Source organism: Vigna angularis, chromosome 4, assembly GCF_016808095.1.
Source record: "Vigna angularis cultivar LongXiaoDou No.4 chromosome 4, ASM1680809v1, whole genome shotgun sequence".
In the NCBI taxonomy this organism is placed as follows: domain Eukaryota; kingdom Viridiplantae; phylum Streptophyta; class Magnoliopsida; order Fabales; family Fabaceae; genus Vigna; species Vigna angularis.
In genome coordinates this window covers 5,388,788-5,532,966 of record NC_068973.1, presented here as the reverse complement: position 1 = coordinate 5,532,966, position 144,179 = coordinate 5,388,788, and the positions used below count along the sequence as shown (strand labels likewise).

General features: G+C 32.7%; 10 protein-coding genes and 1 pseudogene across 16 annotated transcripts; 6 read left to right on the top strand and 5 right to left on the bottom strand.

The window, feature by feature from the left end:
* Window positions 1-29,712: 29,712 nt before the first annotated feature.
* Window positions 29,713-34,689, top strand: LOC108322642 (probable inositol transporter 2). Its single transcript, XM_017554792.2, has 6 exons — window positions 29,713-29,943; window positions 30,339-30,409; window positions 32,112-32,447; window positions 32,914-33,021; window positions 33,103-33,690; window positions 33,959-34,689. The coding sequence occupies exons 1-6, from the start codon at window positions 29,811-29,813 to the stop codon at window positions 34,430-34,432; spliced, it is 1,710 nt and encodes a 569-aa protein (XP_017410281.1). The 5' UTR covers window positions 29,713-29,810; the 3' UTR covers window positions 34,433-34,689.
* A 3,133-nt stretch (window positions 34,690-37,822) lies between these two features.
* LOC108322640 (pentatricopeptide repeat-containing protein At4g21300) lies at window positions 37,823-43,116 on the top strand. The gene is made up of 2 exons (XM_017554790.2): window positions 37,823-37,972; window positions 39,999-43,116. Exon 2 carries the CDS (start codon window positions 40,187-40,189, stop codon window positions 42,731-42,733), a length of 2,547 nt encoding a protein of 848 aa, XP_017410279.2. The 5' UTR covers window positions 37,823-37,972; window positions 39,999-40,186; the 3' UTR covers window positions 42,734-43,116.
* A 1,143-nt stretch (window positions 43,117-44,259) lies between these two features.
* LOC108322641 (uncharacterized) lies at window positions 44,260-45,249 on the top strand (annotated as a pseudogene).
* A 1,412-nt stretch (window positions 45,250-46,661) lies between these two features.
* LOC108322634 (photosystem I reaction center subunit psaK, chloroplastic) lies at window positions 46,662-47,831 on the bottom strand. Its single transcript, XM_017554785.2, has 3 exons — window positions 47,664-47,831; window positions 47,260-47,340; window positions 46,662-46,979 (listed from the first exon to the last, which is right to left on the bottom strand). Exons 1-3 carry the CDS (start codon window positions 47,742-47,744, stop codon window positions 46,752-46,754), a joined length of 390 nt encoding a protein of 129 aa, XP_017410274.1. The 5' UTR covers window positions 47,745-47,831; the 3' UTR covers window positions 46,662-46,751.
* A 1,430-nt stretch (window positions 47,832-49,261) lies between these two features.
* Window positions 49,262-65,120, bottom strand: LOC108322636 (regulator of nonsense transcripts UPF2). The gene is made up of 18 exons (XM_017554787.1): window positions 64,894-65,120; window positions 64,627-64,701; window positions 64,203-64,290; window positions 61,733-61,935; window positions 60,693-61,037; window positions 60,351-60,455; window positions 60,064-60,191; window positions 59,311-59,487; window positions 59,059-59,140; window positions 58,464-58,751; window positions 58,158-58,355; window positions 57,956-58,057; window positions 56,187-56,438; window positions 55,890-56,108; window positions 55,410-55,580; window positions 52,361-52,546; window positions 51,106-51,573; window positions 49,262-50,421 (listed from the first exon to the last, which is right to left on the bottom strand). Exons 2-18 carry the CDS (start codon window positions 64,669-64,671, stop codon window positions 49,918-49,920), a joined length of 3,561 nt encoding a protein of 1,186 aa, XP_017410276.1. The 5' UTR covers window positions 64,672-64,701; window positions 64,894-65,120; the 3' UTR covers window positions 49,262-49,917.
* Window positions 65,121-67,476: 2,356 nt separating this feature from the next.
* Window positions 67,477-68,908, bottom strand: LOC108322630 (uncharacterized). The gene is made up of 3 exons (XM_017554780.1): window positions 68,845-68,908; window positions 68,379-68,591; window positions 67,477-67,544 (listed from the first exon to the last, which is right to left on the bottom strand). The coding sequence occupies exons 1-3, from the start codon at window positions 68,906-68,908 to the stop codon at window positions 67,477-67,479; spliced, it is 345 nt and encodes a 114-aa protein (XP_017410269.1).
* A 2,282-nt stretch (window positions 68,909-71,190) lies between these two features.
* Window positions 71,191-90,700, bottom strand: LOC108322638 (cation-chloride cotransporter 1). 2 transcript variants are annotated; one of them, XM_017554788.2, is made up of 13 exons: window positions 90,338-90,700; window positions 89,874-90,020; window positions 88,209-88,287; window positions 87,837-87,928; window positions 85,707-85,821; window positions 84,891-84,991; window positions 84,682-84,743; window positions 81,071-81,298; window positions 79,064-79,178; window positions 77,419-77,613; window positions 76,373-76,773; window positions 73,651-73,812; window positions 71,191-72,451 (listed from the first exon to the last, which is right to left on the bottom strand). In XM_017554788.2, the coding sequence occupies exons 1-13, from the start codon at window positions 90,517-90,519 to the stop codon at window positions 71,358-71,360; spliced, it is 2,973 nt and encodes a 990-aa protein (XP_017410277.2). In that variant the 5' UTR covers window positions 90,520-90,700; the 3' UTR covers window positions 71,191-71,357. The 2 variants fall into 2 exon arrangements, with proteins under 2 accessions (XP_017410277.2, XP_052732062.1); XM_052876102.1 differs by having other exon boundaries at window positions 81,071-81,121.
* Window positions 90,701-94,149: 3,449 nt separating this feature from the next.
* On the bottom strand, window positions 94,150-98,781 carry LOC108322639 (BTB/POZ domain-containing protein At1g30440). The gene is made up of 4 exons (XM_017554789.2): window positions 97,843-98,781; window positions 96,866-96,935; window positions 95,175-96,398; window positions 94,150-94,966 (listed from the first exon to the last, which is right to left on the bottom strand). Exons 1-4 carry the CDS (start codon window positions 97,899-97,901, stop codon window positions 94,385-94,387), a joined length of 1,935 nt encoding a protein of 644 aa, XP_017410278.1. The 5' UTR covers window positions 97,902-98,781; the 3' UTR covers window positions 94,150-94,384.
* A 10,521-nt stretch (window positions 98,782-109,302) lies between these two features.
* LOC108322625 (nitrate regulatory gene2 protein) lies at window positions 109,303-115,165 on the top strand. 3 transcript variants are annotated; one of them, XM_017554775.2, is made up of 6 exons: window positions 109,303-109,324; window positions 110,320-111,257; window positions 111,784-111,968; window positions 113,093-113,316; window positions 113,413-113,740; window positions 114,538-115,165. In XM_017554775.2, exons 2-6 carry the CDS (start codon window positions 110,516-110,518, stop codon window positions 114,934-114,936), a joined length of 1,878 nt encoding a protein of 625 aa, XP_017410264.1. In that variant the 5' UTR covers window positions 109,303-109,324; window positions 110,320-110,515; the 3' UTR covers window positions 114,937-115,165. The 3 variants fall into 3 exon arrangements, with proteins under 3 accessions (XP_017410264.1, XP_017410262.1, XP_017410263.1); XM_017554773.2 differs by lacking the exon at window positions 109,303-109,324 and adding an exon at window positions 109,352-109,572; XM_017554774.2 differs by lacking the exon at window positions 109,303-109,324 and adding an exon at window positions 109,612-109,810.
* A 640-nt stretch (window positions 115,166-115,805) lies between these two features.
* Window positions 115,806-118,558, top strand: LOC108322629 (uncharacterized). 4 transcript variants are annotated; one of them, XM_052876984.1, is made up of 3 exons: window positions 115,806-116,043; window positions 116,589-116,716; window positions 117,077-118,558. In XM_052876984.1, the coding sequence occupies exon 3, from the start codon at window positions 117,144-117,146 to the stop codon at window positions 118,140-118,142; it is 999 nt and encodes a 332-aa protein (XP_052732944.1). In that variant the 5' UTR covers window positions 115,806-116,043; window positions 116,589-116,716; window positions 117,077-117,143; the 3' UTR covers window positions 118,143-118,558. The 4 variants fall into 4 exon arrangements, with proteins under 4 accessions (XP_052732944.1, XP_017410267.1, XP_017410268.1 ...); XM_017554778.2 differs by having other exon boundaries at window positions 115,837-116,043; window positions 116,589-116,762; XM_052876985.1 differs by having other exon boundaries at window positions 115,855-115,968; window positions 116,589-116,762.
* Window positions 118,559-119,999: 1,441 nt separating this feature from the next.
* On the top strand, window positions 120,000-123,753 carry LOC108322643 (protein REPRESSOR OF SILENCING 3). The gene is made up of 4 exons (XM_017554793.2): window positions 120,000-120,277; window positions 120,886-121,089; window positions 121,700-122,110; window positions 122,241-123,753. The coding sequence occupies exons 1-4, from the start codon at window positions 120,071-120,073 to the stop codon at window positions 123,270-123,272; spliced, it is 1,854 nt and encodes a 617-aa protein (XP_017410282.1). The 5' UTR covers window positions 120,000-120,070; the 3' UTR covers window positions 123,273-123,753.
* Window positions 123,754-144,179: the final 20,426 nt, after the last annotated feature.

Below are 144,179 nucleotides of genomic sequence, written 5' to 3'. Positions count from 1 at the left end.
AAGTCAAATCTATCTCTAAAAAGATAAAAAGCTTAAAAAATAAAGAATATTATCCACACATTATATTTCTTCGTTATAAATATGAAACTGTATATTATTTTAATCATATACAAACAATTATTTCATCCTAGCCGAAATTCTCGTGGTATCAAATCTAGGTTAAGTATAGCTTATACCACAAGCTTAAAATCACATTCCAATCCCATATTATGCTCCAACCTTTAGAACGACAAATTTCAAATGTTTTGATATAATACACTCTGACTTTTAGAATGACAAATTTCAAATTACTTTGATAACTTGCAATAAGTTAGTTAGGCGGTATTAAAATATGGATTAAATATATTTTAGTTTACAAATTTAAATATAAAATTGAAATTTATTTTTGTTTCAATTTTAATACCGTTTAATTTATAAATTTTAAAAATAAATAAATATAATTATTTTAAATTCTATTTTAAAATAATTATTTATTCATTTTTAAAATTGAGAATTAAAATATATCAAAATTTGATATATGGATAAATTTCAATTTTGTATCCAAATTAAGAAAAAAAAAATATTTAACCTTATTAAAATCCTACAAATATTCACCAAAATCTGATATACCGTTCCAAATTTATATATAAAACATATTCAAACAATATATAATACAAAACTTATAACAATTATCAATGCAAGATCAATCTAATAATATATATATATATATATATATATATATATATATATAAAATGAAATTCCTATTATATATTAATATATACTTAGCTGCAATCTTTTAAAAGTCAGTTGAAAATTTTGACTTTTATCTCTTCAACGACTTAGGATCGATTATGTAACGAGAGTTCTAAAAAACAAAAGAACTGATATAATATTTTTTTAGTTAAAACTAAACTATAACATGTTGAGAAAGGACCAAAATAATATAGAATTATAGTTTTAAATGAATAAAAAATACATAAATTGGTATAATTAAATAGGCCATAACAAAGTGAAAGATCCCCTCTTTCTTTTCTCTCTTTTTCTGAAAGATATTCTCTGAATATATCTTTACTAAAGGCATACGGAGGCTTAGAACTTTCATTGCGACCTAAAATTCTTAAAGACCATCCACAGCTTTCCACCCAAGTTTAAGAAAATATTTTAATTTTGCTCATTCTACAACCACTAAATATTTTTTTTTTCCCATATAAAAAATTAATTTATATTATGAAACAATGTACGTAATCAAAAGTTACCATCTCTTTCTTCTTTCAACCATTATAAACTTAAATATTTTTAATTACCATGAAAAACTACATTTCTATTAACTGCAAATATTAATTTCTTGTCCTTCATATATTTGTTAATAGCTTACATGTGCATATCTTTCTTTCTTTGTACTAGTATGTAAGGATATCATGGAAATCTTTTATTAATTATTTTGAATACATTTTTCACCAATTATATTTTTTAGTATAGGATTAATAATTGGATAGGTGCGAATAAAAGAAGTTCGAAGAGGTTTGATGAATACACAAAAGAATCTAAGAAAAAATTGTTGGAGACAGTTTTGGTGCGTAATTATGTTCCAAAAGGAAATATAATCCAAATATAAAATTTGGTGGAAATAAAAAAGAATCATCCACCTTTATAAAAGGAAGAGAAAATTATAAATATAGAAGCTACTACACAAAAAATAGAATCGATTCTACCCTTTTATTTTCATATTTAGATTCATTTTTCTCTTCTCTAGAACTTCTACAACCTTCCTTAGAAGACTATCAAGGAGATTTAGTATTCTGCAATACTTTAGGCATCATAAAAGAATTTGGTACCACTCCAAAAGACTTCTTATCAATGGAGATATCTTATCTGTATATAAACTCATGTCCATATCTTATTTTATCCGATGTGGGACTTTGTTTGTACCCAACATAAAACACGTTTTTAACATATATTAAATTGTTTAATATATTTTTGTATGAAACCTGTTTAAAATGTTAAAAAGAAATTAATGTAATTTGGATAAAATAAACTATATTAATTCATTTTAAATTTTGATAATAAAAATATATAATAATTTTAAATATAAACTAATTTCAATTTTGTTCATATATTAAAAACATATTTAATCTTAAATATACTTTATTATTTTTAATCATTTTATATATATACACATATAAAACAAAAAGAAGCTATTGTGAAAACAATAATTTTGATGCTGTGTTAATAACAGTCTACAAATATTTCAATATGTGTTTTTGGCCATCACTTTGAGAGATATTATTTAATATTTTAGTTTGATTTTATTTAAATCAGCTATAAGCTAACATGAAATTCGAAATAAAGATCACACGAATGTTAATAATACTTTCTTTCTTAACAATTTCTTTCATATTCTCTTATAATTCTTTTTCTAGTTTTTTAAATTTAATGTAATCCACCAAAACAAGAACATCATTAAAAAAGAATGCATTCTTTTTTACATTCCTATGGCCAACTATTTTCATTCACACTCTACCGTTCTTTATCATTTATGTATGAAGTTTCTAATTTAATTTTATTTTCTGTTCGCAATGTTTTAAAATTATTTTTTACTTGACAAAAATAGCTCTGAATTTGTAACTTTCAATAATACTTTTAACGTGATTTTCTTTCAAATCCAACTTTTAAGTTTGAAAATTATCTTTGCTATTTTTTTAAAAATTATTCTTAAGAAAATGTTAGGTATAAGTTGATTGAGTTTGCATCGTGTGAGCGAAAGAATTAGTGTAATTTTTTTTATTATCAACAATAAAAATGTATTAATTGGAAATATTTGAAGTGTTTCAATCATTTTACAAAAGGTTTAACTCTTTTACAAAAATATTGGAAAAGAATGTTGAAACATTAAAATAACACAATGAGAGGCTTACAATAGAAAAGTGAATAATAAATAAGTATACTCTTATGATAATAAACTAAAATGATAGATATCGTAGATTTTGCTTCATTGTTGAATCAATACATCATTTGCATTTTCCTTCTTTCATTGCTACAATTCAAATTACAAATTGAAACCTTTGAGAAGTCTTACTTTTTCAAAATCCATACTTTAACTCCAAAACATCATTCCACAAGCTGAGTTTTTCTTTGCCTAATCTTCATTTTCATTTATCTAATAAAGCTGTATTAAGCACTTCTAAGTCTCTCATAAGTTTTCCTTACGTTTGCATAAGTTTTCCAACTTATCATGCAAATTTTCCACCATTCTATCCCCAATTCCAAATAAACTCTCGCTGATTTTGATTTTTATACACATGTTTTGAGTTTGCATGGTCCTCATGTCTATGAATAGTTATGATATTTCATGGTGATTAAGATTGTTTTTAGCAAAAAGTATGAAGACCCTTAAACTAAAGTATCAGTGTCTTCCTTTTCTCATTGTTCCTCTTATTTAATCTAATATTTAGAAATTATGTGTATATAAATATGTTTTTGTTTATTTTCTAGATTTTCAGTGTAATTATTAATAGAGATATTCCTTTAATTTACTAAGAGTGATTTAAATATTTTAATGACAACATCAAAATTCATGCCTTCAATATACATTAACAATATTAAATGAATGGAATATTCAACGACTTAATCTTCCATTGTGTTCGTTTCTTTCAAATTTCATTCTAGCTTTACCTTGGTGTTGAATATTTGGTTTAGTGGATCCCAAATGTAGTAATAATTTTAGATGCATACTTTTTTAAATTGCAACTTTTTACATTCATTGTCATAGTAACTGTTGCGAAAATTGTTCACATTCTACGATAATGAGATATAAATTAATTATATGGTCATAGTAAAATCTTGAACTTAACCAATGTTTTATGTATTTTTAAGCTAGTTAAAACTTAAGCCTATCAATCAGAAGTCAACTGGTCATAAGTTAGAAACTAATCTGCATTATGATAATATTAAATTCAATAACCCTAATGCCTTTAAGAACTAGAAGCTAAAATTCAAAATAAAGATTGAAATAGATTTAAGAAAAATGTGTCTTGAATATTTTTTTTCTCATTTCTCTTTCTGTTTTCTTCTCTATCAGACACAGCTAAAATCTAGACACATCCAAAGAGAAATTTTGCAAGTTGTTGAGGGAACTTTTGTAAGTTAATGCATGTGCAGGTTTTCAGTTTATGTGCATTGAATTGAATTTCCTGGACAACAAACGTGCTGAAAGGAACCAAACAACAACATTAGAACTGTTGTAGAACAGTGTCCCACGGTTCAAACACAGCACCTTTATGTGGCAACAAAAAAGAGCAAAATCATTTTTCCTCCGATAAATCCAAACTCAAATCTTACGAAATTTTATATTTCAATTTTCCCTTTTGGTTTAGACTTTTAGCAATATCAATTGTTCTTTATTGCTTCTTAGTGGACCCTAATATATACAATATTATATTCAATGCACGATGTTTTACTTGTATGCCAATAATTATATCCATTACATCATGTCTAATATTTAATATAAATCAAAATTATGCTAAAGATAATATATTATTTTTTAGAAATGAAATAGCTTATTTTATATCAAGTAACCTTATAATTAAAATGATATAAAACTGATTGTATACGGAAATTAAATAAAACAGAATAAAAAATGAAATAAATTTCTTTAGAAGTTCATTTTATAGTTTATGCATAAATTAAAAAAAATGTAAAAGAATTTATACAAATTAACCTAAATGTAATTTAAAAATAGAAAACATTATTTCAATTTATTTTCTTAGTTTTTCCTTAAAATAGGTAAAACAAACCAAACAAATTCAATAAAAAATGATTGGAAGATAACAAGGGTCTAACCTTCATATTTGTGTGTGTAACATCCCAATTATATACGTCATGCATATATAATAAAGACATCATCATGCATAATATAGGAAAGCAGTCAAGAGTTAATTCAGGATTACAGTCATCCTTAGGATAGTGCGGAAAACACAACTAGAGTATTAAAATTTCTCCATGGAACTTACGGAGAATTTAAAACTTAGAATACACAAGATGTTCTTCTAAATAAGACGAGTTCACGAAATAAAACTAGAAAATCTAAGCTGCATCACTTCCAACTCCATCAAGAGTTGTTTCCAAGGTATCCTCCCCGCCATCTGCTCTCATCCAAGTGGATGATCATCGCCAAAGAAACATACACAAGCAATACAGACAAGCAAGGGTGAGCTAGATATAAAAAGCATGTTATAAAATTTCACACGACATGCAAAAGTCATCCAAACATGGTAAACTGACATAACAAGACTTGTTACTTTATACCCCGACTCGTCCGGACTAGAATGATTACCGAGCTATGGCGGGTCTTGCACTCGTGGTGGCTTTATGGAACTTGGGCACTATCGCCCTCGCACTACCGCCTGGTGAAACTTTGGGCACTACCGCCCGGCCACAGTCACGAGGTTAATCCGTTATCACTCACCTTGGATCATATGGAAGCACCCAAGACTAGGACCTCCTGCTACTCCTCACCACATGGTTCAATCCTCTCTACATGAGAAGAAAGACCATTGGAGTTTCAGGATGACCCCCAAAACTGAGCTACCATGTAATCATTCTATACAACCCCAAAACACCACCATGTATCCTCTCCTTGAGGATCATGGAATTACGTTCATGAATCATATTGTTACTTTAAACCTTATCCCAAGTCATGAATAATCAGAAAGTACCATATTATCACAGTAAGTCCAACATACCTCATACTTTTCACATAATTCACATCACAGTATATATATATATATTCCAAACATTGGTACACATAATTCAATTCAAAAGAAAAATAAACTTAGACAACATAATTTGTGGAATACTACTTGGACGACCACTATTCACCGAACACTTATGGAACGACCGTTACTGGACGAACGCCAAACAACAGGCCGAACACTCTTTGGACGAACGGCAACAAAACGATCTGGACGAACGCTACTGGACGAACGTCAAACAACAAGCCGAACACTCTTCACCGAATGCCATCTGCCGAGCGTTAAAACCAAGCACAACACTGAATTCAACACTATCAAGTCGAACGCTAAAACCGAACGTTATATTGAATCGACGACTGTTTTGACGAACGCTCAACGATTGAACCTAAGAATACTAACTCAAAGTCGAACGCTCACAATCACAAACACACTAGGCCGAACGTTGACATCACAATTAAATCAAAACCGAACGCTATTTAAGACGGACATTTAGAGTCTTGGTTGGATAACTAGATCACTTTGCCGAACACCTAAAATACAGGCCGAACGTCTAGAACTGAGGACGAATGATTTCAACTTAACCGAACGGTACTAAATCAATTCCTGACCGAACGCTACTAAATCCATTCTGACCGTTCGGTACTAAATCAACTCCTGACCGAACGCTACACTCACCAGGAGGAACGCTCAATATATTACTTAAGGACGAATGCTCAATATAACATTTAAGGACGAACACTCAATATAACACTTATGGACGAACGTCTAAATTACAAACGAATGTGAACGCTCGTTACCTTAGAATACCATAACCGAACGCTCAACCCATTCCTGCCGACCACTAATTGGTCGAGCAACTTGGACGAACGTCCAATTTTGATGTCAAAATTGGACGTACGCGCGTTCTGCAGAATTCTGCAGAATCACATGAAGTTTTCCAGAAAACGCAGAAACCCATTTTTCATCCCCAAAATTTCCAGATTTGCTTCAAGACAGTAAAATTCAACAATCAAAACGAAAAATCTAGCTCCCCTTACCTCTTGAAGACTTCCTTTGTGAATCTTTGAAATTATCTCCCTCAAGACTTGCAGAACCAAGGCTTCTCCAGCAACTCTAGCAACTCTGAACTTCACCTCCTTCACCAATTTTGCAGCAAGGATTTTCTCTCTCATTTCAGAACCCAGCACCCCCTTATATCTTCCACGTTTGCAGCTTGTTGAATGGTGCCAGCAAGAAGAGTAAAATCCGGACGTCTTTGCTCCCCACTTCCAAATAAAACAAAGTTCTCCCCTTTTTATGGCAACTCATGACTCCCTGATTGCTTCCCCCATCCCATTAAAAATAATAAAAAAAATAGGTCCTTACAGTGTGTATATGAAACAAATATTTATTAAAAAAATTCGTCCTACAAATAGATGTTTAAAGAAACAAGTTTTGAGTTCCAACATCGAAGATAGTACTAAGAGTTAAAATAGTGACACTACAAAAAATGATTGATTTTTTAGACTTTTAAAGTCAACAAATTGAAACGTTTAGCAAAGCATTATATCTTTATAGGTTTGTGTTCCATTTATAATATTATCATCAACATATAGAATCCGATAGAAGGAAAACACTTGTGAAGAGGACTTTTTTATTTTGAAGAGGTTGTTGCATAATAAATATATAATTGTTATCATACGAAGTTAAATTAAAATCACATATATTAAAGTTGTTAACATAAAAAAATTATAAATTATTATCATAAAAGTCTTTTACTTTATAAAATAAATATTTCATTAACAAATTTTGATAAAATATCATAAAGTATCATATATAGATATAGATATGTGTCAGACACATATATACTATCCAAATTAAAGTATCGTATCATAAAATAAAATAAAAAACTGAACAACTATTTTATTAGAAAATAAATATTATCGTATTTCTTAATTTTCACAAAACAATCTAAAAGGAAAAATAAAAAGAATTGGGAGGAGTAAAAAACTTAAAAAACACTTTCAATTTGTTGTATTCATTAGATGTAAAACATGTATTTTCATTACTACACACAACATTATAAATGCCTCTCCCTTTTGTTAACGAAATCTTTTATGCGAATAACAACACTCTTTTCTTTCAAGGTATTGCCGTTGCTCTCCTCATTACGAATCTCTGAACAATAATTATTTTTTGTCGTATTTTTTTAATATAATTATGTAAATGGTTAGAAAGGATAAATACATTTTTCTTGATTTTTGTTTAAAGCTACTTGATCAAATAATCAATATAATTATTTATATTTGGTTGTTTTTTATGGTTTGGCAGTGTTTTTGAATTTCTGAAAAATCATATTTCTTCTGGCCAAACTTTATTACAATTTATAAAAGACATTTGATCTAGCCAAATGTGTGAATTGTGTAAATTAGATGATGAGAAAAAGTTGATGAAAAAGTTTTATAACATGTCGAGTGTGTGATCATTGATATATACTTTGTATGTAGAGTGAAACACTAATTTTTGTAAACTATTTAAAATTCAATAGTGTGGTTATTATCCTACGTAGATGTATGAATTATTTAAGTTTGTATTTATTTTCATGAGGAATTCTCGTATTGACTAGGCAAAGTTATGTAGATGAGAATATGTATCATAGTTTCTTTGTTGCAACTTTTATTTTCTCATAAAATTTAATAAATGATATTGAAATATAAACATGTATAAGCATTAGTATGAAGATATTGGGACAAAGATGTGGATGAGAGACAGATATGTATATATATGAATTATAGTTCCCATATTTAATTACAAATATTGGCTATTACTACCTTATTTAGTTAATGGAAATTCCTGTGAAAAAAATGACAGGTTCAAATAATACCATACATTTTTTTATGCGATTTTATTTAATGGTGTATGAAATTGTTTCTAAAGACACATTTTATATTTTTACTTCTTTTTAATATTTTTATTTTCTATTTTTTTATCGTATAGAATATTATTTTTATGATTTTTTATATAATTATTTTTTCTAACATATTCTTTTTTTAGTGCAATTTTATCACTATAATTGTATAAAAACATTGTGTTTACTATAATAAAATAAGTAATGTAATTGTAATGAATTTTGTTTATCACCGTATAATATAGATTAAAGCTGAAAAGATAAAATATTTAATTTAAATTTGAATTGTTATTATTTTAATATATTTTTTTCTGGGTGATTTGTTTTTAAAATGGTATATTATAATTCGTTTTCTCTTTACAAATGTCAAAAACTAATTTTTAACTTTATCAGCTTTACCTAACAAATGTTTTGATTATCAAGAAATTTTATTTATGTTTAATTTGTGAACTTTTTTTATATGAATTTCTCACTTTTATTCTGATTGTTATTTGGTTTTCTAATTGGAAATCAAGTAGCGTTCTTCTCTCTTCAGGCTATGTTTTCTCTTCGAGCATCTCATCGACAATTTTGTGTTCTTTCTTCAAGCAGATCGATGATGGTTCAGTAATAGAGTTCAATGGATTTAATTATGTCATTTTTTGTAGGGTGTTAAAGTTCAATTTATGATTTATGTTGTTATGTTTTTTTTGAGTGGATTTCATCTATTTATTTAACCTTTTAAATGTTGTCACTAAAAAAAATCCTAATTTATACTTTGTTTATAGTAAAAATTCATATTAGAAAGAGAATTTTATGCTTAATTCAACTTCACAAAACTAGCTTGTAAGGTGAGGTTTGTATTCTACTTATATATTATAATTTGGTCTTATTTTTAGTCGATGTGGAATTTCCAACACAACACACTCTTGCACGTCGAGATATAGACATTTCGAACGTGAGAATAGAATTAATGAATGGTCCGATAGTGACCCGACAATGGATGAGCCCACGTAGATCTAGGTTCTAACCATGACTTTGATACCAAATATATATATATATATATATATATATATATATATATATATATATATATTAAATATTATATATATTTTTGTTTTCTTAATTATAACAACAACAAAAATGATAAATTATTACGAAAAGAAACTTTGTTTTTTTATCCGAATTAGGAGGAGGTTTCTGTGTTACGAAAAGAACTTTTGTTTATCCGAATTATATAAAATATTTTTTATTTAAATTAGTATAAAATGTTTTTTTATCCGTTAGTATAAAATGCTTCGTGTAATGTATTATAAAAGAATAATTTTTAAAAAAGGGACAAACTTTTTAAAAGTGTAATTTTCATTAAGAAATCAATTCATTCCTCTTCTCGATTTTGTCCAAATACGATTATTATTCTGCAAATGCGATTATTATAAAAATTGTTCAGTTTCTATCTTTTCAAAAAAATCTTCATTGTTTTTCACCATACTTGCTGTCAGAAAGTTTTGGTCTCAATGAAGATCCCAGTTGTGAAAATGAGGATGACGACGTCAATGAAGACTATAAAACCCTAATCCTAAAAATAACTACCACCTCTGTTTGTGACACAAACAATCTCAATATTTTTATTTCACAAAGAAATCTCCTTTCCATTTCAGTACAAGCTTTACATTTCAACATTCATTCAATTTGCTTCAAATAGTTCGCTTTAATTAAAATGTTCTAAACACTAAAATGTTAAAACGATGCTGCATTAAAATTGTTATTAAGATAACACTTTTTGAGTTTAATAAACCAAACTACATATAAGTTATCAATAACTTATAATGATTTTTAAGTAGGTAAAGAATTTAAAAGTAATGAATGTAATAATAGTTATAGCAAATTATAATCAAGATTAGGTTTTAAAAGTCAAATTGTTTATTTGGATAATATCTCCGGCTTCTTATGTTAAGCATTTCTTATTTAATTGCACATATTTTTCTTCTTTACACCATTGCACAACAATAACTATATTTTATCAAATTGCACATATTAATCCTCCACCTTATTCTTTGATTAAAAAAAAAACATGTTCGAAATTTGAAATAAATAGCCTATAAAATAAGTGGTAGCAGAGTCAAATGTTTCATGTTCTGATTCGAGTAAGTACTTATTTTACCTAAAGTAATGACTTACATGTCAACCCTAAATGTTTTGGATAAAATGTATGGTGTGGTCTCTACCGCACTTAGATTAATTCAATGTTGTCAAATCATCATAAAATGATGATGGAATTAAATTCTGCCTACTTTTGTTGACTACATATATACAAACATCATGCCGACTTGGTTATCACAAAAAGGAAAGAGGATTCACAAATATTTATTTTTATATGACCAAAATTTATTTAATAACATTTGTTTAATATTAATTGTTTCGGTTGTGGTTTGAAATTATATTTTTTCAAATTTACTCTTTTGTTATTGTTTGTCAACTATTTGATCTAATTGAGAGATTACATGTAAAAAATACTTTAATTTCATTTAACTAGTTTAGTCCAACATAATAAATATTTTATTTTATTTTAATGTAATGTAATGTTTTTAAGGATATAAAGCCGTTAAAAGCAATTTTATCAAAAGATAAATCATAAATCATAAAACTGAAAATACAATCTATATTTTTAAAAACATTTATTTCTTATACTTTTGGCTACAACAATTTAAATATTTTAATAAGTTTATTTATTGTAAATTGTAATTATATTCGTAATTATTTTACCATCGCACGTGATCAAACATAGATTATAGAATAAATTAAATATATTTTTATTCTATGCAAGATGGGAGATTATTTTTCCATTTTATAAAAAAGATACTTATTTTTTCTCATTCAAATATTAAAAATATTATTCTCTATTTTAATTATTATGGCGTGATGTTTGTTAGCAAAACTTTTATATTTACTTTTTTTATAATAACAAAAATTAAGAAAATGGTTAAGATTAAAAAGGTAATTAAATAAAAAAGTCGGTTAAATTTAAAAGAATAATCATAGAAAAAAAATAAAAATAATCATTTTAATTTAAAAATTTATTTAAAGGATAAATTTAGAAAATAAATGTGAAAATTCTATTTTTTTATCGAAAAATAATATACATATATTTCCTTTATATATATAGACTAATATTTTGACACTGTAATTCATGGAATTATTTTTAAGATTAATGAATTTTGTTTTTTTTAAGTAATTGGAAAAAAATTAAGAAGTTAAAACGTGATCAGAACCTTCTCCTTGAATCCAGTCTGCTTTCATATTATAAAAGAATATAAAAAGTAATTTATTTATTTTTTGAGAAAAAGCTAATTATTTAGTAGTTTCTAATTTTATTTGGTTAAAAATTATATTTTTCACTGTCATGTTATAAAACTATCATGTTATAATACTTTCTTATGTTATAAAACTATCATGTTATAATACTTTCAGAATATCAGAATTATTAAACCTTATAAATATGACATCTCAGAATATTTGGCTTTTTAAAAATTCATTTTTATTATAGAAAAAATCCAATATCGTGTTGAAGAGAATATAAATTAATTATAATCATAAGATTTTATCATAAAAACATTTGTATTTGATGAAGTGTCAAAACATATTTAATAAAAATGTATTAAATAAGTAAACAAAGAATAAGAGGAGAAAGTCATATTATCTGAAAAATTACAAAAAAATCAACAGGAAACAAATAGGGATTTCATCGTCTCATCCTTATTCTTGAAATAAAATTTTATTTTCATTTCTTCCCATATTTAATGATAAGGAAATTTTTTGCTCTATCTCCATTGAAAAGCATTCTTAATAATGTTGTATACATAATATACTTTTGTTATGATGACCATATCCTGCAACCGACTGCATATACAAGTCAAAGAAGCAATTTGAGAAAGAGAAGCTAAGAAATTTAAAACTTTGCAGTCTGATACTGAGATCCAAAATTATGGTGTATGTCCACAACTCTCACCAAGTCACAGGAACGATGAGCTTCCTTAAAGCATGCAGTGCCACCAATGTCATTATCTTCATTGAATGGCCTCTTCACCATCAAGCCTTCATTATTTGCTTGGAGAATGGCAACAAATCGTGGGATTTTGTTTGCAAAGGTTGTTGAAGAGGAAAAGGAAAATGAATTCCATGTCCATGTGAGTTTGTTCAAAATGATGGTAAATAATATTCAAGAACTAAATTTTAAATCTAATTGAATTGTATAAAATCACTTTATAAAGTAATATTTACATTCTTTTATATATATATATATATATATATATATATATATATATATATATATATATATATATATATATATATATTGTAAATTAGCTTTATGTATAATTGATATAACATTTTCAACATACTTTCTCCTTATAACTTAAACATTAATAAATGATTTCATAGTGTTATGATAAATTTTACACGACTTTGATGCATCAACTTTAAATCTAACTTAATTTTACCAAATCAATTTATAAAATAATATTTATATCCATTTATATATCTTAAATTCGTTTTATTTTTAGTCTATATGAAACCTTCAATAAAAACAACAAAATTCTAAATATTATTCAAAGAAGTAAATAATGTACTAATAACAAAATATGAATAATTGATTTGTAATATAAGAGACATTTGTATAATATGCTCATTATTAATAGTTATAATTGTTGGTAACTGAGCTAACATACACAAATTTTTCAAAAGAAAAAATGAATTATTAAATACCATATAATTTCATGTATTAATTATATATCAATAAGTTCAATTTTATCTTTAGAAAAAATACTCTAAAACCTTGCTTATTTAGCAACACATAAGACTATGTAAGATGTATTTAACGAGTGATGAATAATAAGTAAAAAAATTATCTTACGATGAAGTTGTGTCGATGGACACTATATTTAACACAAAAAATGTTCATTGTAAATTCATCAAAAAGAAATGAATAGAAACATTTGTTATTAGGCTCACATACATTTAAAAAAAGTCTGAAGATCATGATAGAAATTGTATTGTATCAGCGAACGGTCCTGTTAATAAAGAATATCTCGGTCAAATAATATGAATCGAGCTGTTATTTTTAAATCATAATTAAGATTAATAATAATTAATTTAAGTTAAAACGCAATTATTATCTATTAGGTTGTAATTAGGTCAACACTAATTTAAAGTTTGTTGTATTACATTATGTTTGTAATATTTAATATACATTTATTCATAACTGTTGAATCTTTTCTAATTTTAGCATTGAAATATCTTCTCTAGATAAATAAAGGATGAACGATGACCTATATAAAAAGTTAAACAAACAAAATTTAAAAAACTATTAACATTCACCTTATAAACCGAAACAAAAACTAACAATTTTGTAAGACTTTTCAACCATAATGATATTAAGATATACACACTCATGAAGTACGAAAGATCATTTGAACTGAATATATATTATTAAACCGCATTAGGCACTAAACCAATTTCCATATTAGTATAAGCCAAAAGAAATTATTATAAAATAAGTAAAAATTCTAAAGTAAGCATTATTAATTTATCATGTGAGTTATACTTCGTCTACTAGTCCTTTCAAGAACATTATAAAAAGACATCTCACCTAAAGAGGAACATTATAAAAAGACATCTCACATCAGGAGAAGACATAATGAACATAAAAAAAAATCTTAATTTTATAAATCAATCGGTAACAACTTCTAAGTTGCACCCTTCGAATTATATTTTAAAGGCTGATTTAATTCACAATCTTCTTTGAAATTCAATAATAAAAAAAAGGGGTTTTAGTTTTCAACTTACGAAATAATTAAATTGACTTTTCTTTATAACTTTAAAAGGTCAACATAACACTTCTAGAAGCAAAAAGATCAAAATGAATTCTTCAAAAGGACTAAAAGGGAATATTAATTAACCTTAAAAGTGACATTAAATTTTATCTAATAAATTATAAAATTTAGCAGGTTATAACTAGAAAGATTTTCCATCTTTCAATCGATTACTTCCAAATGTGATTGAGAAAAAGATCAATTTCAATACATAAGTTAAGCAGTAATGGCACCAATAAGAATCATCCTCTCTCTTTTTCTTTGTTCCCTCTTTTCTCAAAGGCAAACGGCATTGCATGTGATTCTTAGAAGAAAAACATCATAAAAAAAATAAGGATTTCCATGATTCTTTGCATGTGAAGTACCATAGTGGGCATTGCAAGTTGCAACAACTAAACAACAAAACATTCTGGTTGTACCTTCGTTGTTATTCACTGCCATGATATGTAAATGTACCCACTTAATCATGTGGTATTTTTTTTTTTAATTTTTATTAATAACTTATAATTGAAATCACGACAGTACTTTATCAAATCACTTTGAATTTCTTGTCCATTTTTGCCTCCAGAGTGTCGTATTTGTTTGTTTAATTATTCAAAATAGTGTCACATATTATTCTTTGTTGTCTCAAGTGATTCATGTGATTTTGGAGTACTTGGTTACCTTTAAAGCTATCATATGGTATGAAACATAAATAACTTATATAAGTTTTCATGCATGTAAAAACAAATTTGTTCGTTTCATTAAGTAAATTTGGCTGATTTTGAATAATTTAAATATCTTTCATATTCGTATGAACCAACTTTTAAAATTAGTATGTAGTCAAACATTAGACATCTAAATACCTAGATAATGTGAGAAATGCTTTAATAAATGCATGCAAGCTTCTTCTTTTTTTTAGTAAAGAATTAATCAATAAAAAATATAGTAGAGTATTTGAGAGGTGTTCTAACCCTTTTACAAAAAAGACGATAGCCTTATATAAGGGATTCAAGAAGGCTAAATTATGAGCCTCAACAAAAAAATATTGAATAGGATGACCAAACTATTGTCTACGGATAAAAAAAAAGTGTATAGGGGTTAGTATCACAACTTCCAAAACAAATTTAAACCCATTATCCACCCTGAATACAATACATAACGATATACATCTCCAAAGTACAAAGAGGACAAAGTTATCTTATAAATAAAGAACCCTTAAATGATCTTTTTATTAAAAATCACATTTTTATTAAATACTTTCAATTTAGGGTTAGAGTTGGTTTTGTAACATCCCAATAGTTCACCCTTTAAAATTAAAAATTTAAATATGGTAATAGTACATTTACGTTAACACCCCGTAACCTCATACACAAATCTATACATAAGTTTTAAGTTCAGAGTCAACTGCAAAGATAACATTGAATCTTTTTAATTTGGTCTTCCATCTCTTCCTTCATTTGCACAGGATCACGCGACAATCCTTCATCTGCTCCCGTATAACAAATAAGTTATACGATCATCGCAAAAATAAGATTTTTTCCGATACATGCACAAATAAGTAAGGGTGAGCTAACATGCAACGCAACAATTATAAAACATGCATAAATGATTTGATATAAACCTCATATAAAATTTATGTCAGACATCCTCATATACCATCATACCACAATTCCTACTAGACTCTCATCCGGATGATACGTTGATGAGCGGTCACGGGAGGTTATGCACTTGTGATGACTTTTGCTTTTTCTTACAAATTCACTTCCAAAATACTTCATACTATTCACAAGGTTAGTCCCCTCACTATGACCAAAACCGGCACATAGACCAGGACCTCCTGCTCCTCTCACCACATAATTCATCCTTCTCTACTTGAGACTGGATGAATATTAGAGTATCAGGATAACCTCCAACTACGGGACCCTCAACATCAACATACACACTAATATCATAATTTTACAGAATCTCTCCATGAGATTTATACCATACCCATATTCCTCAACTCACATTACACCATTACAAAATCTCCCCGTAATACACATAATTTAATTCAAACTCAAAATCTAACACCATTTGAAAAATAATATTAGAATGATCACTATTCACCGAACCCTATTTGGACAAACGTCCCTATGTTAATTGAACGAACGCCACTATGCTAATTGGACGAACGCCACTATGCTAATTGGACGAACGCCACTATGCTAATTGGACGAACGCCACTAAGCTAACTGGACGAACGCCACTATGCTAACTGGACGAACGCCATTATGCTAATTGGACGAACGCCACTATGCTAATTGGACGAACGCTATGAGATTCAACAAACTCACACCGAACTCTAGAACCGAGCACCATAACCGATCGAAACGCTGTTTGAACGAACGCTAATTGCCGAACGTATTTTCTGAACACCATTTGACTGATCACTATTTGGACGAACGCTAGAAAATCATGCTCTGTAGGTCGAACGCTAAAACACAACTCCATATTGACCGAACACTCTTAGAACGAACGCTGTTAGATCAAACCCTACTAGACCGAACGCTTAAGAACGACCACCATGTTGGATTCAACACTACTGAGCCGAACGCTAAGATGAATTACTTAGGCTGAACGCAAAGATCAATTACTTAGGCCGAACGCAAAGATCAATTACTTAGACCGAACGCTAAACCATTAGACACCATATTAAATTTTTCACTGTTTGGACGAACACTGGTCGAACGCTAAAACCGAACATCATTTAGGTTGACTACAGTTTGGGACGAACGTTTAAGATCAACCTCTTAGGCTCGACACTAAAACATCAAACGTTATTAAACCGAACACTATTTTAACGAACACTAAGATTGAACACTTGGGCTTAATCGTTTAGACGAACGTTTAAATATTAAACCTCATCAAAACCGAACGCTGCCTATGACGAACATTAAACATCATCAACACTATCAGACCGGACGTAAAGGTGGAAATCCACTTAACCGAATAGTTCTAAATAAAAACCAGACCGAACGCTACTAAATCCACCAAGACCGAACGCTCAATTGGCCGACCACTAATTGGTCGAGCCAGAACTTGGACGAACGCTCTCCAGACAAGGACGAACGCTAAATGCCTAAGCCAAAGCATGATTATGACCGATCGCTACCACCAAAACGAACGTTAACCAAACCAGCATTTGATCGAACGCTACTCAGCACATGGCATTACCGATCGTTTCATAACCAATGGACGAGCGCTCTAGAGGACGAGCGTTAAGTGACTTAACGCTAGAGCAACATCTGACCGAATGGTCAGTTCAGTCAGCACATGACCGATCGTCCAAATCAGACCTGGACGAACGGTCAGTTTTTGTCATTCTGCAAAATTCTGCAGAATTATGCAGAATGATGCCAGAACTTCCCCTTACCATTTCCAACCATTTTTATCAACTTCTAGCACCCTTAATTCTTGTTTTATACTTGATTGGACTTACCTAAATGATTATAAACATTCCTAATTCCATTCTAAAGTGATTCATACTCAATTTCAACCTTAAAACACCAATTTCCACCACTTAGGTACCCAAATCCAATTCTACTACTATGCACATATTTTGATCAATTTGGTGACTTGAACAAGTCACAATCCAGTAGTTAACACTGTTCCAATAGTCCAGTTACACTCTAGACCCCAAATGCTCAAAATTACTACCTCACTTCCCCTCAAAATGACTTAACGGGCCCCAAAAATCCCAAATTTCCTTCCAACCCAAAACATACAAGGTTTCATACATAAATCACTTCCCATCGATCAATTACGACAATTCAAACTCACCCAAGTCAATTCCAAACAGCACCACACAATTTCCAAACAATCAAACCATGCATGATTAAATCCATCCACCTAACACATAATACATCTGAAGAAAGTAATCTAGCTCCCCTTACCTCTTGAAGACTTCCTTTGTGTGCTCCTTGAACGTTTGAAAATGGAAGAAAGGGTTCCCTTCCTCTGGACTGCTCTCCCAGGAGTGTATCACGCAAGTTTTGGTCCAGGCCCAAACTTTTTCAGATCATGGTGGGGTTTCTTCTTCATCTAATCGAAAACAGAAAAGCTGGGAGTTGCTTCTTCATCATCCGTGGCAGCCAACAACCCTCAACCAGACCAGCCCGTCGTGCGTCCCCGTGGCCAGCCGAGAGAGTCGTCGGCGTCTTCACCTATGCTGGAAGTAAAGTCGCACACCGCACCGTTTCTCCACCATCACTATGTCTACCACCCGCAACCCCATATCCCGGACTAGCACCTTCACCTCCTCCAGCTTCTCCCATCACCATAACCACCCCCTTTTTGCTCCATCTTCGCCAAACCGGCCACCGCGCCATTGAACCAGCCACCGTGACCCAGCCTCCGATCCTGTCTGCCCTCTTCAGCGTCTCTGCGCCGTGTCTGACTAACTGGCTGCTGCTCACCACCGCGATCTGGCCTCCGCGTCACTGCTCCTTCGATCCAGCCACGGCAACCCAGGGAGGGGTTTCACCTCCGCCGCACCAGCATACGGGCCACCGCCTACCTTGAAGTATCTATAGGATGCTGATTTGGGCCGTGCGTGAATGATGATGGTCGAGGGGTGAAAGGAGTCGAGACTGGATTATGGTTGAAGGTGGAGATGTTAGAGATGAAGAAGAAAAAGGATGAAGATGGGGTGATGAGCAGAGAGGAGTCAGTTATCCCCCTTTTGATGGAAGGGTGCGTCCAGTAATAAAATACTTCCAATAATGCACTCCAATTATTGCATTCTAATAATGCAATGAGTGGTTGATTGTCGTGTCCCCACCTCCAAATTTTACGATCCTCACATGTTTAAATATAATGAAAAATTTTAAAAGTAGACAGTAACACTATTAGTTTAAAATTTTAAGAGATTAAAAAGTTTAGAGTAACATCATTACTTTATCTTATTTTTAAGCTATTAAAATTTTAAATCAACACTGTCAGTTCTAATTCTTAAAATTTTTATTATAATTTTAAACCATTTGTAATCATAAATAAAATATTTAATAAAAATATGAATTTTAATAAATATATTAATATAATATTTATATAAAAATTAAATTTGGTCTCAAAATATGAGAAAATTTCTCTATTTAAACTAAGATTAAATTAAATAAAATAACAAATATAGAAATCAAATTGAATATATTCTTTTAAAATATAAAAATTATTTAAAAGAATAAAATAAAAAAGTAACATAAAAAACACCATCCACCTATACTATTTAATGTTCATTAATTATTTAAATTACGTTAAAAGATCAAATTAAATAAATTAACGATGGCCAAACTGAAAAAGAAAATATTAATACTAAAGCTAGAGAAATAAAGCGAAAATAGAAACGAAATTAATATTTAACCCTTTACTTTATTAATTTATCATTATTTGACCGATAATCTAGTATTTATAATTTTGGTTTAATTTTCAACTTACGAAATATTTAGTTTAATTTTATTTTGACAATGATATTGAAAATACCTCGTAAATATTAAAGGTAGAGAAATACTATGATAATTAATATTTCGTTTCCACAAACATAGTAAATAGGTATTATATGTTTTAAATTAATCTGATTTGGTGGAAGATATATAAAACAAAAAGGTATGACCAAAAAGGTTTTTTTCATCAAAGATTGTCCCAATTCTTTAATCCTTACTTTAATATATTAACTACTTTTGTCAAACTCTTTGGTTTCAGGATAACTAGTATGTGGTAATATCACTTGACACCTGTATTGTAAATTAATAGTAATAAATAAGCATCTAAAACTAAACTTTATCTTTGTTGGCACTCCTATTACAGATGATAAATAATGAGTACACTGGACACAGAATTATATATATATATATAAAGTTGACTATAAATATCTACTTAAATAAATTACATGTTTAGCTGTAATTAAAGCATAATTAAAAAGTATGAGATATTAATGAAGTTGAAAAAGTCTTTTCCTATTTTAGTGTTGTTTGGATTAGAAGGTAGATGTGAGGAAGAGTAATTGGATGAATATGAGAAAATGAAAAGGAGATTATAATGTTATTTGGTTTGAGGCAAGAATTAAGGGATTTGAAGAGAGGAGTTAAGAGATTTGAGGAAAAATTTTGTAAGCTTATGAATGATATACTTAACAAAATGTTTTAATTGATAAAAGAAAATGATTATTATTTTACTGTTACGTAGAATTTGATATAAATTTAAATTTAAGTAGTGAAAATTATATTAAAATGGTTATTGATAAAGAAAATTAAAATTAAAATTTATAAAAGGAATTTATAAGAATAAATTTCAAATATATTATTTTAAATAATAATTTGTATATTATTATTTTATATTATCGGTAATAAAAAATATATTAAATTTGACATAGTAAATAAAAATTATCCACATTAATAGTAAATTGAAATAAGTTTTGAACACAAAGTACAATTCATTAATATGAACCCAATAAATTAAATTTAACAATTTTGGAAAGTTATTTAATGCAATGTAAATGTATCAATTCCATCTTTCAAATTTTGCAAGTTTTGTCGAATATTGTTTCAAAAAAAATGTCAAATTGGAAAGACTATCCTGGATATTAATTATGCTCATAATTTGTGTAATCTTGACATCTTCATTCGAGACTCCATTTGACTATATTGTTTTCTCAAAGAAGAGTCACAAGTGTAAACATTTTCCTTCCATAGCAAAAACACACTAGTAGAAACTCCCCTAACCAAATAACCACCAACCTAGACGTGACCTTGTTGTGAACGAGGAGCACCAACCACTCACGAACACTAACCATGACCAAGAACTTGGACACTGAAGCAACACCAACAATAAACCTTAAAAAAAACATCAAAAACAAATGTATCACACATTAAAAACATCATTCCACAAACATTTTGATGAACCCACGAAGAAAATAACCAATTTGAGGATACATTCCATTATAGTGGAATCAATTTCATTATCAACAAATATGAAGGGAATCAATTATACCCTCCTTGCAACCACAAAAATCACATAATCAATTCCAGCATCTCATAAACAAATTCTAACACCTCAAGAATTGATTCAGCCAAGTCAATAATTGATACGAACACTAATGCAATCGATTTCATCACTCCTATAATCGATTCTCTTGCCTTTTTAACATGTCAAGAATCGAGTCTAGCTCTTATTTTACACACCAAGAATTGATTTCATGCTTACACCACTACACACAAAATCCATTCCATCTCCCTCTTACATAGCGAAGAATTGATTCTCTGTCCCAATAATCAATTCCAACCCACTTGCATTCACCCAAACACAAAACCCAACATTCCCAATAGGAAATGCATTCCCACTATGGTTGAGCAGTAAGACCTACAACACTAAAACACACAACAACACCAATTCTCACCTCACTGGAATCCAACACTTCTCCTCTTCGACTTCACTTCTCAACGTAGCTAACTTAGATATGGGACTTTACTATGCCAAATAAATACATCAAACCTTCACATTCATGGCATTTTAATAGAACCACCAACCTGTTTTTCTCCCTCTATGGTCAAAGACTCAGAAAAATTAGAAGAATTTGAACTATGTATGTTGGGAATCTCATTGTACCCATGTAAGAATTTTGAGTATAGTCTGGAAAGAACCTTATTTCAAAGTAAATCCAAATTAATCTCTCCCTCTCTCATGCAAATATTCGCTCTCAAATTCACACAAAACCATGAAAACAAACGTGAGGACGGATGACAAATTCATTCTCACACTTTCACTGCAACAATGTGGCACGTGGAAACAAATATAAGCTAAGAGTTAAAAAGATTAAGAGCCTATCCTAAAGTTCAAATCTTAGAATTATTATTTGACAACAATATTAATGATATTTGTAGAGAGGTATATTTTGCAAGATTTACATCATTGCATTGATGTACTAAGAAGAAAAAGTTAGAAAAATTTTGAAATTAGAATCGCAAATTAAAGTTGATTTTCCTTAGCATTGTTGTCTTGGTTTAGCATGGGAATAATGGAGTCTGATCCTTTGAAAAAGTTGTTTGTCATATTTTGTGAAGCATGAAAAATGTGATAGGAGAAATTATCCTTGCCACTAAAAGGTATTTTTGGAGCCATTGTGGAACCAAAAGTTACTTTTAGCAATGGTCCCTAGCATAGAAATTTTATTATTTCAAATAAATATCAATATTGCATTTTCATTCAATGAGTAGATAAAAAAAAGATATTGTTTAGAAAAGAAGACTAAAATGTTTGAACAAGTACCAATTAACAATTTTGGTCTATTTTTCTGGCTTTGGCAATTTCATGAAATTTATTGATTGGTTTAGAGCCTTAGAGTTATTGCGTCAAGTCAACTTAGAAATTAAGTGATATTAATTAAGTAAACAAGGTTTTCAAAATTAATTGAATTAATTAATCATTTAAAGCGAAATTGTTTTTTTTGTAAATTTAAGATTAGCTTTTGTATCCTAAAATGAAGTAAGCATAATTGAAATACTTAAAAAAAATGATTAAATATGGTATTGAGTTTTAGAAAGGCCTAATGGGTATCTTTCGTATACTTGTATGTCGTTTAAATGGTTCAAAAGGTTGGTAAAAAATAAATAAAATATATTTCTACACCTTAAAAACTAAAATTGACTTCCAATTTTGAAAATTGACTCTAAAGTAAACCCTTTGATCATGAAAAAATGTTTTAAGTGTTGGAAATACATCCCTCTTTAAATAAGAGATGTAATTTTTATGCATTGAAATTAATAAATAGTTTATTCCAAATTCTTGGAGTATTCTTTTTAATCTTGAAGAGATGTATATTTATCAAATATTCGTAATAAACAGAGGTCTTGAGAGAATTGGAAACATTTAAAGAGTAGTTGAGTAATTTAATTAGTAAATTAAAAACTAGTAGTAAATTGAATATCATTTGAGAGAAAAAAGAGTTTCCATCATTTCTTGATAAGTCATCTAAACAGTGAGTTTGTGTGTTATCCTTTTGATTTGTAATCCTATTTTTACAGTGAAGATCTTATGTTGGTTTATTCTCGTAATTTTTCTTTCTCACATTTTTTAGTCGGTTTTCTACGTTAAAATATTGAATTATTTTATTTTTTTATATTTTTTTTTCTCTTAAACCTATTCTAAGTTATAAAGAGGAAAAGTTTTCCGCTTCAGCTCAATTATCAATCCTAAGTCCCACAATAAAATAATAAGACTTAAGATGCATACATATGTCAAATGTTTCATAATAACTCAAATAACATGAAGTTAATTATTTGATACATGATTTAAAATTTGTTTGTAGCAATGATGTGAATTAAAAAGAAGTAAACAAACAATACTTATATTGGAATGGATTGAAGTTTTCACTTATCATAAAAGTTTGAAGTATTTTTCTTATCACAAAGAACTAAGCATGAGACAACATAAATGGATGAAATTTCTTGAGGAACATGACTACAAGTTGCGGTATTACTTTGGGAAAGCATTGTGACAAATGCTTTGAGACAAAAATCTCTCCATGCATTATTTATGATTATAATGAAGGAATAAGATTTCATAGAATCATTCAAAGACTTGAACTTAATTGTAGAATTAAGATCTTATATTATATGCCTAGGAATCATAAAATTCTCAAGTGAATTTTTGGAAGAAACAAAGGAAGTTAAAGAAAGAGGCCAATTTTTGCAAGAAAAGTCGAAAACAAGATAAAAGGAAAGGAATATAAATTCTGCAAGGATTGTAGTAAAATAGTCAATTTTAGAGATAAAGTTTGCATACTACAGGACAATATATATATGAGAAAATTAATGTTTAAGGAAACTCATAAGAGTACTTTAAGTATTTATCCAAGTACCACAAAGATATATCAAGACTTCAAAAAAATGAGGTTTTATTGTTATTTTTGCCCTTTTATGTATATTAATAGATCAGACATAGATTTGAGAAACGTAAGTCTACATCTATTATTTTAGCAGATATAAATCTACGTATTGTCTTAACTAATAAATGTACATTTTTCACATAATTAAAAAAAAAATACACAAAATGAATCCGATTACATTAATTAAAATAAAAATCAAATTAGACGCATGAAAAAAAATCCATTTGAGATTTTCTTAAAAAATGGAACAAATGATATAAACCTATAATAAAATATTATTTTAATGTAATAAAAATAAATAAAAATAAAATATTATAATAAAATAATATTATATAAAGTTGAGAGAAAACTCATGTATAAAAATAACATGATCCTTATTATTTACTTGTGAGAAAACTTACTGTAATGCATAACATCCTTTGTGGCAGATTTGCATTGCATTGACTAACACAATGGTCATTAATGTATCGGTTCTTATTATGTTATTGCTTATGTTCAAAGAATCCTATTCATCATTTTTCACTGTGGAAAGAAGTGATCTACGTTATCTCGTCTAACATTACAATCATGATTGAATCAACGATATAAAATAATTAAATTCCACGTAACTCTGTTACATATATCACTTTGCAAAGTCAGTATCCTACATTATTGTAATCTTAATGCTGTTATAACAAAATTAACGGCAAGACTCTAATTGACTCAATTTTACAAAAATAGAAACTTAATTGAGAATATTTATAATATAAAGACCTAATTGAGATAACTCTGCATAAATAGGGATGTTTGAGATGATTAAACCTTTAAAAAAAAACCAGGTTATGATTTGATTCGCCGAAATCAAATTTCAATTAATTTTCTCACCACCGGACGATAAATTGCCTGACAAAAAAACAGTTGCCTAAGCTACATAAATATTTTAGTGTTGTGGAAAACAAATTCTCGAAATTAATGTTTATTTATTGCTGTGACATCCCAAATATATAATAACCACAATCATATAATATAGGCATCAACATCCAAATAAAGAGAACAGTTAGAGTATGACTTGCAATTAAGTACGGAATTACAGTCATCCAAATATGAAGACGGAATTTTAAACTTAAACAGTTTAGAGTATTCAACACTTCAAGCGTTCAAATAGGAAATTCCTAAGTAGACTGCACTGCAACATCAGTGTCCTCTAGTTCTTGCTCCAAAGGTATCTCCTCAACAATTTCTGCTCCCATTCAAGTGGATGATCATCGCAAAAGAAAACATACAAAAGCAACACACCACAATATAAAAGAACAATTAAAGCATACCCTTTAAACCATGACTCAAACACTCAACAAGACTCATCCGGATTGGTATAACTGTCGAACTATTGGTCGTCTTTGCACTTGCATAGTTCAGCTGGCCCTCCCCAACACTATGCAAGGTAAACCCCCCAATCTGTCTATGTCTAAACTCTAAGACTATAGACGAGGACCTCCCTTTACTCTCACCACTCACACTGTTCTTCTCTATTTGAGCATGAACAGTGCTTTGAGTGTAGGGATAGACATACCAGTTCAAAGCTCCATACAGTTATACAGAACAACATTAACACCCCGCACATCACTTTCAATCATCTCACCCTAAGATGTCCAGTTCACACTCAATTTCATCATTTCAATTTGCAGTCACATTATTTCAAGCCACACAATTCAAATATATGGACATACATACATCCTGGCAGTCAAACAACATCAAACAGCTCAAACAGATGTGGAAAAATATGAAACTAACTGAACTAGGTCGCACAACGCACCAAGATACAAGGCAAGACAGCAAAAATTCGCATAGCGCACCACCTTTGGTGCGTTGAGCGAATTTTCCTGACGGAGGAGTGTTTTTCAGCTAAAATTCGCATAGCGCACCACCCTTAATGCGCTGGACGAATTTTCCTGACAAGAGGACAACTAAAATTCGCATAACGCACCAAGTTTTTGCGCTATGCTAAACTAAAATTCTAATACACATTATCAGTCCCTAAACCCTCGCATAGCGTCCCTAATTCGCTATTCGAATTAATTTGGCTAATTTTCCAGGCTAGCAACAGTCGCAAAGCGACTACATTCGCTACGCGACTTATCAAACAGAGAGCAACCATTTGTTATAATTCGCATCACGCACAGAGTCGCTATGCGAATGCCCTAGAAGAGAGCACCTCGCCAGGGTGACTCGTTGAGCGAAAGGCTTCGCTCTGCGAATCTGCAGAATGAAATTCTGCAGATTTGCACAACTCTACCACTCCAAACTCATTCTAACCATTTTGATGAACTTCTAACACCCCCAACTCGAAGTATATATTGAATTAAACATGTCTAACTGATTCTAACCCTTCCTAACATCTTTTTGAAATGATTAAATCCAGTTTTACCTTTTAAAACATCAATTCTTGCAACTTATGAACCCAATCTCATTTCAACCATTTGCTAAAGACTTTACTCAGTTCTCTGATCCCTCACCAGTTCCATTGACTCATCTAAACTAACCCAACTGCCCAATTGGTCACCGGAGAAGAACCCAACGTCTGAACACATCAAACTCACCTTCGACGCCAGCACATATGACTAGTCACAACTGACTGGACCAGGCCAGGGCTGCTCTATGATCAGGGATGTGCCAACTCAGGTTTTTAAGGTTCCTCTATCCTACCAACAAGTACTCTCAACAAACCACAGTTAATTTGTCTAAACCACCCAAACTATCCTATGGTACTCTAGACCCCAATTGCCCAATTTCAATACTCCACTTCCCTCACAGTAACCTAAAACAGTACATATACCCATTCACTATCCATTTTAACTATTTCCCAGAGTCCTTATCCCAATCCAGAAATCCAGTACAGCCAACAACCTCATCCAAGTCAAACAATGTTCAGCACACCATGGTTACACAACTTCCACACATCCAGCAGATACAAATCAACATGCTCACCACAAAATATACTCAACAGTAGATAATTATAAATTATCAAGCATGCACATCATATAGTTCAAACAAAACATAACTAGCTCCCCTTACCTGGAAGTTGAGTAGTATACCCAACTAGAGTGCTCTAACAGTGCCTCACAGCAAGAACCTAGGCAGTGCCCTGCACCTACCAAAATGTGATGGAAACCACTCTTAGAGCTGGGATGGACAGAGAACACAAAAAGGCAAGCTACCAACCGCATGCCACCAGTAAAGTGGCATGCCCTAGGTTCCAAAAACAGTGGAGGAAAAGGGAAAACGACTTACTAGTCGAAATGAAGAAAACGTTCGGTAGAAATGGAGTTCTCACGTCGTGGATGCTTGGACAACACAAAAATCAAATTCCTACGGTTCTTTGAGCTGGAAATCTAGAGAGAAGGCAGAGAGAGTTTAGGGCATGAGAGTTTTAGAGAGAAGGAAAAATGAAGTTCAGGGAAAGAAAATGGATTCTGAAAAGCCCCTCCTAAGGTCAAGTTGGCCTTAGTCTGATGGGCCTGACTGCCCTACATAAGACCCAAAGCCATTTTATAAATTTTCATGCCCTTACAATTGCTAGTAATGAGTTATTGTTTAGCTAAAGTGTAAAGATTTTTCAAAATTATTGACCATTCCAACAATTAATCAATAATGTTGTCTGCTAGTTCAATTTTTTCATCCAAACCTAAAGTTGAATCTAAATAGTATTAATACAACAAATTAAAACTATGAGGAATAAATGAAATAAAATTTATAAAATTTAATATTGACAAAAAAAAAATTAACTGCGTTCCGTAAACCACCGTGACAAGAGACCTCTATAGCGGCAGAACCACCATGAGCGGTGGCGACAGGCGGAGAAAGTGTTGCCTGTTGCTTACTTCTCCACCGCCAGTGGCGGTGGTGTGACGGTGGTTGCGCATCTGATGCCGCCGTCCACGGTGCAGTATCAAATGGGCAACTTCTTACATCATTCATTTGCTTTTACAAGTGACGTAAAAAAAGTAATTTTTACATGAGCTGAACAAAATATTACGCATACTTTAAATTTGATATAAAATTAAATAAGTAATAAAATCCATTCAAATAGTATCAGTGAATTGACATATTTCTTTAATAAAAATGGTTTTCCTAAGAGAAAGAAAAAAAGCTCTTTTATATGAGAATTTGAAGAGATAAAACTTATACATGAGAAAGAAAAAACCAACCTTCTATCTCTGTACAGGAATCAATATCCAGAACTATTATCCATAAAAAATATATCATACTTTTTTCTTTTGTGTCTCTCTCAATTACGTTACTCATTCTAGCTCACACTCTTCTCTTCTATTTTTATCACTTTTTTTATTTTTAAAGTATGTTATATAAAAAGTTTATATGAATAAAACTTGTACATTTTCAAATGCAGTTTTATTTCACTGAAACAAAAATAGACCTAATGTGCTCTATAAGCCGACCAAGTTGACTTGTCGACTTTTGCACTGTTCTAATAAACTTTGTGGACCCCTATAGAATTAAATCCAGTACTTTTTTTTAACACTTTCTTTTAAAATTACCACGGTCTATTTATATATATATATATATATATATATATATATATATATATATATATATATTTTTAAAATAATATTTTATATTTCTTTGAAATGAAAACTAGATAAAAATTGAAAAAAAATTATAATATATTGATAATTTTATTTAAGCATACAACCTGATGAAAACTTCATTATATATTTATATTATTATTATTTTTTTTAAATGGGAATGAGAGAGATGCATCACTCACAATATATCTAAGTTTTAAAAGAAAATTGAAATGAAGCTGTCATTGTGAGAGACTAGGGCCATGTTTAGAAATAGTTCATGAAAATGAAACACTCATAATTCACCTTTTAACAAGCCTACGTAATGGTAATTTTCTGTTTTGGTTTTATTATCTCATATATCAAATTTAAAGGCATGGATTAAAAAGGTTAAAATAAAAAATAAATTATATTTACTGTGAAAATTTACTGATGTAACATATGGTTAAAAAAATTAAAACATCATTGCAAATCATTCAACAAAGTTTTTAACAATTAAGAACATTATAAAAGACACTTTTTTTTATGGTTTGTATTTAAGAGAAGAATTTATTTAAACTTTTTACCATTTTGGCAAGTCCATTTTTGTTAACGTATCTTGCATGCCAGATTGATTATTGTCTTTATCCTTCATATTTATTTATTTTTTCTGTGGTGAGAAAAAGAATTGATCTTTAATATTAGAAAAGAGAGAAGTGAAAAAGAAAACGAAAAGCATTTTGACTCCATTATTAGTGTCCAAACTCGTCATCATAACATTTTTGTTCCATTATAAATACACTACCCATTGCAGTCTCTTCTCTCCGTATCTCAAACTCAACACACAACCTTTGCTCAAACAAAAAACACCAACGTTGTTTTTCCTCTTTCTCTTCTTCTTTTCTCTTCCCATGGAAGGAGGTGTGCCTGAGGCTGATATCTCAGCTTTCAGAGAATGTTTATCTCTTTCATGGAAAAACCCTTACGTTCTTCGCCTTGCTTTCTCTGCTGGAATCGGTGGTCTTCTCTTTGGTTATGACACTGGTAAATAACAGAAAAAGGAAAAAAAATCTAACTTACCATACTCCATTTTTAACCATTTTCTCCTCTCTCTCTCTCAAAAAAAAACATCAAAAATCTTGTTTTGTTTTTCCAGTTTCGTGTAATGAAACAACCCTTTCCTCTGTTTCTCACCTTCTCACCATTCCCACTTTCATCTGCAAGCTTTTCTGAGTTCTAACCACAAAATCACTCATTTATTATGTTGGAAACTGCTGTATATTCTGGATCATATTAATTATGATAGATTAGTATATTTCAAAAGGGTGCATGAGGTTTATTTTTATCATATGATTAATATATTTACATAAGCAGATAATAATATGATTAGTGTTGTTATTATGGTTTGTTTGTAATTGGGTTGATGATTGTAAGTGCAGGAGTTATATCTGGGGCTCTGTTGTATATCAGAGATGAATTCAAAGAAGTGGATAGAAAAACTTGGCTTCAGGTAATATTAATCTTTGATGCAGTTTCAGTCTTTCAATGAATTCAAAATTCTTGTGACTCCAAACCTACTTTCATGGACTTTAATGCCCTTTCTTACATCTTCTCTGTTCTCAGCCACCAACTTGCACAAAAAACAAACTCATCTTTTTCTATGTTTCAAACACTCATACTATTATAATCCACATATTCCATATTTTTACACACATGAGAAATAATAAATATATCTTTTTACATATAATTTTTATTAAAATAGCTTCCTCTTTTCAAGAAATATTCTCAATTTTAAATAAAATAATTATGATGGTCGTAATTAAGAAAAAAAAAAGTATTTCATCATTTATTTTAGGGCAGATTAAAGAGATTAAAACACTAACTAGTTTAGGAAGAAGATGAAAGTTTGTATTTGATAATCACCTGTCGTTTTTACTAATTTTGAGGTAAGTTTTCGTTTTGCCGTATTTAAATTGAAATTTTATTAAAAAGTAAATATTTTTGCCACCAGAGTTAACACAGAAAATCGATCCAGTATTTGGTAGTAAAGTTTTATTTATTTTTTCTATTTTTCATATTTTATTCATAATTTACTGGGAGTGTGAAAACCATGACTTGGTTTCTCAGTGATATATTTTTCTTATTATCTTTAAAGATAAATCTTAACTTAGCACGAATTAAGGGTTTTTTTTTCAAGATAATATTATTTAATGTTCGTTCAAGAACTTTTGAATTCCATGATCCCGATTCACGGGATGAGATCCAGTTAATTAAATTAACTATTATTTAATATTATTAAAGTAACCCAGTTTTTTTATTCCCATAATTAACATTGCCCTTGCGTATATCTAAGCCCTGAATTCGGTTAATGCTTGTTTTAAGCTTTATTTGCACATTAAATGAACTGCCGTCATGGATTTGTTCCTTTCACGTTAGGATGCTTTGGAAAATGAACCTACCACAAACCAAATACATGGTCTGTGTTAATCACACTGTAAAATATGAAATAAATGCAATTTATAGTTATAAAAATCTAATTTTAAAATATCATTTTATGGTGGGTGATGTTTAATTAATGAAAACCTTTAATTTTTACAACAGTACTCTTTTACTTGATTGGTAGAGTAAAATAGAAAAGCAATATTTCTGGAGATGCGTGCGTATGAATAAATGTTTTTTCATATATTATAATACAAAATAATAATAATAATAATAATAAATTGAAAAAGGGTATGATCACCTGAAAAGTTGACATGTGTTAGCTGAAGAAATGTTCCGTTGGTCCCGTTGGGGTGTTGGCCAACAAAGCAAAATCGAGCACCAGCTACAGTAACCACTGAAAATCCCCCAAATCCTAATTATATTCTTAACCTGCGTAATCAATCATCAAACAGTTAATTAAGAGAAGGAAGTAACTTGTGGTTCACTTTAGTTCTAATTTAGTTCCATTCTTTAATTACTACTAAATGGCCTCTTATCTGTGATAAAGGTCAGATTTTTGTAATTTTTTTTTCAATTTTACTTTTTTCATCTAACTGTTTGAGTTCAATTTCATGGTGTGCTGTATAGTATGTGTCAATGAATTGGAATTGTGAGTAAATTACAATTGGGGTGCCACAAATCTGAAACTGTGGTTCTTTGCTGTAAAAGAAATTTATGGTGATGTGTGACTTTTGGTATTCTCATTTTGTGTGATTTGTAAAAAATCTCAGGAAGCCATAGTGAGTACTGCAATTGCTGGAGCAATCATCGGGGCTTCAGTTGGAGGATGGATCAACGATCGATTTGGAAGAAAGAAAGGAATTGTTCTAGCAGATATCCTCTTTTTTGTTGGGTCTGCTATTATGGCTGCTGCGAAAAGCCCAGCTGTTCTCATTGTGGGTCGTGTGTTCGTTGGCATTGGTGTTGGTATGGCTTCAATGGCATCGCCCCTCTACATTTCAGAGGCTTCACCAACCCGAGTAAGAGGAGCCCTTGTGAGTCTCAACAGTTTTCTCATCACTGGAGGACAGTTCCTTTCATACCTCATCAACTTGGCCTTCACCAAGGTGGGAAACTGTGCTGTCACTTTTCACTTTCTTACAAATTTTTCAGACATGCCTGATCTATGTTGGTGTTCATTAAATGGTTTTTTTCATGCATGCGATTCCCCGAGTGTCTCTGAAGCTGTTCTCTAATCAAAATTTATAGTTTAACCACTGAATCCATGGGGTAAAGAGGGTAACTAGGGTGAAACTTTTCTGATACTGATTGAAAAATAGTAATAAACACATATAAGGAAGGGCATCCAAGTTTTTGTCATGTATCTCTCCTTATTGATAGTGTTAGATGGGCATTAGCTATTTAACGTTTACTAGGAAAGAAATTGAACATACATGAGAGAATCCATTTCCATTTGCATACAGAAGGTTGGTTTTAAAATTAAAATGTGGTGGATCATTGAACTTTTCTCTGGGTGTTCTTTTGTTCATCTAGTGTATGGTAAATGAGTTTGTTCATGTTTTTGTCATTCAGGCACCAGGGACATGGAGGTGGATGTTAGGGGTAGCAGCAGCACCAGCTTTGGTTCAAGTTGTATTAATGTTGACACTCCCAGAATCACCTCGTTGGCTGTACCGAAAGGTCGGATCATCATCGTTGATCAATTTTCATTGATACGTGAAACTGTAAATCTTAATTGTTGTTACATTTTTGTTCCCACAGGGTAGGGAAGAGGAGGCAAAAGCAATTCTGAAAAAGATTTACCCGCCTAGCGAAGTTGAAAGTGAAATTCAGGCTTTGAAGGAATCAGTTGATATGGAAATTAAGGAATCATCAGAGAATGTCAGCTTGATCAAACTGTTGAGAACCCCAGCTGTGAGAAGAGGTTTATATGCAGGCATGGGTCTTCTAATCTTCCAGCAGTTTGTGGGGATCAACACTGTGATGTACTACAGCCCCACCATTGTTCAGTTAGCTGGTTTTGCATCTAACAGAACAGCACTGCTTCTGTCACTCATCATAGCTGGTCTGAATGCATTTGGTTCAATTGTGAGTATATACTTTATTGACAAGACTGGGAGGAAAAAGCTTGCTCTGATCAGTTTGTGTGGAGTTGTGTTCTCCCTGGCTATGCTAACTGTCTCTTTTCGAGAAAGTGAAATTCATGCTCCAATGGTGAGTGCCATTGGAACCTCTCAGTTCAACAACACATGTCCTGATTACAAAGCAGCTCTGAACCCTAATGAATGGAGTTGCATGACATGCCTAAAGGCTTCACCATCTTGTGGTTTTTGTGCTGCCGATGACAAGGTACAAATCCATTCCACCCTTTTTCATTTTGCCAACACCATGTTTCGATTTTGCGGTTCACAAAACTCTTACCAATTACTGGGAGGGAAGGGCTAGAAAACAAGTTATTTCAAGACCACACATAATGCATATGGCTGGATTTTGCATGTCTAGCTATTACTGTCAATTATTGGGAGGGAAAGCAATGAAACAAGTTCTTTCAATTCCAAATGTTGACAATAATTTTGCATTTTATATCCATTGACACCAATTTCTGTTAAATTTGCAGCTTTTACCCGGGGCATGTCTGATCTCCAATGTTATCACAAAGAATTTGTGTGGCAGTGATCATAGGGCATGGTACACTAGGGGGTGTCCTAGCAAATATGGTTGGACCGCCTTAGTAGGCCTTGCGCTTTACATAATTTTCTTCTCACCTGGGATGGGAACTGTTCCATGGGTTGTGAACTCTGAAATCTATCCCTTGAGGTACAGAGGAATCTGTGGAGGAATGGCATCAACAACTGTTTGGATTTCCAACCTCATTGTTTCAGAATCCTTTTTGTCCTTGACAGAAGCTATTGGGACAGCGTGGACATTCATGATGTTTGGAATTGTAGCCGTTGTGGCCATTTTCTTTGTCGTTATATATGTACCTGAGACCAAAGGGGTTCCAATGGAAGAAGTGGAGAAGATGCTGGAACAAAGATCATTGCAGTTTAAGTTTTGGCAGAAGAGATATTCTGGCACTGAGAAGCACTGACTCAAACAAGAACAAAGAACCTTGTTTGAGTCATGTTTAGTTGTTGTAGCTTTAAATAGTGAATTAAGTGGCTTGTGAAATATGGTATTGACAATGGTTTCTTTGGGTAAGATTTGTGATAGTTAGAATTTTAGCCCTAATGTGTATGTAGTTGATTAGCTGGGTTGCTGAAAATCCTTGTGAGATCCCTAGAGGATTGATATTAAGTTCTTCTTTGTGAACTAATAAAAAATATTAAATTATTATCTATTGCTTTACATTTTCTTGAAACTTATTCAATATAAAGAATTTGATCTTCTAACGTAACCATCTTCTATTTGGCTTCTTTTTTCTTCTTTACACCAGCTAATGGTAACAACACAAGAAAACGTTTGAGAAAGTATTTTTCTGTAGCTTCTTGCAGTCCCTTTGAATTTTGCACTGCTCTGAATTCATATTATGATAAATAGGAAAAAACCAAGCAATACATACTGTTTTTCTAATTCTTTTTTTTTATTAAAATTAATACAAGATTCTGTATTGGTGGAAGTTAAATAATGAAATTCACATAATAAAAATTAATCTGTCGAAAAGTTAATATTAGAAAAAGTGTATATTTTATTAGCATACTCGAATCTGGACAAATTTAAGTTGCAAGTGTATCTTCATGGACAATTCAGTGTGTGGGTCAAATTTAAAGGATTTGATACTTGGTGGGCATCCACCCGTTGGTGATGATTTCTAATGAATTCGTAACTTCAATAACGTATTAAAATTATAAAGCTTGGATTGATGCTAGACAAAAGGAACGCATAGCACAATTATACAAGTCACATAACACGTTTTTTATATTGTGCTCCATTTATTGATTAATGCAAACTAGAAATATAAAAATATGTCCTACTGTATTTTTGTATTTAATTTATTAGAAAAAGGCATGGGTGATAGTTAGAGCTGGTCCAGTTTACAGGATTTCGTCGTGTTCATGAGTTTGAGTAAAAAAAAAAGTCTATAAGGCCAAAAATTCCACATAATTAAAAGTTCACAGATCAAATGCCAACAAAAAAGCCTTATGGCACAGGCTAATCTACGAACCAACTTTTAAAGTAAAAAGTTTATTTCAAAATAAAATATTTAAATGATCTTCATAAAAATATTCGATTCAAATTTAAACTGAATTAAAGTTAAATAGGACTTAAATTAATCTAAGTCATATTGTGATGTTTTAAGTTGTTTGACATGAACCAAAGCAAGTCTTGTCTAGATGCGGAACTTAAACTTAATTCAAGTTGAGTTAGGTCTATCTCATTTAAATCAATTTAGATTCATGTTATATCGGATTGAATCAGACCAAATCAAGTCAAAACTCATATTAATCTTGAAACATGTCAAGTTCACGTTAAATATTATTAAGCTTAATACTCTATTTTGTCTCCAGTTTCGTTCGAAAATGTTAAATTAGTCCATCTTTTAAAAAATGCGTCAATTACATCCTCACTTAATAAAATTTGCATTTCAAGATAATTAACGCCGTTTGTACGGATTTAACGGAAGGGATTTAATTGATGCAAATTTTACTAAGTGAGGACGTAATTGACGCATTTTTTAAAGGATGGACTAATTTGACATTTTCGAGCGAAACAGGAGACAAAATAGGATATTAAGCGATATTATTAAGAAAGACTTCTAAGAATATGTTGGACCGAATATAGTTGACTTCGTATTAGATCGAGTTCACTTAATTCACTTTAAGTTAAGTCTAATTAATTCCATAACACATTAAATTAAATTAAATCTCCCTTCAACTAAATTAGTTGGACACATCTTAATTAAATTATGTCAAATTCACCTTAAATAAAATAGAATTGAACTATCTTGAACTAGTCGAATTGAACTTACCTTAGATAAAATCGAATGAGATTCACACTGCGTGAATTAAGTAAGTCTAATAAAATAATATCTGTCAAGTTCATTTTCAACCATAAGCTTCATAAGCTGCTTATAGAGTAGGTTGACTATAAAAGGGGTGTACACTCCTATCATTTATTGGGAGGGAAAGGACAAGAAAACAAGTTGTTTCAATTCCAATTGTTGTCAGTAATATACATTTAATTTTACATATTATATTTATTAATAGACTATGGGATCTTGGAAAGTAATAGCGTCCAGAACTATTTGGATTTTCAACCTTACGCTTTCGAATCCCTTTCGTAATAGACAGAAGCCATTGGCACAACATGGACATTGATGATGTTTGGAATTGTGGTTATTGTGTCAATTTTCTTCTGTCATTGGTTTTGTAGCCGAGACCAAAGGATGGAATAATAAGGAGTCTCATTGTTGAATGAGAAAAACAATGCTTTGAAGTGTGGCTCATATTATTTGAAAACAGCATCACATCAGATATTAGCCCCAAAATCAAATACAAAATCCTTATCCAACAAGACAAACCTCAGACTGCTTAACCTCCACTCAGTAAGTCAAAGAATTAGCAAGTAGTAAACACCTTCATCAAATAATTTCAAAAAATCACATCACACTCACCTATTACGGTATTTAATTATGAAGTTTTTTATACCATATTATTTCTATTCTAAAATCTTAAAATAATAAATATTTTTAATAGGTTTTTACTGCCTATCAAAAAATAATATATAGATTTTTAATCCTAAACAATAGAATAATGATTTGGTAACTTATTTTCTACCAATTACTTACTATCACCAACCTTACTCTCCAAATTTTCTTTTTATTTTTTTCATCTCTGAAATTTCAGCTGAAGGTCTAGCTTCTTCCATTTGTGTGCTCTAGTTTATGCATCTATCACAAACAAAAACCTAATAATGATTAATTAACACTGTTCAATTTGCTTTTATATATCTAATCCTTAATTTTAAATTCATTAAATCTTAAAAGTACACTATAAGCACTTCTCGGTACACTATATATTTGCTCTTAATTATTTCTGTATGATACAATAGATCACTGCATTCGGTTCATGAGTTTATTCTTTTTGCTACTTGCATTCTTGGTAAAGACCAAATAAATAAATAAATAATCTATAAATATTTACCTTGCATTCGATGAATTATTTATTAGGTTTTATATTTATATATCTTGTTAATTAGGAAACATTTTCATATATATTTTGTATTATATAATTCAGAATATATTTTTAAATTACGTATAAATTTAAAATTGTATAATTTTTAGTATGTTTTCAAATTTTACCATTAAAAAAATATAAAGCACGAACATTTTAAGCTTTTTAACACTTTATGGGAGAAACTGTGAAGTGCAAAAAGTAATTGGCAAAGCTAAAACCCTAAAATGGCCCAACCCAATAATTTGTAGCTTGGGCTGCCTATCTGTGAAACGGAATAGAGAAAGAAACCGAGAGTGGTGGGAACGCAGAGAACTCCAAATACATAACGAAGAACTCAACGCCAACACCCAAACCACACAGAAACTTGATACATAGAGAATCTGAAACAGAGAGCATTGTCTGAGGTCATCGTAGACGGTCGGATGTGATGCAGAAGTAGTTGTCATATGGTTTAAGTACGTTTTCCTTCATTATACATATATGGCTGCAATCCACTTTTGATCTTAGATTAAATGTAGATAATATAGTAGTTTAATTTAATTATGATATGATATTATTTTCAGGTCTTAATGTCTAAACGATCATGAATAGGTTGTTAGTACCTGTTTAGGCTAGAATAATTTTGTTTTTGTTTTGCTCACTGGGAATCCTTATGTCAAGAATGCATGTCTTGAAAACTTGTTGTACTCGTTTCATTGGTTTTTTCATTCACACTTGCCAATCAACTTTGTCTATGGCTAACGTCATTATTCTTATTTCTAATAACGTCGTAATTATTGCCGCACACCTTTCAATTCAAGTGACCAACCTTCGAGCATGAGAATACTGTTTTTATGTGTGTAATTTCGTATAGTCTTATTGTATGAAATTCTTGAAGTTGGGTACACATTTTCACAAGGGCGTAAATTGTTTGTTGGAAAGTCTTATGGATCAAATTCTGTTTCGAAGACTTTACTTTAACATTCATTGTTATGTGACTGATATATTTGATGTTTTTGATTAACATAGACGTGCTTTTTTCTTCTTTGGGAAATTTAATTTGTAGTAATATGCCATTCCACCTTTTAGGAATGTTGAACATACAAGATGCCAAACGTATTACTTTCTAGTTTCATTAACTTTTAGTCTGTGTAACTCAGTAGTTGTTATGCATTTCTTTAGTTATTCTAAACAAGTATTGTTGTTTTGTATATAATAGTAATTAATCAACCATCTATCGTGCGTTCAAAACAAAGAAAGACTCAATATATACAAGAACTTGAGTACAAAGTTCAATCCCTTCAAATTGAGACTGGAACACTTTTTGGCCAATTGAAATTGTACCAAGCTTCTTCCCAACTCAAGTCCTGAAATATATCTAATCTAGAGTAGAGAATATTTTTGTTTTGTTCTCAACTTTTGAAAACTGTTTATGAATCTTTTATATTGAACCTAACATAGTAAATATGCTCCTAAACAATTCAACTAGGAAATATGATATATTTATAATTGGACCTTAAATTCTCAAATTAATATAATATAGAAATCTTATGTGTATGTCTTTTTAATTCTATTCCCTTATGGTAGTTAACAGAACCTGCTAAGGGTTTCAATAGTTTCTCCTTTGTGCAATTTCAATAGTAATGCATTTTGTTAAATAGATATTGAAACCAAATGTGATTGTTTAATATCTTTTGGACCTTCAAATTGAATAAATGGTACATTTGTTACCCTATGCAGTTAAGATATTATGGCATATGCAGAGTCAAACTGAATCTTTTTAAGTCCGGTAACATAATTAAATTATTATTGTAAATTAAATTTAGGAACCAAATTCTCCCTTCTATGCATTGATTTTAATAATCAATAGTGTTATGTGTAGAGTCTCTGAACTCACTCTAGTCCTTACGACAACATAGTTGAAGTATGCCTCTAAATTACCACCCTAAATTGACTTCTTTATGTGGTCAATTGTTTCAGCAATAATTACAGTTATACTCACGCAGCAATAATTCCAGGAAAAATACACCAATTTTAAGAAAATGTTTATTTAGGTAATTTACAGATTATAATTTGTACATAATGATATACGGATCTGACCTATGGATTTTGATCTGTGTGTACTCAGTTACTTACGGATTTAGTCTGTACGTAATTACATATGCCTAGTTTTATATCTGTTGCAAGAATGGCTGTCGAGGGAGACAATTTAATAGTTCAGGTTCATCGAAAATCAAGTTTATCATTTATTTGAGCACAAGAAGATTTGAAATTTAAGGAGTATTAAGATAGTCTTGGTGCATGAATACAAAGAAAGCAACTGAAAAAGCTACAGCATAATCTCAATAGTGACTTTATTATCTATATCCTCCACTGATCCAATCAAAACCCTCCAATTATCATTCACTATTCTTGTGTAATATCTAATCTGATCTAATCTGCATGTTCTTTTTTCTTAAGCAACCCAATTGATCTCTTATACTTATGGTTACTAAATACCAGATATTGTTGATGAAGAGGGACTTCAACAGGTTATATTTGATAGATAAACTACTGTTACAGAATATGAAAGTGGAAGAGGTGAATCAATGTCAGATTCAAGAGTGGTATCCAAAGTTAAATATATGCCCTATGTCTAGACTCAATTTCAAGGTCCAAATTCATGCACACAGAAACAAACATAGGCAACAATGTTATCTCAAAATCTATGCTCTATGTTTAGACTCGCAATTTCAAGGTCCAAATTCATGCACACAGCAACAAACATAGGCAACAATGTTATCTCGAAATCACATCTTTTGGCCCCGGAGACCCAAGATTCTCTCACAACCCATTTGGAATATTTGTTCCGGGCTTGTTCAGATGCTTCTTTGCTTCAACAAGTTAGACAAGTCCACACTCAAGTCGTTGTTGGTGGTATGAATGATATTTGCTCACTGAGTTCCAGAATTTTGGGCCTGTATGTTCTTTGTGTTAGAATCAAGGATGCAGGAAACTTGTTCTTCAGGCTTGAACTGTGCCACGCTCTTCCCTGGAATTGGATGATAAGAGGGCTTTACATGTTGGAGTGGTTTGATTTTGCTTTGTTGTTTTACTTCAAGATGTTGGGTAGTAAAGTTTCACCTGACAAATACACATTCCCTTATGTGATTAAAGCTTGTGGTGGTTTGAATAATGTGCCGTTGTGTATGGTGATTCATAACATGGCTCGATTGATGGGATTTCATGTGGACTTGTTTGTCGGTAGTGCTTTGATCAAGTTGTATGCAGACAATGGTTATATTCATGATGCACGACTTGTGTTTGATGAATTGCCCCAGAGAGACACCATTTTGTGGAATGTGATGCTTCATGGTTATGTGAAAATTGGAGATTTTGAAAATGCAATAGGGACTTTTCGTGACATGAGGACCTCTTATAGTAGGCCTAATTCAGTGACATATACTTGTATTTTGTCTATATGTGCTATGAAAGGGAAATTTTGTGTTGGTACTCAGCTTCATGGTCTTGTTATTGGTAGTGGATTTGAGTTTGATCCTCAGGTAGCAAATACACTTGTTGCCATGTATTCAAAATGCGGGAACCTTTTAGATGCTCACAAGTTATTTAATACAATGTCACAAACTGATATAGTAAGTTGGAACGGATTGATGGCTGGATATGTACAAAATGGATTTTCAGATGAGGCTGCACCTTTGTTTAATGCAATGATCTCTGCTGGTGTCAAACCAGATGCGGTTACTTTTGCAAGTTTCCTTCCTTCTCTCCTTAAAAGTGGGAGTCTTAAACATTGTAAGGAAGTTCATGGTTACATAGTGCGACATAGGGTGCCTTTTGATGTCTATTTGAAGAGTGCTCTTATTGACATATACTTCAAGGGTGGAGATGTAAAGATGGCATTCAAGATTTTCCAGCTGAATACTTTGGTTGATGTTGCGGTTTGCACAGCTATGATATCAGGTTATGTACTTAATGGGCTGAATAGGGATGCTATAAACATTTTCCGGTGGTTAATTAAAGAAGGAATGGTTCCTAATTGCCTAACCATGGCTAGTGTTCTGCCAGCTTGTGCTGCAATGGCTGCTATAAAATTAGGCAAGGAGTTGCATTGTGATATTCTAAAGAAACGACTAGAGAATATAGTTAATGTGGGATCTGCCATAACAGATATGTATGCAAAATGCGGAAGAGTGGATCTTGCGTATGAATTTTTTAGAAGAATGTCCCAAAGAGATAGTGTATGTTGGAACTCGATGCTTTCAAGCTTCTCACAGAATGGAAAACCAGAAATGGCCATTGATCTCTTCCGCCAAATGGGAATTAGTGGAGCCAAGTATGATACTGTGAGCCTATCATCTGCTCTCTCTGCTGCTTCAAATTTATCGGCACTCTATTATGGGAAAGAGATGCATGCCTGTGTTATAAGAAATGCATTTAGTTTTGACACTTTTGTTGCAAGTGCACTGATAGATATGTATTCTAAATGTGGAAAACTAGCTTTGGCTAGATGTGTGTTTGACTTGATGGACGGGAAGAATGAAGTGTCATGGAACAGCATCATTGCTGCCTATGGAAACCATGGTTTCCCTAGAGAATGCCTTGACCTATTCCATGAGATGTTAGGAGCTGGGATTCACCCTGACCATGTTACTTTTCTTGTCATACTTTCTGCTTGTGGCCATGCAGGCTTAGTTGATGAAGGCATACACTACTTTCGTCGCATGACTACAGAATATGGTATCAGTGCTAGGATGGAGCACTATGCATGCATGGTAGATTTGTATGGTCGTGCTGGCCGTTTGCATGAAGCATTTGATACTATGAAGAGCATGCCATTCACTCCAGATGCTGGTGTTTGGGGGACATTGCTAGGAGCTTGCCGACTCCATGGCAATGTGGACTTGGCTAAACTAGCTTCAAGACATCTTGTAGACCTGGACCCAAAGAATTCTGGATACTATGTATTGCTTTCTAATGTACATGCGGATGCTGGTGAATGGGCAAGTGTTCTTAAAATTAGAAGTTTAATGAAGGAGAAAGGAGTTCAGAAGATACCTGGATATAGTTGGATTGATGTTAATGGGGGAACCCATATGTTTTCTGCTGCTGATGGAAATCACCCAAAATCTGTTGAGATCTATTTGATTCTGAAGAGTCTCCTTCCTGAGCTGAGAAAACAGGGTTATATTCCTCAACCATACCTTCCATTGCACCCTCAAATCATGGGCAGGCATTGAAACAAGAATGATTGATTTCTTTCGTATTCTCAGTAATAATCATAGCAAATACTTGATGCAACTCATCATTTTAACATAACTTCTATCCAAACGTATGAGTATGCTTTAAGTTATCTCTTAAGCAACTTATTACGTTAGAATTATTCTTCGAAGGTATATTTCCAATAGTCTCACCTGAATCTAGTATTTACTTGAGAATTGTACCCACATGGTTTGTGAGCTTCATGATTGGCTAAATTATTTCAATCATTCTTGTTACTTCTACCTTCCTCTGTAACCCACATTGATGACTTGTCGAACATAATTCTCCTTCTTCTCTTTTAATTTTTCTTTTTGTTGAATTTATGCACTCCAATCTATTGTCCCATTTACCATAACAGAAATTTTTGTTATGTTCAGGTATAAGTAGATTCATATCGAAGTCTTGGAAATTTTGTTGACTTTGGTTTGGCTGTTGTACTTGTATGTCCTTGCAATGTATCTTAGGGCATGCGGTGATGGGAGAATTATCAGCGGTATATTCTTCTTTTAGTTAAAGTGTGCAAAATGCAGGAAGAATGAAAAGATCAGCAATAACTGTAAGGGCTCTTAATAGAAAAAAATAAGGCCACTGTTTATCATTATTTGAAATTGAGCAAGGAGGGATTTTGCTCTTTCATTCTGCTCCTAAAAACTGTATTGAGTAGCTTACAATTACAACGTGTAGAACAAAGTATGCCTTCCTGTCTTCTCCATTTTCCTCCAACCGAACAGTTTGCAACTATTATTATCAAAACAAGCTGTTAGTTGTGTTAATCAGCTATACCTTAGTTTGACAAACCTTTGTTACCTTCTAAGATATGCTTTATATTTTGCTTAGGTTGGAACACATTAATTTATATTATTTGTTGTAGTTGATGGAGAGGAAGTGACATCAACAGTATATAAATTCTGCATCTATTTTGGTGATGAAGCATTTCATAAACAAGCCAAACAAGAAATTGAGCACAACTAACGTGGCCTATCATATTTGTCCTTTAAGAGGTAATTTTCCTTAAGTCCAAACCTCTTAATTCTATCTCAACTCAACAATATGCGTGCAGTTTTATCTCTGCTGCAAGGAGCGTTGTCTAGGTAGGGAGACAGTTTAATAGTTCATATTTATTGAAAATCTAGTTTACCACTTATTCTTGGACAAGTTATGAAATTTAAGGAGTATTAAGATAGTCTTGGTGTATGAATACAAAGAAAGCAACTGAAAAAGCTAAGCATAATCTCAATGCAGTGCTTCTATCCTATATTTACTTAGATTTTCCTGCCTTGTCAATGGTGACTTTATTATCTATATCCTCCACTGGTCCAATCAAAACCCTCCAATTATCATTCATTGTTCTTATCTAACGTCTAATCTAATCTAATCTGCCTGTTCTATTTTCTTAAGCCACCCAATTGGTCTCTTATACTTGGTTACGGAATACCAGATACCGATTGTTAAAGAACAGGGACTTCAACAGGTTATAATTAGTAGAGAAACACTGTTACAGAATATGAAAGTGGAAGAGGTGAATCGATGTCATATTCAAGAGTGGTATCCAAAGTTCAAATCTGTATCCATCAAGACATTAATTCATCAACTTCCCGAGTCATTTATTCAGTACCTTCTTGATGACTGAGGGCCCTTCCTGTTACCTGTTTCTGTCTTAAATGAAGATGCATTACCCAATAGAATTCATAATCCATATGTGGAAGAAGATTTTAAGGTTTCAGAGGGATTGCAGAAAGTTTTCAACCACCTTCTTTTCCAGAACTAGAATTGAAAATTAAGGAATCCATTGTGTACCTTAGGGGTGCAGTCTTTCCCAAGCTTAATTGGAGTGCCCCAAAAGATTCAGCTTGGATAGGTACTGTTGGTACCCTTCGGTGCACCAGTTTCAGTGACATTGCACTTTTATTTTGAGCATCTGACTCATTGGTCCATGACTTGTGCCATGCGTATGATTCATGCCAGGATAAATCTTCAGCCAGGCCCCATAGTTTCTTTCTTGCACTCTGTAATGGTATCCATCTCTTCAGCCAGACATGGAATTTCGATGTTTCGTACGAAATCATAAGTTAATTGGAATTTCTCAACGAGAGGTTATTACTTTTTATTTATGTTTTACTTGAAAAGAAGAAGGATCTCCTTTCATTGATACTAGCATTTTTTAACAATCATGTGAGGGCTAAATTTGAGTCAGAAAACTACACATTGGATGTTTATATAACAAAGGATGAGAGAGTGAAGGTTATAGATTTCAACCCTTGGGGTGCCTTTAAATTGCCCTTGTTGTTTGCATGGGATGAATTAGAGCAAATTTATACTAGAGGAAATGATGTGGAGTTTAGAATTGTGGAAGATCGTTGCGCTGTTTGGCCAGGACTGAAAACAGCTGTTTTTTTTTTATTACTTGGATACCAGTCCGGGAAGTGGTTGGGAACAATTTCTAAGGACTGCAGATGAAGAGTTAAGACAACAATATACAGAAGCTGATGCATGACAATCATCTGCTGTTTCTCTAAATTATTACTTGATGTAGCAAGTAAAAAAGTAGCTTTTTAATGTGTATTTTGAGTTTCTTGACAAAGGGGAAAACCCGTGTTTGAAAGCATTACCTCACAGAGGATGAAGATTTCTTGTTTAACAGAAACCTCTTAGTCTTTATGGATGTTAAGTTTTTTTGTGGAACTTCAAACATCAGATATTCTTAATTAAAGTTTTTATGTTAGTCATTGTATGCTGCTACCAATTTCAGGCCTTCGGATAATTTAAGTGTTGAAACTGACGTGACAATTGTGTACTATAGTATCATTTACTTATTTTCAATAATATACTAACTAAACTTTGAGGAAGTTTTGTGGGTAACACTGGAAATACAACATCAAATCATTGTCCCATGTAAGAACGTGTGTTACGATTGTGTTGGCACCAAGTGTTAGGAGCTCAAGTTCAGTAAGCTTGTGGTTCTTAGATTTATGCATATGAAAAAAAAAACACTGTTGGTAGGCGTCCTTTCATGTCTGAGCATATACTAAAGAAATTTGTTTTTTAAACTAAAAAATAAGTGCACCATACCAGCTATCAACTTCAATATTATGTTTTACCAATTATTTTCCAGGTTAATTTGTATTTGTTTCAGTTCTGGAGGCATACACTTCCAATTAACATGAATTAAAGATGCAAATCTTCTCTTCACTTTTAGGCTTTGTTCACTTGAATAGATTTGAGGAGGAGTGATTGAATGGATTTGAGAGGATTTGAAGGTAAACTTTTTGTTGTTTATTTGAATGAATTTTTAAGGTAGGTGAGAGTGAATTTGAAAGTACATTTTTTTAATTTGTCACATCAATCAAATCCTACACTAATTCTCACAAATTTTTTCTTTCAAATTTACTCTCACTTACTTCCAAAATCCATTCAAATAAACAATAAAAAATTTATCTTCAAATCCATTCAATCACTTTCCCATAAATTCATTCAAGTGAACAAGTCATTAGTAGTGATTAGTGATCTGATTTTTATTGACTATGAGGATGAGTTCTTGCATCGTATTGCCGTTGAAATTATAATGCAACATGAAAGTTAAAGTTTGTATAGTTTAAATTTGTTGCACTCTACAAGTGGATGGATAGTGTATTTACTGTCTGAATTCTATAAAATTAAAAAGCGTATGTAGGTTCAACTATACCTTTTTGTTCTGCATCTTACCAAATATTTCTAAAAACATTTTTAAGTTCTATTGAATGCCTCCCATAGATAGGTAAACCTATTTTATTTTAAATGTAATGATTTTCTCTTAGTTGTGGGTTCTTTTACGTTGTTATCACGTTTGTATCGAAGGGAATGCTTGTGAATTTCATGACAGTTACATTTTGCTGTGTTTAGAAGGGAGAGGATAAGATGAAGATGAAGTTAAGCTTGAGAAAGAAGAAAGAGTGAAGTGAAAATAAAGTACACGACTAATTGATTACAGATGCATGATGCATGAGACTTTGAAGGTGTTTAAAGGGCACCAATGTTCTTGAGACCAAGAACAACCCCAACTCCAATGATGTGGCCGACAGCACCACAGGCCAAGGTGTCTGCAAGAGTGAACCCAGCAGGGTCACCAGTCTGCAAGCCTGAGTCCCTCACCTCCAGCTTTAGCCCTGCAGTGGCTTTCCTGTTCGCTGATGGAGCCAATCCAAACCTTCCAGCAAACAGCATCAGGCTTGTAGAAGCCACCATAATCTGTTCAACATTTCAACAATCTCAGCTATCATATTAAGAACAATCCTATAAACAATATTCTCTCTCACTTCTTTTTCATTGCATATTGAACAAGAAACTGTATGATTGTTAGCACCATTCTGTAGACCCACCAAGCAATTCACATGATTGAGGCATGTATTAACAAGAATTTCTTATGTACCCTTCTGAAAACTGAGCTGTTATCTATTAAGCTATGCTTTGTAATGTACTCCAATGAAACAACAAAATTTAGAAATGAGTGAAATTCATAAGATCCTACCAGATTAGTGGATGAACCAATGTAGTCACATCGAACTCCCAGACCACCCTTCCCCTTGCGCCTCATGGGTTGGACAGCAACCTGTCAACAAAAACATACCCAGTTATCATAATCACAATACAATTGAAACTAAAGTTCAAATTCTCTATTCAGTTCTTTTTTACTGTCTCCTTACTGATTTTTTAAAATAACGTTGATATATTAAAAAGGTTTAATATATTTTAAAACATCAAAATTAATATCCATAAATGTATTTTGAAAACTAAGTAGAGAAACAACAATAAAAGCTCAGCTGAAAATCTATATTATATGAGCAGAAACAACAAGATCATGTGCAATCTGTGTCTAACATATATCTAAACTAAAAAAAAGATGGTAAATTTGTAAATATAAAATGTGCTGACCAAGTTCTGCACAGGGGCAGCTGAGAATTGGGGTCTGAGACCAGTGAATTGGGGGAGAGTGGTCATTGCAGTGGTTGCCATTTGTTAAAACTAAGAAGAGGAAAATGAAAATATGTTTGGTTTCTTCTCTCTGAGTCTCCCTTTTCTTGAAATGTTTTGTGGGTTTCTTCTGTGACTATGATGTATCTAATGGCAGCCACATGAGGAATTTGTGGCCTCAGAAGGCCAAATTGAGATGGCCAAAGATTCGTTAGTCCGATGTGGCATTATATGATTTGGAGGAATGGATAATGGATAATGTCTTAACAGCCACGATGTAACACCCTCTTTTTCACAAAATAAAATAGCATAATATAATTATTTATTTATATTATTTAATTAGATTTATAATACAAAATAAAAATATTTTATAAAAATAAAATTAAGTTAAGTTTATATTGGAAAGAGAAAAAAAGTTAACATTAAGTTGAGTTTATAGTCATTTATTCTTTTTTTTCATTTATATTTATTGAGTTTGTGATGTTCGATAAAAATTGGATTAAATTATAGAATATTTAGTCCATATATTTTATATAATTAGTGATTTCATTCAACAATAATGTCTCAAACTAAGGTCATTTTAAGGAGTAAAGGTCAACTATGGGAATTACATTAAATTTATTTTTTCTTCCTTATTTCAGGATAATAGATATTTGGAATAGATTTTGAAACCAACAAATATATAGAATGAGACAGTTTAATACTAGAATAGTTAAGAAAGTTGAATCGCCGTTGTGTTATAAAAGTTTATATGATAATATTAGGAATGTTCCCAACCTAACTCAAAAAAAAAAATTAAACGCGATCCAAAAAATTGATAATCAATTAAAATAAATTTGTTTGGATTGATTTGGATCTTTCTTTTCTAGAATCTTGACAGTTTAAAACTGATCCAATGTGTCTCACTTGGTTCATACTTGCAAATTTGTGGCAGAAGAGTAATAAAAATGTTATGTTTGACAAATGAATGAGTTGGAATGAGAGTTATCCTTGTAATGTGAAGCTCATATTATTAATCTTGAGGGAGAAAATTCAAAAGGACTGATTTTGAATTCTGTACCCATGAATGCAAGTTTGTTATACATATAAGTGATAGTTATCCAATGATTTTAATTTCTCGAAAATCTAAAGATGGAGAGGTACATTTCCAAAAATAATTTTTAGCTTAATTTTCCAAATAAACACGCTTTGAAAAACTAACTTACCAACTCAAAATAAATATTTTGCCAAAATTGCATGCTATATTACTTGTATTAAACTTAATATAATAACAAATTAAATATTTCAATAAAATAATACATTACCTTTTGATTTTAAAGCTAATATAAATATTCACCAAACAAAATATAATCATTCATATACTTAATAATTATTAAGAATAATTATCATATATAAAAAAAATCTACAAAGGTTTGCCTAGAGTAACTCGATTCTCCTCTTTAACTATCATCTAAAGTTATTGATGAAATTTTTGTAACAAAATTCAATAAATAGCATGTGAAAATAAAAGGTTAAAATGCGAATTACTTTTAAGTTTAATATGATAAGGAAAACACAACTAACCCAACTAAGTACTGATTTGGATTTCATATTATAGGTAAATTTTAAGCAACCCATCAACGTCTAGGCTTCATGCATAAGGAATATTCTTGGTGTACCAAACCTCATTATAGAAGTTGTTTCTACAAGAAAAATGATAACATGCAATCCAAATGTCTAAAAGTGAGGTCGATTCTTGCACTGATGATTGACATGGTTTTTGGTATGTTAACAAAGCATCAAGACGTTTTTTTTTTTGCCTATACTCTTTCTTCACATGAGATATAATCCAATCTCTGGCTGACTTGAAATGAAACCACCAAAACCAAACACTGATTTTAGCTCCATACAGATAGCTATACAAGAAGCTTCGAGGCCGCGATCCATTTGCGACATGTATGCAGGCAAACCACAATCTTACAGCCTGCATGTCACCTTATCATCAGGAAACCATAGTGTGTACATCTCTACAATCCCTGCATCTCCAACACGCTGTTCAAACCACCACTCACCAGTAAGATCAGTGATAACTCGCATTTGCCATTAATTTTTTGCTAATAAGCAGGGAAGAGGCAAAAGACAAGGCTAGGCCATACTAAGGAATATCCGATGAACTTTGTTTCCAGATACTTGTCATGCAGAGAGGAAGAAGGCATCAAATATCTGCCTTCTGTATTCACTTTCTTCTGCTATAATATATTCCACTGCCAGAATAGTTATGATGTCGATGTCTTGATCCACTACCCCTGCCACTGTTTCCTTCCAAAGTGCTACCACGGCCACCAGTCTTGTTACCTACACTCTGCATCCAGTTTGCTGGCTGGGTCCCTAATCCATTAAGCTCCTCCTCTTCTCTGTCATTATACTCCAAAACAAGCCTCTTGATGTCTTCTTTCTCTTGAAGCTCGGCTGCTTCTTTCTGTTTTGTACTCTGCACCAGTGAGGAATTCCGAGGGATGAACATCTGCTTTGTTTGCTGCTTGTTTCCACGCTTCACAAGAACTCTCACCTGAACCTCTTTGTTTCCACCAGTATCCTCGTCCAATTCCTCATCACCACTTTCCCCACTAACTCCCCTCCCGTGGTGATCCTTGGTTGATCCCTCAAAGACATTCATTGGAATCATCATGTTCAATGTAGGACGACCCCGTAGTTCTTGCCTTCTTTGTTCCATACTCTCCTACAGAACATATGAAGCAATTACTTTGAAAAGTTAGAAATACCCAGACATAGCTAAACAAGACAGAATATATTTGAAATTACAAAAGATTTTTGAAATTTAGGGATTGGATGGAAAAGAGCTAAGAGAAGACATAATATATTTGAAAGAATAAAATCTCCAAATAATTGAGATATAAAAGCGCAAATCAGTGCACAGGTCTCCCACCTAGTCAAACCATGAAAGGTTTGAGACTTACCCCCAACAAGTGATGAGGCTATTTCCAAAAATTGAACATGTGACTTCTAAGTCAAAAAGTAGTGACATTACTGTTGTGCCAAAGCCCATCCTCATTGTGATATATTATAAAAAACAAATAAAAACTCATTGTACAAGTGCAGCTCAACAAGTTAGCATGGACCAGCTCAATAATTAAGATAGTCTACTAATGAAGTTATAATCGTAATCTAATATCCAAACAAATATGAATAGAATCATCTATCTGTTGTCTCCAGTTTTCCTTTTCCCATTCTTTTTAATTCCAGATGATGTTCAATTAGAGGAAATTAGATTTAGTTTTTCTTTATCATAATGGCATAACAGTAGAATTCCTGGGGAAAAAAATTAAATTCACAAAGAAAGCATCAAACTTTTGCAGAAATGTAGAAGGAGCAAGCAAATACAATAAATTATGCAAATACTTGCCTGCACTACAGCCTTGAGCTCCTGATCGAAATCAGCCTCTTCCAGAGGGTCCACCTCCGTCACTTTTTGTCTCACATGCACTTCATCCTCCTCATCGGTAGCAGGTCCAGGCCCATCATCTTCATCATCCTCAGTTTCACAGCCATCATCATGATTCTCTTCATCCAACTCTTCATCATCATGACCCTCTACATCAATTGTGTCACTCCCTGAATCAGTCTCACTGTCATTAACATCATCTTGCACTCCATTTTCCTCCGTACCATTATCAATGCTCTGTCCATTGCCAACCACAGTAGTAGTGGAAGTGGTCCTACTTGAAGACTTCTCATTGTCAGAATGTTTTTCACCACTAGCCTTATCAGCAGAAACTATCCGATCATGTTCCTCAAGTTCTACTAGAGCTGCATTCACTTCTTCAATAGAAGTGTAACGAGCCATATTGGGTCGTAAGTCCGCAAACAGATCCTGCACACAACAGATAATGAACAAAAACATTAAATTCAAGACAACAAAGATACATATACCATTTATCATGGCAAAATAAGACTACCTCTGTCCCAAAATGACTGCAGTTTAAGGTTTTTTCGCATAAATTAAGAATATACGCGTTACTCGAAACATTTTTACTAAAATAATCTCATTCTCTCATCTCAATAAATGCATTGCTTTTATTTGCTGCAAATAGAAACATCAATATAATTTATAAGTGGACAAATTATGAAGAAAATAATTACTTCGTTGAAAATCAAGAGTTTACCAATTTGGAATTCAGGTTAAAGCCTACGGGGGTAGCACAACATGCTAGTTATATAAACAAATCTGGTTGATACTAAGTTCTCCTTCAAAAGGTATTCCAGTGTGGTCATGCGAGCAGATGATGTTAGTGACCATTAAAAGCAAGAATAAACAAGAAAACCAATATACCTTTTACCAAACAAGAATAAAGAACAATTAGTTATCCGAAAGTGTCAAATCAAAAATAATAATAAAATTCAAGAAAGCAGCTAGGAAATTCTAAAGCTACTAAATCTTCTGCTCGTCAAAATTCTAAATATCCAGATGTTAGCTGCAATTGCCAAATAATGACATATAAGGCCACTAAAACAAATACATATCTATAGCATTAGTAGCCCAGCATTTACGGAAGAAAACAAAAAACTATAGCTAAATCAAAATCAATAAACAAACAAATTAGCATATTAACCATACCCAAATAATGAAATACAATTAAGAAAAGGGCTGTCTGACTGACCTGTAAGTCAAATTCAATGTCCAGAGGTAGTGCTCCTTTGCTTAAAATATACCTCTGGAAGTGTATTAGGAACCGATCAAGTTTCCTCTTAGAAGAGCCACGATCAAAGTAATGCCCACAAGTTTCAAGTAGAGTAATGATCAACCTTATGCGAAAACAATCTTCAGGTGGATCAAGTACATCTTGCTGATAAGATTAAAGAACAGATTCCATAATCACAAGAAGGCATACACAAAAATAAGTAAACTGAGTCAAAGAAAAACATTGAAGCATATCTACATTCAAGCCACATGTTGACCGCATAGTTTTTAGCAACAAAGTGTGCAGTAAAATGTGGTAAAGGAAGCAGAAGATGTATAATAATGACAACACATCAAAAAGTAAACCCATTTAAGTTTAGAAATGTTTACCGAGTATAGTTGCACTTACCTAGTTCAATTAGAAAATAAGATCTATGAAAATGCTGAATAATGAAAGAGAAGCAGTTGATATGAACAGAGTAAATGACATACAAAGTTGTGCACATTTTGAAGATGTCAAGCTCACGAATCATATTATAAAACAACAGGAAAAAGTAGTTTAAGAGAGGAATAAGACAAGAGACATACATGTCATCAAAGAACCAATTTGTCTTTATACTAATTCAACAATAGTGGAGCGTTTGTGTGTGTGTGTGTATACTTATTTCAAGGCTTGATAGGAATATACAAAGGAAAAAGCAAAATCAACGCACATTCATAGATCAGGAAAAGATGTACAATCGAATGCCATGAGAAATATCATCAACAGGCCTAGAGAAAAAGGGTAATTCATATTACATGTATTAAAATGGTTTAATATCCCTTGTTCAGCTATTAGAAAGCTGCATTTGTTGAGTCTGGAAGGATCGGTTTGTACCACTATTTCTCTTATTGAACATTGCCACACATACACACACACATACATACATACATACATACACATCTACATATACATACATACATACATATATATACATACATACTTACATATATATATACATACATACATACATATATACATATATATATATATATGCATGTATATATATATATATTCAAAATCTGCCACTGGCCACCATCATCTCTCGCCTTCCACTGCTGGCAACCATTTTTATGATGAATTCAAGGCAGAGTAGTCAATAGGTGTTGTGTTTTCTTCATTGAAGGTAAAGGGGGAACTTTCTATTTTAACCTATAACCCACGATTTTCACTCCCCTCTTTAGGAAATCAGCCCTACCCTCCCACCATATGCCTCTCATCTTCCTGCATTCAGCCTCAGTATTCCAGCAGTGTTTCCAATGAGGTTTTCCAGTGATACTTCTGGTGGCACTATCAACTTAACCTGCAACTTCCGACGAAAAAACTTCACAATTCTTTCTTCTTTCTTTTCTGTTCAGCTGCAATGCTTCACCTGATCATCCACCCTCTGCCACTCAACCCGTTTGGCCAACCACTTCTTTCTGTTTTACTATTTTGGACATGGTAATAAGTTGTTTTCTAACTTTTTCTTTGGGCTACTTGGTCACGAAACTTAATGAGAATATGATTTTAACTTTTTAAGTATTTTTTAATTATTTTTAAGCAAGTTCTATACAATGCAATTTAAGTCTACTTAAGGATCAAAATAGCAATCATCCGCTACCACTATCCTGCTATAGCATAATGTAAGGTGGCCGCTACACACTGTTGTTGACATCTGTGGTTCACATGTGACTTGTCAAGCTCAATCCAGCCCACACACAGTTAGACGCTTGTTCCTTGATCCATAACTCACACACTAACAACTCAAGTGCCAACCATTTTCTGTGGACACATCATTCCACCACTGCAGTATTTGCTGAAGCTTTGTTGATCTATTCCAAGCATTATTTTTTCACGATTGCATACTAGTTGGCAATCTATTCCAAGCCATAACTTTTCCCTTTTGCATACTGGTGAGCAATGCATATTCCTTTTACACCCTCTTTCTTGGTGTCTTCTTCTCGGATCTATGTTCTATGACATCTCCAAGTTTCTTTTGCATACAAGTTTCTTTTTCTCCTTCATTGAATCTAAATTTTATTCTATCTATTCCTTCTTTTTAATCTTATACAAGTCAATTGACTAAGTCCTTATATTTTTGGAAGGACATGAACATCATGGTCTCTACTATTTTGAAATGCAGTCATTGGCAGCTTGTGCTGTTGTCTTGTCTATGTTGAAAGAGATGCTAAAACTCAGTGTTTGAAAATTAATTTAAAATTGAGAAGTGATAATGTCAAAGTGTACTTCAAGAGCCAAGAAACATCTAAGAAAAACATTCAAAATGCTCAGTTGAGAGTTTTGGCTTTTGATAAAAAAGGATCAAATCATCAGTTTAGCCAGCTCCAGCTTATGGAATAAGCTTTAATTGATGATTTTTCTTTTGTCCATATATAGTTTGGTTGGCAAAAGCCATTACAACTCGAGCAATAATTCTTTTTATTCATGCACAACATGAAGGAAATGGGTGTAGGCAGGATTTTATTACATGCAGTTGCAAAAGCTACAAAGGACTTTACCAGCTGAGCTAACTGAGACCTGAAACCTATGGTTGTTGGTTGTTGATTGTTTATTGTTGAATAGTGATATTGCAAAACTAATAAAGACCAAACGAAATTATAATGAAACCAATGATATTGCATCCTCAAATCGTTCTAAATTGAATAGTATATCATCCTGCCTTTATTGTATCGTCCCTCATATCTCTAACAAATATAACTTTTTATCAAAGAGAATAATAAACTATTGGACATTAAAATAAAGTAATACTTAAATGGGCAAGGATTTATAATAAAAAAGAAAAGTTGACAAAAGAGGGAAGTGTATAATCTTCATACTGACTATGGAAAGGAAAGCTCGTGAAAAATTTAAGGCACAAACAAATTTTGGTACATATCGAGTGGAAGCCTTTGTTTTAAACAAACATACTTTCAGGTTTTAGGAATACAGACTGTGAAGATTAATTCCTTCTACTCCTAAAAATAGGTAAATAGTGAAAAACCAATACCTCTGATGTCCCATGACCATAGACGAGAATGAGATAAAGTGTCTCAAAAATAACAGAAGAGTCTACATGCTCATAGTTGTAAAGCTCCCCTAAAAATCGCATGTAAGCAATGCGTCTTTGCTGCATACTGTAGTCATTTAACTCCAGCCCAACTCTAATCTCCTCAAGAACCTGAAAATCTTATCCAAAGTCAGAATGTCACTCCAAGAGTGCAAATCTTTTGGAGTGGTAAATCTTCAGCAAAACTCTCATCCCTTGGAAATACTGTTCGTTCTATAACTTGAAATAGTAAATTTTTCATCATTAAACAAATAAAGATAATTTGGTTATTGTTAATGTGTTGAATTAAGTGTATAGATTCCAATTGAGGCAACCCTTGTTCAGTCTGACCAAATTCCCATGCAAACAGGTAGGCACTGCTGAAAATATGCATTATCGTACAATCAAGAGACCACAAATCAAGAGTAATATCAAACATACCTCATCAACAATAGCTACAGCAAACTCATCATGATAGCGACTTAATCCAGCAGCAAGAGATGCAATGAGGTGGATCTGACCATATTTTCCTTTGTAGACCTTCATGAAGCACTTCAAAAGATATGTCTCGCATTCATTCCAGGGTAATTTACGCAGTTGCCTCAGCACATGCTCAATGGTAGACTTGTCAAGATCAGAGAAAAGTAATTTTCTGATATACTGCAATGAAGATGTCATTAAAATATGAAATGATTAGGAAACTTTTTTGAGACAAAAAAATAAAAATAAAAATCTCACCTGATGCAATGGAGGACGAACTTTAGCTACTCGTGCAGATCTTTCTGGTGGTTTGCAAAGGTAGTATGCATTCTCCACTAAAGTGCTATGTCTCGGATCCAAATTTTTTACATTTTTCAAGCGCATCAGTATCTCCAACATGTTACTCATTCTTATACTAGTTTCTGGAGATCGATACAGAAAACGGCCACATGTTTCAAGAAGATTGCAAGCTACATCAATGTTGTGATGTGTAAAATCATCTAAACAGGCCTGGAAGAATGAGAAGAGATCAATCAAGGATTGAATTTATATACGAACACATCAAGATTACATAAATTCGTTCTCTTTGACTCTCAACAAATAGAGAAAGGGTTCAATAGATTTAAACCTGGAGTAAGTAAAGGGGGAAACATAGAACAAATTAATTCTGTTAGAATAAATAGTAGTAAATAGAACTTATTGTGCTTTGTATTGAACCTAGTTCCTAGGTGTATCTCTTCGAATTCTCATCTCTTCCCTCCCATACATTGCATCTAATGTATCCAAAATGATTATAAATATGAAATCATAAGAGAGGGAAACATACTCTCTCAAATTCAATTAATTCCTTTGTATTATCTTCAACTAATTCAAGATCAATTATTCATAACCTGTTTAACTTAGTCAATTATCAAGATAGAGATTAGTTGTCTCAACCAGATTGAAAAGATTTTTCTCAAGCATTTGGAAGGCTATGTTTCTAGAACTTATTCAAGAGAGTTTACTACAGCAAGTGTCAGATAACTCTTTCGTAATTCATTACTCATAAAAGGTTAAGCGCAGCTTGAGAACAGGTGACTAACTATCATATATTTTCCTCTTTTCAAGATATTAGAGAAAATAATTGATTGGGGGTGTGGTCGAAGTAAATGACAGTCCAAAGTTTTCAAGTGAGAAGTTATTTATTGGTTTTGTCCAGTCATTAATAACTTCATTATGTTTAGATGATAGTAGAAACATCCATTATAAGGAGTCCAATTGAAACAAAGAATATATGTCTCCTTGCCATCCAAACCAAAATAAATGAAGTTTTCCAGAAAAAAAAAAAAAACTGGTAATGACAATCTTTCACTTCATTACCAATCCTAGGTAAGATTTTTTTCTTTCGGCAACATACTTACCACAATGTTTATATCAAATTCATAATGAACAAAAAGAACAATTTCTTAAATTTACATTGAGCAAGGCTTTAAACAAAAGATTAGTTTGGCTCTCTATATCTCAAAATAATTACAAGACAAGAAAAGAAAAAACTATGGACAACTCAAGAATTTTCTTTACCCTCATCCTAGTGGCTAGTTGTATCCTTCCGAATAATCTATAACCTACAAACAATGCGGCAAATTCCCAAATAATTTTTTATTTTGAAACTTTGAATGAATCTTTCAATTTCGAGAAATTAAAAAGAATCTGAGGAGTCTTCTCCACACATGAACCAGGAAAACATATTGTACCCTAATAACAGAATTAGGGGCTATTTGTCATACTAGGAAAGACCATGGCACCAAAAGGGCATTTGATCCATGAAAAACTTTTAAATCATTAAATATGGAGGATAACAAAGTATAATTCGTCATAGAACTTATCAATACCCAAGACTTCCATATCAGAAAATAAATAAATAAAAGGGGAGTTTTAATAAAACGCAACATATTCATGGCAAAACTGAACCGTCATAAAAAAATTGTAATCATAATTGGAAGGATCTAGCTTTCATTTATAAAAATTTGATTATTAATATATTGTACCTTCAAACAACTGAAAACTAGGCCAGGAGAAGCAATTTTGAACTTGCAAAGTTCTCCAATGAACCTGATGTTCCTTATCTTTGTCTCAATGTTCATCTGGTCCTGTAAAGACATTTCAAAAAAACAGCTAACAAAAGTAATCAGCTAAATTTGAAGCAGAGGGTAAAATATTAATCATATATGCAAAATTGTGTAAAATAACCTTTTTATTTATTAAGAAATTGAATTCCTCCTCCAGCATTTGTAACAAAATGGAGGAGACATCCTTCATACAAGTTGAGAGTGTGGCAACCATGCGTGAATAATATGCTAACAGTTCTAGAGATGTCCTTGGCACATTGAACAGAGCCCTCACAAGCTTTTTTCGATTTGATTTTGAATTCAGATAACAGAACTCAACCTAACATGTTTTAAACAAAAAGGCATAACAATTAACAATGACAAAAAAATTAACAATACAATGTAAGAACATAAGAATAAGTAATAGAGCAAAACAAAGTATCCTCACAGTTAATTGATCTATAAGGTCCCGGCTCACACAACCAGGAAGCCTCTGCAGTAGAGCATCCAAATTTGTCCCTTCAAGACTTCTGAGTTTGTCTTTTTCATTTTCCCCCTTTTTATCATTATCTTTTTCTTTTTCCTTCTCTCTGTCCAATTCTTTAGACTTTTCTTTTTCTTCCTTCTCCTTCACTCTTTCTGTGCTTTCTGCCTCTGGCAAAGCATTAGACTCTATAGAGATCTCTCCACTTTCATGGGTGGTCTGTTGACCTTTGTCTGATTCAGGTACTATTTCCTAGATAAACATATATCTTGAAGTAAGTGAGTAGTTTCAGAAGGGTGGTAACGAAAGAAAAAACACCAACAGGATGTTTATATGAGTAAATGCTTATATTATTCTTTCAGAGAATTATATGGCACAGTGACTAAATTGACAGAAAAAGTCTTTTAATAGAAAAAGCATTTTATTAGACAGAAAAGAGGGATACAAGAATGCACACAATAAGTCCAATACAAGGACAACCAGATATAAGAAATATGAAACTAAGTAAATTGTCTAAATTTTATGGCTTGTTCAGAAACAATCACCAATGAGTTCTTACAGTTGGTTGGTCTTGACCCTTTGCAGATTGATCACTGCTTTTTGGCTCTGTTTCTCCCAAAAGCACAGCAGGAACAAACGCTCTAGAGAAAATAATGCAGGAAAAAGTTCCTTATAAAATAATACACTGTTGAACAACTAAAAGGAAAACTTCAAACCATCCATGATTACATCAAAACATTAAACAGGAAAGAATACAGAAATCAACTGGACTAATATATTTGTTGCAGAGAAGTATTTTAGAAGAACAAACCTAAGATCAGGTAAACATTCATAGAAAGTCCTTGTATCTTCATCATCCCATATTGGTTCAACAGCAGAAGAATCTTTACCAGAAGCAGAAGAAATACCCTCCTCACCACTGGTAACCCTAGTCGTGTGTCCATCCTCTGGCATTACAGGAGGCTGCATATCAAGTGCTTCTGCTAATCTATTACGAGAAAATCATAATTACAGGATTGAAGAACAAAGGAATAATTAGTGACATCAGAGAAATATTCACTCAAGAATCATTAAACATTTAGTGTTCATTAGACAGGAAAGTAAAAGACTGAATTTAAGAATAACTGAATTCAGTGGATAGTGAAGCAGAGCTATCATACAAAGGCAACAAATTCTTTTAACCAATTTGGGGTACCAGGCCAAGAGAGATACACACTTGCTGGAGGGTGGAGCTCACCTCAGACAATGGGATGTTAACATATAGGAACCGACGAACCTAAATGCATTATGTTTCTAAAAGACAAATATTTCCCTGAACTAACCTAACCAACATATAATTATAACCAGATTTGCCTCAAATTTGCTTGACTGAATGTCTCACTAGACCAAAGCTTTCAAGAACACGCATATATGCTAGTGATGGAATGAAATATGCATGTAAAGCTACACATGTAAACCATAAACTGGGGTTCTTAGTATTTCAAGAATATGTTTAGTCAGTATACACTAAGAACATATTCAATGAACAGCAATGAAATAGTCAAAAGTAAACAAAACAACTTACGATGAAACATTTCTGTATAAATGGTCATAGGATTTACGAAGCTTTTCATATGAAGCAATATTTTCATCACTAAGCTCTCCTTTTGCGTTCAAAATCTTTGAATTTTCATGCTCCATTAATCGAAGTGACTGTCAGAAAGCAAAATTGAGCAATAATCAAAGAGGGCATAACAACCTTCTGTTTGTGAATGACCTTTTAGAAATACAATTCTCAGGTTTCATACTATATTTTTTCTCTCAGAAATCTCTAATACATGTGTCTGTGTTTTAGAAGGCAGAAGCTCTTACAGAATGCTCAGACTGAAGTAGTTCAGCAGAAGCATCATAAAAGGAATAGCATGCTTTCCGGAAAACTTTCTTCTGATCGGCTGTGATGTTAAGGCCTTTAAAAAACTGCATCAGAATGTCAGTACAGGATAATATAGAATTCAGCTAGTAACAGAGAACAATCCTCCATTGATACAGAGTAATATAAAAATACGAATGAGGGCTGTAGTTAAACTTGCTATCATGATGAAAAATGACTAAGGATAATTTGAAAGTCAATCAAAATCTAAAAGGAAAAAAGGACAAAAATAAGCTATAGAAGGCATGAGAATATTCTACTTAAGATTAATATAAAAAAAATACCTCTTCATGAATTTCCAGCCCACTAACAGAGAGTCCAAGAAAAATTCTCCCCTGACGAGCAAAACTAGAAAGAAGGGTCAAATTTGTTTGTGCAGCATCCCGATCTTTCAGCTGTTCCCCATTCGTAAGATCTTTTATGATATTTATAAAAATGCCACCATCTTCAATAACTCCAACAAAGAAAAGTTCCAATAGAAGTTTCAGGGTGCTGCGCTTCTTCATTGCCTTCAAGTTTCTATCAGCGTCTGACTCATCACCAGGCTTTCCAGGAGAGAAGACTTTGAGAAGCCCTTGAATCAGGCTTGGTGCGAAGTCCTTGTACCTTTGATGAAGCAAAGAACAAATCTTTCCAAAAAGAAGCAAATGATGGAGCATATCAGAAGCAAGTATTTAAATTAAGATATGCACTATATAAAGTAGTATAGAAATAAAATTTCTGTGGAAAAATCATCTGTGTGCTAAACTATGTAATTAATTATTTATCTTTGATCAATAGAAGAACGTTTAAGAAAAGGAAGTGTTGTGCAGTACAGTTACCATAATTAGAAATTTATGACAAATTTAATTAGACTTGATTTGTATGGTTTTTCTTATCATTGGGTGAGAGAAAGATATAAGTGCAGTGGAAGAAGAAGATGGAGCACTATGCCAATAGGATCTTGGAGTTCCAGGTACAATTAGATTTTATAAAGAGAAAGAAGGAGAGGGAGAATTGAAGCAAGAAAATCATACTTGTCATTGCATTAAAATACCATAACAACAAACAAAGATTATATTGCTAAGAGTAGCTTGCTCTACAAGGAACAAACACAGTTACAGCCAACTGTCACATGTCATCTGGCATGGCTGAACTAACTGCTTGCCCTACAAAGAACAGAAACAACCACATTCGGTTGTCACAACAGCTACCTAGAACTAACTGAAAAGTAACTCCGTACAAAATTCACACAGTAACCATATCTTATCAATGGATTCCCATGCTTCTGAGTAAAAAACATCAAATGACAGAAAACAGGGTGAAAAACTGCAAAAACACATACCTGAACTGCAGCTTGTATATCAGAACTTCTAAGTTTGGCATCACATATTGCAGTCACGGCTTCACTGACAAATTTGCTTAAGTTGACACTTCTCAACTCATCCATCAGAGATTCACGCTGTTCCTCATTGATCTGCTTCAGCTTCTTAATAACTGCAGTGTTGCGCTTAATACTGGAATCCAATGTCCTTAAAAATCCTGAATCTGCAAGTAAGAGCAGATTGATTATTATTCATGTAATTAATACTAATACAATACAACAAGCATTCAACAGGTCAAAAGACCTTGTTCTGCCACCTCCTCCCTCTCTCTTCCTTTGTTCTTTCACTTTCAGTTGTTCTGCCTATAATTGCAACTTCATTACATTTTTAAGTTTAGGTGAAACTTCATTCCTTGGGTTTTGGAAACACTTAGGAATCATGCTCTAAGAGAGGTTGCCGCCCATTTCTTAAGAATTATTTATCCTACGTTTGGATTTCTGTTTCAACCTCTAAAAATTACTTTTAACCCAAAAAGAACCAAGGGGATTCTTCATCTACCGTAGTTTAAATTTGCGTTCACTCCGCTGAAATGATTACCTAAACAAGCAATTAGATCTTGGAGCCAAAAGTTTGAGCAATTATTGTCTACATAGGAAGGATAGAACAGTGAATTAAGGGTAATGTTATTTCAATTTTAGAAATTTTCAAATTTCTATGGTTATAGAATGGTGCGGAGTGAATTTTGAGGGGAATACCAAATAGTAAATCTATAAATGATGCGAATTTTGAGGGGAATACCAAATAGTAAATCTATAAATGATGCGCGTGATTTTTAATTATTACAGTACACACAGGAATGCTTCTTAGTTTCCAACTGAATTGTGTTGCAGGGATATGAACATTTTGGATCCAAAAGGACTCCCAAGGCAAGAAAAATTATCAGAACTTACCACTGACTTTCTACACTGTTCTGAGATCATAACTTTGGTGATCTTGAGTGACAAGAAACTTTTCAAGCTTTTTATTTTAAGTTTAAGTTTCAAAATGGCTTAATTTAAATTATCTTACTTGACGAATAAATTATTTGCATGGCATGTTCATATTTCTCAATAAAAACCATGTATTTTGCTTGCTTGTGCTATTTCTGTTATAGCACAGTAGTGAACGCTCATTGTGTTATAAATCATTTAAATAATGGCTATGTACTTTCAAATAAAGAAAAAGGAAGCTTCTTATTCTACTCCTCTAGACTGAGGCAGGGAGTTTAATATAGTTTGAGTGGAGAGTGCGAAAAATTGTTGCAAGACCCAATAATCTATTATTCTTGGAGTAGCTCATTTATTTTTCAAGCAGAATTATAGAAAGGACTTATGTTATGGTTTGTCATTTACCAATAATCAATATTCACAAATTGGATTTGGTTATTATAAAATTTTAAAGTATGAGCTATTTGGAAATGAACTGTGCTTTGAAATCCTCCAGTGAAGGCCCAATAATAGTTTTCATATCTCCAAGACACTCCCCTCAGGCAAGAGCCTTTTGGACTTGAAGCACAGATAATGTAAAAGCCCATTTCTGCAGAAAATGAAATTTAGTTTACAAAGAGTCTTAATTTAAGGATCAAACACTGATGATTTGGTCATAAAAACTGACACCAAGCTACAGACCAGTTCTTTTAAAAGCTTAACCTATTAAGGGGAAGTACATGAATTGCTTTTATATCTCAAATTATGCATTAGTTTAAAATTATACTGAAAACTTACATACTAATTTGCTAAATTAGAGCAGCTTCTATATTGAACGAAAACTTATCAAATACAATAACATTGACTAATGATAGTAGTGTTTAGACAACAAGAAGCTTCCAGGATGAAAGAAGCAGTCCAGAATCACATTCGAAAAGGAGCAGCTCCATCTATCTATCTACCAGAATGTGTCCGCAAATATTTGCATTAGACAACACAAACTAAGGAATTATATTATATAAAAACTAACATAAGAGTGTCATCAAGATTCATTTTCTCAAGTACTGAGTTTCCCATTTATCTTCCAATACATGATCTTTGTAGTAATACATACTGCATGCAGTATCTGTCCAAGCAATAGTTGTCAAAGGTAGAAGCTCTGAATCATGTTAAATCAATAACAAGATAAGAATCTCTCTGATCACAAATGTAATTCTTGTGCATTTTTCCAATCAAGTTTAGCACATCATGCATAAGAAAGGACTTTTATTTACAAATGAAAAACTATTATTATTCATCTTAGGGAGCCATTTTGTTGCTTTCTGATTTTGTTATGAACGAGCTATAAGACATAAGGCCGTGATGGCTAGGAAGATCAAGTAGTCTATCAAAGGTACTCAATGAGGGAGAACTTAACTCATGATATTCTCTCCAGTAAATTGAAGAATTACATACATTCCTATTGGCAGCAAAAAATCATTTAGCATATAAATAATTATTCAAAACTAGCAGAAGATTAACTAACCAGGCCTTTCAGGATTCAAATTGCTTTGACGTAAAGCCATCTTTGCCTCAACAGACTTTTTTATTTCCTCAAGGCGAGCAACAGCTTCCTGCATAAAATTAGAGAAGTCAGGCCTCAACTAAGTCATCTTGCAAGGAATGAACTTTCCACAATCTTCCATTACACACAACTTTTGATTCACCAGACAAAGTAAAAAGACAATACAAAATACCCATCCACAAATTCTAATGAATACCAAAATTAACAGCCAATTTACAGTTATCCTTCACAAAACTGCTAAATTTTCTTACTGAATACTCACAGAAAGTGAAGAAAAGAAAAAAATAATCAACCAATAAAGGCACCATATAATCATGAAAAAAAAAACTAAACCATTTATGTAAGTAAACAAACAAAGCAGCCCACAAAAGAGTAATGCTTAAACCTCATCGTCTTGTTTGCTGTTACTTTCATCCTCATGCTGATCCATATCGGTATATTGTGCTCCTAAAACACGTCCCTGCGTAGCAACAATTGGGAGAACACTGACACGAATTAGCTTAGGGTTCAGTGCGAGAAAAGAAAGTTGTTCTCCAGGCAGAATAATAGTTGAAGAAAACTGCAATTGAATGGTTAAAATACGGTAGCGATAAAAGGCGAGACAGCACATGCATAGATTTAAGGGGAGAAAACGGATCAAAGATGAAATTACCTGTGTGAGAGTCGTAATTTCGGGTAGATGAGGGAAGTGAGTTTTGGCGTAATCGTGACAGCTTGCTTTGAATGGGAAAAAAGAGAGAAGAATAAGAGAAGAAAGCGGTGAGTATTTGTTTGATATTTGAAGGAAATGGTGGTTTTGTTAAGATGATATTGCGAATGTGAGAGATGAGTCTCTCTGTTTTTTTGGGTCTTATTTGCAACACTGTTCATGTGAGTAAATGGAAACCACCTTAGAACAAGAGTGAGCCAAGGAACTTAATTATTTATTATTATTATTATTCATAATTAAAAAATTAGCAAAATAAAAATAACAACAGCCGTTTTCAATAAAAAAAATGTAAAAAATGAATGTTGTCAAATAATGATAAAACTAAAAAAAAAATTATAACAACTAGTTTGAATTATTTATTGCCAATACTATTTTTTTAATCTATTTGTAGCCTAGTAAATATTTATTTAGATTATTAAAATTTTAAAAATAAAACACATAAACTTACTATAAATAATTAAAGTTCAAATTTAATTTATGTTTCTTATTATTAATTTTTACTAGTGGAGATAGATGAACAGTAAAAACGCATGTTTTTTACATGACTGTGCTTTTATTTTATAAAAATAAAAGATAAAATTATAATTAAAAATTAATTATTATTAATAAAGAACTAAGAAAATATTATTAAAAATTATATTAGAGTTATAAAAGTTTGTAATAAAAATAATATAATTATTAATAGTTATTGTTTTATTTTTTTATTGTTGTGTTAGATAGTCAAAAACACTAAAATAAATAAAAATATGAGATGTGTAAGATAATGTATATTTTAGAGTGATATAATTCATGATGAGTGATAAGAACCATCATTATGGTTAATTTGTATTTTTAAGTATTTTTTAAATGCAATGATAATGTGTTTTTTAAAATTAGAAAATTGTGACTTTTATTATTTTTATTAAATCATAAATTTCCGTGTTGTTTCTTAAAACTTTAAATCTTAATAGTGCTTTATGATTAACTTTTTCATTTTCCTGCCTCCACTCTATCATGTTGTGATCCTAATCTAAATAGATGTTTAATTTAAGTTAGTGTTTGTTATCTGTTCTATTGAAGCTCTTCATTTTCAAATTATCCTCATGAAGGTGTTACTCAAAGTAAAATTGTATGAGTTCTAAGAGATATGACAAATCATTTGTAAGGTATACAAGACACAAGTCAATCTCTTTTTCAAGGATAGGATAGCATGTTTATAACTTTTTTGTTAGATATTCATATAAGAGTTAACATAAAGTCATAATCTTCTAATAAATCTCTGACATAAAATATCTTTAAGCATGCATGCTGCAACAATCATTTCAAGACATTTTTAAAATAATTTTTTTTTTCATACATTTTTTTTTCAATAAATTGAATTTTGTTCCTTTAAGAGAGGTTCAAAAGATGACACATGCTAGTCTAAGTCACAATAGTTTATAATATAAAGTTAAAGTGTATTAGGATGTGCAATTAATGTAATTTATATGAAGTGAGATCCTCTCAACTGTGTTTGTAGAATAACAATAATTATAATATGATGATGAAATAATAATAATTTTTAATTTTGAAATATTCTTAATAAATTTTAAGGAGTTGGACTAATCAAAAAGGAAAAAAAAACTTAGATGTTATTAAAGGATGCAAGAAAAAATACTTAGTGTCACACTACAACATCACATGTTAAAAAAGAATACAACTCTAAATAAGAAAAGAAATGGAGTAGAAAAAAATAAAGAAAAAATAAAAAAATAAAGAAAAAATAAAAAAAATAAAAGAAGGTTAATTAAATTTGTTGGATAGATATATGAAGTTTGTTAGCCATTTTCAAAAATTGTTGTTGGGTAAGTTAGGTACAAAACTTTTCTTCTCCACAACTTGTCATTCTCAAACAGATGGTTAAACTGAAGTGATAAGTAGAACTATTTATCAACTTCTTAGATGTTTTATAATTAAGAATTTGAAAACTTGGGAGGAATGACTACCTATGTAGAGTTTGCTTACAATAAGTAGTTCATTCTACTACTAAAATGTCGTTTTTGAGGTAGTATATGGTTTTAATCCTCTAACTCTCATATATTTGTTGTTTTTACAAATATAACTAACAAAGATGATCTTGTCAAAGCTACTTTATTAGGAATTTGCATAAAGATGTAAAGGCTCAAATAGAAAAGAAGATGGAGAAGTTAGCTTTTAAGGCTAACCAAGGAGAAAAAGATCAAACTTGAACCGAGAGATTGAGTGTGGGTTCACTTCATAAAGGAAAGGTTTCCTTCCAAAAGTAAATCAAAATTCCTACCTCTATAGGAGATTGACCATTTCAAGTTCTTATAAAAATTAATGATAATGCTTATATTATTCATTTACCTTATGATTATGGTGTAAGTTATAGTTTCAATATCAATGACTTGTCTCCATTTGATGTAGGTACGAAGTTGAGGACAATTTTGCTTAAAAAAGAAGGATATTATAGAGGATTATCTTTGGAACCAATACAAGAAGAATTGGAATAGGTATTTGAAGAAGAATCGTGGCAGTCCAAATGACTTATGCAAGGTCAAGGAGTAAATGATTAGAAGAAAATATTTCATTAAAGCTCATGATGAAACAAGAAGCTGGAAACTCAAAGTATGAAGATCATAGCTTATAGTTCCCCTAAAGAATAGTTTGGAGTTATTCTGAGTCCTTGTAATTTCATTTCAAGACTTGAAAGTCCATTAGGCGAGCCATGGGTCGTAAGACGAGCATTTATTTTGAGTTTTACAAAATTTAATAAATCATTGGGCATTGTTTTCACTGACAAAGTGACAAATCCTAGCGTTGGACGACGAGTTCGTTTCAATTTTCTGTTTTTTGTTTTTGAATTTTGAATTAGTTTTTGACTCGATGTATTTGAACTTATCTTTAGAATCGTAAGTGTTTAAATTTATTTATACATTTGTCAAATATAGAAGTAAATACTTTGATTGGTCATTTATGGAATTGAATGTCATTCAAGAGAGGATTATCTTTGTTTTTTTAATTAGAACACCTTTTAGAGGTTTGTTAAGGATGAAGTAGAAAGATTGCTTCCAAATATAAAGATGTTCTATTTAATGTAAGATAATAAAAAAAGGTAATTTTACAATTAGAATTTTTCTTTAATTTTAATTTCTGAAAATCTGTGAATATATCTCTACTCTAGTGATGCAATTGTTCAACTGTAGTTTGAATTATTTTTTTATTGAGAGATCTCAATTTAATTACAACAAATTTGTCAATGGTTTGAGATGCAAATTCAATATTTTATTGAAGAATTATTATGCTTGTAAAGCAAGCAAGTAACAATAACAAATAAATTATATTGTGTATTTAAGAACAAAATAATTGAAAAGACTTAGTATAAAATAGAAATATGGTATCCCTAGAATATTTAAATTGGATAGTTTCCTTATTATAAATAGGTTGACCAGCTTTAACAAGACACAAATCGCCTTGAATTGCTAAGATTGAAGAGTCTATGGGTTCAATGGATTGAAATTTCCTGCAATTCACAAGCACATTTTTCACTGTGCATGGACAATTATTAGTGATAGTCACAATCCACTCTGGGTTTCCTTCCACTTGAACTCCTGTTCTCTTTTGGCTTGTAATCACATCCCATAGATAACATTCACCAAAACCTAATACACAAAAACATGAGTTCTATGTATAATCAACATAGAAAATCTTCTAATTTATTATAAAATTTATATTACACTCACTTTCTATGCTAATTTTAGTGATAATTTGTATAGAAAGTTTTATCATACTTATTATTTTACCATTGTGTCATTTATTATGTTAAATAAAATATAACTGGTATAATAAGTTATTATAAAAAAAACTACTTTTGCACGAAAACTAAAATTTCTATATATTTGAAAGAAACATTACCTTGAGAAATAAGAGAAAGGAATAATATAACTATGCCAAGAATTTTGATGGTTGAATTAGCCATATTAGATAACACAAATGTAAGATTTGATTCTTAAATTCGTTTTGTGACACTACAACTACAACATGAGTGCGTTGCATTATTTATAGATATTGTAAATTAACTTACGTTTATTACATTATTTATTGGTGAGAGTTTTTGGGATAATTTACGTTTGAAATGAATAATGTGTAGATGAGTTATAGTGAAAAAATTACGTTGTTTTTGCTGTGAATTATTTGTAAAGAGTTATTGAATACAAGCTATATGATGTTATATAACACTTATTCAACTAAAAGTTTGACTAAATTATTAAATAATTAAATGCCTTTTTATGTATGTTATCAAAGAATGTCACGTGCACACACACCACAAAAAAGATGGCTGGAAATTATCCTTCTTCTCTTTTTAAAATTTCAAAACATATTTTTAACAATTTTTAAAAACGTGATTTTTCTTTTATAAAACAACTATTCAACATTTCTCCATTAAATAATACAGGGTTAAAATTACGTTATATTTGTTATGCATAAACTTCTAATTTCACTTTCGAGGATGAAGTTATAACAATTTCACTTAGTAATAAGTAAAGAATTAGAGAAAAAAAAATCGTATTTATTCTCCTATTTTTAGAAGGCTTTGTATTGTAAAAAATTTATTTCCAATTTCAATTATATTCTCACTTTCTCATATATCAGTTATTCAATCTTATGATGTTGAATATGTGACTGCAAAATTGGCAAGAACCTTGTGAAAAGGAAAAAAAAATGTTTATTCAGTGTTTGTATTTGATAAAATGTGATGTTTAGAATGATGCTGTTGAAGATAAATATAATTAGAGTTTATTCAGTAGTTGTTTCCAATAATTATTACAAACTTATTCAGTACTTAGCTTATTTACATTAAGCTATAGGTTGAATAAAGAATAATAAATTTTATTAGGAAATATATATCCAGTTTATATTTTTGAATCAAGTATAAGTTGAAGTGTAGATTAAGAATAAAAGAAGTCCAAGTTAAGCATAAATGGACAAAAATAAAAATATATAACACATCTGTTATTTTAAATTTTGAATTTTGAGTTGAAAGTAGATCTCTTGTAATAGGGTTTTTTTTTTATAATTTATTATTCATTAAAAAATCTTTTTTTTTTCAGTAGGAAAAATCTGCATTCAATTACACCATAAACAATAGATCATAATCAAATAAATAATAGATAAGAGGTTACACTTTAGTATTTACATACGTATATTAGTTTCTCAATAATCAGTTCATAGTTGCATGTGTAAATATTGACATTGGTAGAAATGCTAAAACACTTATAAGAATTGAAAGATGAACTCTTCTATTATATAATGTGAAGAATTGCACTTTCATATGATTTTTTAAAAACATAATACTATATGGTTTTTCACAATTCTTCATCAAATTCCTTAAATAATATTTTAATTTTCCCAGAAAAGAAAAATTACTAATTTTCACTAAATTGATTATGATAGTAAATCAATTTTTTCAATGATTAAAATTGTAATATTAAGAGTTCTTTAAATTTTAAGAAAACTATGCATGAAATGAATAATATATCATTTAAAAATATAGAGAGAAAAGAGAATTATATAAATATTTATACCGATTCACTCTATTATAAGAATTGCATCTTATTGTTTAATCAAATTGATTGGAACAATGTATTATATTTTCAATTTTCGCAAAAACTCAAGAAACAAGACAATAATACAGACAATCTTAAACTTTATTATCAATCTTAGTCAAATTCAAATATACCAAATAATTCTTTTTATGAAAAAAAAACAAGATCATCTTCGGATGTATCACAAGACAAGATGTATCACAAGATGAAAAGAAAAGATACATAAATTATCACAACGTAATTTGTTTAATCAATGGTCTTAAATCATCGATTCAATAAAGAAAAGTTAAATGATTTGTTTAATCCGGATTCACGCACAAAGACAACCAAAATAAATGCCTGAAACATACAGAACTACAAAATCCCGTACGGTTTTCGAAACCTTTTTGATCGAAAAATTGTCTTGTGTTGAGCTATGCATACACCTATTTAGAAAAGATTTCAGTGTTATAGAGCCATGCCATGCCCAGTACACGGATACTTCACCTTCGCACAAAAACGGACATATAGCATTACGAGAATTGAGATGTCTAATGGGGAATTATTTTTGCTCGACTTCAAGCTGTTACAAATGTTCATAGCCATTATTTTGATGCCATCGACTTCGGAAACGAGAATAGCAAACAGTTTAATTGTCATCCGATACAAGAAAAAATTAATAAGGTTGAAAATAATTTCATATTTCCTATAAAACTGGTGAATACAAAAGACCCCCTTCAGCAAGAAAATTGGTACAAAGAATGAGCACTTGCATGTAAGCTACAAAATATAAACAGTGAGGGAGAAACGTAATTAGTGTGTCCTAGAATCATCCACTTAAAACTACGTGAATAGAGTTACAACGTCTCTACGATAACCTCTTACAATCAAAATCCTTGGTACATTCTCCAGCAACAGATCCATGTACTCCATATAGAAGTATGCTGGGTGACTCAGTGGAGGTGGAGGAAGACTTACCAATACAACAGCAGCCATTCTTGAATATCTCAGAATTATTGAATTGAGTTTTAGTGTTGTGTAAAGAAACTTCTCCACCTGCTTCTCGTTCACAACCACAGGCTTACCATCTGCCCTTAGAGGAGTACCTTCTTTCTGTGCTCTTACCTTCATCTGGGTTAAGTAATCATCAATTCTCTGCTGAGCACTAGTAAATGCTTCCGACGACTCGTCTTGTGGAGACCCACCACCCCCATCCATCTGTGCATCCCATTTCATTGTTATGACAAAAACTTCCGCTTGCATCCGAAGATCATAAAGGAATTTTTTCACATCAGCTTTCAGTCCCTCTGCATCTCCATCGTCTTCTGCGATACAGAAGACCTGAATCTTGCAATTCTCAAAGCTCGCCTTGGTAAGAAGGAGCTGAGAGAGAAGCAGCATGAGACCACCATCTCTTACAATCCAGTACAAATCAATCGTACCATACTGCCTCTGGTACTCATTCGGCCATTCATCAAGACCCTTAACTATAACCACAGCTTTGTTTGCAACAATGCAATCATTGATTATCCCAACGAAGGTGGCAGGGATTTCTGTCAAGTTTTCCCTTCGCCAAATTTCTGGGTAACGCATCACCACAATGTTTGGCTTGAGATTGCCCAGGCCCATTGTCTGAATAATGCCACGGAAGCCTTCAGACATGTTGGGGGCTACAACAATCTCAGCCACACCTTCACAATTTTTGTAATCAATGTAGGTGCTAAGTTGTTTACAAGCAGTTTTGGCATCTTCAGCACGTTCATGGTAATCACCATCTAGTATAGAGACAAATATGGACATTCCTCGACCTTTCTTCTTCATGCAGTTCGCAAAATCTGCAAGTTTGGGATGACATGGAACGTTTTCTGGCAGTTTGCCCCAGGGTCGGCAAAATATTAGTGGAATTGGATACCAATTTTTTGGGTGCACTTGGCTTGCTACAAAAATAAGTGGAAATAAGTTGCTAGGGAAACCTAAATTTACAATGACAATACATTAACAGAAAAAAAAATATGAACAGTATAATGCTATAATAAAGCTCTTTCTATTCGTATAAAAACATTTATTTTGACCCTTTTTAAACAAAAACCGTTTAACAATTTTTAATTTTATCATATGAATCATCGGATTCTTACTCTAAATGGTAATGATATTAAAAACTGCAGATGATAAATTAGATCATTAGACATACTCGCAATATCAGAGAAAGTAAAAGTCATCCAAGTTTTAACTTAGAAGTGCTATGAATGAAATTTATAATCAAGCAAACTGTAGCGAGTAAAGGCTTAATTTGCAAAACATTTATCAAAATGAATATTTATTGTAAAGAGACGAGCCAAATTATGTCAAGAATTTATGTTCATCATTATCTTGCAATGTCTATGATAAATATTAATTTTTTCATAAAAAATACTTCTAAATGATCATCTTTCTTTCCTCTTCCCTTGGGGTTGACAAGGCATTTGATGAGAAACGTTAATTGGGCAAAGGGATGAGTAATCAATTTGTTACAATAATAAAAAGGTCCTAATTATGATGAAGCTCAAATTCAAACGAAGTTTACTTCTATAAAATAGAATTTTTCACATCCTGTACATAAAAACCCCCACCAAAAGAATCAAGAGAAATCTAAACCCATGATAAATGCAGATTGTATCATTAATAATTCAGAGATAAGAAGTCAGAATGTTTTAAACTCTCAAACTGCAGATAATTCTGAAGTCTTTTCATGGGGAGTAAAATTGTTTTTTTTAACAATGAAAATATCATTATTTCCGAGCCTAATCATCAATATTAAGATCATTTCTATACAATATAACTCAATATATAAAAACAAACAGAAACTTGGTATAAGGGGGATCAGGCTGCACTAGTAACCGGGAGAAAGGAGATGAAAAATCTAAGCCAATCAAAATGATAACTTTTCCAAGATAACAGGAATGAGACTCATCAGACCGAACACCTTTTGGGGGTTAGGAAACTTTCGAAAGGAGAATAGACTAGTGGATCAACAAAATCTATCTCGAGTGCTTGACCATTCAATCATACATAGATGACAAATTCAACATTGTCATTCTTTTCTGTATTGTATCACCTACTTGAGGAAAGCATATGATTGAATTTGAATGATACATACCTCCAAGGGACCGAAGGCTACGAAGTGCTAGTTGGAAATAGGCACTTTTGAAACCATCACCCCAGTCCCCAGCCTTTCCTTTAATGCTCACGTACTTATATATGAGGCTTGCAAGGGCCAAAGATACCACAGTGAATGACCAAGAGATTAGGAACATGATCACTGCAAAGCAAAAAGTTAATGATCAAAATCAAGTTTCAAGATGAACACTTTTGAAGCCGCAATACTATAATAGTACGCACCTAATGAATAATAGCAAACTGTTTATAGATTCTCAATACTTCATTCCTCAGACTCACCCAAATGATAAATTTAGTATTTGAGAAAAAATTGGAGTATTTTGACACTGCATGCATTGCTCTCTTCATATTGGTCATTACAACAACTATGAACTAGATCTGCAATTATCCCTCATTTGATTTGTTCTACTCTTTATAATTATTTGACCTTTATCTAATTACTATTTGATACTCTTATTTGATATTTATATAATTATAATTTCTTTCTTGATATTTGACTCCGAAGAAAATAAAATGTGTATCCTTTTGACATTGAATACTTGATAATATCATGTTCTCTTTGTTGGGTCTTTTATTCTTTGTAAAATGTTATTTAATTAATATTTGAAACAATGAATGAGGGAGTACAAACAAGAGTATACCTATTACCAGATAGGGATGGAGAAGAATTTTTACTTCAGGGATGGAGATGAATTTTTACTTCGGGGATGGGGATGGGAGTCAAACCTATACCCACCCTATCCCATTGTCATCCCTATTTGTCAGCATGGTGAACCACTTTCTACAATTTATGTGTGATAATCATTGAAATGCAATTGTTTGTAGTCTTGGGAATAAAAACGAAGCACCAGTCCTAGCATTATTATATGAATGCAGATTATACCATCTTGATAGAATTTAATCACTGTATTTAACCATCAATTGGAGAAAACTTATGTCACATTGGTAAGTGAAAAGATGAGCTTGAAAAAAGAGAATGATTTTATTATTTTCATTCATAGTAAGTACATTCTTCTTACCTCTGTTTGTAGCAATCTAATATTCTAGAAAGGAAAATAAGGAAACATAATAATCTAGAAGATCATACACATGTTTTCTCTAATTAGGAAGATTTCATAGATATTTTCTCTAATTGAGAAGATTCTATAGATATTTTCTCTAATTACAACAAATGATTGTATAGAAAATGGATCAGGAAATAAAACAAGTTGATTTCCCAGAAGAAGTAAGAGTGAAAAAGTGTTTATTTCCAAAATGTAAGATATTATAGAAAAGAATCATTCTAGTTCTCGAGGGACCAAAATCCTATCAAAAAGATATTTCCTGCCCTTGTAAGCTTTTCTCTCATTAGTTTATTTTATACAAACCTCCCTTGCTCTTAACTAACTCCCAAATATGTGTAACTAACATCAAATAGCTTTATTTCAACTTCTCATATTTCTTCTCTCATAACCTTTGTAATAGGAGGCCAAATCCTATCAGATTGCATTCCATGCTTTATCCATGGAATGAACAATACAACTTTAGTGAAAAAAAAAAACATAAGGCATTCCATTAGAACCAGGAATCACCATCCATTCCCAGAAAAATGGGATGGGAAAAATGGCAATTTCATATCCTCATTCATTTTATAGAATAACAATTATTACCCTAGGGACTAAAGACTACAAAATGCTAGTTTGTTAGAAATAGGCACCTTTGAAACCATATTTCCCGTCCCCAGCTTTCCTTTAATGCTTAGAGTATACTTACTCTCTAACACCGTTCATTTTAAACAAACTGTTTCAACAACTAATGCTTGAATAAGTGAAAGAGGTTAGGTTAATATGTAACAACTAAGCTTCTTTCTACAGAATCCCTATAATAAGATCAAATTTTCTAGTAATGAACAAAACATATACGAAGTCATTTCATACAAGAGAAACATATAGATAGCAAGGGGAAAGTGCCACAAGATTTTGGCAATTCAAATAAACAAGTGGGAGACATTTAAATATTCTCTCAGCTCCTAAAAATAGGTACACCTGAAACAAGAATGGTGCATATGATTACTATGAGCTTGACCAATGGTGAAGTAGCAGCTAGCTGACAGCTATCCCATTCATTTGTATGTATTGGTTTTTAAATGTAGTTATTATACATAACAAATCTAGGTTTACACCTTACAGCTGTAATATCAGTAGTACATACATAGCCCTTTCCAGTTTTACAATAAGGCTTCAATGCAAGGTTATATACACTAAAAATACCATAATATAGGGCTTCTCAGTTTTCACCACATCATTTTGTCTAAAATGTTGTAAATGGTGTGATTGGGTAAACAATTGAATTAAGCATTTATTTAATAAGCTTTTATTACATTAGTGCTTATATCATAACTTTGTCCATAAAACTTCATAGGAGTCAATGAGTCAAACTATTTTAACAAGCTTAATAAAGTTCCCTATAAGCTTTTCAGACACATCACTAGAGCCATACATGGTGTGCAACTGTTGGTATCTTTAGTGCACTATCTTTAATCCATATCTATGTCTATTTATTATGTTTACATAAAGAAATTCCAATCATCCTACATGTATACTTCACACACCAGATAGTAGAACAGACCATATCTAAAACAGAGAGATCTTTCACATTTGAATATAACGAGATGAAGAAAAAATTGACTGAATTAATTGGAAAAACAAAGGGAGACAACAAACCTATGCATAGTAATGCTCCCACAAGGGACATACTCCAATGGTGAAATTTCCACCGAGGACGCCAACTAGGGGCATCTAGTAGATCAAGAAGGAAGCAGGATAAGTTGACACCAGTGTAACATAGAAGGAAAAACATAGTTACAGTTGGAGTGATGAGATCCAGATTCCCAATAATGACACATCCAATACACAAGAAAGCAGTAAAAAGGGTAGCAACATGTGGTTCACCGCCATCTGCAGCTTTAAAGTAATTCAAAATAGGTAAAATATCATCATTGGCTATCGCTGCAAGCAAACGCGGGGCACCAGTCAGGCTCTGAAGAGCAGCACCCATAGTCGAAAGAATAATTCCAATTTTAATTAATGAAGGAAAAGGCCAGGCAACTGTAGCTGTGAGTAGCCTGCACAAAAGCTCAAAATCAGACTTCAAACCAGTGAACAGAAATTCTAAATGACAAGGACAGATATAATATTCCTAATATATCCATATCTCCATAATTTATTTTGAAACATAAAATCCTAATATTCCTAATTAATCCACACCCTCCTCCCAAAGAAAAAAAGAAACAGTGAATGTTCAACGTCAGACCAGGATCAGATACATATTAATACGGGATAAAATACTTTGAAATACAAACAAAAAGGTAAAAAGATGAAAAGGGGATTTATTTGGTGCAACATTTAGATAGAATAGACATTTTGAGCTAATCCATTTATCTTGTTTTTATTTTCCTTTTTCTCTTGTTATGTGGAAGCCTGATCTTCCTATTCATTTTTTCTCAGGTTCCTCAATAAATTCACTTTAAAAAAGAGAACTTGAATTGCATTACCATTTGCTGATCATTTACATCAGCCAGTACAAGCTATATATAGACATTGAAATGGATGCTAACCTATGTACTTTTGGCTACAAATCTGTACATAAGGTAAGTGGGAAATTATGGATGTAACTCCTAATTAAATAAATAAGAAAATAAATTGTACATGACTGTGCAATACAACAATTTTTTCTTTATATCGAGAAATACTATACGAACCAAAATTACCTGTCAGTTAAAAGCTTCTCTCTGCTGGCAACAGAGCCAAACAGAACCAAAGAAATAAAATACAGACAAGTAGTTGCAAGAGTTGCTGCTAAAGTTCCAACAGGAATTGATCGCTGAGTATCTTTCAGAGAGGATGATCGGTTAGAACCCGCCATTATTCCCGTCACAGCAGGGAAAAAGAGGCCTACCAATGAACTGGGAGAAAAAGAAAATCAGAATTGAAAAATATCAGAAATCATAAACTAGCAAATTTTTCGCACAATTGGTCCCAAAGGGATGGGGACCTGCTGTAATTTTAGTGGTCTTAATTATCGGAAAAAAATAAGGCTACTTTAAGGTGATGAAAGTCTTTCCCCAACTCTTCCAACAAGGTTGCCAAACTTGGCCCTCTAGGAGAACTCACACAGCCCTAGTATGCAAATGGAACTCTTGAGAGTTTCCATGCTTCCAAAATATTGCTTAAAAAATATATCATTGTACAGTATTGTCAATAGCAAAATAGTGAAAAATCACAAAAAAGCTGAAATTCTGCTATATCATATAGTGTTGCTAGCAAACATTGAAGCCACATGCAGCTGAAATAACATTTATATATTTTATAAAAAATAAAAATAAGGTATACACCAATAGAAGTAAGCTGATTAAGCATGAACATGATATTAGCTCGAAGTCAGAATGGTAAAAAAAAGAATGCTCATAGTTAAAGAAGTCTCATTGGTAAAAGAAAAAATAAAAACTAGAGTAGCTCCTTGAAGGTTACTTTACACAATTGTCCCACATACTCTCACATTCACAAACTCTCCCTGAACTTCATATATATCTAACTAATCCCACCCATCCGGATCCAAATCCTCTTATAATTTATCAGTCACATAGGAAACTATTATGCTGCCACAAGTCACTAATTTGATATTCCTGATTCTGTCACTGACACATTTCTCTACTTTCCATCCTCTTCATTACGGAGTAGAGATTAGTTAGTAGGAGGTCCATCACAGATCTTATAATTGTAATTAGGCAACTATAACAACATTCATGATAGCTCGACAATAACAAATATTTTTAACTGTCTAACACCCTTATCAACTCAGCATAAAATCCAAGAATAACTCTTGGTCCTGGAAGTAACAGGTTCAAATCCTACAAAACAGCTTCTCTTACGGGATTTGAGGTTGTATACATCTAAATTTTCCCAAACTTGAGTTGGGAACATTGTGCACTACGTTGACCCAGCAAAGGAATTCAAAAACTAGTTAAAAGACTAAATAAACCACTTTTAAAAAACTTCGCCACCAAAATTGAAATGTTTTAATAAAAGGTTAATGATATCATTTTCAACTTCAAAAGGTAGAACTTACACGACCTAAAAATAAAATAAAAAATTGAAGAACACAAATATCGTATTCAGCCATTACATATGCAGATTTAGTCTAACTAAACTCAATGTTATCATAGTCGCTCCAATTCACCATATAGAACTTGGTCAATTGTTAAAAGTAGAAAAACTTTGTTCACAAATTATTTACGGACAAAGTAAAACCCAAAGCCCACGGATATTTGTTTAGGCTATTCATGTCACAGTGAAAGTTTAAAAGGCAGAATAGAACGGTATGTGGTTAAATGAGAAAAAGCTGGGAAATCTTACTTGAAATCCCAGGTTACCGAGCCATCAGTTTGTGGAATTCCAGCATTATTAGTCTTTTGATAATCTGAACTCCAATTTTCTCTAAATGTCTGTGAATTCAGCCCAGTAATTCCCTCTGGATTAAATAAGGTAAAGAGGGGGGAAATGAACTTAATTAAATCAGTATAAATAAATCTGAAATACAAAAAAGATGGAAGAATGAAAGGAGAGAAATCCTCAACATCACACCATGGAGTAATAGCAATGGCAGCGAGAGCTGTTTCCCTAATAATTGTCTAGATTTGATTCTCTTTTCTGTTTCTGCTAAAATTTCTCTTATCACTAATTTCAAACTGTAAATTATACCGTTTTTCTCTTCTCTAAATTTTGTTTATCTGCTTCCGAAAAGCAAAAGGTTTCTTCAGATTTGAACTTCCAAATACATTTTATAGGCTTCGATAGGATCAAGTTTGGGAAACTTTTGGTCCAAACCATATGAATTCAGATAATTTTTCTGTGAATTTTTTATGGTAAACCATCTTGATTAGGATGGGGTTGTCCAGGTCAGGTCACTGGGCACACGAAAATTTAAATAATCATTCCAAAAATCAGACACATATTCAGAAGAGAAAAACCATGACTTTAAACAAACACTATCAGGTCACCATTCTTTATCAGAACACCCAAATCAAACCTTCAAAGAAGTTGACTTGGTTTGGGTTCCTCAGGTTAACCAATAGTTAAGCACATCCCTACATTTGACATGAAAAGGCTGATGATTTGAGAGTAAATTAGAAACCTCAGGTTAACCAATAGTTAAGGACTGCAAAGACAACACAGAATAAAGAGTTCAAATTCCGCATCCTCATAATTCAGAATGGTCTTATGAATATATATTGTACTCCGTACATTGTATTAACTATCTATGTGTATGCACAATTTAATAATTTGTCCAAAATAAAAAAGCTAAAGCACACACGTAAAGTGAGAACCTAGAGTTAGGTATGTTGTGATAATTAATAATTTAAAACTTTATAATAAGTATTTTGATAGGATATAATATGATAGGTTATAATGGGTAATAGGTGTGTAGGAGAGAGAAAACAGTTTAGGAATTAATTGTTCAGTTTAGGAATTAATTGTTCAATTTAGGAATTAATTGTTGTTGGATAGTTAGAAGTGGGTTGCCTTTATAAGAAGGCAAGGGGGGTCTGGTAGAAAGGGGAGTTTTGGGATATTGATTGTAGACAGGTTCATTAGACCTGTGAAGGGGATTATGCCTCTGGATTGTGATTGTATAGACAATTTCTTACTGTGAATAATACAGATTCATTTCATTCTTTCCTATCTACTGTTTTGAGAGAGTGTGAGGGAGTTCTTGGCTAGGTTTCTCGTTCAGAAACCTAACATATTTGTTCTGTGCACCTTTGGAAATTAAGACAGTCTTATTAATGTATTTAGTATTCCGTAATTAGCATTCGTTCTGTGTACCTTAGGAAATTAAGATGGTCTCATTAATATATTTTGCAATCTATACACTGTATTAACTATATATGTGTATGCACAATTTAACTAAGTCTGCATTAGGCACTCCGGTATATTCACTAAAAATTAGTTTTCCCTTTTAGATTTAGATTTGGATTACATAAAATGTCTCCAGATCCATTAAACTGAAATTAGAAGTGTTTCAAGTTCCTATTCTGGAATATTTAGTTATGCCTATGAAATATCATCATCAGTGCTCTTCATGTTCCTTTCATTTCATCCATTTGATAACAGCTTCTTATGTGTAAGGAGGCACATAGTCTTACCCTAACAAGAAATTAAATGACGCAAAAGGCCCAAAATTTATGTTTCACATTCCTGAAAATCAACCGAAGTGTTACTGAATTGAGAAGGTCTCTATACAAAAACAGTCTACATGTAAGCCAAGCCTAGGAGGAAGCTAAAATATGGCTTCTTTTAACAGGAAATTGATTGCAAAAGGAAATGGAAATTGGGAAAAGGGGACAGAACAGAAAAACAAACCTGTGGGATGGTCCTTCCTTGCCACAAAAATTCCCAAAAATATGCAGACGACTGAAAATAAAACAGGTATGAGAAAAGCAGGTGCAACCCGATTTATCATCTTCACACCTCCAAATACAATAAAGCATAACAAAATAGTCACAACAATCCCATATATTTGCAAGTCATGAGAACTTGGACTCTCTATTGGTTGTGTAACTGCAGTCCCGTTAACTTGTGTGGCAGCCTCTGCACTTGCAATACAAATAAATATATAATTATATAACATTAATAACAACAATAATAAATCATTACATAATCAAATTGCTTGATTCAAACATAATGATTACAACAATACAACAATAAAGCATAACCCTAAACAATAATAAATCATTACACCTTATCAACTCAAACTCTTAAGAAGTGAATTTTAAATCAAACTCAAGCCTAAAAAACCAATTTGTAAGATAAGGTTTACACCTACTTATATATTTTAAATTAATTTTATCTTTAAACGATATGAGACTTCTAAAACACACTTCTCATGTCGAGACATATATATTTCGAGCATAGAACTAGATATTTGAGGTTAGTCAAATAGTGGACCAATAGCAAGTGGCACAATAAACCAAACAAACAACAAACCTTATTAGGATAAGCTCTAAATGGCCATGATATTATCTTAGAAAATAGACTCTAAGTCTAACTCAATTCTACCAAAATCAGTTTATAAGGTGACATTTACACCCATTTATATAGTGTAAATTGATCTTCTCTAGTCAATGTGAGATCTCCAACATAAATCTTAACATCATAGAAATGAAAAAGACATTATTGAACGCAAAAACAATGTAATAATACACCAATAAAAGAAAAAAATACTGCCTTTTTTTGTCAATCTAAAAAGAGAATAGTAACTCTTCCTCTCCCCTTCTTCATGGCAAAAAATGCAAAGGATCCCAACTTATAGTCACCATGGAAAAATGTGATGACAAAATCAATCTTAGTTGAATGGCCTTTAAGCACAACTTCTTTGCGCTGCATGATTTGATTATTCCAATCTACTATCTAGTTCTATTATAACTAATTTAGAAAAATAGAAACATTTCGAATAGCTATTGAAATCTTTATGGTCTTTCTGACATGTAATAAACAACAACTAGTAAAGTACACAAACAGACAAACAGAGAAGAGGGATCAAATTACCCAAAGTAACTCTAAAACATCTCTATCATTCAATTCCTTTTAATCTAAGAGTCTGAGTGTTGATGTTGGGCGTGGCCAATCCACTCTAGGCTATATTTATGTTTAATAGCTTATCAATAGTGTTAGATATATTATCTTTTATCTTTTAGTTGGTTTGTTATTATTTCTCATTTGTATTTTGGGCTTAGCCCATATTTCTTCTATTATAAATAGAGAACCCTATGTGTGTATTTTACACAAGAGAGATTAATCTAAAATATAGTTTTTCACTATATTCAACATGGTATCAGAGCCAGGTTCGACCTATCCTAGCGAGTTCTAAGTGGGCATTCTATTCTTCTATTCCACCCGCTATCGGGCCGTTATCGGACCATCCAATTTCTACTATCACGCACGAGATGTCTATACCTCGGCGTGAAGGGGGTGTGTTGGAGTCCCACATCGACTAGAGATAAGGTTAATTCTTACTTTATAAGTGGGGTGCAAACCTCACCCTACAAGCCGGTTTTGTGGGGTTGAGTTAGGCTTAAAGTCCACTACTAACATGGTATCAGAGCAAGTTCTCTGATCCTCTTCTGGTGGTCTCTGCTGTCTGCCGGCGGCCGGCCGCCATGGCCGCCGGCAGCCCCTAAAATCTCAGTGGGCAGTCCATTTTTCTTCTTAAATCTCTGCCACAGTCAGCACCAGTCCAGACCCAGTGTGCCACTGCTGTCGCCGCCACTTTCCGCTGCCGTCACTGCTAACTCCGGCCACCGTCGCCGCCGCTGTCGTTGTCGTCGCCACCGCCGTTTGCCGCTGTCCCGCGCCGTTGTCCGCTGTCCAGGCGCCGTATGCTTCCAACCATTGTAGGCCCCCATCACCTTGTTAGTTAGTGATGGCAGTCCCTGTAGTTTTGTCGCTTCCAGCCACTACAGGCCCCATCAGTCAGTGATGGCAATTTAGTCCCTATAGTTTTATAGCAGTCAACCGCCTCTACAGTCGCTACCGCCTCAGACAGACGCAACTGCGTCAGTTCTTCTTGGGCTAGAGTTTAGCCCGATCTTCTTGTGATACACGGCTAAGTATCACCACTTGGGAGTTGTCCAGCAAAGAATTTTGGACTTCCAACGTATCTTTGGATCTTTGATGTCTTTGTTTCAGCATTGTAGCTTAGTATTTTGTTTTGTTTTAGTGGTCCAGCAACTGTGATATTCCACATTTCCGCCGTTCACACTAAGGGGGAGTACGTTTCCAAGACACTGCAAGTCAAGTCACATATATATGGGTGTAGTCCCTGCAGTTTTGTAGATTTCAGCTACTACTGTTGATCCCGTCACCCATCCATCATTGATGAGAATTTAATGTAGTCCCTGCAGTTTTGTAGCTCTTAGCTTTCAGCTACCACTGTTGATCCCGTCACTCATCCATCATTGATTGGGAATCAGTCCTTGCAGATTGTCATTGTCCACCACTGCTTTCCTTTATCCACTTTTGAAGTTGAAGTTTCACAAGCTGCTGTTAGTTCATCTATGTTTGCCTCACACTCTTGAAGACAAATCATCTAGTTTAACACTGAGTTCATCTATTCCAAGCTTAGTTCATACAATTTGTATGCTCCAGCTTGAGGGGGAGTGTTAGATATATTATCTTTTATCTTTTAGTTGGTTTGTTATTATTTCTCATTTGTATTTTGGGCTTAGCCCATATTTCTTCTATTATAAATAGAGAACCCTATGTGTGTATTTTACACAGGAGAGATTAATCTAAAATATAGTTTTTCACTATATTCAACATGGTTCTCTATGTGTGTATTTTACACAAGAGAGATTAATCTAAAATATAGTTTTTCACTATATTCAACATGGTATCAAAGCCATGGTTAGAGCCTATCCTAGCGAGTTCTAAGTGGGCATTCTATTCTTCTATTCCACCCGCTATCGGGCCGTTATCGGACCACCCAATTTCTACTATCACACACGAGATGTCTATACCTCGGCGTGAAGGGGGTGTGTTGGAGTCCCACATCGACTAGAGATAAGGTTAATTCTTACTTTATAAGTGGGGTGCAAACCTCACCCTACAAGCCGGTTTTGTGGGGTTGAGTTAGGCTTAAAGTCCACTACTAACAAATAGGATAAGGTGTTTTCCACTATAAAAAGTTTAAAGCTATACCTTGAAACCCCAGCACTAAGATTAGTTACTCAATAAAATGAAAAGGTGAAGATGAAGATAAAGAGTAACATTTACATAGTTACATTCGGAACAACTCAATCCCTTTTCATATTGTAATCAACAAAAGTTCCCTTTTTGTATCCCATATATATGTTAGCACAATTATAAAATTCTACAATTCCAGTATGCCAATTTCAACAAAATTAGGAAAAAATTTAACACTACATTGAAAAGGATCAAATAGCAATTAATTTCAAAATATTTAAACTTGTTACCTCTAAAGATCCCAGCAGCAGGAACTGCTTTCAAAAATGTTTCTACAGCTCCCAATACATAACTAGAACCACAAGCAACAGACAAAGAACTTCAGAATTAATTTCATATATCAGCTATCATAACTACAATTCCGTTACATACATAATCCTCCTAGCCTGATTTCCTTTTAAGAGATTAAAATTAAAAGAGATTCATATTATACACTTACAGTGCTCCAGCAACAGCATTTCCAAGGAAGAAGCATAGACCAATGCTAACTCCAACTTCAGGACCAAGGGCTCGACCTATTAGATAGTAAGGTCCCCCACCCTACACCACACACAAGAAAATACTAAACTATATCAATTATTAATGCATCCTAAGATTTACTTAATTTTCTGGAAAAATAAAATGCAATCCTATTTACACTTGATCACTTGAAAAGATTTTGTATCGAGTTATTTCAAACACAAATTTAAGCTAAAAGGAAAGATAAAGAAATATGCAAAATTCTGATAGAACACACAACAAATAAAATTGTGCTGACCTAAATTTTCCTTTTAAGGAGAAAAGAAGCTGTAACAAAGTTGGGACAAAAACCGCCTTAGATCTAAGTGACCTTTGTTAGAAGACTTTACTTTTGACAAAACACATGGTGCATTTAATAATCGCATAGCTTACTCAAAGTAAAAGGAAAATAATTAGTAATTATTTTTGTCACAGGAACACATGGAGTCCTTAAAAAGAGTCCAGGTTTTAAGAAAGAATATTCTAGTTGGTCCAACTGTATCCAATGTACAGTCATAAATATTAAATACTCAATCATTCCCTTGTCAAAAATCATAGTACCTCAACTTGAGCAAGACATGACAGCAAACTCCTTTTTCAAATTAACTAACAAGTACAACTTAAATTTATGAATAATCCAAAATAAAAGTTAAAAAATAAAGATATCTAAAGCATAGTTAGTTTTAACAATCAGATTTTTTAAAATCTGCAGTCATAGCAAATAAGCAGTACTTCAACTTACTCATACAGTGCTTACCTTCATGGCACCATTGGTTGCAATAGCACTCAATGATATTGAAGTAAGGAATGTACAGGTGCCACATAAAGAAACAAGCAACAATGTTTGTCCTATGCCAGCCATGCCAACAATCCTACAATAATGAAAACATCAAATGTTTAGCTAGTTTAACGCCAAAGTATCCAATTCAACCAAATTGAATATACCAAGGGGATCAAACAAATATTACAATAATTAAAATACAGTATCACAAAGAAATCATGAATAATGATCAATTTCTGTCATGAATTTCTCTTCTTTTTTGTTGGGACAAAATAAATGAAGTCATATTGGAAAGAACAAAATAAAACAAGGTGACCATAACATATCCAGAATAGTTAGGGAGGAGAGAGGGGGGCCCTGCCAAAGGGGAAGAAATAGGAATGCAGTACGACATCCCAACCACTCTGTAAATCAGACATGCCTACACCCCTGATACAACCATTGGCACAACAGTTGGGGGAAGGGGAAGAAATAGTAATGCAATAGGGTATCTCAACCCCTTTGTATGTCAGATATGCCTACACTCTTGATATATAACAATGGGTCACCAACCACAGAACAGATAATAAGATCATAACACCGTTGATATAGGAGTAAAAAGCTCCACATGAAGATGCATGCAAGTGGTCCAACTAAAGGCCCAAAAAATAACAGACTGCACACGGTTAAGCCTCATTGGTTCTACCAAAGCCTTTTATAGTAACCTACAAGCAACAGTGGCCTAGGGAGAGTAAACCCAGAGCAGAAAAAAAATTCAATTTGAGTGTAGAGGTGAAGAAAGAAATATGACACAAGTGGACTAATCCAACCTAGAACATGATAGGAAGGGTTTTATCAATGAAACCATGCACACAATACCTTCTGATTAAGACAAACAGACAATGAATATGCGACACATATGTACTTATCAATGGTATCAAAGTGGGCATGATATGTGTGTGTGTGTATGTATATATCATTAATTAATCTTCTCATATTTATCATAAGAATCACATCATAGGTTCTAAGTTACATAATAGAATTACTAAAAGCACTCCAATCATAACACACAATGTTGGTCCCAAAATCAAACTCATGAAGAGTGCATAATATTGGGATGTTGAATCAATAATGATTGATTTTATTCATTACAATATTTGAAGATTAGAAGTTTTGGAAGCTTAGAGCCTTTTTTGTAACCATATTGGTTCAAAGTATGCACTAATATTAACAGTTAGTTATATCCATGTTTGTGAAATCTTGGTTTTACAAGAATGGAAATAAAACAATCAGATAGCTGAATAGAGTATCTGCATTGAACTATGGAACGACAAATAAGGATGAAATAATCAATAAGATAAGTTTACAAGTGTTCTTTCAAATTCCTTTTCATTGAAAAATTTAAGCTTGCTTGACTTTTAAAAAAAAAATTAAGTGAAAAGCATATGATTGTTAAATCGTATCAGTGATAAAAATTACATAGATCCATTCATGTCATGTATTATAAGATACAAAGTCATTTAAGAATCATCTTGAGATATGAATTGGTAGATAGCTAAAATGTATCAGATTGGAATATTGGAAACAAGAATCATAAGATTATGATACGAAAGGTAAAGTTTCTAATACCCTAAGTTTCCTATTTAATGGTATAAGCTTTACTATAAAGCTCAAATAAATAAGTAATTCAATTCAATCTTAACAAATAATCTTCAGTTTAGATAAAGGAAAACAACTAAATATATTGAAAAGGTATTCATCATGGAAATGTTTCAAAACTAAGACAAATTGCTATGTTGGGATTTGGAAAACAACATTCATCACTACTTTGATCATATCTAACAAGTGGATTAAATTTCAACTTCAAACTATAGACACAATGAACTAAGAATTCTCAAATGAACAATCATTCACTCAAAATATGAGAGAAATAAGGAAGTTGTGACTTTCATCCTTTTAAACTTGAATCTGAATTGTTAATTATATTTGAATACCAAATTGTAATGTCTAATTTCTTTAGAAAATCTTTAAATTGCAATAATCATTCTCCAACAATCAGATAATTAATTCCAAAAGGCCTAAACATGATCATATATGATGTAACATTTAAAGTGATTTACAAGTTACCAAGAGAAACGAATGTAGTAGATGATGCCCAAAATGCTTTGAATACATGGAATAAATACACCCATCAATGTACCAAGTTTGGGAGCAGCAGGCTGCAGAATTAAATAAACATGTTATGTCAAGACAAAAAATAGATAATTACACATAATTTTTATATTATAGTGACATTATATAGAGCTAAGCTAACCACATCATGTCTAACAGAAAACATTCGAATATGCCACTTTTCACTTTTTAATCTCTTATTTTGGTAAATTCAAACCAAAACTCACGTAACATTTTCATCAATCTACATATGAAAGTCATTGTTGTTAAGAAAGTAGACAAGATACAAATAAAGGAAGTAAAGTTATACTCGAGAAAATAGCATACCTTTGGCAAGCCAGCAGTGATAGATATATCCTCACCATCTCTAGGACTTGATGGTTGTGCAACCTGCTCACCAGTCATACTAGAGAAGGACAGGATAAAGTCAAGAAAGTTGTTTGAAATCAGAAAACCAGAAAAAATTCTAGAACTAAAATCAAATTTAACAGTGACATTGATAGGAGACACCCCTTTAGATTAAGAAACAAATTAGCCCATTTGTTTGCTCCATTTTTAAGGGATGGTTGCTTTTTAAGTTAAAAAAAAAATTCCCTTCTCAATAATTAGATAATTATAAAAGTAATAGTGTGCTCAATAACTAGATAAAAAAAAAATCAATTCCCTTATCAATGTATAAGTAAAAACTCAAACAAATTCGTTACAGTATATTCCAGCTAAACAGTAGCTAATGCTTCTGACAAAAGAATCCCAAAAACAAGGTCTTCTTCAAAGATTATCCTATCCACTCTCAAATTCAGCCATGCAAAGAGTTTAATAGTGTGCTCAGATGAAAATTTTTGAAAAGGCAATTTAATTTTATAAAGAATTTGAAATGCTTTATGACAAGATATGCTGTTTATAAAGAAATTGAAATTCTGGAATTGAGTTATTTGATTATTTAAAATTACAGAATTTTAAATTCTACATAAAATATAAGAATTGGAAATTCTTAATGCTCCTATCTCACTAAATTTTTCTTCTCTTTATATTTTCTCTTTGGCTTAACCTTGACTAGTTCATCATCACATCGACTTCAATCAAGATGTCATCGTCTTGGTTAAGGTTGGGGCATCATATGTTCAACATAATTTGTGGATGATATTAGCATAGCTTGTTTTAGGTTACAGACTTACAGTTAATCGTGATTATTTTTCAATTTTCATAGCTGACACTATATTTTTGTAAATACAAACTTATTTTTCAATTGCCGTTAGTCACATTTCTTCTTTTAACATTAATGGTATTTTCGATTGATGCCAACTAAAATTTTCCCGTTGACATCAAATAGCATTATTTTCAGTTGGTGTAATTTGGTTGACATTGTTAGGATTACTTATCTGCCAATGAAAGTCACGACCATTTCTTGGTTAACTTTTGCCATGGTTTTCTTGATCAACATTGATGAGACTAGTTTTAGGTGAATATCAACCACACTTTTTTGCTAAGTATGTAGTGTTGTGGCTAAGGATTGTAATGGTGTAATTCAAGACTATTTTTCGGTTGACTTTTATAAGGGTTTTCTCAATCAATGTTAGTGAAGCTATTTTTTTGGTGAATATGAGCAAAAATAATTTTGGCTAAAGTCTGTAATGGTTATTTTTTGTCCATGTCTAAAGGAATCATTTTTAAATTAATATCAATAGTATTATTTGATGGTAATTTTTGTATTTGGTATTTTTTGTACTTAGTGGTAATTGAAACAATTTCATCCAAACAAGAAAATTAAGATTCAATAAATTTGAATAGTCATATCCACACAAAACACTTGAAATTAAAAAATTTGAAGAGAAAGCATTCAAGTATAACGTATTAGAATTTTTGAAGAAATGGTAAAGTTCCCTAATGACACGGTAAAGTTTAAGTATAAAACCCGAAAAAAAAATATGTAAACTTAAAAAACATCTACTAGCCGAAAATGAGTATCGGTAGCAGCAAGCAAGTCCCGTGTACCTTTTGAGACCAAGAATGTTGACAAGAGAGTCAAAACCGAACAGTTCCAATTTAGATTCCTGCTGCTGGGATCCATTAGGTTGCTGTTGATGAGAAGCGTTGCCTTCTTTAGCATCCGAACTCCCACTAAGACTAGTTTTCACTTTTCTGACCACAGAAAAAAAAAACTCAGAATAAACAACAGCAACTCATCACAATCGACTAACTTCATTTCCTTTACAACTAAACAGAATCGCACTCACACACAATATCAACTGGACACAAGTGACTAGCTTACATTCATTCACAACGACACATTATCGCACTCTCACATACAAAATCTCACTTGTTTCAATTGCAAGCAACAGCAAGTCAAAACATCGCCCAATTCTTCCGGTAGGGCACAAGTTTCTGATTACGAAACGAAATGAAATCGGCGCAATCGCTAGAGAAGAAAATTGGTGGAGATGGAACAGTGTGAATACCTGAGATTAGAAGGAATATCTGTAAAAGCAGAAGTGGAAGAAGAAGTAGATCCCGGATCTATGGAAGACATTTCGAGTACCGCGCGATCATTGGCCAAGACAGGACGATACTTGCGGCCCGAGCGAAAACCATCATCGCCGCCACCGCCTTCAATGTCACCGTCGCCATTTTCTCGATCCATTTTCTCAGATCCAAATCGCAAATCTGAATCACAAATGGGAAATAGAGAAACAGAGAACAAGCAACAGAAAATTCAGATCCAGCGTTCTAGATAGTCCTTTTCTTTGTTTACTTGAGAGAATGAAATACGAATGGGTAAGAGTATGACCGCAGGGAAAGAGATTAGTACGATGGTTAGAAGAACGAAGAAATATATGTGTTTGGAGGGAGGAAAAGAAATTGATAATTTTGGACAGAAATTTTGAATAAAATATTACTTTTATAAAATCATATTGGATTTTATGATGGGGTTTTATACATATAATTGAATTTAATTCAAATTTTATATTTCTTATTTACATTGAAGATATACTTTTAATGAATTAAATATATTATTATTATATAATTAATGGATTTTGAAGTCTCAGCATAATTAATGATAAATCATATAATTTTATTTAAATTCAAATAACTTATTATTATATAAATAAATGGTAAAAAAATCCCAACAAAACAAGGATTTCAAATATGAACTTAAATGGGTGATTTATTTTTATACCCAAACCTAAATGTAAGATTGAAGATGTAAAAATAATTATATTTTTGTAAATTTTGTTGAGGATGACTTTTATTATCTTATAATACATGAGGTAATAAAAAAATGTATTAATTTAGTTTCGTTTTACTCATTTTAAAAGATATTTTACTTATACTTCTTTTATTTTTGAAATATATTATTTTAGTACATCAAATGTTATTTAAATTACTTTTCTTTGGTTTATAAAGTTTAATATGGATCACTTCAAATATTTTAAAAGTAGAGAAGCTAAAAATTAAACAAACAATTTATAGGAACTAAACCAAAGATTTTAAAATTTAGTAGGATCAAAAAATATTATACCTTCTAAAATATTACCATTTAACGTTATAGTGTGTTGAGCAAGAAATATTCAAAGCATTGCCAGGTTTGTTGGTACTTTTATTGATTTAATTATTGAGTTTAAAGTGTGTCTGAGAATACTGTTATGCCAGATTTCAGTTATTTTGAGATTAAAAAGTTGGTCGGTGCTTCAGTTGTTTGTTTGATAATAGTTGAATTAGTATAAAGCTTTTATTTAAAAATAAAATGAGTTGTTCTTATATATCTAAAAATTTATAGTAATCAAAATGACCTTTTATTTTCAACTTAATAATAATATTTTTCCTATTTTTACTACCAAATAAAATTAATTATCTTATAATTATTATTATTATTATTATTATTATTATTATTATTTCAAGTTTAATCAACAAAATTTAACAGATTCTATAGAGTTATATTTTATTTTACATCTAGACATAAAATAACAAACTAACCTATGTATAGTATTTTAACCTTTTACTATTTTATCGATACATTTATATGAATATCGATATGCATTTTCGAAAATTTTAAATATATTTTTGTTTTATTAATTTTAAGTGAAAATTAAAATTAATTTTTTTATTGTTATAACTGTATGAATTTAGTTTTTTTTTAATTAGATTGTAGGTTTATTTAAAATTTTAAATGTGTTTCTTGATTAATATTAAAAACAATCGTCAAATGTTATTTTAAAATTGTTTGAAACTTTAAATAAATTTAATAAAATTAGGTTAAAATAATTAAATCTATACATTTATAAAGTTGAGTCACTATTTTAAATTAAAGTTTCAAAAAAAAACTAATTTTAATTTTCACTTAAAATTTATATATATATATATATATATATATATATATATATATATATATATATATATATATATATAACCCTTTTATAAATTGAAAACTATACTCTCATCTTATCTTTTGAAAACTTAAGTATATAAGAAATTAAAAGTATGAACGAATTAATGATTATATCTATTTGAGAATCCCTCAATAATATTTAAGCTTTGATAAAAAAAAAATGCATTATTCTCTCTTGGAGTGTTTAAGATAAAAAGAAAAAAAAATCACAATTGTCCTTTTAAAATGTTTGTTTATAATATTTTTCTTTTATCTTAGAAGTGTATAAAAAGCTTGAAGGTATTATTGTGAAAGACATAACTAAAATAATTACTTAAAAATAAATGAAATTTTAGTTGGAGCTAACTACAAATAATACTTATATATAACTGTTTTCAGATACACTAAATATAGTTTCATGATTAAGGTGATATGGTATAAAATTTCTTCTTTTTTATATTTTAGAAATAAAAAAGTTCTCTTGAAATATCTTTAGAGAAAAGTTTTTGAAAAACCCAGTTGAAGGCTTTTTTGTATTTTTCTGCAAAGGATACGGTTTATTAAATTTATATCAATTATTTAAGATGCTTTTTTACAAATTCCAAGTATAATTAAACTCTTAATTTATTTAAAAATAAAACGTACTTATTTTCTTCTATGGTCAAGCGCGCGTTCTCTTTATTTGAAAAGTTTTCATTGCATCTTTAAAATATAATAATAGTTAAATGAATTTTGGAGAATCGTTAATGAAAAGTTTGAAAACTTTTAACTAAACTCTTAACGTATTTTTTTTTCTAGAAGCTACAAATAAAAACAAAAAAAGAAATAAAAATCATCTAGAAGCTCAATCTAGTTCGAGGAAGGAGTAGCAGATTCAATTAGAGAAACATATTTATATTTAATATCTGAAAATGAAATAATTGAACATGATTTAAAACCAGTTTTTTTTATCTTATTTCATATAGAGGAAATAATATAAAATATATTTGGTAAGATGTTTTGATCTCCCCTATAAATTGATCTTCATATAGTTTTTTTTTTCTAAATAATTGAAAACTTTTTTGATCTTCATATAGGGGAAATAATTGAACATTGAAAGTTTTTTTTTTTTTTTTACATAATTTGATAGAATTGAAATTGTGAAAATAATTTTAAAATTAGTTGTGTTGCAAGTAAAATTTTAATCAATTTCTATAAATTCCTATATAATATAAAATATAAATTACTTAAAGAAAAAAAAAATGAGTTACTTTGATGCGTACTAAAATTTGGATGTTAAACAAAATTTATGACTGATTCCTTGTTTGTATTATTTTTAATATTGTATACATGTTTTATGCTTCTATCATGTTTCGGATATATATGTATATATATATATATATATTTCAGAATTTTAGAGCAGATTTTTTGGAATTTCCAAAATAAAAATTCTGGAAAAATATTTTCGAAAGAAAATTTCTGGAATCAGATTTCCAGAATGTACGAAATATATTTTGAAAAAAGCTTCTCAGAACAAATTTTTGGTTCTCCAACGACAGTTGTAGAGGATATTTGAATCTTGTGCTATTATTTTAACGAAATGGTGCAGTTAGTAATGGTGGGGTGCAAGAAGAAAAAGCCTAACATTTAAGCATTCGAAGATGTTTACTAATAATTCCGGGGAATCTGAATAGATTGTTCATGTCTGAAATTAGAGCATCTGAATAGATTGTTCTTTCATACACAAACTAAAAAGTCAAACCCTAAATTACATCCTCAACAAACATGATTATCATTCTTCAATGATACAAAGGCAAATGTTCCAAAAGGTCATTCATTACATTATACATTACAAGTAAGGGGCATTAGAACTGAAAAGGAGTTAGGGAAATTTAAAAACAAATAGAGTGAATGAGTCCCCACAAATATCAGAAGCACATGTTGATTACTCAAGAAATATTTTGGAGAAGTAGGAAACACAATGTGCATGGAAACTTTATATGCATATGTAGTGGGACAAATGAAAAATAAATAAACCAAGCTAAATCTACGGTTTACACAATACAGAGACATGTGTTTCCATCTGAGTTACATTTGAATGAGAAGCAGGGGCCAAGAAATTGATTAGTCAATGTGACACAGTAAGATTAAGATTTAGACACTATGAATGAACAATTGAAGACACTGATGCCTTGTCACTGATAGAAGAACTTTTCTTGTGCTTTACATGTCTTTCCTTCAACTTCTCAACCTTACTATTTCCATTGTTGTTCTGGTTGCTAACTGACCCTTCTTGAGCACTACACATCTGAGACTTCATCTTGAACCCAAGTTTCTTAGAAACAGTTCCCCATGCGCTTGATCCCTTTGAACGACCCAATTTCTCAATCTCCTGCCTCATGTTTGAACACTCCTTCTCCAGCTCAGACACCCTCATCCTCATGTTATCCATTCCCACTTTCAAAACCTGATTTTCCTTCACCGCTGACGCCCAGCCACCGTCCGTTGATCCCACAAGCCCGCTTCTCAGCTGCCTCGATCCATCCAGATTATCTGAAACTAGAAAGCAACCGGCTATCGAAGTTCGAAGCTGGAGCTGCTCAAAAAATAGAACTTGAAAAATTATTCTGATAGGTAGCCTCTCGTTCTGCGCCGCGTGCGTGCATGCCTCTAATGAGAGCTTCTGGCAATCCATCAGCCTACATAGCTGCTCTCTCTCAGACTCCACCAACCATGGGTGAGACTGTAGTTTTGTGACAGCATCGGTGAATCAGTCCAAATTAGTTAGAAGAGTGACAAGCCATGGTTAGTTGTGTGTGCATAAAAGGAAACATATTATAATTTGAAACATTCTTTAGGTGAAGTATGAGTTAAACATGAGCTAAGTATATCAAAAACATACTAAACACTAATTATGTAATGATATAAACCGATTTAGTGTGGATATGTACCTTCAAGTAAATATCTAATGCACGATATAAACCATCATCCAAAGGCCTAGCATACTCTGGAACAGCTGCGGCAAGGGCCTGAAACTTTGGAAGTTTTAAATTGATATCTGGGGCAACCTCTGCAAGGTAACCATCAATCAACTTGGCTACCATGGTGATTGGTGTTAATGAAGGTGATCCAATCAATTGACCATCGTCGATCGAGCATGGAGAGGCACAGCCAGTAGCCTGATCCATGGCAAGGAAATGGTCAAGAATTCTTTGCACACAGTCAACATTGTAAAGTGTCTCCATGGAGTACGAGAAATTTGGCATTAAGAGATCCTCTAGAGTAGCTTGGTCAAGCTGCATGCCGATCCGTTTCTCCAAATTAGATATGCAAGAAGGGCTCACCCGTAGAATCATGGCCGTTCGAAGTAGACCAAACAAGAACTTTGTTTGGACCAGGCCCTTCTGCATAGGGAGCAAACCATCAATCTCTTCCAGTAGAATCTTCTGGTCATCTTCAGACAGTGGAGACCCCATGGCTCCCTGTGTCAGCCGGGTGCTGGACTCACCGGAAACCTGGCGTCGGTTTAACATAGGCAGATATGTTTTAGCATAGAAAGCAAGAGAACCAGCAATAATCTCCTGCCTAATGCCTCGCGATTCCATGACAGCTACTAATCTCTTATAAAGTGGTAAACTCAAATTTGATACATCCTCATACCACCAATCTGCACTTGAATTTTTCGGTCTTGCACCAGTACTTATTCCATTCCACAAAACACTACCACCAGGGCTCTGCAGAGGACCACCACGCTCCAGCACCGGCCACCCAAATAAATTTGGGTCAGTAGATGCCTTTGCTGCTAGTGACTCGATGCATCTTTTCACAATGTGGAGCTCTTCAGCATGGGCCAAAACATCATTACAGGTTTCAAGTGCCCTCAGAGAGTCTTTCCAACTGCGGAGGACCACTTGATTGAAAAAGGTTTCAGCTTGTGAAATTAGATTACCTTCACCATATTCCTCAGTCATTTCTAGACGCTCTGCAGCACACCACAGGTACACAACATTTGATGCTGTAAGTTCAAGTTTCACCCCATAGCAGAATTTTGCCACGAGTTCAAATGTTTTGGCACCACCAGGAATGTCACCGAGTGATATTGCGCATTCTTCCTCTGATTCAGGAGCCTCGGCGATCATTCTTTCCAGAACCCCACTTCTAGAGAGCAAAGGAAACTGCATTAAGCATGAATTTGATTTAGCTTAGTTCACAAAAAACCTTACACTCAAAATAACGAGAGAAAGCATTTAGATGGAAATATATTTTGACTAAGAAGGTAATATCAAACACGTATGACTTGGCACTGTTTTCCAAGAAATGGAATAAACTAATGCCCTTGATGTATTACATTTTCATAACGTTCCCAGACAATAACAACATTTCTCAAATTTTTATTAACACAAACATGCCCAACGATAACTACATTAACAGTGGCAATGTCTTTATTTTGAACAGCTATTATAATGACGGCATAATCCTTAAAACCTGATCTCTATCCTTCATGTAAACTTTAGCATTTTTTATGTGACTAGATCAAATTTTAAACCAGTTAGAAATTTAAGGAAACTGATGTTTGAATAAGGCACTAACTGGATGTGATGAACATAAACTAAAAGTATAGGTGTATGTAGATATATTATACCTTGTGAAGATGGAAGGACATCTCTCCAACTTCAACAACTATATCACTAGGAAGCCCAGTCGTACAGAACCTATGGATAATAGCAATGAAAATGACAGATTATATAACAGAGATGAAATTTAAAATAAAAAGAAAAATTATAACAGGCAGATTGCATCTTTAATCAGCTTGAACTCAGATATGTATAAACAGCTCACTTTAATAAAGCCATGACAGAACAGAAAAATGCCAGCCTTCACTGTCTTGTAAAAAAATCATATTCTAGATTAATCTCAAATTTATTTCAGAAGAGTAACGAAAGAAACATAAGAAAGAGATAACTAAAAAATTAGTAATAAGTAGTGCATTGTCCATTAACTGGGCTATCTGCCTATCATGCAAAATAATCAATTGATTGCTTCAGAGATGGTATACTGAGGCAGATTGATACCAATTCAGACAACAAACATGAAGAAGAACTTAAGATTAGTTCTTCATAGACCATGAAGAAAATAAATCAAATTAAGCATTCATAGAACAAGATAAAAATCTTCATTGACAAATCCATTTTTATCACATTGGCACCAAAATAGAACAACCCTCGTATCATACACAGGAAGAACAGATTAGACCTTTGCCATGCATGCATGTTTCACCAATTTTATCAAATTACTAGAAAGAGAAGGAACTCATTAACCACTTTTCATTCACGCTTTACACGTAGGCCTTGTGCACCAAACCTGAACTTGACATATGAAGATCTAACAAGAAAAACTAATAAAAAGATAAAGGAGTTCAATATTATGAACAATATAAACTCTCGACGAAACAAGCAAGCATTCAGTACACGTACAGCTTAAAAGTAGATAAAAACGTTTTTCCCAAGTTTAGACTTCACAACACAGAAAAAACGTCACACTCGAAGAGAGAGGAGAGAGAGAGAACACAAACAACAAAACTGCAATTTACAGAGCAAACAAAAGGATAAGGCAAGATACCAGGCCTGCCCTTGACGCTGAAAAGCATCAGCTTTGGAACCCAGTTTCACGCAGGCCATTTACTCGAATCCTCAAAAGAGACAACAATTGATGAACAAAACCAAGTGAAGAACAGATCTAACACCAATTGAATTTGAAACACAATCAAACCCTTCACAAACACTGTACCACGCAGCACAACTTGGCCTCAAATTCACCCTCCAAGAAATTGATTCACAATGCAGTTTTTTTCCATGCCCTTCCTCAAAAGAGACAACCTTTATCAGAATTTCCGGCACCCAAACAAACCCAAAGGCCGAATCCACCACAAGATTCAATCAATATAACACCACCACCTCAAAAACCCTAGAACCACTCCACTATTGGTAGGGTACAACAAAACACAAACACCCACTTCCCAAAAAATAAAAATCGATCCCAGAAACCGAAATTCCTTATCACCACTCAGTTTAGGTCAACAACCCAGTTCTCTACCCCTAACAAACAAACAAACAAACAAAAGGAAAAGGCCTAAACCAAACTAACGGAGACAGAAGGGGCTAAACAAAAACCACTCAAACCCATCAAATAAAAAGTACAAACAGTAACATTTTGGTTAAATAGAAAGCATTGACTCCTCTAAATGCAAGCATGTGTGTGGAAAATTTTAATTTTGGGACATGGGACAATGTGTAACATTAATGGCTTTGGCATCTCAAAGGGCAAGCCTCAGCACCCTAGTGGGGTCCGTGCCTTCAAAAACACTCATTGCTCTTTTCTCGAGCATGGAATCTCCATTAATAAAATATTAATAGTAATAACAATAATCAATAATTTCTATCACTAAGTAAACTGGATTTGACTTGGGAGAACAAGAACAGTTGAAGATGGAAGTAAAATCGGTTTGGTATTTTGTATTTATTAGGAGAAATTCCTTTGTTTATTGCGAGTGTCGGTTTCTTAGAAGCGGAACGAAGGCCCCCAGCTAGGCCATGTGCGTTACCAGCGCACCTGCCGTTGAGTGTTGAACTTCAAAAATCACATTTTTATCTTTCTTTTTCTAATTTCTTTTTGGCCCAATCAGAATTTTGTTAGTCAAAATATTATAAAGCAGATAATCAATTTAAAAATGAAAGTTGTTTAAAAAATAATCGATCAATTTGCCAAACCAAATTCCACCTTCCATTTTATTACTATTGTTATTTTTTCTGTTTAAAATAATATGAAAATCAGCATTTTGCTCTGTCAGTGATCCCATGGAAGAGACTACACCAAGAAAAAACATAATCTTCCAGAAAATCATGTCAGACACGACTGCTTCATTTTCACCTCTTTTCTTCCTACATCCCATTAGAAGAAAAAAAAACTTCTATTGTTTTTTTTTTCACGGGGTTGATTAAAGAAAATAAAAAATTAACTATATTTTATATGCCTTGATTGTTCCGTGCTTTTTAAATTACGGATAAGATAATTCCGAATAATAGAATAGATATTACGGAACCTGTAGGCCATATTACTGTTAAAACGGATTTGCGAGCGAAGATTGAATTAATTTGTGTTGTTTGTTTGAGCTGATAACAAGAGATGTGGTAGATGGATTTGCGAGATAGAGTCCAATTTCGTCACTCGCATGAATGAAGAGATTTGCGCGAATTGTTACAGAAAAGTCAAATGTGCCCTTCAGTTATTACCTAAATTCTAATCCTGGTTTGTTCATGGCATGAAGAAGTACTGGAATGAAGAATCAGCTGATTCCATGAATTCAGAGTCCAAGAAGACAATGCACAGGAGGGTGGCGTAACCTGTTACGCGAACGCGTAACCCGTTACGCGAACGCGTAACCCGTTACGCGAACGCGTAACCCGTTACGCAATATATATTTTTTCAGTTTTTTTTATAATTATTTTAATATTATAATTTAAAAAATGTACATTTTAATAAAAATAGGTATATTATATTTTCTAATTTATTAAAAATAAGTTGATTATTTAATTTTTATAATTTTTAAACATTAATTTTATAAATTATTCATAATTTTTTTTATAAACATTTTTACAATTAAATATAACATTTTATATTACTTTTATACCTAGAGGCATTTTGATAATCTTTAATTTCTATCAATTAAACTAATTTTTAAAATCCTACACTAATTCTCACAAGCTTTACTTCCAAATTCACTCTCAATTATCCACAAATTCACTCAAAAAACAACTAAAAAATTATCCTCAAATCCATTCAAATCATCTGTCCCAAATCATCTCCTCCAAATCTATCCAAACGAATAGAGCCGTAATGTAGTTTTTATCGGCTTAAATGTGTCAGAATTGTTTTTAATTATGCATCTATTTTTTAAAACTATCAAAGTACGGTGGTTCATTTAATGTTGGATTTCTCTATTGGTTGATTTAATGTGTAAATTTCTAAAGTCATCTTCTAGATTTGATAATCTCATATTACTTTGTTAAAATTTATCAAACTTAGCATTTATAATTTGTTTAACTATTAAAATATAAAAATTAAAAATTCTTGAAGTTTTTAAGATAACCGAAAAGTATATATTTATCGAGCTTGAAAACAAATTTGTCAGATTGATCCTGATTAAAAAGGATAATATGAACAATGCAAAATATAAAATTAAAATATGTTTTGCTTTCTGCCCTTTTACAGTTTTTGGAGAGTCTTATCCATGAAGAGTATAGTCAACATTTATTCTGTAATAACATGTTTGTTAAGTGTTTGTATAAAAAAGTGACAAAAGAGTTCTCACATGGTTTGAGTAATTTCTTATAAAGTTTTGTGGTTCATTTATATAATATCATTTTGAGGTGTTTGTAGTAAAAAGAAATCATAATATATATGACTAAATTTATATGATGTTTTAAATTCTCAATTTCCAAATTATGTGATATAATCCTAGTAGAAATACAAAATTTGTTTTCTAGCCATAATCTAATATTTTAAAGTCTAAAGTATACTTATCTAATGTATATATAATGTGTTTAATAATTATCTGATCAACTATAACATGATGATGAATTATTAAGTCGTTAAGTAAATATATTTTAGATGATAAATCATCAAATCAACAATGAATTATGAGTTTAGATGATTAGTCAAACAACTCAAAAAATGATACTGAGTTCAAATGGTCATCTAACATACTGGACGACCATGCATTAAATTAGACATTTTGAACAAGACAACATGTAAGACCTAGAGAAAATAGGGTTTTAAGAATAAAGTTTTGTTAAAATTTGAGTATATTTCTTTTAAGTGTTAATATGTCTAATAAGGTATTATGCGTGAATATCTTTGTTAAAACATAATTATGTTATTTCTTTGATGTTGTTCTAATAAATTGTAAAACATGTTTTGGTATGTTTATTGGGTTGTGATATGTGTCTTTGATAGTACCAATATGATGGGTTGACTTGTTGATAAAATGGTGGTTTAGGATTGAATGGTTGTGGGTTTAATTCTAAGTAGAAAAAAAGTTAAGGGAAACCTTTAGTTATGTGTATTTTTTCTTAGGGGTAAAATGATTTTTTATCTTTATTGATTGGTGTAGAAATTAAATAAAGGGGGTGTAAGTAGTAAAATCATTCAAATTAAATTAAAATAAATATAAAGATAAAGGTTGAATGTGGAATAGAGGAAAACGAGAGATTTAGATAGATTTGATTTTAAAAATATATTATTATAAGTGAGAGAATATTAGAAATAGGGTTTGGGGTGATTATAAATACTAAGATATAGGAAAAATGGGGCATTTTTGTGTAGAAACCCTAAACACCCTACATCAAAGAAAGAAACATAGAGAAAGAGAGAGAAGAAAGATGTTTTTGGGAGAGAATAGAGAAAGTAGAGAGAGTTGCAGTAAACCTTAGTGTAAGAGAAGATTTATGATGATTTTGGAGTATAGATAAAGTCACAGTATTGGTCAAGGTGTGGGAAAACTTACCTTTGTTTTATTGTATGACGAATGTGAGTATATTCTTGATTTTCTTTAAGGGTATGGGAAAGTTTATCTTTGTTTGTTGTATGCTATGCATTATTGATATTCTTACATGGAAATCCTTGTCTTGATACATGTTTATATGATTATGATTATGATTAATTATTGTTATTATTGGGCAAGGGTTTGTCTATGCATGATGATAGGGTTTGTATCATGTTATTGTTGGATTTTCCCTATGAAAGTATGTATGTTTTGTTGGGTTATCCCATGACAATATGTATTGATGCTAAGAGAGGACATATGTATGTTGTTTGGGTTTTACCATATAAATATGTTATAAATAGTGGTATGATGATTATAGGCAATATGTTGAGTTTGTTTGGGTTGTAATCTGCATAATGATGGGTTTTGAATGATTCAAGTGATCCAATGTATGTATTACGGTCTGTTCATAAGGGTATGTGAGACTTAAATGCATGCATGATGTATTGGGCATGTTCCTTCATGATTTAAGGTTGATGTATGTTTTGAACACTTGAATTCTGTTTAGGATGACTTTCGATTCAACAATAATCGATTATCACTAGTTATAATAGATTATTTGTACATTGGTTTTAAGTTTTGTTCGGGAATAATCGATTATTTGGGATGATAATTGATTATCCTTTTTCATGTGTGATGAATTTGGAAATTTGATGTGTTAAAGTTGTTGAAATAATCGATTATCATCACAATATATTATGTAATTGTGAACTTTTAAGGAATAATCGATTATCACATTCATGATAGTCGATTATCCCAGTGCATTTTTTTGTTAAAAATGACAAATTCGATGAACAATGTACGTGGACCAAGCTTGAGGAGTTGTAGACTGTGATGATAATCAGAGAGTGAGATTAATAGTTATGTTCAGGGTCAGTTTTGACTTGTGTTTGAGATTGGAGCATGAGTGAGTGTTGGGGTATACCTAAGTGTGTGGTTAATGAGCATAAGAGTGAGAGATATGTCTATTTGTTGTACCTACTATATCTTGAGATTATTTACAGATAGGTGCTCCCTTTGACATTGGTTGTTGAAAAGGGAGGAATACTCTCTTTGGCAAATAGTTGTGGAAAAGATAATGTTGTTCGAGTATTGAACTTTCCTTGTGTGTTTTCCTTGTCCTTGCGTGATAGGAAGACATGTTTATTAGCTGAATTGCGGGACTACTCGAGCATATTTGTATGGAGAGGCTACAAATAGTCTCTAAGGTGTTACACAACGACCCACGAGTCCGGATGATTAGCCAAACAAGTCATTGAACTCGAACAATCACCTAACAAACTGAATGGTCTGAATATAACCAAAGTAAATCAATTCCAAAATTGTTTTATTCCAGTGTAAATCGTGATTACTTACAATTAGGTCAAAATTAGACCAATATTAATAAAAGAAATCCACTTTAAAATATATAAATAAATGTTTGAAATAATAATATAGATTACACATTAATTATAATATTCATTGTTATATATCTAAATTGATATAATTTTGATATTGGAATACCTTCTATCAATATCATCCAAAATGTTTGTACACATAAAAAAATTATTATCCAATAGAACTTGGACATCGAACAAACACATCAAAGATCAAATAGTTAACCTTACCTCACATCCAAAACATATATATTTGAAAAAAAATGAGATTTAAAGATTTTGAAACTTAAAAAAAAAAGTTTGTAGAGTGATATTTAAAATCCGATATTTTACTTTCAAAAAATTTTATTTTATTTACCTATGTCTTGTCCGCTTATTATAAATAAGACATCCCCTTTCTAGTTCACACTCGATTATCTTTAAGTTTTTAATTTTCAATAATTAAAATTTGGTTTTAGTTTAAAGTAGTGTTTCAATACATCTAATAACATTGATTTTCGAATATTTGAGAAAGTAAAACTTGGTTTTAAGAAGGCATATATATATATATATATATATATATATATATATATATATATATATATATATATATAATATGATATAGAATTAAGGTAGTAATGTTGATATTTAGCACACATGGTATAAATATTTATGACATATATATTCTTAGGGTTAAATATGTTTTTAGTCCCTTAAGTATCACACGATTTTGGGTTTAGTCCCTACTCGAAACTTTGATTGTTTTTTGTCCTCATAGTTTTGAAATTATTATAAATAGTCTCTAATTTTGGATGGCGTTAACTTTTGTTTGACATGGCTAACGACCAACTCACGTCTGATATCAGGTATAAGTTTGTTCTCTGCCACGTTTTCTTTTCTTTTTATTCCAAATTTTCACATAAGCCCCTAATTTCTTCAATGTTTACACTTCAGAAGGAACACCGCAAATAAGGTTTAGAAGGAACACTACAATTAGGGTTCAGAAGGAACACCGCAATTAGGGTTCAGAAGGAATATCACAATGAGATTAAGTCATTGACAGCCATCTCACAACGTACAGAAACACAGAAGGCGAAACCCAAATCGCCGTTGAACCTCCAACGCAAGGCCGCCGCCACTTAGCCTCTATGCTGCCACAAAAACCCTAAGCCAACCACCTGCAAACCCCAAGCAGAAGCGCCACCCTCATCTCCTTCAAATCGTGCCGACATCGTCGAGAGAGAAAACCAAAGTCACCAGATGGCAGTTTCATCTTCACCGGACCACCTCATGCAAGACAGCGCGTCAACCTCCAAAAACCTGCAGGAATCAAACCAAGAAGCTAGAGACACAAAAAACCCATCACGAAGCCACTATCCCCATTCTCGCAAGTCATCAACCTCCAGACCTAAGAGAGATTTGTGCAACAACTCATGCCATCTAAGCGCCTCCAAAGCAATTATGCTCTGCGGTGAAGTAAGTCGGGCTCCATCAGAGAGCAACCTGCTCTCGTGTTCTTGCCATGACGGCAACAACTTCTTTCTTGGTGCTCAATTCAAAAGCCTAATTTTGGGTAAAAGGTGAACTGCCATGTGGCATGGTTTCACTGAACAGACTCACTTGAGTCAACCCTGCACCTAGCTGGTCAAAGGCTATTATGCAATTTTGAGAAGAAGTTAGGGGCTAAAGTGTAAACATTAAAGAAATTAGGGGCTTGTGTGCAAATTTGGAATAAAAAGAAAAGAAAACATGATAGAGAAAAAACTCATATCTGACATCAGACATGGGCTGGCCGTTAGCCACGTCAAACAAAAGTTAACGCCATCCAAAATTAGGGACTATTTATAACAGTTTCAAAACTATGAGGACTAAAAACAATCAAAGTTTCGATTAGAAACTAAACTCAAAATCATGTGATACTTAAGGGACTAAAAACATATTTAAGTCATATTCTTGTGATACAATGTTTGACCAAACTAATTTTCAGATTCAATTATATTTTTGTCTATATTTCCTTTGAATTTCATAATTGTATTTAATTTTTATCTTTAAATTTGCGTTGTTAATTATTCACTAAAGGTAGGTTGGATTTAGTTGGAGGCCAAATAAAGTGATCAAACTCAAATATATTTAATATTTCATGTTCAATTTGAAATTGTATATATTTTATTCCAATTACCTGTTTGTATTGTATTTAATTTTTTACTATATTTTTATGTTATATATAAAAAATATAAAAACTCTGGTAAAAATAGTTCGCAAAAGCATGTGACAAATCTACAATCCATAACTCAAACTCATCTCTTACTTTCTTAAAACCATTCTTATTAGGATATTTCTTCCTGTACCCCGTGGTTTCTTTCTGCACCTCTATGGGGTGTGCGAAAATTAAAATCAGTAGTCTGTATCAACTTTTTTTTGTCATGGTCTCTATAATTAAAAAGGATACGCGTGGTACAAATACTAGTTAAAGTACATTCATTGCAATTTTTCAGAAGAAAAAATTAGAGAGATAACATTGTTTTCATTAATTGTTAAAAGAAAAATTTAATTATACTAGTATATAATTTGTTTTACATAGGAATTGAAAACAACTACTACATAGTTTTTTAAAAGTTCAAACAAACATAGTTTCAATGATCCTATATATACACAACCTGCATCACCTCATTCTTGACATAGCTTAATCTCTTATCTTCATATGCACATATTAATAAACATTGACTATCACAAAAGAAAAACACACAAACAACACAAAACACAAACATATATAAGGATAAACTAAATTATAAAAGAAATATCATACATTAATAATTCAAGTTGTATCACAATACAATACACTCAAATTAGTCATATTATTTTTACAATTCAACTTAAACTAACCACCAAACATTCAAAAAGCATATGTTATACTAAAAAGGTAAAATTATACTTAATTATTGAGATACATGTATTGATATTTGATTCGCTAGAAACGTGCACTTGTGATGACCTTTATTGCTTTACAGAGACATTGCTAATATCCTACCACTCACAATGTTAGCCATTTTCGCATCTTAGGTCATCATCATGCCTTCAAACCAAGACCTCTTGTTACTCATCACACAGTCTAGTATAATTGTGAATACTTATTAGAGTATCATGATATCTCCTTACTTGAATTTATACATAAATACATACACTAAAAAATATATATAAAAAAGATTTTCTCCATGAATTCTGCCACAATTCTCATAAGGTACCTCATCATTATTTTCAAGTATATTAAACAAACTTAACAACACAACACATGTACAAACCATTTGAGATTTAAAAAAATAAAACTCAAAAGGTTATATTTACTTAAAAGTTTAGAAAATCAAAGTTATATTTCACATCTTAGGAAGCAAGAGTATAATTAAGTTTTTTTTTAAGAAAATAACTTTGGTATATTAATAGAGTTCTAGTAAATCCATTCATAAATTTTATGATATTGACTGAATCACAAATCACAAATAATTACAAGAAATTATCGAAATCATAAGAGAAATTAACAATTATCTCTTGATATAATTAAAACATATAATAACTAAATAGTTATTAAAGAAGATTCAACAATTGTTTATTTATACTATTATTGGAAAAGATTTATATATTGAAGGGTAAATCAAGAAAATAAACTGTAAATTAAGATCAAACGTAATTTTTATTTTGACCATTTTCTTACGAATACGGATTACCTATATTTCAAAGTCTTGTTTGATTTAATTAAGTAAGAAGTAATTAAAATCAGTTCAACCATCACACGTGAATAATATAATACTTTTAATTCACCAAATGCATTCGTAGTGTTAAAATATGGTTTCTGAACTTAATTGACTATAATCTATTTTATACCTACAAATAGAAAAAAAAAATTATATGAAGTTTAATTTTGTTATAAACTTTTATATCGATGATACTTGTATTTTTTAAACATATGTAATTCAAAATTTATGATAGTTTTTTAATGAAAGTAATTATGTTGATAAAATAATTAATTTGACTTTTATTTATATAAAAAAATATAAAATAATTTAAAATTTTATTCTCATTAGTAAAGTGTAATTTTTATTTGTATTTTTTAAATAACTTTTCATATGATAAGAATAATAAAATATAAAATGACATTATACTGTTAAAGGTCAAACAATGTCTAGTATAAATTTATTAATTTTTTTTTCTAATTTCTTTAAATAATCGTCAATACTTACTTTTGTTTACTTCTCACGTTTTTTTTTCTTTTTACAAAGAGTACTATTTGTTGTTTAGATCAATATATGTGATTGAGTATATCATTATATAGAGAAAAGAAGAAGAAAACTAACAAAACTTTTTCTTAGAGTTGAACTCAAACCCCAATTTGACTTAGACTCGTGTGAGATTTGTACCTTTTTTTTTTCTTTTGAACATCTTTTGGAAAAAAAGATAACAAGAAGATAGATAGAAGGGTTTGTGGGACATGATCCCATGCATTTTAACCAACAAATTTTGACAAAGAAAAATTGGAAGAAAAATTTGGCAGAAAGCTAAAAGAAGGCCCTTAGCTAGAAAAGCACATGCACTACCTTAGCTAATAAGTAACATGGATAAGCATCCCACAAAATACACAAAAAAGCATTACATTATTGCAATTACAAGAAGCAAACTTGGTGTATTGCATGATTGTTCAAACATGGTTGGCCAATGCAAAAACAACAACAACAATAATAATAATATTAAGTCATAAAGTAACACTTTTAGTGGTGACTGAAAAAGGCAGAAAAAGAAGATAATTGCATAACATTCAAATAATTAAATCACTAATCATAAACATTATATGTATCTTAAACTCTAAGATATCACCATACCACTTCTTGCTGCCTCAGCATTCCACTTATCAAACCAAAAATTAAACACTCTTCTTAATTAATGGTTTACCAGTTCAATTTTGATTCACCATTTATGCAATTTCTCTACTAAATGTAACTTACCATTACTTTAATCGATACCACCGAAGTTTTTTGTCGTTAGTTTATAAAAAAAAAGGACTTTCCTTATTTTACTTTTTGTTTTTGAATAACCTTTTCACTTAAATTAGTCAATAAAAATTTTAACTTTTTAACAATGAATTTGATTTTTTTTTCTTCTTTTTTTACGTTATTTCTTTATTGCAATTTCAAAATACAGTGTATATATACTGATATTTTAAAATATTTTAATCTTTTAACATATTAAAATTAACATATTTCAAAAACAAAATACAAAGAATGTTTTAAAATATATTAATTTTTTATATATTAAAATTATTATGTTTTAAAAAGATAAGACAAAAAGAATCTAGAGTCAGATTTTATCGTAAGAGTGTGATTTTACTAACGTACTTATTCCGTCGTCAAGTAATTAACATATACCAAAAGTGAATCTATCTCCATTGTTTATTATTGCAAAGGTTAAAAATGCCCAAAATCACCATCCTTGTCAAAATTGTAAAATATAAAAAAGATATTTATTATAAATTACACTAGTTATAATGCTTTTAAAAGTTATTTTAAGAGTATTAAAGTTTTCAAAAACAACCTATAAAATAGTAAAATAAGCAATTGTTCTTAAAATAAATTAAAAAACTCAATTCTGTCAATGAAAACGGCGTTTTTATCGATTTAATATTTAAAATCTGTATATGAATAAATTAATCCCAGAACACATCAAACATCAGAATAAATAATTTCTTTCCCATGAATTTAATTTCCCTATCTATCAATCTCATGATAATTGAATTTATTAGCTTGAAGAAAAAATCATCCTCTAAATTTGACTAATTTAAAAATAATTAATTTATCACGAAGTTAACAAAATTTGAAACTAAATTTCACATGTCCAAGGTTAGATCATTACATTGCTATATCTGTATAGACACAATTACGTTTAACCTATTGAAAATAGGTTTTATTTTTTATCTTTTTTTGCGTGGTCCAAATATATACCCCAGTTATAATTGTAAGTAAATCTCTTCCAACATTCTTCAAGAAACCCAAGTATAATGTTCATGTTTCTTTGTCGAAAGTTTCATACTTTACCATTATTAATTAACTACCATTATTGTCAGTGTGAAAAACAAAACCAAATCAATGTCCCATGCTAACAGGTATATGTCTAATCTGAAGTTCTATAAAGCTTTTGAGAAAAGTGTTCTCTTTTTCTCTCTCTTTTTCTCTCATAGCTACCACCCTCTTCCATTTTTCTATTTACCTTGGCAATGCAAAGCTGTTCAAGAGTTTTCTCTCTATCATCTCATGCTCAACATCATCTTTTCACACACCCTTCAATGTTATCTTCTTCTTCTAAGCAGCACCGGCAACTGAAAACTTCAACCACGTGCTCTGCTTCTGATAGGTAGTAGTAGTACCTACAATTTTTCTTCTTCTTCGTTCTCTCTCTCTCTGCTGTGGTCTTTGTGCCGTTTTTCTTCTTTTCTTTGGATGGTTCTCCCTCTCTCGGGTTTCGAGCTTTCTCTCTCTCTCTGTTCTGTAAAAAAGGAGCAAAGTGGGTTTCTTTTGAACGCTTTTTTAAAACCAGTCGAAGATTCACCTTTCTGTCTTCACATTTTGCCATACCCAGATGCCCCTGTGTGGTGAGTTGCAAATTGCAATTGCAATCTGCTATGCGTTTCTGTATGAGTGTTCTTGGAGTGTCCTCTGTTGGAGACAGCTTCTTTGTCAGAAAAATTGTTTTTTTTTTTCTATTTTCAACGTTTTCTCCAACATTTTAATATCCCGTGCTAATAGCTTAGATTATCTTTCTTTTTTGTTTGAAGCTTTTTCCTGTTGTTGTTTTCCCCCTATTGAGTTTGGTCACGGCAACTGTTTACATTGTGCTTTTTCTTGCAATACTCTCTGGAGTGAGTATTGAACATACTGTTCTATGGATTCTGGGTTAGTTATTGGGGTTTTGACAATCATGAGAGAAATTCGTTGGAAAAATTAATGAAGCAGGGGAGTTAAATATGTTGGGTGTGTTTATTTTGTGGCTATGGTTGACAACTGTGAAATATTTCTAATTGGGTGTTTTTCTTTGTGCCGTGTTTAATTTTTGTCTTCCTTGTGGTTTAATAATTACATTTGTTTGTTTTTTGTACTGCAGGTGACAAGTTTTGGATATTGAAATACTGAAAACGTTGTGATGACTATTGGATAGTGGAATCTAGTGGTGAACCTTAGCATCTGAGTTCTTGGCAATACAATGTTTGTTATATAATTATTTTGAAAAAAAAACTATAGAAACTTCATTAGGATATTTTGTGGACAACCTGTGACTTGTGAGATTTATATATTCCAAAATGGGTTGTGTTTGGTCAAGTATTGATGAGGATGAGAAGGTTGGTAGGTGCAAGGAAAGGAAGAGGTTAATGAAACAGTTGGTGAAAATTAGAGGGGATTATTCTGATTCCTTATTGGCTTATTTGAAATCACTGAGAAACACTGGTGCCACTTTGAGGCAATTCACTGAGTCTGATACAATTGAATTTGAAACTGCCTCTAATGGCATAGCTGAGCCATCTTCTTCATCTCCCAATCAGCCTGCAGACAAGCTGCTACCACCGCCACTGCCTCCTTTTCTCACTGATAAGAGTATGGTGCACGAAGATGAGATACTAGAGACAGATGACACCAATGTTCCTCCACTGCAAATTGATCCAAGTTTGAGTTCATTACGGCTGTATCGATGCCCTGATAGAAACGAAATGATGGAACCAGTGGAGGAGGATAATTGGGAAGAAACCAAAACAGAATTTGAGGATGAAGATGCAGAAGCTGCTGTAATTGCTGAAAAATTGCGTAGGGGAAAGCAGCAGTTGATAGAAACAGTTGATGAAAATTCCTCTGCAATAAGTTTGTATAGAAAAGATGCTACAGCTATGCCTGATACAGTTTCTAGAAGAGGGAAAACGTTGGAGGGTATAGGTAAGGAGTTGGATGACCAATTCTTGAAAGCATCTGGATGTATAAAGGAAATTGCTGTTCTTATTGATATCAGTGGAGGAGATACTCTTCTGCGACAGAATTCTGGGCGTCATGATAGTAAGGCTTCTTACCATGTCCTTTTAGGATGGTGGAAGTTCCGTAATGATAGACTGTGTTATGATTTGATGGCCATTTACCTTTTACCACCATTCTTTTCTGCGTTGGAGCATTTTAGTTATATTTGATAGTCATATTCATTGAATACTCAAACTGAGATTAGTTGGAACATTCTAATACTCATAAACTGAGACTAGTTCTTCCAGAAAAAAAAGACTGCTTATTTACATTCATATATTTGTTGAATCTTTTAGAAGTCACAGAAGACAATGCTAGATTCTTCTAAATTTTTTAAATACTGATGTCTTTATTATAAGCTATGTTTTATGAAGTATGATTGTAGTAATATACTGTCTTATCTGAACTTCATCCATCTAATAACTATCAAACTTAATCATATTCGGTGTTTTGTGATATACCATGTTGTGTGGCAGGTTTATTATGCTTAACAAATGTTTAAGACATCATTCATTTCCGAGGAGGTTTTGATGCTGACATGTTTTTACTGTTGCTATGTTATTTGAAGGGAAGAGAGGCAATTCTGCAAAGGTCTTCAGTGTACTGTCATGGAGTAGGCATTCAAAATCACCACCATCCACCAAAGATTGTGCTGAATTTTCTGGTCATAGTGAACCATGCAAGCCTGGAGCTCATTGTGCCACACTTAAAAAATTATACGCGGCAGAGAAGAAACTGTTCGAGGCAGTAAAGGTTAGCTAATGAATCTAGCTACCTGACTTCATGGATAGAAAATTAGAAAGTTGCCAATTTGAAGTCATTGTCTTTGAAGTCATTTGATCATCAGGCTCTTGGTTCAATTTACCTTCACATATTGTTCTTTCTTAGCATAATTTAAATGTGGAAGGTTTTAGTTTATTCCTCTACTTATCTTGGTTACTGATGTTTTCAATGAAATGAGTAGGATACAGAAGACCAAGAATAACATTCTTTTCTGAATATTGGAAATAATAATATTTAATGTTCTTAGGCCACAATATGTTTACATACCTATGTTTATACACATTCAGTGTTCATGGGGATTAGTATCCAGAAAGTTGCACCACTTGTTATAATTCTGGATAACAGTCTCCTCTCTGTCTATCAAGAGTCCTGGATATGGTTGATATGCAAAGCGTATGCATTACATTTTCTACTAAATTAAAACCTGTTTCTTTCTCTAATCTTTCTTATTCTCTCTGCATTCTCCCTTACTAAATTTAACATGGTGTTAGAGAATTACCATCTACCGAGACCTGTACTGTCACAATTCTGCTAACACATTCCTAAAAGTATGAAACCATTTTATTTTCCTTTAGCATTCTTCTCATTCCACGTGATCTACCTCATTGTTTTTATCATGGTTTCTGCCCTGCTGGTTGTAATCTTTTATAGCTCTCCATGACACTGCTGTTTTCTTCATTTGAGGGGAGGGGGTGTTTTGGCACGTGACTCTTGTCAAACCATGCTGAAGAACCTATTCACTGCATGTTCTATTGAATGAGAAGCTTTTTCATTCTTTAATTTCTCTCCTTCTCTCTAAGTTCTCTCCCCTAAACGTAACATTACATGAATCACCGTACAGTAGATATGTTCATGTTGTACATTAAGGCTAGTAATTAGTTTCCCAGAACAGAGCCAAACTGAAGGGGTAAATATGTTCTAACATAATAAAGTACAAGAGAAATAAAGGAATACTGTAATAGGATTGTTTGCATGTTATTTTATCTTGATCATTGTCTTTTTTCTTCCCATCTGAATGGAAATCTTTGCTTTTGGGTTTTAAATCTCTGTGCATAATTGTCCTTGTCTCATGGTTCAAATGCCATATAATGTAGGAAGAGGGAATTGTTGCCTTGGAGTTTGATAGAAAGATGTCATTATTGCAAAAACAAGAAGACGAGAACCTTGACATGGTGAAAATTGACAAAACTCGATCATGTGTTGAGAAGTTGGAGTCTGATTTAATAAGCCTACGGCAGTGCATCAGTGACACAACTTCATCAATTTTGGAAATGATAGATGAGGAGCTTTTACCCCAGCTGGTTGCATTAACTGCAGGGTACATTTTGTCTGAATCAATGCATGAAACAAGTTCTAACTTAATGATGTGTTAATATCAATCCAACTTAATGATGAGCTTTTGGTTGTTCTGTAGGTTGGCACAAATGTGGAGAACAATGCACGAGGCACACGAAGAACAAACACTCATCTCCCAGCAGTTGAGTAACCTCAGTGATAGTCACAACACGATACTAAATTCTGAATATCATCACCAGGCTACAATTCAATTCCAGACTGAGGCCTCTTATTGGTATAGCAGCTTTTGCAAACTTGTTAAATCTCAACGGGAGTATGTGAGGATCCTCCATGAATGGATTAAGCTTACCGACAGCCTCAGGGATGGTCAAGAAAGTAGCAATCATTCTTCTGTTCTAACCATTTGTGAACAGTGGGAGCACGGGCTTAACGACTTACCAGAAACGGTACTTTTGGTCAAAATTCGATGTCAATCTTTTTTCCTTGGGCTTTGTTTATTCTTGACAGGAAAAATAGAAAATCTGTAGTCATAACTGTTTTCCTACTTCATTTCTTTCTCTCACAACTGAAAAATCTTAACTTTTCAAAACTCAAACTATTGCAACTGCTTAATGCTATCCTGTTCTTGTGTTTTCACCTATTGTATACCAGATCTAAGTGTGAATTTAAGTCTTACGGGTAAGTAAAAGTGAGAAAGTTGAACATCATTTAAGGATGAAGACCCATATATCATTGTCTTAAGGTTTTGAGTTGAGGGTGGTATCAATCTCTTATATTGTTGGGTTCAAGTTTTGGTGGTATTGTTTCTCTTTTGTTAATTCTTCCCTCTCAATAGACCCATCATTTGTTTCACAGAGTAGAGCAGGAGTAAACAAAGCATAGTCTAGCCAGAGTACTTGTTCTTGGCATCATTCCAATTTGTGTTTTTTTCTGAATGTCTATGTAAACTTCAAACTCTAGGCTCTGATACTGAATTACAGATATCATCTGAGTAACTAATCCTTCCAAAAGTTTAAACTTTAGGTGTAAATGCACATGAATGTTTCATATCAAGCTGTTTCTCTGAACAAACTTCTGGTTTCAAAACACTAATTGCATACTTGTACTAAGACTGTTCATAAGTTGGTTTGAAAGATCAAATGACTTGTTCAACATATTATCAAACATGTTCAAGAACTTCATGAATTGATTTTCTTATAAATAGTAAGACTTACAAATTTGCTGACATTCTGGGTGGTTGCAGGCGACATCTGATGCAATAAAAGGCCTTTTGTCATGCATCCGTTCCATAACTTCTCAGCAGACAGAGGAACACAACATTCTGAAAAAGTTAGATAAACTTGAAAGGAAATTCCAAAAATGTATGAACAGCTTGGCTGAGATGCAGCAGAGAATAGATGGAGATATAGCTGATACAAGCCCCAGACATCCAATACATGTTAAGAAAACTGAAACAGAGGAAATTAAGAAGCAAGTGGAGAATGAGAGAGCAAATTATCTGGATGCTGTTCGGTATAGTAGGGCAATGACCCTTGATCAGCTACAAACTGCACTTCCCCCACTCTTCCAGTTACTGATGGAATTTTCAAGTGCTTCATCCCATGCTATTGAGTTTATCAATGCCCCCACTGAAGCCATTTGAGTAGATTGCAGGAATACTGCACCTCATAACTTTTTTATTACTGTCTGGTGCTTTGGATAGCATGAACAGAAGAATATATATATATATATATATATATATATATATATATATATATATATATATATATATATATATATGTATTGTAAATTGTGTTCTTGTCAGTTTGTGAACTGACACAAAATTGTGTTGAGTCATGGTTGATGGTATCAAAATTAAACTCTTTTGTACATCCCTTCCAAGCCAACATATTCTTAATTTTTTAATGGGGTTGAAGGCTATTTTCATTGTTGTAGCAAATGAAAAGAAAAGGAAACGAAGAAGAGCATGAAATGATTCCCTTATATAATTATAATATTATTAAAGTTAATTTTAAAAAAAATTCTTTGATAACTGCATTTCAACGTATACAGTTTTTTCATAACTTCAATAAACTTTTTACTAATCCATTAATGCGAACATTTTTTTAAATAGATTTGCTGTGTACATGTTTTTGTCCCTTTCCATCTTTATAAATTAACTATTTTTGAAAAAAAAATATTTACTTTGATGAAAAATAATAAGTGTTTCTGTAGTGTAATTCTAACATTATGAAATTTTAAAAAAATATTGTTTTGTAGGTATACATTTTTTTATAATTTGAATATAAAGCTTGGGAACTGATTTGGCTTTTATCTTGACGATTAAACTATAAGAGTGTAATTATAACACTATAAGAAATTATTAAATTTTTTTATACCCGTTTTATGTACATATGTTTTTTATAGTTTCAATATAATTTTTCAGTAACTGTTTTTTTTTTTTTTTCATTTTGAAAATTATTATAATAATAATTTTTAGTTATAAATATACTTTTTATTACCATAAAAAATATACATGAGGGAAAAATAGGGCAAGGACTTTCTTAAACATAACTCTGATTTCAAAAGTGCCATGCTATTTAGTTTAAGGTTATCTCGTAAAAGATTACAGTTTTTCGTTTCTTCTCCCAACGCCAATTCTTCTTTCGCTTTGGCTTCGTAACAAGTTGTTACAGTTACTTTGCTCGTCTTCTCTCAATTCGTGGTTCTTTTTCTGAGTAATATTGATAGTGTATTTCTCCTTCTTCAGGTTAGGGTTCGATTAAGGATTTATTAAATTGAAGGGTTGTTCTTGATAATGATAGAATGCATGGTTTGAATGAGTTTCTTAATTGCTTTCTATGTAAATAGGGTTCTAATTAGGGGATTTAATACATTGTTGCTGATTACAAGGAAATGTTATGCCTTTTCATTGTTTTAATCTGTTATATGTTGTGGGTGCCTGTCACTGAAGGAAAAACGCTCTGTTTTGCATTGCTATGTAACCTAGTTATGTGCTGAACTTCTTTTTCATTTTGTTTATGATCTTCATGGTTGTTATATTATTAGCGTGTTGAGATGGCAGAGACCGGTTAATGAAGTCTTATTTAATATTTCTTTTTACCAGAAATATTGAATAGAATGCGTATAATATAAAGTTGAGGCATTAGCACCTCTGGAGGAGCTGAGCCTGGCAAACAACAAACAAACGAAAATTTGCTAAAAGCAGCATTTTATGAATATTAACTATATCTTAAAATGGCCTGTCATACATTTGAATTTTAAAAATTGATTCTTCTTTATCTCATGTTGTAGGTTAATTTGTTTTAACTGGAGGGAGTGTTGGATTCCTTTTACCTAGGAATACTGCAACACTGAGCACTGGTGTGCTCTTTGGTGGTGATTTACTGTTCCTCAGTACCCATAGCTTGAAGGTTCCAAAGGCAAGGAAAATCAAGTTTACCATTTATTCTAGGACAAGAAGATAGGGTATGTAATTTGGTGCATGAATAAAAAGAAAGCAATTGAAAAAACTACAGCATAATCTCAATGCAGTGCTTTTATCCCAACTGGCTTTAGTGTTATTATAAGTATCTCAATACCGTGCTTCTATCTTATATTTAGTCTGATTTTCCTGCCTTCTCACTGGTACTTTTGTTATCTAATATCCTCCACTAGTCCAATCAAATCAAAACCCTCCAATTAGCATTCACTGTTCTTATCTAATATATAAGCTACTCTGCATGTTCTTTTCTCTTGAGTCACCCAATTGATCTCTTATACTTATTGCTACTGAATACCAGATACTGATTGCTGAAGAAGAGGTACTTCAACACGTTATATTTGGTTGAGAAACTACTGTTACAGAATATGAAAGTGGAAGAGGTGAATCGATGTCAAATTCAAGAGTGGTATCCAAAGTTCAAATCTGTATCCATCAAGACTGTAATTCATCAACTCCCCGAGTCATTTATTCAGTACCTTCTTGACGACTCAGGGCCCTTCCTCTTACCTGCTTCTGTCTTAAATGAAGATGCATTACCCAATAGAATTCATAATCCAATTGAGGAAGAAGATTTTCAGGTTTCAGAGGGATCTGGGGACGAAGCAGAAGATTCTCCACAACCTTCTTTTCCAGAACTTGAATTGAAAATTAAGGAATCTATTGAGTCCCTTGGGGGTGCAGTCTTTCCCAAGCTGAATTGGAGTGCTCCAAAAGATTCAGCATGGATAAGTACTGCTGGTAGCCTTCGGTGCACCAGTTTCAGTGAGATTGCCCTTTTATTTCGAGCATCTGACTCATTGGTCCATGACTTGTGCCATGCGTATGATTCATGCCAGGATAAATCTTCAACTAGGCCCCATAATTTCTTTCTTGCACTCCATAAATGGTATCCATCCCTTCAGCCAGACATGGAATTTCGATGTTTCATACGAGATCAGAAGTTAATTGGAATTTCTCAACGTGAGGTTACTACTTTTTATCCTATTTTGCTTGAAAAGAAGAATGATCTCCTTTCATTGATACTAGCATTCTTTAACAATTACGTGAGGGCTAAATTTGAGTCAGAAAACTATACATTTGATGTTTATATCACAAAGGATGAGAGAGTTAAGATTGTGGATTTCAACACTTGGGGTGCCTTTACATTGTCCTTGTTGTTTGCATGGGATGAATTAGAGCGTATTTACAGTGAAGGAAATGATGTGGAGTTTAGAATTGTGGAAGATCGTTGTGCTGTTAGGCCAGGCCTTAAAACAGCAGTGCCTTTTGATTACTTGGATACGAGTGAGGGCAGTGGTTGGGATCAATTTCTAAGGAGTGCAGATGAAGAGTTCAGACAACAATTTGCAGAAGCTGGTGCATGATAATCAACTGCTGTTTCTCTAAATTATCACTTAAGGTAGCAAATAAAAAGAAGTAGCTTTTTAATTGATATTTTGAGTTTTTTGACAAAGAGGAAAACTCTTTTGAAAGCATTATCGCATGGAGGAGGCGAATTTCTGGTTTAACATAAATCTTAGTCCTTATGATTATTAAGTTTATTTTGGTGGACTTCAAACATAAGATATTTTTAATTGAAGTTTTTCTGTTGGTCATTGTAAGCTGTTACCAATTTCAGGCCTTCGGATAATTATGTGTTGAAACTCAGAGGCACACGAACATCTGTAGTGACAAATGTGTGCTATGGTGCTTACTTTGTACCTAAGTATTTTTGAGAAAATTTATCATGTGTTGGGTGTATTTTTTATACGAAGAAATGAGTTGCTTCTATATGTTTGTATTATTCACATGTTTATTTACGGTTGTTCACTGCAAACTATTCCTTTCCTGGTGAGACAAACATGCATAATTCCTTTATTCTATGCAGGTTAGTTTGGTATATGTATTGAATACTTAATTTTATGGATAACAGAAAATAATCTATAAAAAATAATCTATAATAGAGGAGATATGGAGAGTGAATTACTCGTTATTTTAATATTTTGTTTATATTCTTATTTAGTTTTGAGTATATCTTCTGCTTAAAAAAATAATACAAACAAAATTTATTATTTATGATTTTTAATAACTTTTCCTTTTCTCAGCACACAAAATTTATTATTTATGATTTTGAATAACTTTTCCTTTTCCCAGCACGCACTTTATTGTCCGTATTGAAACCAATTTTTTCAAATGAAATTAATTGTGTTAAATTTTAATTAAATAATCAGTTATATAAAATCAATTATTAAACTATTTATTATCCGTAATTATTTTTAAAAAAAATCTTATTTCTAACCAGAAATAGGTATTTGGTGTCTCTAAATTTTATTTCTGTTATATAAGATCATTTAAATATTTAATTTTTATAACTATTTTACCAAAATTCATATTACTGCTGTCGGAAGAGATTCATATCTTTATCTTTTTTATAAAACTAAAGTAAATAAATGATAATTACTAAAAACATTTGTAGATGAATTAGTGTAAGATGTCATAAGAGTAATTTGTAGTGGATGGTATTGTTTAAGTATAAGCATCTACTCTTAATGTTTAAACAATTTATTTTACATTTTCTTTAATTTTATAATAAAATATGAAATATTTATTCAAAATGGTATATAACAACTTCTTTGAGTTATAAATTTATTATTAAACAGTATGAGCCAAAGGACATACCCAAATATATGCTTATTAATTAATAAAATACAAATAGTTATAATATATTCTTTGATGAAAATATAATTATAAATCAATAATTTTTATAATTTTATTATATGTAATTTTATATATTATAAATGGTTATTTGAATTTGAAAAATTATTTTACTCAAACAATAAAATTAGAATAAATTATGTATAAAAAATATAATCTCCTTGTATACAATAAAAAAAATTTCCTTTATTAATGGCATATAACTCTAAAATAATTTTTATATATAAAAAATTATATAATTAAATATCTTTTTAATTTTATAAATGATTTTTTTATAGCATAAATAATTTTTTTATCATGATTAGTTATTTAAATTTTATAAAATAATTATTTTAAAGAGTAATATATATATATATATACATTCTTTATTAATGGTGTAAATTACACTGTTTTTTTCATATTTTCTCATATTTCTATTAAATTCAATACCATTGAATCTATTTAATTTTTCAATTATTTAATCTGACCTTGTTCCTTGCCCTCCAAAATAAAAACGGTGTCGTAAAGGTGACTTTTCTGGTGCCAAGTAAAAACTGAAAAGAACCCTATTATTATCATTGTTGTTGCAAGCAGAGCAACCACTTCAATAGTAGTAGGCATGGCGGAGGAAGTTGAAGAATCGAATAATGCAGTCAGAATATTCGTGGGAGGATTGGCGGAAACAGTCAGCATCGAAGACCTTCGAAGCTTATTCTCCTCTCTTGGCTCCGTCCAAGCCGTTCAAACAATCCGAACCAAAGGTCGCAGCTTTGCCTACATTGATTTTCACTCCGACCCTAAATCCCTTTCTAAGCTCTTCAGCAAGGCAAGAATCAATAACTATCTTTTTTTTTTCTTTTCTATTTCTTGTTTCCAATGACTATCAATGACATTTTGTGAGTTCACCTAATGGTTTAAGGACATTTTATTAGAACTTTCCCCTCTCAAGTTTTAGTAGAAAAAAGAAGATAGAATTCTGCATAATCTAAAATTCTGAGTTTATGTGAATGTTAAAAATAATACTTAGTTATACTAATACAGAACTACTAAAAACACATTATACTAGAAACTTGAGAGTTTGAAGAATCCAAAAGTGTTATGAATTAAAGAACTTCGAGACTTCTTGATTATTGGAATAGAAAACAGAGAAAAATAATTACAATGGTTTTTCCAAAAGCCCCTTTCTTCAGGCCCAAGCTAACTATTTAAAGAGTTAGTTAACAGATAGTTTGTTGACGATGGTTAACTACTAAAAACAGATTCTAACATATACTTATGAATAAGATAGTTATAACTAACATAATTTTTTATTTATTTTTTTGTTTTGTTTTGTTTTTGATTTGTTTTGTTTTGTTTTTTATTTGATTTGTTTTGTTTTTGATTTGATTTGTTTTGTTTTCAATGACTAATTTTAACTCTCGATTGACATGGCAGTATAATGGGTGTCTGTGGAAGGGTGGAAGGCTGAGACTTGAGAAGGCCAAAGAAGACTATCTCACGCGGATGAAGAGAGAATGGGAGCATGACGCCCTTGATGATGCTACTCAACCGCCTCCTAGTTCTCCTAAGGAAGCCACCACACATTCTTCCAAGTCAAATACCAAACATCTCAATATTTTCTTTCCCAGATTGAGAAAGGTCACATGTTTATGCAGTTTTTTAGAGTATGCATTTCAATTCTAAGGGTTGATCTTGTGATAGTTGGGTTTGGTTGTGTTGAGTTGTGGATAAGGGTGATGAGTAGGCAACAGGATTGGGTAGGAGTTAGATAGGTTATGTGAACTGTATGTGTGAAATTATTGTTTTAGGTTTCTTGTGTTTTGTGGTAAAGTGGAGAAACTTGATTGCCCTTTCCTTGGATGCTTGTTCTCTAGTCAGAGATGAAGTTTCACCTTGTTATTCATTGAGTTAATATTTAAGTATGTCTAGGAAATCAAAATAGGCCTGCCTGTTAAAATATGACACTGTTAGTTAGGCCTTGTCAGTTGATAGTAAGCCTTATAGTCTATTAGAATAAATAATTAGTTCAGCTCTAATAAACGGCTGTTAGAATAAGTGTTTTATAACTTGTAGAACACATTTTCAGTGCAATGATTTTCATTTTAAAATTAGTTTATTTATGTGTTATGCATAACTGAATAGTCATTTAGTTATGTCAAATGTATCCTTGCATTTGCATTATGTCTAAAGAAATAAGGGTAAATGTTATGACTTGGCTTTTACATTCTACATATATACACCTGTGCAGGTGAAATCCATACCATTCAGTGGAACTGGCAAGCACAAATACAGTTTCCAGAATATTAAAGTTCCTCCACTCCCTGTGCATTTTTGTGATTGTGAAGAGCATTGTAGTCCCTTTGTCACTGAAAGAGGGAGGCTATCTATTGATGGGGCAGCTGAAAGTGCTGGAATGAATGATGAAGAGATTAGCATAATGAATGCAGTGATGAATAAGCTACTTCAAAAAGAAAAGATTTCCAGTGTTGAGAGCCTTGGAAAGGAGAAGGATTTGTACAAATCACCTGATACTTTACAATCTGATGAAGGTGAAGATAGCGCAGCAGATGAAGACGATCTCATTATTAACATGGAGACGAAGAGAAATAAAACAGCTTTAATAGGGAACCAGGAGCTTGAAAGAATCCTGGAAAATCAGGTATATTTTCTTCTCTATTTGTGGGTGGAGGTGGGGTGTTTAATAAATTAGGGTCTAAGTGGTAATGTCAGTTTTCTTTTAGCAAAGAAAAGGTATTCTATACCATGTAATTGTTGTTTTTAATCTTCAGGAATCCTGGTTTAATAAAACAAAAATTGCTATGGAAGAACACAACAATAGTATGCCTGAAGTGGAGAGAAGGAATAATAGCAATCCCAACAAGAACAAGAAGAGGAAATCACTTCCCAAATTGGAAATGGAAAGTAATGCAGAAGTATCAACAACCCCTGGAGGCAAGGGTAATAAGCAGACTCTTCCAAATAAGGTGGGATCTGGTGCACAGCGTACTGAGCCAGAAGATGGTTTTGAGGAATTGACTAAAGTTTCATGGTCTCAAAAATCTTCATGGAAAGAACTTCTTGGTGGTGGAGGCAATACTTCATTCAGTGCTTCTATCATATTGCCAAAGTTGAACTGTAGTAAGAATCAACAAAGATCCGATGATCTGTGTGCACCTGTATCTACAGTCAGTAAAACTGAAAACATGGAAAAGGAAAGAGAATTGTGGAGCAACCCTACCAATACGCAAGTGATAAAAGAGAATGCTGATGCTCAACCTACCCATACACAAGTGACAAAAGAGCTTGCTGAAGCTGCAAATAAAGAAATGATAGAAGATGTTACCAAAAATCAGCATAATGTGGCACCGAATAAGACAGGCAGAGGAGCTTCATGGCTGCAAAAACAATCCTGGACACAAATGGTTAGTGAGAATAGCAATTCATTTAGCATTGCACATATTCTGCCTGGTATTACTTTTCCAGAGCCAAAGGCCAAGGAGCCCATTGTGGTACCTGTCATTTCCAACCATTTCAAGCATAATGGTGTAGCTAAGGGTACTATTAATGAAGCTGTGAGTAATCACGTGTATAAATCAAGGGAGACTATACAAGAAAAGAGTCAGCATATCAGTGGCAATGACGTTACTTTTGCTTCAGTAGTTGAGGAAAAGGTTGAAACAAGTCCCAGGGAAAAATCCCCTGAAAATATTGAAATAGGTGAAACGTGCTCATTTATGAGAAGTGCTGCATCTTTGAAGGAATGGGCAAAAGCTAAGGCGGCTATTAGTGGATCACTCAAAAGAAAAAGTGGTGAGAAGTAAGATGAGAAGGTTTCCATAGGACAGAAATGTCTGACGGTTAAGCAGCATTATCTTTCACATGGTTTTGTGCTATATTCACTCCCAGTTATTGTTCTTTTCGTGCAAGGAGATGAAAGTGAAAAGTAATGAAGGACAAATTGATTTTCAAAATGACATTTGCAATTTGGAAACCCATTTCCACACTTCTCTTCAGTTACATCAAGTCTGGCTCAGAACGTTCTTATTGGTACTCAGTCAGTGATATAGCTAGTTCAAATTGGTTATTGCATCAGAAATGTTTTGTAACCGTCATGGTTCAACACAACCCCGTAAGTTTTCCGATGAAACCAGTGATCCAACCGTAGCTTAACTAGTCTTAGCGAATTTGTGATCAGGTGGTTTATGAAGTGAATTGGTGTATTGTGAGTTTTTGAGATTTTTAAGGTATAGTATGAACATTTTCAAGTTTGAAGTTTATAATTTATGAAGTTCTGGATAGATTTGATTCATGCCGTTAAGTATATCTGTATTCTTTTAAATTATGTATGAACTTTTGGGTAAAGTTATGTTTTTTTTTCCTTTTCAAAGTAAAGTCGTATCTGCTTACATAACATTTGACCTAATTTATTTAAGGAAATTTCTTCACGCACCCCGATATTATGTTTGCTGCACCCTCGTAATTTTAAAATTTCAAGATGTAATTATATTTCCGGACAGTACAATATGTAGATATATCAGATTGCATAATGTAAATTTATATTTTGTAATGTAAATTTATATTGGATTGTATAATCTGTAATATTATTTTGTATTCTTGATTTTATAATCTGTAATGCAAATTTTTCATTTTGAATTGTATAATCTATAATGCAATTTTGCATCTGTATTGTATAATTTGTATTCTAAATTGTACAATTTGTAATAAATTTGAAAGTCAATCTAAAATACAAATTACATTTTGGATGTTCATAATATTAAAAAGTACATTTTGGATTGTATAATCTGTAATGTAAATTTGTAAGACAATCTGTAATACAAATTACATTTCGAATTGACATACAAATTTACATTATGAATTGTACAATTTAAAAATGCAAAATTGCATTATCTTTATAAATTTGAAATGTAATTTTGCATTACGAATTGGGGTGTTGCTCTCTCCACCACCCCAAGTGTTCATGCACCTCCTTACTATTTTCTTTTATTCCAAAAATATTTCACACCTCCCCACTATTTTCTTTTATTCCAAAATTATTCTACACCTCCCCACTATTCCTGCAAAATTTTATTTACACTTTTCCTTAAATAAGCTTGATTCAATCTTATTTTCACTGTTCAATATACTTTTTTTTCTTCAAATCACTTAATAAATGGTAAAATTTTGTTCTAAATTTCTAGAAAAATGTTTATATATATGTGTGTTTTTTTTACATTTAATATCTATAATTTTTAACATTATATTATGTTTTAACTTACCGACATGTTTGACTCAAATAACTTTAATAAAGTATTTAATTTATTAGATAAATAATATAAAAATATTATTAAATACTTAAAATATAAAAAAAAGTTATTTGTTAAAGATTTGGTATTTATTTAGTTCTTTCGTCATTATAAAGTTAGTATATAATAATAATAATAATATATTATTTACTATTAATATTATTATGTTTATTATTTTGTATTTGTATCTAACCTTTAAGTTTATAAAATTGAAGTGGTAGAAGCACTAATATTGAAGTTTCCTCTCAATTTTATATTTTGCAATATATCACAAGTTTAAATCTAAGCCATATGAATGCTCCATTAATGTAAAGAGAGAAAGAGAAAGATAATGCTCCATTAATGCAGAGAGAGAAAGAGAATAATAATGCTCCATTAATGCAGAGAGAGAAAGAGAAAGATTGTTGAGGATAGTGGGGGAGGTGTAGGGAGGTGTAGGGTATTTTTGAAATAAAAGAAAATAGTGGGAAGGTGCAGAAGTACTTGGGATGGTGGAGAGAGCAACACCCTACTATCCAAAACTTACATTCTACAGTTTTGCAATATGCAATTATAAGAGATGTGAAAAGAACATCGGTTATCTGGGATAAAGAAGTTGATAAATATGTTTCAGTTTCTTTATTGTCATCAGAAGCCTGAAATAAGGAAGCCATGCGCGTAGAATGGCAAAATGTAAATGGTGAAACCAACAATTTTGAAAAAAAAACCAATGATTCCTAAAAAAAATTATCATCATTTGCATCGAAGTCCCTGGGTCCCAAAACATACAAAATTTAATGTATATAAGAGATTCTATTTGTATATAGAGGTCCATTTTTGAGTGTCCTATTAAATATGGTTTAAAAAATGAAAGATGTTTGGCATCAGGGTAGGCGCAAGATAGTTTATGAAGGTGCGACAGAGGATGAGGAAGGAAGAAAATCTAGATAAAATTGACTTTTCAAGTTCCTTATAAGAGTAAGGAAGAAAATGAGATGGTAGAAGAAATTGCCTTTATTTAAACTAAACTAATTAAGAGGGTGTTTCTCCCTACATCTCCAAATACTTCTCCTGCACTCCAATAGACGAAAATACCCTTCAACAAAATTAGATTAAATAATTAAAAAAATGACTTTATCGAGATTTGTTGAGGTCATGAACAAATTTCAAAATCCATTAAAATTTTTAACGAATTTCGAAATTCGTTTAGAAACTCAACAAATTTTGAATCTCGTCAAATTTCTTAATGTATTTTAAAATTCGTTAAAAATCTTAACAGATTTCAAATTCTGTTGTAAATCTCAATGGATTTTAAACTCTATTGAAGAGAATTTCGAACTCAAACCTCAATAGATTTTGAAATTCATTGAAAACCTCAACACATTTCAAAATTTATTGGAAATTTCAATGAATTTTGAAATATGTTGAAAAACTTGAAATTTGTTGAAAAATTTGAAATCCATTCACATATTTATGATTTTTTAATTTTTTTGCCTTTTTTTGTTTTTAATTTTTTAAAAATATTTTTCACTTGTTTTAATGTTATAAAATATATTAAAAATATTAAAATATATTAATTTTTATTAAAATATTAAATTAAAATAAATTAAAATATTAATTTAAATCAAAAGAAAAGAAAAATGAAAAGAAAAGAAAGAAAAACTCACTACAAGGGACAAGGTTGGGAATAAGAAAAAAGATCTTCTTGAAATCTTCCTGAAAAAAGAACCTGTGTGTAATTGCTAAATTCATAAATATCTCTCTTAACTTAAGGATTTTGCATTCCTAAAAAACTATGTTTCTTCTTAGCCCAGCCAAGTTACAAGCCAAAAAAAACCCTTGTGATGAAAACCTGCTTGTGAGTATGTTTGATTTTGGTTAAATGAAAGGAAAAATTAATTTGTGTGACATTGTGATAGCAGAGTGAAAGAAACACCAACACCTCACTATACACCTGTGAGTTGAGTGATACACTTTTGAGTGCTTAAGTGAAACACTGTCTTTGGTGAGGAGTAGTTCTCTGAATTTCTGATTACATCTCTGCTTGGTTGATTGATCATTCTTAAGGATAGCATCTGTTGAAACATATGAGCATCACATTGATTTTAATTGAATTAAGGCATCTGCACACTTTGACTGATATCTGTATGCTGAGTTGATAAAAGTGATTGCTTATCTGAAAGAAAAAGTTTTTGAAAAACGTTGAGTCATTTTAGTGATTATTCTGAAAAGCTGAGTTACAATCTGTTTTGCTTGAGGACAAGCAAAGTTCTAAGTTTGGGGTTGTGTTAACGGTTGAAAATACCGTTATTTGTGATGTAATTTTGATACTAAATACACAATTTTTCACTTAGAAACTTGCTTGGACTCATGCTTTTTCATTAAGTTGTGTGAATAAGAGAGTTTAGGTTGAATTTGATGATTTTATGACTAATTTCCCTTATTTTGATAGGCAATGAGAGAATGCGGAAAGAAGAGATAAAGTGCTAAGGAGTTAGAGCTCAGAAAGACCTGGAAAAGCACCAAAAGGAGGAACCGCACGAAGGTTGGGCGCCCTATCCGAGGCTTGAGCCTCGAAAAATCGACGTCCACCGCCCGGGAGCCCTCCTAGGCCGCTTGAGCGGCGGACCCCGAATCCTGGGCATCCAATTGAAGGCTCAAGCCCTACATGAGGACCGTCCACCTCCCGGGCGCCTTACATGGGGCGCCCGAGCGTCGTAGATCTGGCCCAATTTTTGCTATGTTTCGACTCTTTTGGACCGGGCCCTGTTTCTACTATTTTCCGACTTTATTTAAAGGACCCAAGCGCTCTAGGTTTTGTATCTCTGGCTGGAGTAACACAACAACACACTCTTCTACTCTCTGAAGGCGGATCTGGAGGCGGGAGCTTCCTCTTCTACTTTTAGGGTTTCACTATCTCATTCTTTTCCATTATTCATCTAGTTTCTCCATGTCTACGGGGAATTAAACTCTATTTGTTGTTGGGGAATGATGTAACCTTGTGAACTCTCATGTATTTGAATTGATTCTTAATTTATATGCTTTTTCATTAATTGTTAGGGAATTCATCTGTTTCAATGCTTGCTCTATTTAACTCATTTAATAGCATGATTTATGAATTGCATGAGTGCTGGGAGGTTCCTTACAATTCAGGTTCTTGTTGAATTCTCCCAAAGGTAATATTTCTCAGGGATGAGGGTATGAGTACTTGGTCGTCTTAAGCTCTTGATCTTCAGACTTAATTTTCTAGGAACGGTAGGAATTGAACGAACTAGGAATTAAGGTAGGCTTATTGCGCCGAGGGATCGGGTTCTAAGTAATTTAGTGAGTGACGTTAATATTAATGTAAAAAGAAGAATTCTTATATACATGAGAGTAAACTTGGTGAAATCAAACCCTAACAACATAATCATCTCATTTTATAAACAATCTCCGTTCATCTTTGGGTTACTCTACTATTGATCAATTTGCATTCATATTTAATTTTTTGTATTTGCATCTTAAACCAATGATCTCGTTTCTTTTATCGTGGGTGATCTTATCGTAGGGTGAACTTTTCGTATGTGATCTTATTGTAGGTGATCTTATCGTGAGAGATCTTATCGTGAGTGATCTTATCGTGGGTGAGCTTATCATTGGTTGAACTTATCGTGGGTGAGCTTATCGTTGGGTGAACTTATCATAGCTGAACTAATTGTGGGTGAACTTATACTGGTTGATCTTTTCAAGGGTGATCTTATCGTTGGTGATCTTTTCGTGGGTGATGTTATCATGGGTCATCTTATCGTTGGGTGAACTTATGGTGGGTGAACTTATCCTGGGTGATCTTTTCATGGGTGATCTTATCATGGGTCATCTTATCGTTGGATGAACTTATCGTGGGTGAACTTATCGTGGGTGAACTTATCGTGGGTGAACTTATCGTGGGTGAACTTATCGTGGGTGAACTTATCGTGGGTGAACTTATCATGGGTGATCTTATCATTGGTGATATTACCGTGGGTGAACTTTTCGTGGGTGATCTTATCGTGGGTGAGCTTATCGTTGGGTGAACTTATCGTGGGTGAACTTATCGTGGTTGAACTTATTGTTGGGTGAACTTATTATTGGGTGATGTTATCGTCGGTGATCTTATCGTGGGAGATCTTATGGTGGGTGAACTTATCGTGCGTGATCTTATCATTGGAAATCTTATGGTGGGTGAACTTTTCGTGGGTGATCTTATCGTGGGTATTCTTATTGTGGGTGATCTTGTCGTGGGTTATCTTATCGTGGGTAAACTTTTCTTAGGTGACCTTATCGTGGGTTAACTTATCGTGGGTGAACTTATCCTGGGTGATTTTTTCGTGGGTGATCTTATCAAGGGTCATCTTATCGTTGGGTGAACTTATCGTGGGTGAACTTATCGTGGGTGAACTTATCATGGGTGATCTTATCATGGGTGATATTACCGTGGGTGAACTTTTCGTGGGTGATCTTATTGTGGGTGAGCTTATTGTTGGGTGAACTTATCGTGGGTGAACTTCTCGTTGGGTGATGTTATCGTCGGTGATCTCATCGTGGATGATCTTATCATCGTTGGGTGATCTTATCTTGGGTGATCTTATCTTGGGTGATCTTATCGTGGGTGAAGTTATCGTTTGTGAACTTATCGTGAGTGATCTTATCGTTGGGTTAAATTTTTGTGGTTGAACTTATCGTGAGTTAACTTATCGGTTGGTGAACTTATCGAAGGTGAAGTTATCATAGGTGATCTTATCGTGGGTGAACATATCGTAGGTGAACTTATCGTTGGTCATCTTATCATGGGTGATGTTATCGAGGGTGAACTTATCATGGGTGATCTTATCAAAGGTGAACTTTTCGTAGGTGATCTTATCGTGGGTGATCTTATCGTGGGTGTTCTTATCGTGCGTGATGTTATCGTGCGTTATCTTATCAAGGGTCAACTTATCGAGGGACAACTTTTCCTAGGTGATCTTATCCTGGGTGATCTTATCATGGGTGATTTTATCGTGGGTGATCTTATCGTGGGTGATCTTATCGTTGGGTGAACTTATGGTGGGTGAACTTATCGTGGGTGATCCGATCGTGCGAGATCTTATCGTGCGTGATCTTATCGTGGGTGATCTTATCGTTGGGTGAACTTATCGTGGGTGATCTTATCGTGGGTGAGCTTCTCGTTGGGTGATCTTGTCGTGGGTGAGCCTATCGTTGGGTGAACTTATTGTGGGTGAACTTATCGTGGGTGATCTTATCATCGGTTATCTTATCGTTGGTGATCTTATCGTGGGTAATCTTATTGTGGGTGATCTTATCTTAGGTGATCTTATCGTTGGTGATCTTATCGTGGGTGAACTTATCGAGGGTGATCTTATCGAGGGTGAACTTTTCGTAGGTGATATTATCGTAGGTGATCTTATCGTGGGTGATCTTATCGTGAGTGATCTTATCGTGGGTGATCTTATTGTGGGTGAGCTTATCGTTGGTTGAACTTATCGTGGGTGAGCTTATCATAGGTGAACTAATTGTGGGTGAACTTATACTGGATGATCTTTTCCAGGGTGATCTTATCGTGGGTGATCTTTTCGGGGCTGATCTTATCATGGGTCATCTTATCGTTGGGTGAACTTATCGTGGGTGAACTTATCCTGGGTGATCTTTTCGTGGGTGATCTTATCATGGGTCATCTTATCGTTGGATGAACTTATCGTGGGTGAACTTATCGTGGGTGAACTTATCATGGGTGATCTTATCATGGGTGATATTACTGTGGGTGAACATTTCGTGGGTGATCTTATCGTGGGTGAGCTTATCGTTGGGTGAACTTATCGTGGATGAACTTATCGTTGGGTGATGTTATCATCGGTGATCTCATCGTGGATGATCTTATCATCGTTGGGGGATCTTATCTTGGGTGATCTTATCGTGGGTTAAGTTATCGTTTGTGAACATATCGTGCGTGATCTTATCGTTGGGTGAACTTTTTGTGGTTGAACTTATCGTGAGTTAACTTATCGTGGTTGGCTTATCATTGGGTTAACTTATCGTAGGTGAACTTATTGTGGGTGAAGTTATAGTGAATAATCTTTTCGTGGGTGATCTTATCGTGGGTGATCTTATCGTGGGTGAACATATCGTAGGTGAACTTATCATAGGTGAACTTATCGTTGGTGATCTTATCATGGGTGATGTTATCGTGGGTGATCTTATCGTGCGTGATGTTATTGTGAGTTATCTTATCGTGGGTGATCTTATCGTGGTTCTTATCGTGGGTGATCTTATCATGGGTGATCTTATTGTGGGTGATCTTATCCTTGGGTGAACTTATATTGGGTGAACTTATCGTGGGTGAACTTATCATGGGTGATCTTATCTTGCGTGATCTTATCGTACGTGATCTTATCGTCGGTGATCTTATTGTGGGTGAGCTTTTCGTTGGTTGAATTTATCGTTGGTGATCTTATCGTGGGTGAACATATCATGGGTGATCTTTTCGAGGGTGAACTTTTCGTAGGTGATCTTATCATAGGTGATCTTATCGTGAGAGATCTTATCGTCAGTGATCTTATCGTGGGTGATCTTATCGTGGGTGAGCTTATCGTTGGTTGAACATATCGTGGGTGAGCTTATCGTTGGGTGAACTTATCATAGGTGAACTAATTAGGGTGAACTTTTACTGGATGATCTTTTCAAGGGTGATCTTATCGTTGGTGATCTTTTCGTGGCTGATGTTATCATGGGTCATCTTATCGTTGGGTGAACTTATGGTGGGTGAACTTATGCTGGGTGATCTTATCATGGGTCATCTTATCGTTGGGTGAACTTATCGTGGGTGAACTTATCGTGGGTGAAGTTATCATGGGTGATCTTATCATGGGTGATATTACCGTGGGTGAACTTTTCGCGGGTGATCTTATCGTGGGTGAGCTTATCGTAGGGTGAACTTATCCTGGGTGAACTTATTGTTGGGTGATGTTATCGTCGGTGATCTTATCGTGGGAGATCTTATGGTGGGTGAACTTATCGTGCGTGATCTTATCATTGGAAATCTTATGGTGGGTGATCTTATCATGGGTGATTTTATCGTGGGTGATCTTATCGTGAGTGATCTTATCGTTGGGTGAACTTATGGTGGGTGAACTTTTCGTGGGTGATCTTATCGTGGGTATTCTTATTGTGGGTGATCTTGTCGTGGGTTATCTTATCGTGGGTAAACTTTTCTTAGGTGACCTTATCTGGGTGAACTTATCCTGGGTGATTTTTTCGTGGGTGATCTTATCATGGGTCATCTTATCGTTGGGTGAACTTATCGTGGGTGAACTTATCGTGGGTGATCTTATCATGGGTGATATTACCGTGGGTGAACTTTTTGTGGGTGATCTTATTGTGGGTGAGCTTATTGTTGGGTGAAGTTATCGTGGGTGAAGTTATCGTTGGGTGATGTTATCGTCAGTGATCTCATCGTGGATGATCTTATCATCCTTGGGTGATCTTATCTTGGGTGATATTATCGTGGGTGAACTTATCGTTTGTGAACTTATCGTGAGTGATCTTATCGTTGGGTTAACTTTTTGTGGTCTTATTGATAACAGTTGAAAAACTGTTATTTTCATGCTTAAAATTGATACTAAAAGCAACCTTTAGACTTAGAAACTAGCTTGAAATCATACTTTTATTCATATTTTCAGAAATAAGAGAGCTGGACAGGTTTATGCTTGATTTCAGTGTTTTTGTGCTGGTTTTAAGGTGAATTTAGTGAAAGAAGTGAAGAATGAGAGAGAGGGAATCAGAAAAGGAATCAAAGAGTGAAAAAGAAGAAGTCGAAGTCACCGCTCAGCGGCATTTTACCGCTGAGCGGCACTCAAGAGGTTGCGGGAGGTCCGCTGAGGGGCAAAATGGCCGCTGAGAGGAGAAAACGAGACGCGCAATCACCGCTGAGCGGTATTTTACCGCTGAGCGGCACTTTAATGGGCTTGGGCTTGATTTTTTGTAATTTACGAATGGTATTTAAGCTTTAGGGTTTCCTAGGGTTAGGTATCTTTGGCAGAACGAAGGCAAACACTCTCTATTCCACCCCTTTGAAGGAGGATCTTGGATGCTCAGGCTACCTCTTCACCTTTTTAGGGTTTATTCTTTCATACTTTCATTGTAATTCATCTAGGTTCACCATGAATATGGTGAACTAAACTCTGTATGTTTGTTGGGGAATCAATGTAATCTCTTGAAGCTCTCATATATGGAATTTATGCTTGCATCTTAATCTAAGACTTATGCTTTCTTTCATCATTAGTTAGGGTTTTTCCTCTTTGCTTAATGCTTGCATTGTTTAACTCATTCTAATGCATGATTATTGGTTTTGTCGATACGGACACGTACGGGGAAGTCTAGATCCGGGGAATTTCTCCCAATATTATATTGGTTGTCGTTAAGCTCCTGCACTTATGAACTAATCATTAGGAATGCTAGGAATTGTATGAACTCGTGATTAGGGAGAAGCCATCTAGAATGGTACTTTAGAGAGTGGCATTAACAATGATGATTTGAATGTTGAATTCCTAAAATGTATGAGAGTGGATGAGATGAAATTGACCCCCAACAACATATTCATTCATATATTTCATTGAAAGTGTTTATCTTTTGTCTTTGCCATTGATCAAATTTCATGCATACATGTTTATTTTCGTCTTTTGCATAATATAATCCAAATATTTCGTTTGTAAGTCTTAGTTAATCAAGAAACCACACAACTAAACTAGGCCGTGAGTCCTTTGGGAAGAACGATACTTGGTCTTACCAAGTTTATTACTTGAACGATTCGGTCATACTTGCCGATTGTGAAACAAGTTTGTGACATCATATTTTGGTGCTTACAAATTTGTCCATCAAGTTTTTGGCGCCGCTGCCGGGGACTCGTGGTTTAACTGGTTAATTTGTGTGATTATTGATTATCTTTGACTTTAATTTTGAATTTCTGTTTTTATTTTTCTGTTTTTGTTTTTTCTGTTTTTATTTTATTTTATTTTATTTTATTTTATTTTATTTTCTGTTTTTATTTTTATTTTATTTTATTCTCTGAATCTTATATCTTCTCCTATATCTTTTTGTGCTAACAATTGTTTTTAGGGTTTTGTGCCTAATGTCTGCAGAATGCAATTTGGTCAAGAATTTAACTATATGGGCACTCAATTCTACCAAAGTAATCTCAACCACTGGTGGGAACCTCACTCAAGCATGGATCAAAGCCAATTTTGGCAAGCTGCTGGACAATTTGAGAACCAACCACAACAACAATGGCAGCAACAACCCTTTCTATCAGGAAGTTTGGATAGGTTGGAGGACACCCTTCAACGATTTTTGAAAAATTCCGACTCTACTCAGAAAAGCATTGAAGAATCATTTAAAAGAATGGAGATGCAACTTCATTACATCAGTCAGAGATTGAATGATGAGGTTAATACTGAAGTTAACCTTAAGGAGGAAGGGCAAATCATTATCACCGAAAGTGACAAGATTCTTGATAAGGAAAAATTAGAGGAAGATGAAGAAAGGGTAGAGAGAAAAGAGAAAGAAGAGTTGAGTGAGAAAAATAAAGATGAAGAAAAAGAGAACGAAGTGGTTGAGAGAGAAGAGAGAAAGAAGATTTGTGTGAAAATAAAGAAGTTGAAAAGAAAAAGAAAAGGGAAGGAAAAAATAAAAGAAAAGAAAAAGAGAAAATTTAGGGAGAGAAAAAGGAAGAAAAAGAAGATGAGAGGAAAGAAGAAGAAATCATATGAAAAATCACATCCTCATCTAAAGAAGAATCATAGGAAGGAAAAGAAATTCAAGTGCTTTATGGAAATCTTCAAGAAATTGGAGATTAAAGTTCCTATGATTGAGACATTGCAACAGGTTCCTGGTTTGATCAAATTTCTGAAGAAGTTCAGTAGAAAGAAGAAAAAGAAGAAGAACTCAAGCTTGGGTCAAGCTAATGACGTTAAAAGAGCGCTTGCTGGGAGGCAACCCAGTGATTTAAGAACTAATGATTTTATTTTGGTTTTGTAATTTTTAAGTTGTGGACTTTATTTTGTAATTATTTTGTTGGAAATAGCATCTACTGAAGGATGCTAGGTGGTTAAGTATCTACTGAAGGATACTATGTTTGTAACACCTACTGATGGGTGTTGGTAAGAAATTGTGCACCTACTGATGGGTGTTGGTAAGTTTGTTACACCTACTGATAGGTGTTGGTGGATTTTGGGTCAGGCTCGTGACAGTAAACAAGCGCTACCTGGGAGGCAACCCAGTTGATTAAATATTTCGTTTGTAAGTCCTAGCTAATCAACAAATCACATAACTAAACTAGGCCGTGAGTCCTTTGGGAAGAACGATACTTGGTCTTACCAAGTTTATTACTTGAACGATTCGGTCATACTTGCCGATTGTGAAACAAGTTTGTGACATCATATTTTGGTGCTTACAAATTTGTCCATCAAGTTTTTGGTGCTAGGTGGTTAAGTATCTACTGAAGGATACAATGTTTGTAACACCTACTGATGGGTGTTGGTAAGAAATTGTGCACCTACTGATGGGTGTTGGTAAGTTTGTTACACCTACTGATAGGTGTTGGTGGATTTTGGGTCAGGCTCGTGACAGTAAACAAGCGCTACCTGGGAGGCAACCCAGTTGATTGAATATTTCTGTTTGTTTCATTTTAGCTGCATAATAGGGTTTTGCATAAGTACTCTGAAAATTGAATTGCAGGGAACCAGTGAGGGGCATGTTTAGGAGGCACTTAGGTTAATAAAAGAAGGAGAAGAGCACTTCACGAAAGTGCCGCTGAGCGGTAACTTACCGCTGAGCGGTACTCGCGCAGAATGGGCTTTAGTTCCTCTTAGCGGGACCCGAGCCCATTAGGGTATTTTTATACCCCAAGCTGCGTTTTAGGGTTTCTTTCCAGGCTTTTCTCTGCACAAACACTTCCACACACCTTCTCCTAGGTTTTCCACATCTTTTTACTCTTCCCTCTTAAGAAAATATCTCTTCCACTCACTTTTTCACTAGTGTGCCATCAAAGTTTGGGGTTGGAAGAGAGCATTCTAGCTTGGAAGCATTCTCATTGCATCTAGTATCTCCACCCAAGTAAGTAAAAAGCATTTTGTTCATTCTAGGGTTCTTGAATTTGAATATGATTGTCAAAGCATGAATATTTAGGGGTTTTGATTTTTATGCATGATTTGATGATATATTTGATGTTTGAACCGATTAAACTGCATGATTATGAACTGGAAAACTGAAAATTGCATTTGGGTGGAGTTAGGAAAGCTTTAAAACAAGATTTTCAAAAATCTGCAGAGTTACCGCTGAGGGGTAAAACTACCGCTGAGCGGCACTTTGCCAGATTTGGTTTTTCTGGTTTTTGTGATCTGGACTATGGCACTGGTGGCGCTGAGGGGAAATTCTGGCTCTCAGTGGTGGTTTATCTTCGAAAGGAGTTGTGTTCTATGGTTTACTAATGATTAACAATGTATCTTTTGGTTTTGTGAATTATGTTTGATGCAGGGATGGCCTCCTCATCGGGCAAAAAGAATCAAGACTATAAGATCCAAGAAGAAGGAGGATACAGAAGACAACTCAGATTGAGGAGGAGTTGAGATAGCATTTACTGATGAATGCTATCATAACTAGAGCAGGACTTATGCTTTTGTTTGTGGTTTAAGTTTTCTGAACTTATTTGTTTTTTTGTTTTTAGATTAGGGTTTGATGTACTCTATTGAAAACCTGGTTTGTTATGATGGTTTGCTATTAACTGTGATTGTGTGATAAGTACTGCTTGTTATGCTTATTGATTGATTGATGTTGAGATAGATGTGCACATTAAAATGCTTATACAGGTGGTTCACGAGCTTTGTGAACAAATGCATGATATCATGATTGTGATTGTGAGATTAAGCAGGATGTGTATGTCAAATGTGAATGAGCTCTTATGTGAGGTTTTGAGCTCCAGAGTTTTTGGTATGATTGAATGCTATTACTTTGAAAGCATGAATGATTTTGCCCAGGTTTTCTATGATTGAATCAATTGCTTGTTTTGCATCATGTGATCAAGGCCATTTGTTGGAACCCTTTTTATTGGCCAAATTCATAAAGTTAGCCTACTAAAAGAGAACACGTTGTGTTCTATCCTTTGAACCCTTAGCCTTGAACATACACTGAAAACCTTTGATTGAAAATCTTTACCTTGAGTTAAGTAGAAGATCTTGTGTGGTATTGTTTAAATGTTCAAGTTTGGGGTTGTTGGGAAAACATGAAAAGAAAAGCATTGAGCTAAGAGCTAAAAAGTAAGAATGTGCAAAGAAAAGAAAAGAAAAAGAAGTAAAGCTCAATGCAAATGCAAAGGCAAGTTGGGAATAAATAAGATTATTGTGTTGTTATGATTCTCTTAACTCAAGGATTTTGTGATCCAGAAAAACCAATTTTCTTGTTAGCCCAGCCACATTATAAGCCATTGAAAAGCCCTTGTGATGATGCATGCTTGTGAATGTTTTTGATTGTGGTGAAATGAAAGGCAAAGTTGATTCATGTGACATTGTGATAGTAGAGTGAAGGAGTGAAACACTTTACCTCTTATACACTTGTGTGTTGAGTGAAACACTTTACCTAGTGAGGAAATAGTCCATAAGCACATGAACATCCATGCTTAATTGATTGATCATTCATGAAAAATAGCATTTGTTGGAAATTAAATGACTTTGTGAACACTAAAGCATGTGCACATCTTGATTGAACTCTTGGTCATAAGTTTGAGTGAAGTTGTTACTTATCTTGAAAAAGAGGATTTTTGAAGGAGTGAATCATCATATGAATTGGTTGGAGATTGAGTTACATCTTGTTTTGCTTGAGGACAAGCAAAGTTCTAAGTTTGGGGTTGTGATAACAGTTGAAAAACTGTTATTTTCATGCTTAAAATTGATACTAAAAGCAACCTTTAGACTTAGAAACTAGCTTGAAATCATACTTTTATTCATATTTTCAGAAATAAGAGAGCTGGACAGGTTTATGCTTGATTTCAGTGTTTTTGTGCAGGTTTTAAGGTGAATTTAGTGAAAGAAGTGAAGAATGAGAGAGAGGGAATCAGAAAAGGAATCAAAGAGTGAAAAAGAAGAAGTCGAAGTCACCGCTCAGCGGCATTTTACCGCTCAGCGGCATTTTACCGCTGAGCGGCACTCAAGAGGTTGCGGGAGGTCCGCTGAGGGGCAAAATGGCCGCTGAGAGGAGAAAACGAGACGCGCAATCACCGCTGAGCGGTATTTTACCGCTGAGCGGCACTTTAATGGGCTTGGGCTTGATTTTTTGTAATTTACGAATGGTATTTAAGCTTTAGGGTTTCCTAGGGTTAGGTATCTTTGGCAGAACGAAGGCAAACACTCTCTATTCCACCCCTTTGAAGGAGGATCTTGGATGCTCAGGCTACCTCTTCACCTTTTTAGGGTTTATTCTTTCATACTTTCATTGTAATTCATCTAGGTTCACCATGAATATGGTGAACTAAACTCTGTATGTTTGTTGGGGAATCAATGTAATCTCTTGAAGCTCTCATATATGGAATTTATGCTTGCATCTTAATCTAAGACTTATGCTTTCTTTCATCATTAGTTAGGGTTTTTCCTCTTTGCTTAATGCTTGCATTGTTTAACTCATTCTAATGCATGATTATTGGTTTTGTCGATACGGACACGTACGGGGAAGTCTAGATCCGGGGAATTTCTCCCAATATTATATTGGTTGTCGTTAAGCTCCTGCACTTATGAACTAATCATTAGGAATGCTAGGAATTGTATGAACTCGTGATTAGGGAGAAGCCATCTAGAATGGTACTTTAGAGAGTGGCATTAACAATGATGATTTGAATGTTGAATTCCTAAAATGTATGAGAGTGGATGAGATGAAATTGACCCCCAACAACATATTCATTCATATATTTCATTGAAAGTGTTTATCTTTTGTCTTTGCCATTGATCAAATTTCATGCATACATGTTTATTTTCGTCTTTTGCATAATATAATCCAAATATTTCGTTTGTAAGTCTTAGTTAATCAAGAAACCACACAACTAAACTAGGCCGTGAGTCCTTTGGGAAGAACGATACTTGGTCTTACCAAGTTTATTACTTGAACGATTCGGTCATACTTGCCGATTGTGAAACAAGTTTGTGACATCATATTTTGGTGCTTACAAATTTGTCCATCACTTATCGTGAGTTAACTTACCGATTGGTGAACTTATCGAAGGTGAACTTATAGTACGTGATCTTATCGTGGGTGAACATATCGTAGGTGAACTTATCGTTGGTGATCTTGTCGTGGGTGATGTTATCGTGGGTGAACTTAGCGTAGGTGATCTTATCAAGGGTTAACTTTTCGTAGGTGATCTTATCGTGGGTGATCTAATCGTGAGTGATCTTATCATGGGTGATATTGTCGTGGGTGATCTTATCGTCGGGTGAACTTATCGTGGGTGAAATTATCGTGGGTGATCTTATCCTACGTGATCCTATCGTGCGTAATCTTATCGTGGGTGATCTTATCGTGGGTGATCTTATCGTGGGTGATCTTATCGTGGGTGAACTTATCGATGGGTGATTTTGTCGTGGGTTAGCTTATCGTTGGGTGATCTTATCATGGGTGATATTATCGTGGGTGAACTTTTCGTTGGGGATCTTATCGTGGGTGAGCTTATCGTTGGGTGACGTTATCGTTGGGTGAACTTATCGTTGGGTGATGTTATCGTCGGTGATCTTATCATGGATGTCCTTATCATCGTTGGGTGATCTTATCGTGGGTGAGCTTATCGATGGGTGATCTTATCGTGAGTGATCTTATCGTTGGGTTAACTTTTTGTGGTCTTATCGTGAGTTAACTTATCGGTTGGTGAACTTATCGAAGGTGAACTTATAGTACGTGATCTTATCGTGGGTGAACATATCGTAGGTGAACTTATCGTTGGTGATCTTATCATGGGTGATCTAATCGTGAGTGATCTTATCATGGGTGATCTTATCGTAGGTGATCTTATCGTGGGTGTTCTTATCGTGCGTGATGTTAACGTGCGTTATCTTATAAAGGGTGAACTTATCGAGGGACAACTTTTCCTAGGTGATCTTATCCTGGGTGATCTTATCATGGGTGATTTTATCGTGGGTGATCTTATCGTGGGTGATCTTATCGTTGGGTGAACTTATCGTGGGTGATCTTATCGTGGGTGAGCTTCTCGTTGGGTGATCTTGTCGTGGGTGAGCCTATCGTTGGGTGATCTTAACATGGGTGAGCTTCTTTTTGGGTGATCTTATCGTGGGTGAAATTTTTGTAGGTGATCTTATCGTGGGTGATCTTATCGCGGGTGATCTTATCGCGGGTGATCTTATCGTGCGTGAGCTGATCGTTGGTTGACTTTTTCGTGGGTGAAATTATCGTGGGTGATCTTATCGAGGTTGAGTTTTTCGTTGGGTGAACTTATTGTGGGTGAAGTTATCGTGGGTGATCTTATCTTGGGTGATCTTATAGTGGGTGATCTTATCGTGGTTAAGCTTATCATTGGTTGAACTTATTGTGTGTGATCTTATCCTGGGTGATCTTATCGTGGGTGAACTTTTTGTGAGTGATCTTATCGTGGGTGATCTTATTGGTGGGTGAAGTTTTTGTGGTTTAACTTATCTTTGTTCAACTTATCGTGGGTGAACTTATCGTTGGGAAAACTTATCGTGGGTTATCTTATCGTGGGTAATCTTATTGTGGGTGATCTTGTCGTTGATGATCTTATCGTGGGTGAACTTAACGTGGGTGATCTTATCGAGGGTGAACTTTTCGTAGCTGATCTTATCGTAGGTGATCTTATCGTGGGTGATCTTATCGTGAGTGATCTTATTGTGGGTGATCTTATCGTATGTGAGCTTATCGTTGGTTGAACTTATCGTGGGTGAGCTTATCGTTGGGTGAACTTATCAAAGGTGAACAAATTGGGGGTGAACTTATACTAGATGATCTTTTCAAGGGTGATCTTATCGTGGGTGAACTTTTCGTGGGTGATGTTATCATGGGTCATCTTATCGTTGGGTGAACTTATGGTGGCTGAACTTATCCATGTTGATCTTTTCATGGGTGATCTTATCATGGGTAATCTTATCGTTGGGTAAACTTATCGTGGGTGAACTTATCGTGGGTGAACTTATCATGGGTGATCTTATCATGTGTGATATTACCGTGGGGGAACTTTTCGAGGGTGATCTTATCGTGGGTGAGCTTATCGTTGGGTGAACTTATCGTGGGTGAACTTATTGTTGGGTGATGTTATCGTCGATGATCTTATCGTGGGAGAACTTTTGGTGGGTGAACTTATCGTGCGTGATCTTATTGGTACGACTGTCGCGGTCATACAAATTTGATGTGCAATAAGTATGCAGTATAACTAGGATGTGACTCCTAGGTCGTCTCTCAAGGACCAATTTTTGGTTCAGTCTCAGATCAAACACAGAGTGGGGGGGTTTGTGAATGTTTTTAGTTTTTATGCAGTAAAATTAAATTAAACTGAAAATTAACTTTAAAACAGTAAATGTGAAAACGATGAAGTAAAATTCAAAACATTAAAAACCAAACGGTAAAAGATATAAAATTAACGCGAGAACATTAAACGTTAATAAAACGTGAAACATTAAACACAGAAGTAAAAACATCAGTAAAAACAAAACCGTAAAATTTAAAATAGTGAAAATGGTAAAAACGAAATTAAAATAGTAAAGCAATTTTAAAACAGTAAAAACGAAATTGCTACAGTGAAATTAAATCTGGACAGAAAACTTAAAAATATAGAAAAACACAAAATACAGAGAACAGTAAAACAGTAAAACAGTAAAAACATTAAAAATAGTAAAATAGTAAAATAGTAAAAATGAAAATACAGTAACATGAATTAGTAAAAATAAATCTGGAATAGTAAATACAGAAAAACATAAAATACAGAAAAAGATAAATACAGAAAACAATAAAAACAGTAAAAACAGTAAAAATAGAATCAAAATCACTGCAGTAAAATACAGAAAATAAAATTACAGTAAATGATCAACATGCAAAAATAAAGAACAACATAAATTAAATTGCAGAAAATAACAACTGAAATTAAATTACCACAGAAATTAAATTATGGCAGTAAAAAGAAACAGTAGAACAATTCTAGAAATTTTAACAACAGGAAATAAAATTAGTGCATTGGATTAAAATTGTAGAAGAGTTTATTACAACAAAAGAAAAGGAAAACTAAATTGGAAATTCAACATTACAGCAAAGAAGATGAATCAGTGCATCAACCGTAACCTTCCATTATGCCAGTGCATCCCTCTGTTCCAGCCCCTACCGTCTACTGTCCAGCTGCTGCTGGAACGTCCTCTGCTGGAAAATTTCCAGCTTCTTCCACCCTGGGCACCCTTGGAACCTGCTCTCTGTCCACCAAAACTGCTCCTTTTATTTTTGGCAGCAAGAACTATGTTTGTCTCTACGTGGAATTCCTTCCAGCCGTCCAAATAAGTGCACCACTTCCTTAATAGAATTATATCATGGGCCCTCACCATATGCACATCAATTTTGAACGTAACTTTCTTTTCTTCCATCCAACACCTACTTCTTCATTTTAAAACAAAAGAAAACTCTTCTTCCGCAACCTTCCAAACAAATCCACTTTCTTTCTTTTCTAGTGCCATGCACACTTAGCAGCCGTGGGATCCATCCAAACTGCTGTAGCTTCATCTGCTTGTGCAGCTGCTGCACCGTGATTCTCCTTCACTTATGTGGCAGCCATGGCTCTTCACTTCTAGCTGGAACAAGGTCGTGGAGTGTGCTTGTATTGTGTGCATCTGCTGCCAAACTGGACCAGCTGCTGGATGCTTCCTTCCACTCGGATATTATCCCCCTCTGCTGTCCATTCCAGCTCCATAAAACCAGTAATCTTCCTCTTTTAATGGCAGCTTCAACGCACCAGCTCCAGGCCGAAACACCATCTTCAAGCTTCGTGAACCAAATGAAATTAAAGGGGCCCTCCACTTGTTGTTGCTTCAGCCGTGAGAAGTCTTGCCATTGCTTCTTAAAATTCAATAATAATTGAAGACTTGCTCCCCCACCTTCACGTGTGCATCTTGTGGTTCCAGCATCTTTTACTTTGCTAGATGTCACCCTTTCTAATAATGAAACACCCCTTTCAAAAAGTAAAATGACCATAAAGCCCTCTAAATATGACAAATTATTACCCAATAATTTTCCTAGAATTAATAACGTAAATAATTTAACCATAAATAATTCAAATTAATCAAAATAAGAATTACCGGTCAAATTAAGCACAATTATGAAAAATAGGAAAATAATGGACAATTAAGCACAATTCCCTAACTAATTTTAGCACAATAAGCTAAGCGTAGTGAACAAAATATTGACTCATCACTTATCATTGGAAATCTTATGGTGGGTGAACTTTTCGTGGGTGACCTTATCGTGGGTATTCTTATTGTGGGCTATCTTATCGTGGGTGAGCTTATCGTGGGTAAACTTTTGTTAGGTGACCTTATCGTGGGTTAACTTATCCTGGGTGAACTTATCCTGGGTGATCTTTTCGTGGGTGATCTTATCATGGGTCATCTTATCGTTGGGTGAACTTATCGTGGGTGAACTTATCGTGGGTGATCTTATCATGGGTGATATTACCGTGGGCGAACTTTTCGTGGGTGATCTTATCGTGGGTGAGCTTATCGTTGGGTGAACTTATCGTGGGTTAACTTATCGTTAGGTGATGTTATCGTCGGTGATCTCATCCTGGATGATCTTATCATCGTTGGGTGATCTTATCATGGGTTAAGTTATCGTTTGTGAACTTATCGTGAGTGATCTTATCGTTGGGTGAACTTTTGTGGTTGAACTTATCGTTAGTAAACTTATCGGTTTTGTGAACTTATCGTAGGTGAACTTATCGTAGGTGATGTTATCGTGGGTGAACATATCGTAGGTGAACTTATCATTGGTGATCTTATCATGGGTGATGTTATCGTGGGTGAACTTATCATGGGTGATCTTATCAAGGGTGAACTTTTCGTAGGTGATCTTATCGTGGGTGATCTAATCGTGAGTGATCTTATCATGGGTGATCTTATCGTGGGTGATCTTATCGTTGGGTGAACTTATCGTGGGTGAACTTATCGTGGGTGATCTTATCGTGCGTGATGTTATCGTGCGTTATCTTACCGTGGGTGAACTTATCGAGGGACAACTTTTCCTAGGTGATCTTATCCTGGGTGATTTTATCCTGGGTGGTTTTATCGTGGGTGATCTTATCGTGGGTGATCTTATTGTTGGGTGAACTTATCGTGGGTGAACTTATCGTAGGTGATTAGTTCGTGCGTGATCTTATCGTGGGTGATCTTATTGTGGGTG

Bases quoted from the DNA above. Each gene is read 5' to 3' on its own strand.
- LOC108322643 (XM_017554793.2), top strand. From the start codon at position 120,071: ATGGCGGAGGAAGTTGAAGAATCGAATAATGCAGTCAGAATATTCGTG. The intron at 120,278-120,885 runs GCAAGAATCAAT...TTGACATGGCAG, and splicing joins TTTCTAAGCTCTTCAGCAAG to TATAATGGGTGTCTGTGGAA. The intron at 121,090-121,699 runs GTCACATGTTTA...ACACCTGTGCAG, and splicing joins TCTTTCCCAGATTGAGAAAG to GTGAAATCCATACCATTCAG.
- LOC108322634 (XM_017554785.2), bottom strand. From the start codon at position 47,744: ATGGCAACCACTGCAATGACCACTCTCCCCCAATTCACTGGTCTCAGA. The intron at 47,341-47,663 runs GTCAGCACATTT...TTTTGTTGACAG, and splicing joins CTGCCCCTGTGCAGAACTTG to GTTGCTGTCCAACCCATGAG. The intron at 46,980-47,259 runs GTAGGATCTTAT...AATGTTGAACAG, and splicing joins TTGGTTCATCCACTAATCTG to ATTATGGTGGCTTCTACAAG.
- LOC108322639 (XM_017554789.2), bottom strand. From the start codon at position 97,901: ATGGCCTGCGTGAAACTGGGTTCCAAAGCTGATGCTTTTCAGCGTCAA. The intron at 96,936-97,842 runs GTATCTTGCCTT...TATTATCCATAG, and splicing joins CAGCGTCAAGGGCAGGCCTG to GTTCTGTACGACTGGGCTTC. The intron at 96,399-96,865 runs GTATAATATATC...TGCTTAATGCAG, and splicing joins TGTCCTTCCATCTTCACAAG to TTTCCTTTGCTCTCTAGAAG.
- LOC108322638 (XM_017554788.2), bottom strand. From the start codon at position 90,519: ATGGATCGAGAAAATGGCGACGGTGACATTGAAGGCGGTGGCGGCGAT. The intron at 88,288-89,873 runs GTACACGGGACT...GTCCTTCTCTAG, and splicing joins AACATTCTTGGTCTCAAAAG to TATGACTGGTGAGCAGGTTG. The intron at 72,452-73,650 runs GTATGTATCATT...TTATTTTTGTAG, and splicing joins TAGCCTTCGGTCCCTTGGAG to CAAGCCAAGTGCACCCAAAA.
- LOC108322630 (XM_017554780.1), bottom strand. From the start codon at position 68,908: ATGGCTAATTCAACCATCAAAATTCTTGGCATAGTTATATTATTCCTT. The intron at 68,592-68,844 runs GTAATGTTTCTT...TTTGTGTATTAG, and splicing joins CCTTTCTCTTATTTCTCAAG to GTTTTGGTGAATGTTATCTA. The intron at 67,545-68,378 runs GTCAACCTATTT...TTGAGTTTCCAG, and splicing joins TTTGTGTCTTGTTAAAGCTG to CTTCTTGTTTCATCATGAGC.
- LOC108322629 (XM_052876984.1), top strand. From the start codon at position 117,144: ATGAAAGTGGAAGAGGTGAATCGATGTCAAATTCAAGAGTGGTATCCA.
- LOC108322625 (XM_017554775.2), top strand. From the start codon at position 110,516: ATGGGTTGTGTTTGGTCAAGTATTGATGAGGATGAGAAGGTTGGTAGG. The intron at 113,317-113,412 runs GTACATTTTGTC...GTTGTTCTGTAG, and splicing joins CTGGTTGCATTAACTGCAGG to GTTGGCACAAATGTGGAGAA. The intron at 113,741-114,537 runs GTACTTTTGGTC...GGGTGGTTGCAG, and splicing joins TTAACGACTTACCAGAAACG to GCGACATCTGATGCAATAAA.
- LOC108322636 (XM_017554787.1), bottom strand. From the start codon at position 64,671: ATGGATCAGCATGAGGATGAAAGTAACAGCAAACAAGACGATGAG. The intron at 58,058-58,157 runs GTTATTTTACAC...ATGTCTTTACAG, and splicing joins ATTTCTTAATAAATAAAAAG to GACCAGATGAACATTGAGAC. The intron at 56,109-56,186 runs GTGAGATTTTTA...TCTTCATTGCAG, and splicing joins TTCGTCCTCCATTGCATCAG to TATATCAGAAAATTACTTTT.
- LOC108322640 (XM_017554790.2), top strand. From the start codon at position 40,187: ATGTTATCTCAAAATCTATGCTCTATGTTTAGACTCGCAATTTCAAGG.
- LOC108322642 (XM_017554792.2), top strand. From the start codon at position 29,811: ATGGAAGGAGGTGTGCCTGAGGCTGATATCTCAGCTTTCAGAGAATGT. The intron at 32,448-32,913 runs GTGGGAAACTGT...TTTGTCATTCAG, and splicing joins TCAACTTGGCCTTCACCAAG to GCACCAGGGACATGGAGGTG. The intron at 33,691-33,958 runs GTACAAATCCAT...TTAAATTTGCAG, and splicing joins TTTGTGCTGCCGATGACAAG to CTTTTACCCGGGGCATGTCT.